The sequence below is a fragment of the Setaria viridis genome, chromosome 3 (genome assembly GCF_005286985.2).
Source record: "Setaria viridis chromosome 3, Setaria_viridis_v4.0, whole genome shotgun sequence".
In the NCBI taxonomy this organism is placed as follows: Eukaryota; Viridiplantae; Streptophyta; class Magnoliopsida; order Poales; family Poaceae; genus Setaria; species Setaria viridis.
In genome coordinates this window covers 40,863,539-40,977,767 of record NC_048265.2, presented here as the reverse complement: position 1 = coordinate 40,977,767, position 114,229 = coordinate 40,863,539, and the positions used below count along the sequence as shown (strand labels likewise).

The window sequence follows — 114,229 nt, the reverse complement described above, 5'->3', positions numbered from 1 at the left end:
AGGCTGCCAGTTTTTCGCCAAGCAACAACACGTCTCTACCTACGAACTCATCACAATACCTCCAACGTGGCCTTTTGCATGTTAGGGGTTTGACATGATCGGTCCACTCCCAACAGCTCCAGGGGGATTTAATCGAGTTGTCATCGCCATCAATAAGTTCACCAAATGGATTGAGGTAAAACCCATCATTTTCCTAAGGCTGATAAAGTTCTTGACTTCTTGGACAAAATTGTACATCGCTACGGATTCCTAAATAGAATTATAATAGACCTGGGCTCAAATTTCAACAATCATGAGTTTTGGGATTACTGCGAGAATAGTGGAATCGACGTTCACTACGTCTTCGTTGCTCAACCAAGAGCCAATGGCCAGGTTAAGCGCGCCAACAGCATGTTACTCGAAGTTCTCAAGAAAAGGCTGCATGACATTAGCAACACCAAAGGAGGCAAGTGGCTCAAAGAACTACCCAACGTTCTCTGGAAGCTACGTACTCAACCATGCAAGCCTACTGGGCAGTCGCCCTACTTCCTCATCAATGGGTCAGAAGCCATACTTCCTGCTGACATCATGTGGAGGTTCCCTGCGGTCGAGCAATATGATGAAGGGGCAGCAGAGGAAACAAGGCACTTAGACCTCGGTAGCTTGGAAGAATCATGCTGTGCAGCACTCGTATAGTCAGCAAGATACCTTGAAGGACTACGCCGTTACCACGATCGCAACGTCAAAGAACATTCTTTCAACATTGGTGACATGGTCCTCAAGCGTATTCAAGATATAACGGGGCTGCACAAACTCAAGTCACCGTGGGAAGGGCCTTACATTGTGTCCAAAGTCACAGGACCAGGATCGTACAAGCTACAACAACTCTCCAGCGAAGAAGTCGCAAACTCCTGGAACATTGAGCACCTATGTTGTTACTACCCATAGTCAGCAGACTAAGCGGCACTGAACTCAGACCATTGGCCTCAACCTTTCATTTATGATCAATAAATTTCCTTTTGGCAACTACCGACTACTCGTCTTTGCCTACAACTAGCAGCTTGCAAAAGCAAGCTAGCTGCAACTTGAGCTACACAGTTCTATGAGCCTCTGCGCTCTGACTTCGACTTGTTTCAACAAGTCTAGCGGCTCTCAAAGGCGGGTTAGCTGCAACTCAAACTATTCAGCTCCATGAGCCTCAGCGCTCTTTTTCCCGACTTATTCCAACAAGTCTAGCAATTCGCAAAAGCGAGTCAGCTACAACTTGAGCTATTCAGCTCCATGAGCCCTAGCACTCTGCCTTCGACCTATCAACATAAGTCTATATGAGTTCTCTACAACTCATACAGTGGCTTACAGCTGCAATTTGAGCTACTCGGCCAACAAGTCTGCACGAACTACTCAGTTCCACAGGCATCAGTTTGTCACAACAGATAGACAAAGAGTACACAAAACTACTCATCTCATTTCATACATGCAATCTTTGTATTAATGAAATTTTGCAGGATTACAACAGATAACTCCACTTTAAGAAGTTGGAGTGTTCAGAGTACAACATAAGTACTCAACAACGACTACATGCAACTACCTACTAGCAGTCACAATAGAAGTCCCTGGCTTTTATTATACCACAAGGATACACTTGAGCCTGGTGACTACTCACAGATGAGGAGCAATAAATGCCAAGAGGCGGGAAGTGCACACAAGAAAGCTACGCTCTAGGCAGTTATGCCCTTCTCCTCTCAGTGGTGGCACAGACGGAGACTGGGGCTCCACGCACTCCAGTCCCGCTGCCCACCATCAACATCTTTTCCCCTATGCAAATACTTGGAACTCGACTTCAAGTACACATCATGCACTTGAGTCTTGTCCTGAGACATTGCAAAGGGAGTGAGCAGTCAGCACCACACCTCTATCCTCGATCAGACAACTAGATAAAAACCGTGAAGCTCATCATCCTTCACCTGCGAGCTCCAGCATGGTTACTGTCGGTGATTTATACCAACCATCTACCAAGGGGTACCCGAGGTAGTAGAATGTGTAGCGGGGGATCACCGGACCTAGAACTTGAAGGTAAAAGTGAGGACACAAGACACAGATTTATACAGGTTCGAGCCGCCGGAGTAGCGTAATACCCTACGTCCTGTTTGGGGGTGTTTGTATATTGCGCCCTGCGCTTGGGTGTTGAGGTATGACCTGCCGAGCTAGGTACCCCTGCCCTCCTTTATATACTGCAGGGGGTAGAGTACTAGTCGGATTATAAGGAGGAGTACTAGTAGGATTACACGGGATGAGTCCTAATAGGATTACATGGGATGAGTCCTAGTAGGATTACAGGGGAATCCTAGTAGGAGTCTGACTTCTTCCTTTCTTGTGGGTATTGGGGATGTGTCCCCGACAAGCCCCCGAGCGCTTCATAGTCGAATGCAGCAGTCTTTGAGTAGACTTGAGATATTCGCCGAGTAGTCTTGGTGCTCTTCGAGTACTTTGTCAGGCTGAATCTTTCAATGCTTCTCAAAGCTGCCATGAGGCTATGGTGTGCTCAAAGTCTTGATCAACATGATATTGTAGTCTTCATGTATGGAGGGCGGCGAAAGTTGCACTCCATATGGAGTAGCCCCCGAGCCTTAGGTTTGAATCGTAGAAACAGGCTGAGGGTCAAAATCTTGAATCTTTCTCTTTCGACTTGAAAAAATCGATTGTTGGGTGTAGCTTATCAGCCCCTGAGCCTTGGATTGATTGAATAATCAACCCGAGGGTCTTGAATCTTCACTCAGGTCATCATTCGAGTAGTTTTGCGGTGTCCAGCCCCCGAGCTTGTGCGACAGGTAAGTCATTGGAGCCACGTCGAGTGGTTTTGCAGCGTCCAGCCCCCGAGCCTAGGAGCTAGATGAGCCACTGGAGATATTCCGAGTACTGATTGGTGCTTAGCCCCCGAGTTTGGGAACTAGCCTGTGCCATTGGAGGCATGCTTAGCGTCGTTGAAGCTCGATCTGAAAGAAAAGATGCATACATTATGTAGCATTTTTGTAGGATTTTGAAACTGCTAAAATTTATTCAGTCATCAATATGAAAGTTGTGTCATGCTCTTATTTTGGTCATATTCTTCCCGAGTAGTTAGCCTGTTACGATTAGGCTCTCAGTCTCTGGGTAGCCGTTGCCACTGCGTGTGTGAGATCGTTGTCTCGTATACGCGTATGGGCTTAGGCGTGACAGATGCGCTGAGGCTTTCACGAGTTAAGGCGTGTTCTGCTCGAGAAGAGTAGTGACCTTAAGAGAAGACAAAAGTGAGAGTAGTCGCTGCTGCGACAAGAAAGAGACTACACGATTGCGAGTCAAGCTCTTGTTTCAGTCATACTCTTCCCGAGTAGTTAGCCTGTTACGCTTAGACTCTCAGTCTCTAGGTAGCCGTTGCCACTGCGTCTGTGAGACCTTTGTCTCGTATACGCGTATGGGCTTAGGCGTGACAGATGCGCCTGAGGCTTTAGCGAGTTAAGGCATGTTCTGCTCGAGAAGAGTAGTGACCTTAAGAGAAGACAAAAGTGAGAGTAGCCGCGCTGCTGCGACAAGAAAGAGACCACAATTGCACAAGAGTTTGCTGCCCTCCGGCGAGTAGAGCGCGCGTTGTGCGCAAGAGTTTCCAGCGAGTAGAGCGCATGTTGCGCGCAAACGGAAAATAAGCTAGAAAATAATTTAGAAAAGTAACTTAGCTTGATTCGTGGAGGATTGTTGACGAAGCCGTGACGGTCGTTGATGAAGCCCTAATAGTTGTTGACGAAGTCGACTAGTCGGAGGCGATTCTGACTAGTTGTCGATGATGCAAAGTTTGCCCCGACTAATTTTTTAGTTGAGACGAGGAGTTGGAGTAGTTTTCCCTCGACTAGCCTTGTAGTCAAGATGAGTAGTGGAAGTAGTCGTCAGCGAGCGTCACGATGTGGTCGAAGTAGTCGTCGGCGAGCCGCCCGTTGTAGTCGTCGAGCGCCGCGACGTACTCGGAGAAGTCGTCGACAAGCGTCATGACGAAGTAGTCATCAGTGTGTTGTCGAGTGAAGTAGTCGTAGTAGTCGTCCTCGACTAGTTGAGACGAGTAGTCGACGAGTCACCCGTAGTCAACGGAGTCGTCGACGTGCCCGCGACATAGACGAAGAAATCATCGGCGAGCCGCCCGTAGTCGTCGGTGAGCTCGCAATGTAGTCGGACTTTCGAGTTGTAGTCGAACTCAGAGTCGTTGTTAGACTTTGAGTCGGAGTTGAAGCTGGAGTCGCCATCGGACTCCACATTGCGGTCGAACCCGGAGTCGTCGTCGGACTTGGAGTTGTAGCCAGACCCGGAGTCACCGTCGGACTCCTAGTAGTCGGACTCGGAGTCGCCATCGGACTTTGAGTTCAAGTCGTGGTCGGACCCGTAGCCGCTGTCGGAGTTCGAGTTCGAATTGCGGTCGAACCCGAAGTCGTCGTCGAAGTACGAGTTTTGCAGTTGAACCTTGATCCGAGGTTTAATTTGTGAATTTTCTCGACAAGATTTTCTGCTTCTTGTGGAAGAGAGTTCCCGTCGAGGCGCTTCTTCTCCTGGTTGTCGATGATTCAGCATTGGAAGGACCCAGTGCCGTTGGTGATGCAAAGTCAGGAGTCGAAGATGAAGGTTGTGCCCGCTTTGAAAGCGAACGCCGGCTTGAAAATGAGGTCCTTCAAGCTCGCCCAATGATCTCGACGATCTGCCCCATGGTGGGCGCCAATGTCGGTGATTTATACCGGCCGTCTACCAAGGGGTACCCGAGGTAGCAGAATGTGTAGCGGGGGATCACTGGACCTGGAACTTGAAGGTAAAAGCGAGGACACAAGACATAGAGTTATACAGGTTCGGGCCGCTGGAGTAGCGTAATACCCTACGTCCTGTTTGGGGGTGTTTGTATATTGCGCCCTGCACTTGGGTGTTGAGGTATGACCTGCCGAGCTAGGTACCCCTGCCCTCCTTTATATACTCCAGGGGGCAGAGTACTAGTCGGATTATAAGGAGGAGTCCTAGTAGGATTACACGGGATGAGTCCTAATAGGATTACATGGGATGAGTCCTAGTAGGATTACACAGGAATCCTAGTAGGAGTCTGACTTCTTCCTTCCTTGCGGGTATTGGGGATGTATCCCCGATAGTTACTACCAGAGAGCAAGGGGAAAGATGGAGCACACGGCAAATCCCCCTACAAGGATTCTTCTAGCATCGCTGCCATCTTTTCTAGCGTGAAGATCCGTGGAGGGAATGCGGAACCTCACTATGAGGAATCTTCTAGCACCGGAGCGCTCATCGGAAACTTGCTACTATCAAAGAGAAGCAACCTAAGGCCAACCATCGCTATAATCGGTTCCACGTTTCAGCAATGGCAGCTGGGGGCTCTATTTATAGCCAGAAGTCCAAGCAACATAGTGCACCCGTGACTACACAGTAATTGGACTTGTCCTTCACAAGGACAAGATCCACATGAAAGCCTGCCTATGCGAAATCAAAGCTCGCATGTGAATCGCTCAGGCTGCAACCGACAAGTCCTTCACAGTACACTCGTGCGTCCTTGCAAATACACGACAATAACACAACGGTTACTACGTTCACATGCGCGCCCTCTGCAACCATCTGCAAACAATTGGGGTCTACATGGAAGACTAACCATCAACTCAATGATTACTCGCAAGACTATCCATTGGAGATCTGCAAGCAAGTACTCATTGCATATACAATGATCAACACCCCAAGAGAAACAATAGATACTTGTTCAGATACATCGAGTTCATCGGCAAAATTACAAGTCAATACAACAAACTAAGACTACTCCAATCTGATAAAGCCCGCAACACGCTTAGCGACCGGGTCCAAGTCCTCCAAATATTACGTGTACGCATCATCGCTACAGTCTCCGGCGATACCATCTACGACCAGAGCCAAGTTTGCCTTTGGATAAAAGGACTTTACAATCGCCAGCACCTGCCTACAAACAAACTTTGCCATATTGGTGATCTGGGCCGGTGCGTCCCTCAATCTCGCAATTAAGGGGTGGGACTCCACTCCTTCCTCGGGGGGTTCCATCATGTCAACCAGGGCCTGCGCTGCGTCAGATTACCCCTTGAGATCTTTCTCCTTCCTCTTCAAAGAGGCTTCATGACTTCTGACAGCAAGCATTGCCTCGGCCAGCATAACCCCGAAGTCTCGACGCATACTCCTCTGCTTCTCACGGTACTTCTCTGATTCCTCTAAACAGGCCTTGAGTTGCTCATTTTCATCGGCAATACGACTATGAGCATTCCTCCAATCCAGCACTTGACCGCTAAGTTTGGTTTCCTAACCTTTGAGTTCTACAAGGGGCAACAATAAAAGCAATCAGAGAAGCTGATCGACTACAACATTATGATCAACAAGCTAAGCGTATGAGTACTTACGCTTCAGTTTTTGCTGCAAGGACTTGTTGCGCGTCATCGTACAACTTTTCTCCACTTTAAATTCTTGCCTTTCAATTTGAAAGGAGGCAACGACATCATCATACTTCTTCTGGAAGCGGTGGTACGACGACGCTCGTCAATTATGTCTTTCTCCAATTGTGCCACATGGCACGCAGCCTCACTCCGCTCCTGGACAACCTGGATATTCTTGTGAGATTTTTCATATAAATCCTACATAATCAAGCAATTAGTACCCTTCATGAGTACAAATGGTGCCAGGCTACAAAAATAAGTGCTCAAACGCAGTACTAAGGACTCACCTGAGTATAAGCCATCAACTGCTGATTCAGGTTCATGAAGTTTGATATTGGCGGCAGCTCTTCTAGGGGGCTCTCAAAAATTTTGACTTTCTGCGACAACCCTGGAGCCTTGGCTCCACACTAGCCCTCACACTCGGCGTAAGGACTAGCTGCTGAGTAAAAGAGCCTCCAGCTTCAGCTTGCCCGCCGCTCGCTCAAGCACAGCAGTCGGCACAACCTTCTCCCCAAATGCCTTGACACTCTGTGCGACTACTACAGCCCCATCTTCAGTACTCGCCACTGTTATAGGCGCTGCAGTCTCGGTTGCAGGGGGAGGATTGTCATTAACAACCTTGGGGGCTGGTGGCGCCGGATCCTCAAGCGAGCGGATTACATCCCGCAGTATGGCGGCTGTGAGAGTCACCGCACCTGTGCCACCAGTTTGCACCGGGTCTTCACTTGTCAAATCAATAACGGGTGCTGCAGCTGAGTCCATGGCTGACGAATTTTCAACCTGCTCCGCGATCACCCCTTCAAGAACAATGTTCTCAGAAGTCCTGACTCAAACACGACTCAAGATTAAGAAAGTAACTAACTATGGGTACTCAAAAGGAAAGCAAGTTACCTGTCTGGGCTTATGCCACTTGTCAAACTCCTGGATGGAGTCATCGACTTCAGGCACTCCTTGAAATTCTTGAAGAATTTGCCCAACAATTCCTTAACTGCATCATCAGATAACTCCTCAACTGACATCCGCGACGGATCATCAAAGCCTGAGTACTCATAGCCCCAAGTCCGGCGTAGCTGCAATGGTTGTACTCTCCTCTTCAAGAAGCTAGCTGCCACGTTTATCCCAGTCAGCCCTGCCTTCTTCAACGCTGCGATCTTTTGCAACAACTCGGCTACCTGATGACTATCTTCAATCCTAGGCTCCTCAAGCCACTTGCTTGAGTACTTCAGGCGGTACCCAGTGATCACTAGCATTGGAGGCTCATGGTTCTCGATATAAAACCACTTCTCTTTCCAAGCGCCATGGGACGGCGGAGTCTCATACTCCAGATACACATCGGAGTTCCTCAGCTGAAATCCTGCACCTCCAAGTACTGCCATCCTATCCTGACTAGGCTGAGACTTGCAGCGAAAAAGTTTGCGAAACAATTGAAAATGGGGTTGTACCCCAAACATGCTTCACAGAGATGCACAAAGATTGCAATGTGCAATATCCTATTGGGATTCAGATGGACAAGCTGAATGTCGTAAAAGTTGAGGATACCTCTAAAAATTCCGATGTAGGAACAGCAAGTCCTCTCTCCACAAAATGAGCCCAAATCACTGTCTCTTTCGGATGGGCCTCGAAGTTCCAAGCATTGGCATAGGCGGACCTCCAATTTACGATGGTCTCCTCCTACAGCAATTTTGCATTCACCAACTCTTGGATTGCTTCTTTCTTCATGGTGGACATCTTCCAAGCGGATGCCTGATTTGGCGGAGCGGTCTGATCAGTAGGCCAACATTTGGGCAGAGGAAGCTATGGCTCCTTCCCCTTCTTGGAATCCTTCTTCGATCCTTCCGCGGCCTTTCCCTTGGACTTGTCGGTCTTCTTCCCCATCTTCTTCGTGCGCATAACCTCAGGATGTGTAAGGGGGGAAGAGAAGGCTACTTTGACACTTAAGGTCGCTTATTTTGACTGATGGCGATGGCGACGGCGCAAGTGGTGGTGTTAGGGTTTTCAGGATGGAGAATAACAGATGCGAATGGCTGGAAGCGTAACCCATGGAGGCTACCGGCCTTATCTTTTATAACAGCGCAACGGATCTAAACGGCTCCATGATTCTGGGAACACAACCGGTAATTTCGCAACGATCTGATACTCTCAAGATTTATCACGAGATTGAAGTCCAACAGTCACGTTGATCATGGTTGACCCATTCATCGCCTAGACGTAGTCGATCAAGTGCTCGGGGGCTGCGTACACCTCGCTTGTTGGATAAATTTTTTTTTCTTTAGGGATTAAGGAAAGACGAAGCAAATTTAGTTTGACCCTCAGCCTGATTCTTCGATTCAACCTAAGGCTCAGGGGCTATTCCATATAGAGTGCGATTTTCATCGCACTTCCATATAAAGACTTGAAGACAAACTACTCAAAAGCAACATCAGAATGGGGTAGGAGTACCTTCCAGCCGCATGTCAGTACTCGAGTATTCGAAGGCTAGCCGCGACAAGAGTACTCAACAAGAACCAAAGACTAGTCGAGCAACGCCTGCAGAGTACTCGAGACTACTTCATTTAACTACAAAGTACTCGGTGGCTTGTCGGCCATACATCCCCAGGCCCACGAGGAGCTCTCTACGGACTCACACAAAGGATGTACTCGGTCATATATCAGGACATGAAGACTACTACACAGGGAACATAGACTACATGGACTTCTGAAGAACTAATCGGAAGGCAGTAGGACTACTTTGCCGAGTTACAGTAGAACTCTCTAGTCGCATCTGACTAGTACTCTTGTACAAAGGACTACACTGTAACTGTCGGGACTACTCCCCAGACCCACGAGTAGGCCTTGGACGGCCCACTATGGGACGTACTCGGATGTGATCAGAACAAGGATGGGCGTATCCTACTCGGACTAGTCTTGTATGTTTATGGAAAACTACTCGGGTTGGCTCCGAGTAGAACTCTGTAATAGTACTCGATTAGGACTCAGACTTGTAACCCTGCCCTCCCGGGTATATAAGGCCGGGCAGGGACCCCCCTCAAAAACAGATCCCCAAGATCAATACAAACCAACACATAGGACGTAGGGTATTACGCGATCTAGCGGCCCGAACCTGTCTAAATTGTGTTCCTTGCGTCACCATTGATTCCTTGATTCTCGACAACCCTTACCGCATAAAAGACCACCTAGGGTACCCCTAGGCGGATTGCCGGTCTAAAACACCGACAGCTAACGCGCCAGGTAGGGGCTCTCGTCGAGTTTCTCAGCGAGAACTCAATGGCGAAAGTCATCATCAGGCCCGTCTTCTTCATCGAAGCCGGTGTCACCTTCGTTTTTGGATCCTGGCTCTGCGTTGCCGAAGGCTCGGGATTGTTCCGACGCCAGATCGTCGACTCTCAGGAGAAGAAACCAAAAGAAGTAACCTTGCTCCCCTGATATATAAGGGCAGGCAAGGACCCCCTTGAAACAATTTCAATCGAATACAAGCATACAACACACAGGACGTAGGGTATTACACGATCTAGCGGTCCAAACCTGTCTAAGTCGTGTTCCTGCGTCACCATCGACTCCTTGATTTCGGCGACACCCACCAACCAAAACACTATCTCGGGTACTCCCTTGATAGGTTGTCAGGTTAAAACACCGATAGAGCCGACCCATTTCACTTAGTCCCAAAACCAAACACATGCTAAAAGATCCGGAAACGAGATGTCCGCATAGTCTCTCACTCGTTGGTATTTCCGTCTTACTTTTTCACAATGATATTCATGAGATGATACAACAAACTGATGCGTACATCGCTATGAGCATGCTGAACCGAGTTAAGTCTACAACAAACTAAAGTATATGCCCATCTAAACTTCTGGTACAATAACGAAATGTTGCATGAATGTGTGTCTTCTGGTACAATAACGAAATGTTGCAAGAATGTGTGTTAATATTGGCTGTATGCAGTCGCAAGACCATATATTTTTTAATTTTTCTAAAGAAAAATGTGCGTCAGGATGGTAGTGCAACCCAAACCACACATCATGTATTGGTGATGCCAAGTTCGATAAGCATTGGTGTGATGTGTTTGTCTACTATATTACTCACGAAGTCACAGACCATCTTACCAGCCAACGGGACAAGAGCTCTTTAATTATAGTCCTTTTGCAAATATATTGAGAGGCAACAATAAAAAAATCTACTCGAGGTATGAAAATTCTTCGTTGTTTATCTCAGTGACAAAACATCACCGAATGTGACCGGTTCTTGATCTACTTACTGCATGATACCAGGCATTATATTATCATCAGCACGTGTCTCACTTAGCCCATATGTGATATGTGGCTTTGGTTTCTTTCGCTACTACCAAAAAATGTTTTTAGGTGCAGTTTAATTTGTATTTTTAGGAGTGGTTCGGGCACCCTCTCCTACTTTTTCACAGCTAAAAATTCACGATTTGAAGGAGCAGGTAAGGTGACGAGCTGCCTATGGAAAACCATTTCTAGGCGGGTCATTGCCCTACCCACCTTTAAAAAATCATTTCTAGGCGTGGGTCATGCCCTCACCACCCCTAGTAACCTAGTAACCGACTAAAAAATAAAATAAAAAAAGGGGAAAAATGAAAAAAAATTGCTGAGGCAAAGCTAGCCCAATGCACTGCCTCCGCCCCCGTGCCGCTGGCCATGGTGCCCCACCACAGAGGCAACGCTGGCCATCATGCCCCCGTCGACCGCCACTTCCTACGAGGAGCCGCACCCACTGGCCACCGTGCCCCTACAGGCTGACGCACCCCACAGAGCCATTGCCCCTGCTGGGCCATGCCGCTACAGCTGCCTGGCTAGCCGCTACTCGTGCCGTCCATCCGTGTCAAAGAGACGGAGAGGGGAGGATAAGGGAGAGAGGGAGGGAGAGGAAAGGACAAGGGAGAAATGAGAGGACGAAAGAAGTGGTGGGGATGAGATAAGGAGAGGAGTAAAGTGCATGCTCGGTCACTTAGGCCCCTACACTCTCAAATTGCACATCTTACTTCTTAAACTTAGGTTTGGGTGTCATTTGGATCCATATACTTGCAAAATATACCCCTAAATTTAGCTTCAGGTGTCATTTAGATTCATATTCACTTAAATATAATGTCATCCCAATTAAATTGATAAACTTTACTTTTTATATAGATATAACTAAATATAATCAAATAAGGTGAATTTCAATTGAAGTTGTTGTATGGAATATTGATGAGTACGAATCCAGGAAGCGATGATATTTCACTTTGAAGGCCATATCTAACTTGCTAGGTGTGTATGGTATGACGGCCATTCTCTATTCTTGAAAGATTTTTGAACTTAAATAACGTGTAGCTGCACTTACCAAACTAAAATTTGGGGCTTATGAACACCATGAATTACCAAATAAAATATGGAGAGAAGCTGAGGGCAACAAAATACACTGTTTGATCAGAAAAGGAGCCCATGAAAGTATATAAAGGCGTGCTTAAAAATACACTATTTGATCTTATAATATATTTTTTTGGGATGGCACCGCATTTTGAGAGTATAGGAACCTAAATGACACTCGAAGCTAAGTTTAGGAAGTTAGATCTGCATTTTGAGAGTATAGAGATAGAAATGCCACCTAAACCTAAGTTTATGGAGGTAGATATGCAATTTAAGAGTATAGGGTATTAAGTGACACAGTTGAACAAGTTTAAGAATCGGCCATCATGTACTTTACTCTAAGGAGAGGAGAGAGATTGGTGTGGATGGGCCCACATCAAAAATTGAATTATTTGACGCTGCTTGTCATTTTGTAGGGACGGGTGACCACATATGATCCGTCCCTAAAAATGAATTTTGAGGGGCAGGCCATGGGGCGAGATAACCCCTATTTCCATATTTTCAAGCGCATGCCACCGTATTGCCGCCCCAAAAAATAGTCACTATTTCAATGGGCGGCTCGCCCCCTAACCCAGTCATAGAAATCCATTTTCAGGCGCAGGTCCGAAGCTACAATGATCAGTATTTTTTTAAAGCGGATGAACTTTTGATCCGCCTGTAAGAAAAAAGTGAGGCGTACCATAAAAATCATTTTTGCACTAGTGTTTGGAGTATAAGAACAAAACACGGAGTGAACAATAGACAAGATTTCCTCGTGGCATAGTGCATCCACTGAAAAGTGGCATGTGTTAATGGCGAAAGTGAACTCTTCTTCCAGAACTTTAGTATCATCTACGTTTAGTGAGCGAGCTAGTAATTGCTCTCATCACACCGACTGTCCCCATCTTTGCTTCTTTTCACAAAAACATACTGACAAATAATAGATGAATCAGATAATGCAAAATAGAAGGTGGTGAGAAATTCTCTCTTTTTATGGCACCATGAAACCTGCACTCTCCCTGCCCTAAGGAAAGCTTCCATTTCCATTCCGCCAATGAAGCTCTCATCAACACTGTCCGTGACTGTGGCACTGTTGGCCACCTTCGTCATCCTCGTGCTCAGCTCCATCGTCTGGCTGCCAAGCCGTCAGAAGCAGCTGAACCTCCCACCTGGCCCGTGGGGATGGCCGGTGTTCGGCAGCCTAGGCTTCCTAGCAGGCGCTCTCCTGCCGCACTGTGCGCTGGCTGCGCTCGCGGCGCGCCACGGTCCGCTCATGCACCTCCGGCTTGGCTCCTTCCATGCTGTGGTCGTCTCCTCTGCTGAGGCAGCGCGGCTCGTCCTCAAGACCCACGACCTCACCTTCGCCGACCGCCCGCTCACATCCTTCGGCAAGATCATCGTCTACGGCTACAAGGGCATCCTCGAGACTCCGAACGGTCCGTACTGGCGCATGGCGTGGAAGTTGTGCGCCACCGAGCTCCTCTCCGTGCGCCGTGTGGAATCATTCGAGCACGTGCGCACGGAGGAGATGCGCGCCTTGGTGCACGGCCTGTCCGAGTGCGCCGGCGCCATCATGCCATTGAGGGAGCGGCTATTGAGCCATAGGATGCGGAACACCCTCCGCATGGTGGCGGGGGACAAGTGGTCGCAATGCTACTGAAGCAAGGAGGGAGAGGTGTTCCTTAGCACCAAAGGCGACAATAGTAGAGAACTGACCTTCCATGCGCCTCCTTTTGTCTCGGTTTAAAGTTGGCTCGGGATAAAAGGGGGCGCGCCACGGTAGGCTGGAATGGAGTGGAGCTTTACTCCCAGTTGGTATTTGCAACCGGGACTAAATGCCCCCCTGTAATCCCGGTTGTAACGACCAGAGTCCAAGCGTCGGTGGCGTGCCTCTTTTATCCCGGTTGGACAAAAAGTTTAGTCCTGGTTGGTAATTCCAACCAGGACAAAAGGGTGGCTCTTTTGTCCCGGTTGGAATTACTAACCGGGAGTAATTTGAACCGGGATAAAAGGTGTTCCTTTTTGTCCCGGTTGGAGTTTTTAATCGAGATAAAAACTCATCCCCCATTAAATCCCAAGACAGAAGCCTTTATTCCTTCTCCAGCTTGAGCCAGTCCACTCCACAAAGACAGAGAGCTTCACCTACTCTCCGGTGGCGCCGAAGCAAGGGAGGTGCTGTCCGAATTTTTCTGCCTCATTTCCGTGGGAATTTCACTCATCCAAAGTGTTGTGAAGGTTAGCTACTTCATCCTATTGTTATGCTTTAGAGAGGGAGAAAAATGAGTTTGTTTGTTAGAAAGAGGGAGAATGAAGAGGATTTGTATTTATACATATTTTTGAGCTAGAATGTGATGGATAGTTTGCTGGTTATATACGATTCATGTTAGTTAAAACAACTTGATGTGTAGAATGGAGATGGATAGTTTATTTGCTAGAATGTGAAGTAGAAAATGGAGAGGATTTTGAGCTAGAATGTGAGGGATCTTGGAGTGTAAATGTGAGGTAGAATTGAGAGGATTTCAATATTAATTATGAGGATAAAATTAGTATGTCATATGTGTCATATATAGTATGTATCCCTACAGTGGTTTAAGAATGATGCTACCCTTTTCTAGACGGTTTATCTTGTCAAATTCAATATGGTTTTTCAAATCCGTACTTGTTGAACTTGCATACCGTGTTCATCTCGGTAAGCATGTTCTCCACTGAGCAGCAACGGATGTCAAGGAGGAGCTCCGATTCTACGAGAAAGAGCGGCAACGGACATCGTGGAAGACCGTGTCCCCTTTCTCGTAGAATCAAAGCTCTTCCATGCGAAGTACGGTGCCGCCTAGTGGAGAACATGCTCGCCGAGATGATCACGGTCTTCAAGTTCAACAAGTTCTGCAGTGCTAAGGTATGTACAGGTGGTGTACGGGAGTGCCTTACCAATCCTGGCAGGGCAGACAAGCCATGGGATGGAGATTCCACCTGGCTACGCCAGCATCAGCCTAGAGTAGATCGCTGATAGCCAATATGAAGACCTAGAGCTCGACCTCCTAGGAAGCATCGGGGAAAACACACTAGGAGATGCGCTTCACGGGATCATTCTATGGCGCAAACGCTACATTATCATCCCCGGCACGGAAGCACCTCCTCAGAGCTTAAGACCGGTCCCCGCAGATCCCCAATAGCGACCATCTCCTCAAAGCTCAAAACCGTCATCTCCAGCACAACCTGCTCTAGGACCGTCGCTTCCTGCTCGATCAAGGTCTCCATCTCGACCACATCCTGGTGGTGATAGCGACGACGACAATAACAACACCACTCCCCGATCACAGTCACCAGGACTAAGAGCAGCCTCAAGGAAGGAACCTGCAGCACCACTTAAGAAGTCGTGACCACCGCCTCCCAAGCCAAGACAGAGAAAGAAGAAAAGAAAGGAGCCTGAAGTGACTCATGAGGAACACTGGGAGGCAATGACTCATGCGAAACAGTGGGCTGAAATCCAAGTAGAGGCTAGTGAGTGGTTCAAGAAATAGGCCGAAGAAAAAAAAACGCAAGGAAGATGGAGCCATTGCCAGTAAATCGAAAAAAATTAAATTTTTTTTATCAGGATGGAAGAAGGAGCCAAGAACAGGATACCACTACTATTGAACTACGAACGGGCGTTAGTCAAGGTTGATGAGAAGGAAAAAAGGAAAGGAAAGTCATCTTCCAGTGGTGCTATCCCTGACCTCGAGCATCTACCAGAAAAAGACGCTGAAAAGATAGCAGCAATGCCCTTGGATCAACAAGCATAAGTATTACAATTCATGGAAGAAATAGGTATAGGACTTGATGAATGTCTAGGGCAAGTTGAGCTGCCAGCTACACTGCCAGTTGAACTGAGATGGACCTTTAGCTAGGCAAGTCTGTGGTAAGGCCTGAGTTGGTATGGAAGCTATCAACAAAGATAATTCCATCAATGGTACATGAAGGTGTCTGCCGACTTGAGGGAGATGCTCGGCTTTAAGATAAAACCGATAGATTTTTACGGTGAAGGCGAGAAAGTTCTGTGGATAGAATTCAAGGATATATACGAAGTGTACCATCATGGCGCCATGGACGTCTCTCTGATTAGCGCCTGGGTTCTGTAAGTGTTCGTTTATCTACATGTAAATTTTGGCTCATATCATTATTTTTTTTTGCGTGCGTCACCGTACTAACTTCGTCTTCCATTTTATGTAGGATGCTAATTCAAACATTCCGATGAGAAGCGTACCTCCATATTGGCTTCATGGATCTATCCGTAGTTAACCAAAAATAGATATAGGTCGCGTCGGAAAAAAACTTGATGGAAGTATACAATTTCCTAGACAAACAAAAATTCAAGGATTTCATACTACTCCCATACAACTTCAAGTAAGTGTGTGTATACTGTCTACTTTCATTTTCTTTTTCCTTAGCTGATTAATGTTAGTTAGCTCTAATCTATATGAACATTTACATACGCAACTTCCACTGGATCCTCATTATAATTGAGCCTGAAAGAAGCCACGTCACTGTCTTCGATTCATTGAGGAAAGATCCAGTGGAGTACCGAGACATGCAAGACATGCTAGGCTTGTAATAATTCTGGACCTTTATCTCTATGCAAAAGTTTACTTCCTAAATTTTCACTTAACACTATATCATTCATTATTTTAATCTGCAGCGCATGGAGACACACAAAGGTCCATTCAAAGAAAACCTTACATGGAACATAGACTTCCCAATACGTATGAAGTCTCCACATTTTGTACATTCTATAACACGAATATTTTATAACTTATTTTTTCCCACTGAAGTGCTTAAGACAGGAACCCATGAATAATCTATGTGGCTACTAAATCTATGAGCACATGCACAGTTTTATGGGACCCAAGGGACCAAAGATGACGCCGCACAACTTTAAAATACGTAAAATAAAACTCTTAATAGTTAATTATTTTCTAGCTCCTTATATTTAATTGTTCGTGTAACATTCACATATTTTCAAATTATAGATGTTAAATATTCAACATGGACTCTTGATGAAGGAAAGAGTAGCGGCAATATGTGAAGGTCTCATTGGATTCCTGATGGACGAGGTGGTAAATCCACAAGGAGAATTTTATTACGATGGACGAAATTTAGATGCTCCGAGCAACACCTCGACGGGAAGATTGTAGATATATAGTTTGATTTGTATATATAATACGCTAAGATTTGTATAGTATGCTAAGAATTGTATATATATATATATATTAAGAATTGTATATATATATATAGTAATTGTATAATTACTACTTTCATTCGTTTAAATACTAGTTTGATTTCATTATAAAAAAAGTCTCAACTACTGAAGGTTAACAAAAGGATCGGGGTACGTACTGCATGAAATTACAGGCGCCTGCATGGCGTGCGCCTGAAATTTCATGCAGGACTTTAGTCCCGGTTGGAAAACCCAACCGGGACTAAAGGGGAACCCTTTACTCCCGAGATTTTACCAACCGGGAGTAAAGGCCTGTCCGCACCTGGCGTGGCAGGCCCTTTAGTCCCGGTTGGTAAAATCAACCGGGACTAAAGGGTGGCTTTACTCCCGGTTGAAGGACCCGGGACTAAAGACTCCCCCTTTGTCTCGATTGGTTTATCCCGGATAGATTTTCGGGAGATTTGCTCTCTACCAACCGGCACTAAAGGTGATTTCTCTACTAGTACGAGGCATTCGCAGTGACCGGCACAGTGAGCAACCTCGGCGAGTGGGTGCCATGGTTGGGCTGGCTCGACGTGCAGGGCTTCGTCCGGAGGATGAAGAGGGTTCATGAGCTGTTCAAGCAGTTCTTCAAGCAGATCCTCAATGAGCACGAGAAAGACTACCGGAAGTCCCATGATGCCAGAGCTAGCGCCGAGTTCGTGGCGAGGGATCTGGTGGACGTGCTGCTGCGGCTAGTTGAGGAAGGTGACGACATGCTGGAGGAACAAGAGGCCCGGCTCACGCGTGACGGCGTGAAGGCCTTCATCCATGACATCATGATCGGAGGCATGAAAAACACAGCGGTGACGATCGAGTGAGCCATGGCGGAGCTCCTCCGCCACCCGGACGCCATGGTGACCGCCATCGAGGAGCTCAACCGCGTGTGGGCCGTAGGCGCTGGGTCACGGAGCGTGACCTGCCGGACCTCCCTTACTCCGACGCCCTGGTGAAGGAGACAATTCGGCTACACCCAGCGTCCCCTATCATGTTCCCGCATCGTGCCCGCGAGGATACAGTGGTCGGCGGCTACGACATCCCCGCCGGCATGCGCGTGCTTGTGAACGCGTGGGCCATGGCGCGCAACCCGGCCTCGTGGCCGGACGCGCTCGATGCGTTTCGGCCAGAGAGGTTCCTCGCCGGGGGTAGCGCCGAGGGTGTGGACGTGCGCGGGGCGCACTTCCAGCTGCTGCCATTCGGGTCTGGACATCGAATGTGTCCAGCGTACAACCTCGCGTTGAAGGAGGTGGCGGCGCCGTTGGCGAACCTGGTGCATGGGTTCACGTGGCGGCTGCCGGACGGCGTGGCACCCGGGGACATGAGCAGGAGGAATTCTTCGGGCTGTCCATGTCCCTCAAGGTGCCGCTCGTCACCGTCCCCAAGTGCAGGCTACCGGCATACCTCTATGCTACCGTCGACTGATTCCGGGTTTATACGTGGATTTCCTAGTCTTGGGCTCTTGACCTATATAATGCTTAGGGCCTGTTTGGGAAGCGGGTGTTAAAATTTAACAGGGTGTTAAACTTTAACACCCTCAAATGAGGTGTTAAACTTTAGCATCTTGAAATGTTTGGATAATTTGTTAAACTTTAACACGTTACATGAGAAATGACAATATTGCCCTTCCTTCCTCTTGCACACTACCCTTTCCCGTGGTATTCCTCATCTCCTCGCTCATCTCGACCGTGGGGCTCCTTGTCGAGCCGCCCGCGGAGGTGCTGCAGCTCGGCAACTTCGGCGACGGCGGCCGCCTCAGCATCGATGCCTCCGGCCCCTTGCGGAGCAGGGCCCCTTCCACCTCCTCATCCACAAGCTCTACAGCGACGACTGGTGTGCCCATCTCGAGGCCTTCGCCGCGCGCCACCCGACCGTGCCCGTCGTCGACCCGCCCCACGCCATCGACCGCCTCCACAACCGCATCTCCATGCTCCAGGTCGTCTCCGACCTCGACCACGCCGCCGACAAGGACCGCACCTTCAGCATCCCCAGCCAGGTCATCGTCTACGACGCTGCCACGCTTGCTGACTCCGGCCTCCTCGCCGCGCTCCGCTTCCCGCTCATCCCCAAGCCCCTCGTCGCCGACGGCACCGCCAAGTCCCACAAGATGTCCCTCGTCTACCACCGCGAGGGCCTCGGCAAGCTTCGCCCGCCGCTCATGCTCCAGGAGTTCGTCAACCACAATGGCGCCATCTTCAAGGTCTACGGCGGCGGTGGCCACGTCACCTGCGTCAAGCGCCGCAGCCTGCCCGATGTGTCCCCCGAGGATGACGCATTCGCCGAGGGATCCGTCTCCTTCTCCCAGGTCTCCAACCTCCCCAGGCGGAGATCTTGCGCGGGCCTTGACGGCGGAGGAGAGGACCGGGGACGGAGGTGCCGCACTTAGGGGCCGACGGTGGTGGAGGAGAAGCCGCTCGCCGGCTCTCCCGCGTGGCCGCTCGGAGCCACCCTCCGCGCCTGTGCCTACTCTCGCCGAAGCCGCCACCCGCACTCGCCGCCGAGGAGGGGGGATCCGTGGCGGCGCGGCGGAGGAAGGGGGAGGGCGGCGCGGCGGAGGAGGGGGGAGGGCAGCGCGGCGGATCCGGCTAGGAGGAGGGGCGGCGCAGTGGATCCGGCCAGGTAGAGAGGATGAGGCAGAGGAGGAGGCCAGCGTTGGTGGTGGGGAGGAGAGAGAGAGAGAGGAGAGGAGAGAGAGGGGTAACCTGGGAAAAAGTGGACTAGGGACCACTTTTAACACCTTTAGCAAGTTTTAACACCCCCTCCATGTGTTTATGAAAAATGGGGTGTTAAACTTTAACACCTCACTTTTAACACAAGTGTTTGAATAGGAAAGTGTTAAAAAGGGTGTTAAACTTTAACACCCCTTCCCAAACAGGGTCTTAATCATGGCTTAGGGCCAAATAATGCATAGAAATTGCTCAGTTTTTTCTGGGCTCCTTGTGCTTCCTGGGCTGGGCCGCCTGTGCTGCTGCACCCCCCCTGGATATATTTATCTACAAAATTCTACTACCAAAATATGTTCATGATTGAGCTATCAGTCAAGTATAAATAAATGAGTGGTATAAATAAAATAGATTGTACAGGTAGCAGGAAATCCTTTGAAATGAGTCCCTACATGCTGTTGCCTTTGAATCTCCTGGTGTATCTTTCTTTCACTGTATTGAATGGTTGTGCAAAACATGGCACACGTTAAGGTGGTGCTAGCTAGGTGGAATACCGTATGCCTGTAAAATTTCTCTGCTTTGATGCCATCTTCGTACCAGCCATTGAACAAGAAAGAGATCTTTTCGAAATGGCGTAACAAAATATTTACTCGACAAGTACCACGTAATATATTGTGCAAATAATCCATCCTATGTCATGACAGAAGGCGACTCTCAGTACCTTTTCAAGGACAGTAAAGAATCTAATCGAGAGAACATCAGTGCACATGTGCCTATTTAACCTACTCGTGAAATTGTAAACTGTAACCGGCCCTACGATATTTTGCGGGAGGAGCCGGAGCTCCACCGAAAAGAACCTCACTGTCACTACCAGGTATGACAGATCCACATGTATATCAGCTGAAAAAGGCTTGGCAAGAACATCCTCATGTGTGACCATTTTAAGTTTTTAACCTCCTAATTGAACTGTAGAAGGAACACCAAGTAAGCACAGGGGAATGGTCACCGGTGATCTTTATCTACCTCAATGCGTTACAACCCAGAATAAAGCATCAGTAGTGTCTTATTCAGTCAATACGTGGCACTAGTTTCTTGGAGTATAAGAACAAAAATACAATGGACAAGACATCCCTACCAGGTATATCTGCTGCACATTCACCGATTCATTAAGCTGTTTACTGGTCATCTCACTCACGCTGTCCCACTCTCACCATCTTTTTTTTGATGCAACAGGAGGGGAAAGAATCCCCTACTGATTATATATATATATATTAGCAAAAAAACAGAATACAAATACACTACTGAAAAAAACTTCAAATGCTATTTGAAAAAAAACACTACTGAAAAAAAAAACACTACTGTTCCCGCGCTGCGCCCGCGAGGACGCGGTGGTCGCCGGCTACGACGTCCCCGCCGGCGCGCGCGTGCTGGGGAACGTGTGGGCCGTGGCGCGCGACCCGGCGTCGTGGCCCGACGAGCCCGACGCGTTCCGGCCGGAGCGGTTCCTCGCCGGGGGCAGCGCCGAGGGCGTCGACGTGCGCGGGGCGCACTTCGAGCTGTTGCCGTTCCGGGCCGGACGGCGGATATGCCCGGCGTACAACCTCGGGCTGAAGGCGATCGCAGCAGTGTTGTCGTATCTCTCGGTTACTTTAATTTCCAAGTACGTATATCTCAAACATTTCTCGACAAGAAAACATCTTCTCATGTGCCTGTTTAACCTCCTAAAAAGGTTGTAAGAGGGACATAAACTGAACAATACTATGTCTCACCAGTGAACTTTAATTGATCTGCCTCACCGCCTGACAATATATATCAGCGCATGTCTCATTCAGTCCATATATGTGTGGCTCTGGTTTCGTACAGTGCTAGAGAACAAGCGCAGAATGGACCACGGACATGGACTCCGTGCTGTATTGCACCTACTGAAAGATCGGAAGTTTGCTGACGAAACTGACCTGTTCTCCCAGAAACTGTATCAGCGGCACATGCATTGTTCAATGACCAAGCTTGTTCACATCACTCTCTGTCAGTATCTTTGTTACTGCTCATCAAAACTGTGGATTATTGTTGCATTACACCAGTCTGTTAATATAGTTATTACATGGTTTCGTAGATACCCACCAGCATGGCTAAGCTAATCTGTGCCTCAATTAATATAGATGAATCAAACGTTGCGAAAAAAAAAGGGAAGATGGAGCTCATAGCAAGAAGCAACAACAATATCATTGGCCATGGACAACCTGATGAGCCATGTTTTTGGGCCAAAATAAGCAGTGCCCAAGGTTTGACCTTGGGTCTAAAAATGTTTTTGGGCCAAATAATGCATAGAAATTGCTCAGTTTTATGGGCTTCCCTTGTGCTTCCTGGGCTGGGCCTGTGCTGCTACACCACTACCATGTACTGTGGATATATGTACAATTCTTCTTCTTCTTCTTCTACTACTATATATATGGTTAAAATAGTTTTTCCTATATATGTGTCATGACAGGACGCATCTCGCAATACCTTTTCAAGGACAGTAAAAAAATCTCAACAAGCTAGCTAGAGAACATCAATGCACATGTGCCTATTTAACCTAATTAAATTTGTAAAAGGGACGTAAACTGAGCACATTGGTGAATGTTACCGGTAGCCTTTGGATCTAATACCTCACTGTATTATAACCCAGTGCTTATCAGCACATTCCTTATTCAGTTCATATGCGGCTTTGGTTTTCATGGAGTTATGAGATCAATAAACACATACAATGGACAATTTAGACTCACTACCAGGTATGACAGATCCACATGTATATCAGGTGAACATTTACTAATTCCTTAAGCTTTTATATATAGTTGGCCACATTCACTTGCAGTCTGACTGTCACCATCCCTATCCCTGTTGCATCCAAATATAGCATTATTTTAGTTTCAACTCCCAAATAAAAAAGTTGCTTGATTTCTGCATTGCATGATTGCCCCTTTCTGTCCATCAGGAGACGATTCAGGAAGAGCCTATCAGGACGTGTCTTATTCAGCCCATATTGGTTTTAGCTTCTTGGAGTATAAGAACAAAGACACAATGGACAGGACTGTAATCCTGTAAACGGTCACATTACTCACTGTCTAACTCCAACATCTTTGTTCTGTTGCATCCAAATGCTACTTGGAAAAAAAAACTAGATTGTTGCATTGCAGTTTGCATCAATCTTCTACAAGGTTTGATACCAGTCTAGCATCACCAGTCTGTGCCATAATTTCTTTAGGAAAAAAAATAGTCGCATCTGATGATGCTAGTAAAAGAGAGAAAATTCTCTCCATTCGTGGAGATCGGTGCTCGTCGGAGTGAGTGTTCACAACCAACTATTACCAACAGTTTATCACCGAACGGGCGGTGATATTATATAACAGCGGTTCTAAAAAGTATTCTGTGGGTACCTCCCTTCGGAAATCCCGCTGATTACCCTCTGAATCAGTAGGCTAATATGGTTACCATCACAGTTCAGTATTTTAAGTAATAAAAGGCGTACAATTTAATGAATGAAAGGTTTTTATCTTAGCACAACGAAGGGAAGCGCAGGTGCCCATCCACTAACAAGATAGTCTACAACACCAGGAGACCTGTATGATAAAATCAAAGCTGAGTACACTTATGGTTGATACTCAGCAAATCTCAACCTTAACTAGTATATTATATGCATTATGAAAAGAGGCGTACAATTTAATGAATGAAAGGTTTTTATCTTAGCGCAACGAAGGGAAGCGCAGGTGCCCATCCACTAACAAGATAGTCTACAACACCAAGAGACTTGTATGATAAAACCAAAGCTGAGTACACTTATGGTTGATACTCAGCAAATCTAAACCTTAACTAGTATATTATATGCATTATGAAAAGTGGCCAAGTAGTATGGTTGAGGGGCAAAACCTATGCCTAAAGCATCTCACATATGCAAGATGGATTTAAAAGGTGAGTTTTGTAAAGACTCTCTAAGAAGGTTACTATTATATTATAAGATGAAAGTTGTGGTCCTGGAGGGGAAAACTACCTCCCCTACTAGTCCCCAGGTTTTAATTCTAGAATCCGGTCCATGACCTTCATCCGGCAGTTTCAACACACTAATTCCCACCCAAAGATTAATCATGGGGGCTTTAACAAAGTGAACTCATAATCGATAGCCTCAGCTATTGAGGCTATCGATAGATCAAAACTCCGCGCAGAGGTGTATACATCCATACGTTCGATCAGCCCATACCTTGTTCCTAGGCGGTACTGACCTACGAGACCTATGCCCGCCCGCGTCTATCTCTAAACAGCATTCCCTAGGTTCATCCACGGATATACTGGGGTCTAAATAGGGGCCCACTAACCTCTAAACATGCACAAATATATAACCTCTAAACAGTCAACCCATGCCGACTAGACCTGGGACTATGCGAAGATCATGCTCCAATATACCCGTTGCCCACCTTGACCCCTTGGGATGGATGACTAGGTTCAGCTAGCGGGGTTTGAATCAAGACCTCACATGAACAGGCACTCCCGAAGGCTGTACCTTTTTGGCATGTATGGCGGTACGTGTCACAAGAAAGACTCTCCCAATGAACCGGTCCTTACATGATCAGGTAAGCGTTAGTGCATCATGTCCTCCAAGAGGCTGCCCTCTTACCTGCAGGCCTAAAATACACCCTAAGGGTTCAGTTACTATTATTTTATAATTAACTCACGTTTTCCCTAAAAGGAAAATCCTTCCTAAGTCTTTTATAGAAATATAAATTTTATGGTGGGGGTGTTAGATCCTCCCTGTAGAGGATCCAACCATGTTTTATGATAGAACCCGCTAGGGTTTGTTCCTGATCTTCGATGAGAGAAGGGATAACTTCAATTTAGGTATGGATTCAACGTTGGCTGTTCGACTACAATACCACAAGCGGTTGCGCCTTAGCAACAGGTACACCATCTCCGATTGGGATGTTCTTGCCATGCTAAGAACACCTCTGAACCTGCTAGCAACCGAGAACAAGCAAGAATAAGATGGCAAGCAAATACTCACATAATAGAAGCCAAAAGGTTGAATCTAAATCACAAGTTTGGGGTCTTGAATCAAGCAAATCGGGTAGTCTAGCCAACACACGCGTTTTACAAACTGGTTGCAAGAAGCTAACTCAGATTTAAACAAAACCCAAGTCTTAAATGGTGGCTGCTACTTCTATTTATAGGACGGCTGCAACCAGGATCTAGATGAGCTCTCCTAACCTTAGGACACCCTCCTCGTGGGCCTGATTGAATACAAGGCCCAAATACCAAAAGCTGAGGTTGTGTTCAGCCTTGAGGTCCAACATTCTTTCATCGATTCCTCCCAGCTCCAATCGAATCTGGTTATGAGGTTGGATCCATCCGAAACTAGACTTCAAAGTCTTTCCAACGAGTACTCATAGGCCTCAAGCAACATCGGAGTTAAGAGTTATGGCCAAATCAATTTGGTGTTGCGTGGTTGTCCACTCGCCTCCAAATGGAGTGATCCAAGGCATTTGCGCTAGATGGCCTGAACATCTCCAAACAGGATGCTTGCGAACGTTCTTGGTTGTTGTGGCTGCTTCGAGTCTTCTCTTGTTCGTGTCACACGTTCCTAAGAAGAAGACAATCATCACCATGATTTAGTTGCATCCAATTCTGAGACGAGTTTGTGTGAACAGTGAGGAACAATTTTACCTGATAATTAAGTTGTCGTACCCAAGCTCTTGTCATCGGACCTTGTTGTGCAACAGGTGTAGTTGTATCAATGGAAGAGATGTCCTCATCATCCTCCCCTTCTTGCATTGGAGTTGTCCTCGACTCTAGCTCATCCTCTTCTCCTAAATATGGCTTCAAATCTGCAATGTTAAATGTGGGGCTAACCCCAAAATCTGCGGGTAGCTCAAGTTTGTATGCATTATCATTAATCCTTTCTAACACTTTAAAAGGACCATGGCTCTAGGCAGCAACTTAGACTTTCACAAATTAGGGAACCTAGCTTTCCTCAAATGGAGCCAAACTAGGTCACCCAGTTCAAAAATGACATGTTTCTTCCCTTTGCTACCAGCAAGCTTGCACTTGGCATTCATACACTCTATTTTCTCTTTAGTGGTTTCATGCAATTTTAAGATCAGTTCAGCACGTTGCTTAGCATCAAAGTTCACTTGCTCCGAGGTCGGTAGAGGTAACAAATCAATTGAAGCACGAGGCTCAAACCCATACACAATCTCAAAAGGGCTTTTCTTAGTGGTAGAATGTTGTGAACGATTATAAGCAAACTCAACATGAGGCAAGCACTCTTCCCACATTTTTATGTTATGTTTTAAAACAGCTCTAAGCATGGTAGATAAAAATTCTATTCACAACTTCAATTTGCCCATCAGTTTGTGGATGACATGTAGTGGAAAATAAAAGCTTAGTACCCAATTTAGCCCACAAAGTTCTCCGAACATGGCTAAGAAGTTTTGCATCACGATCAGAAATAATGGTATTTGGCACACCATGCAAGCGAACAATCTCATGAAAGAACAAATCAGCCACATGTGTAGCATCATCACTCTTATGGCATGGTATGAAATGAGCCATCTTAGAAAACCTGTCCACTACAACAAAGACGCTATCTCTCCCCTTCTTTGCTCTAGGTAGTCCTAAAACAAAGTTCATAGAAATATCTTCCCAAGGTGCACTTGGAACAGGAAGAGGCATGTGTGTCCTTACATGACCAGGGTAAGTGTTAGGGCAGTATATCCTCCAAGATGTTGTCCTCTTACTTGCAGGCCCAAAATACACCTTAGGGGTTTAGTTACTATCATTTTATAATTAACTCACGCTTTCCCACAAGGAAAATCCTTCCTAAGCCTTTTATAGAAATATTAATTTTATGATGGGGTGTTAGATCCTCCCCGTAGAGGATCCAACCATGTTTTATCCCCAAATACGGGGCGTGACTCAACTTTGCCTAGCATATCTACTAAAAGGGTGGGCTTGATGAGGAATGGGTTGCCTAGGGGGTTCGGCTCATGGCATTTTAATAGTAAAAAGGGTTACTGTAGCAAGCACGTATTTCTAAAGAAATGGCTCTTAAAAAGAAAATAATGTAGTCCGTTAGGTTGGCAATATTATTAACTCTCGCATTCAGTAGGATAAAATATGAACTAGGAGTCAGAACTTGCCTTCATCAAAAGGCCTTAACGTCTCCTAGGGCGACCAAGGTTCTTAGCTTCGAGCCCTTCTGGATCCTTGGCTTTGGGGTAGAGTTTGGTCATCTACTGGCTGGTATTTAGAGGTGAATTCTCGGATAATGGATGAATAACTCATTAGTTATCTAGAATTTGTTTCTAAATAATTAATGGGTCGGGTGGCTGGATTTTCAGGAAATTCTAGGGTTTTGGTCGGGCAGCACAATGGCTGGGTTTGGACGACAATTTGAGATTTGGATGGGCAGTACTACGGCTAGGTTGGGATGAGAATTGAGACTTAGGTCGGGCATCATTATGGCTAGGTTTGGTTGATACCTAGAGTTTCAGTCGGGCAGTATATCGGCTGGGTTTGGATGGGACTTGAGGTTTTGGGGGAGTGGCATAACGGCTATGCCTGGACAATATTCAGGGTTTGGTTTGGGCAGCATAACGGTTGTGTGGTGGAATGGACCAGAGGTTTGGACAGATCCTTAAGGGGTTGGGGTGACTATGGAATTGTGGAATGGTCCTAAAGAGTAGAACTTGAGAGCTTGTGTGACAGTTGGTATGTCCCGAACTAGGGGATAGTACACATGGCGACAGACACAGTCCGACAAGATCAAGTGGGATAGAAACCAGAGAGCTTGTACGATGGACACGACTTTGTCCCGATGCTAGGGGATAGCACAAATGGCAACAAATGGGCCGGTACAAGATTAGGTAGATGCGTAGCAGCGATAAGGGTTAGCAGTGATGATAGGGCAGTGAGGAACAGCTGGCTGGGTGCTGTTAACAATGCAGGTAATAGTGGCTAGAGGTCGCATGATGCACTCGGCTTTGACCCGAGGCCTTCGGCCTTACGACGGGTGGAGGCGGTACGACATATTTCCAAATAAGGTTGGGCTCTGAGATCTTAGTAAAAGGGACTCATCTTAGGTGAACTATGGAGAAGAAATGCATGGATAGGCTTTTGGGATTTTTGGTGATTTTTGGGGAATTTCCGGAAGTGGCTAAGGGCTTGAAGTGAGTTTTGGGTACACAGATGGGGTACGTGTAGCAGTTTAGAAGCTGATGGTGCAAGCGGAGGGGCTGGCCGCAGCACTATGCTGTGGGCTTAGCGCATGGGCTGTGGACCAGGGGTTAAGTGTGTTCGTGGTCCACTGGACCACGTCCACGGAAGCGGGGTAGGGGAGGACGACGTGAAGCGGCAGACCACACGTCGGGTTTAAGTGAGGGAAGGGAAGATGATGGCGGGGAACGGGCCTAACGGCAGCACACCGGTTTGCACCGGCGGTCGGGCGGCCATGGACACCACCGTGCGAGGCGCCGGAAGCTCGCCGGGATGGCGCTTCCGTCGCCGCCGGTGATGAGAGTACCACCAGGAGAATGTGAAGAGCACGGGGAGCCTTCTGGTGGCGTCGTGGGGGTAGAGAAGGGAGAGGGGGAGCGTAGCCACGAGGAGGAGAAATGAGGGGCGGCTGGCTCGGTGTGGGTGAGGGAAGAGGGGTGTGGAGTGCCTTTTATAGGTGGAGGGAGTAGCCGAGGAGGGTGCCACATCGTCGAGCTTGCTTGGCGGCCAAGGAGAAGGTGGGGTGACGCACGGCAGCCGACGGTATAAGGGTGCCATTAATGGTGGGATGGCCGGCGGTGGCAAGGGGTGGCGGTGTCAGAGAAGATAAGGAAGAGGGGGAATGGCCGGCTTAGGGGCTACGACAACGAGTGGGGAGGGGGGAGCACCAGTGCAACTGCACAGTGAGGTGGCACGGCGGAGGAGGAGATAAGGCGGCCGGCGGCGGACATGGCCAGCAGGGATAGGGATGGTGCTAGCGCCGGTGGCATGGAAGAGATAGAAAGGAAAGGGGGAGTGTACTCGGGTGCCTTGGCAGCGAAGCAGTGCGGCGCTGGTGGCAGAGCAGGGTGGCCGAGGGTGCATGCACGGTGGCAGGCAAAGTGTCAGCGGGATAAGGTGGCGGTGCAGCACAGGGGAGGCGGGGCAGTCGGGGAGGGAGGGAATGGATCTGAGCGACGCGGCAGGAGGATAGGCTTGGACGGGAGGAGATAGAAAGAGGAGAGGAGAGGGTATAGGGCGCACCGGCTGTTGGTGTTTAAACCCAGCAACCTACCTAAGGGAGTACCCAAGATAGAGTTTTGGTTGGTGGGTGTCACCAAAATCAGGAACTCAATGGTGTATGTAGGCACGCGATTTAGATAGGTTTGAGCCGCTAGATTGCGTAATACCCTACGTCCTGTGTGTTGTTCTCTTGTATTCAATTGAACTTGTTTTGAGGGGGTTCCTGCCCGTCCTTATATATCGGAGGAGCAGGGTTACAGGTCGGTTGTTTAACAAGAGTACTAGTCAGATTTGACCAGAGAGTCCTACTCTAACTACTATGAGTAGTCTTCGAGTTCTCGACTAGTTCCTGTCCTCCACGCAGACTACGCCCCCCTGCACCGTAGTCCCAATGTCTGACACGTCTCGGTGTACAGCCCTGTGTATGGATCTGTCCAAACCTTTTGGTGGGCCCATAGATGTATGTACGACAAGCCCCCGAGTACATTTTAGTCAAATGTAGCAGTCCCAAGTACCTTTACAGGGTTCATCTGACTAGTTTTTGGTGCTCTTCTGAGTACTCTGTCGAAGTTGAACCTTCAAGTAACTCGAGTACTGCCATGCGTCTAGAATGTGCTCAAGCCTCATCCAACACTATCTTGAATATCTGTCCTTTGAACTTATATATGGGAGTGCGATGTCATATGGAGTAGTCCCCGAGCCTTAGGTTGAATCGAAGAATCAGGCTGAGAGTCAAGCTGCATTTGCATTGCCTTCACCTTAAATTCTAGAGAAAAATTTTTTTAGCCAATGGGCATGTGGCACACAGCCCCCAAGCCGTTACCCAACTAGTTTCAGGAGGTATAAGGGTCAACCACCAGTCATCGTGACCATCGCTAACAGTAACCTTATATTTTGCGGTAACTTCGGAAACTGATAGCCATATGCGAAATTAATGGCCAAATGCGAAAACATTGGGGCCATTACCTCCATTTACTCTGGTTCTATTATAAATAGACAAGGGAAGTTACCCCCCGTTTACTCCGCCATTGCCATTGTGCGCTTGAAAAAAACCCTACTGCCCAACGCCGCCGCAATCTAATCTGAGATCACCGACGCCGCCTCCCTCTTGTGAGCCCCCGAGTGTATGCGCGTGAAGCAGCTCGTGACATCCAAGATTGGGAGAAAATCTTCTGCTTCTAGGGGTGCTGAAGGTTCCAAAAGGAAATCTAGAAAGGAGAAGGAGCCACAGCTGCCTTCGTCCAAGTACGGGAAGACAGACCAAACCGCGCCGCCGAATCTTGCCTGTGCCTGGAAGAAATTGACCATGAAGAAAGATGAAATCTAGGCGTTAGAGAAGGAGAAGCTACTACAGGATCAAGCAACCATAGGCTGGAGGTGTGCCTTTGGTAATGCGTGGTCGTTTGAAGAGTACCCCGAGGAGATGGTAACCTTTGCCCACTTCGTCGAGCGGAGTTTTGCCATCCCCACCTCTGATTTTTATGCGGGGTCTTCTGGATTATTACAAGCTTCATTTACTCCACCTCAATCCCAATAGCATCCTCCACATCACTATCTTTGTGCATTTGTGTGAGGCTTTCTTGGGGATTCAGCCCCACTTTCAGCTATTCCGCAAAATATTCCGGGTGAAGCCGCAGCCAAAACTGGAGTGTATTGCAGTAGTCAGGGTGCCAGAATTCAGATGTGGGAGAACAGTAGTAGCTTGTACTTGGAGTACGAGTTGTTGGAATCACACTCTGGGTGGAAAGAGAAATGGTTCTACATTGGGGACCATGATCTGAAGCTGCCAAAGGTGACCGGTCACCGCCTAGAGTGGAATAACAGGTGGATAGATGAGCCGACACACGGGAACAGTCTTCAAGTACCCGAGCTCTTGGGAAAGATCCCCCAACTGAAGAATCAGGGGCTGACAGGAGTTGGAGTAGCCTTCAGCTTCATGAAGAGGCGAGTTCAACCCCTACAGCTCCGCCCCACCTGGGGCTATGAGTACTCAAGCCTCGACGACCCATCGAGGATGACGCTTGAGGAAATCTCCATCGATGGGGTGATAGCGAGGTTGAAGCATATGTTTAAAAATGCCAATGAGATCCTCCGAGTAGTCCCAAAATTCTGCGTTGCCAATCGTCCAAGAGCCGTGAGTACCCGTGGACTTAGCCCCCGAGTACTTATTTGAAGCCATTGTTGTTTTCTAACTTGTCTATCTTTATGCAGGTGGATATACTTTTATTCTTTTTGGCTCCTCCTCCTCCTAGCTCCGACAATATTGAGAGCGCCCCACGGGTGTTTGGGAGAAACCTTGCTATACTGGGGGCCACCGAGGAGGAGGAAGAAGAAGAAACCGAGTCGCTCAGCAGCTTAGACTCTGATGCTACTAAAGCTTTTGTTGTGAAGGTTCGTGCCTCGGACAAAGCTGGGGCGTTCTCTAGCTCATCGAAGCGCCCTGTGGATGATGAACTTGAGACTGCTTTGGCCCCACCACCGGAGAAGAAACGGACGGTTGCTAGGACACACGCTCCGAGTATTTGCGTATCATCGAGCCCGCGCCCCCGCTGGTAATAACTTTCGAGGAAGGGCAAGACCCTGAGGTGCGGGTACGATTATGCATGTATGTTGATGCCACGACTACTAATTAGGACTGGTTGTACCTGCAGGTAGTCACGCAAATGGTTGAGACGATGGAGGCGACTACTGGCACCGTCCGCCTGAAGCTCTAGCAATCGGGAAGGTCACCGCGGTTGAAGGTGATCTAGAGCCTCCCACTGCTGAAGTGGATCCTGTGGGTACTGCGATGTCCATCCAAGATGAAGAGGGAACCACCCTGGCTAGCGGTAGTCAAACATCATCGCAGCAAGCCTCGCTAGGGGAGCCTTCCACCATTATCAAGCCTCTACGCTTGGTGGGGAAACCATCGCTGAAACTGCAATGATCCGTGAGGTAAGTTAATTCAATATGATTGAGTACCAATTCTAGCTTGAGTAGTTAGTTGTCTTCCATCACTGATACTTTGTGTTGTGTAGGATGTCTTCTAGCTTGGGCCTTGGGTTGTCGGGTTCAAAGTAAACAACCGATAGCGTTAGCCGCTCGGTTGAGGACGCACCCCCCGTGCCCACTATACCACCTGCGGAGAGAGATCTAGCTTCAGCGGTAGAGACAGGTGCCGCATCACTCGTTGCTGCACTAATGCACGACGTACTCGATTCAATGTTTGATGTTGCAGTGTTAGCCCCCGAGCCTGCTGTACCCGGGGCCCTTCCTATGGCGATTCCCATGGAGATTCCGTCCCCACTTATGCCCATGGAAGCTATCCCCCTCAATGTTGTTGCTCATGAAGCCCCTGAGCTTGAAGCTACCCGAGCCCTTGAGGTTGTGGCTGCCACTGTCGGGACGTCTTCCGAAGCCGGCACGTCGTCTGACCTGGAGATGATCCTGGTGCCCAGCGAGAGGGTTGAATCGACCATTGAAGCTTGGGTAATTCCTGAGGAAGACCAATTGGTTGAAGATCCTCAGCTGGATACACAGATGGTAGCCACCATGATCGAGATGAATCGACGCGTTCCAGCCTACACCGAGGTAAGTTGAACTTAGCCATTTACTTCACTTCTTGGATGCCCTCAATTTGTACTCTGTTCAGCACCCGAGTACTGATTTCTGGATAACAGGACTTGATCAACCGCTCCCGCCGAAAGACCCAGTTGTTGCGGGGCTATGGCAAGGCCGTGCGGTGTGCTAAGGTGTTGGAGAAGGAGCTGGCTGAGAAGCGACAACAAACTTCCCAACTTGTCATGAAGCTCAACAGCACAATGGTGACCTTCAAGGTGCAGATTCAGGACCTAGAAAAGGAAAAGGATCGCCTTGCTACCCGGAACAAGTCACTGAATTAGAAGCTTGAAGGTGAGTACTCCTCTTTTTGTTGTGTGCATTTGTTGGTAGCCTGTAGTCTTTTTGACTAACATTGGGTCTCTATTTGTGCAGAGTATAAGAATCAGGAACCCCAGTTGAAGGCTTCTATAACTGATTGGAAGAACGTCTACTACTAGTCCACTGATCAGTATGAGAGGCTCGGGCAGCAGGTATCCAAGCTGGAGCATGACTTGGAGAAGGAGACGAAGATGCACCAAGATGGTGAAGCCGAACTAATCAATGTCATCACAACCATCAAGGCACAACAAGTCGAGCTTGGGGCCTATAAGCTGGAGCTGCAAGAGCTATCTGTGGTGGCTCGGCCCTTGGCTGACATGGTGGAGCCTCCAGTCAATGGCGCGGATCCTTGCTCACTGGTAGAGAGACTTCGAGATGCACCAAAAAAGATAGCCGGCTACATCCAGGGGATGGCGAAGTCCGTCTCGAGGCAACTGCTGGCTTTCGTGAAGTCTTTCTATCCCGACGCTGACTTATCCCCTATCACGGAAGGGATAGAGGGGATTGCTCGAACGAAGTCTTCCAGCAGCATTTGCAGGAGGTGGATCCCATCACCAAGGAAGTCACTAAGCACCTAGACCTGCAATGAATTTCCTATATAACAGGAAAAACATCAGCTTTGTAATAGGGTGATGTACAAATGACATCAAGTCTTAATGCAAATTCATTGCTAGTGACTTGTTGATCTTTGATATTTAGTGCTTACCACACTTGGTCCTGATTTTTCTCATACAACCGAGGTGAGTGTTTGCGCACCAGGCTACTATTGTGAGCCTCTTCGGAAGTAAGTTGTTGAGTACTCGGGTACCTGAGCTTTCCGATAGTAGACATCGAGTAGTCTCTTCAGGATTCCACTCACTAGGGCTTGTCTCCTTGACTTATCTGAGTGGGGTCGACACTCTGCCCTGAGAACCTGGAACTGCGAAACTCGTTAATACGAGCTGCCTTAAGACAAATTTGTTGGAAATGAGTAGTCACTCGGGTAGTTTATGGACTCCCAGACAACTTGATGGCTCTTGCACAGCTAGTTCGCTTAGCGAACCGATGGGTGAGTTGAATAACTTATGTAGACTTGTAATTACAAGTCATACTGAGGCGTTGTGGCCCAAAGATCTCAATGGCTTGTTAAGATGTTGTTGACCTACTTTTGTGAGCCGCAAATAAGTAGTCTAATTTCAACGAAAATAACTGCATTATTACGCTGAAAACTGACAAGAGGCCAGTAGCCTATTTACAATGATGCGTAGTCTTCTGACTACGGATAGAATCAACAGAGATGCTCGATGTTCCACGAGTTGTCAACATCTTCGCCAGAGAGGTGTCGTAGCCTGTACGATCCTGGGTCTGTGACCTTGGATACGATGTACGTCCCTTCCCATGGAGAATTAAGCTTGTGCAACCCCTTGGTGTCTTAGATACACTTGCGGACCATGTCACCTATGTTGAAAAAACATTATTTGACGTTACGATCATGATAGCGGCAAAGACCCTCGAGGTACCTTGCAGAGTGGATGAGTGCTGCACAGCGAGCTTCCTCTAGGCTGTCAAGGTCCAGACGCCTTGTCTCCTTTGCCGCTCCTTCATCGTATTGCTCGATTGTTGGAGATTTCCACATTAGCAGGAAGGATGGTTTCTGATCCATAGACTAGGAAATAGGGCGATTGCCTCGTAGGTTTGCATGGCTGAGTACGTAGCCCCCAGAGAATGTTGGGTAGTTCCTTGAGCCACTTACCTCCTTTGGTGTTGCCAATGTCATGCAATCTTTCCTTCAAAGCTTCCAGTAGCATCCCGTTGGCGCACTCAACCTGGCCATTGGCCCGTGGATGAGCGACGGAGACGTACCGAACATCAATTCCGCTATTTTTGCAGTACTCCCAGAACTCGTGATTGTTAAAATTGGAACCCAAGTCCATGATTATCCGATTGGGGGATCCATAGCGGTGGACATTCTCGTCGAGGAAGTCAAGTACTTTGTCTGCCTTGGGGCAAGTTACTGGCTTGACCTTAATCCACTTGGTGAATTTGTTGATGGCTACTAATACTCGGTTGAATCCTCTAGGCGCTGTAGGAAATAGACCAATCATGTCGAGCCCCCAGCATGCGAAGGGCCATGTTGGCGGTATGGTCATAAGCTTGTAGGTAGGGAAATGTTGTTGCTTGGCGAAGAATTGAAAACCCTGGCACCGGTGAACTAGTTCTTTAGCGTCTGCTAGGGCGGTGGGCCAATAAAACGCTGCTCTGAAAGCCTTGCCCACAATTTTACGTGAGGACGCGTGGTTGCCGCAGATGCCCTTGTGTATCTCCTCCAATATGTCCTTGCCATCTTGTCGTGTGACACACTTTATGAGTACTCCTGAAGATGCGCCTCTTCTATAGAGCTTGTCCCTGACTAGAATGTAATTCTTACTTCATCGTAGAATCTGCTCTGCCTATGTCTTTTCCGACGGTAGTTTTTGCTCCTGTATGTAGTCGATGAACGGGGTTCTCCAATCCACGTCAATCATCATCACCTCTCGATCTGGTGCCTCAGGACCACGATTGGTCGTTATAGAGGGTGCCAGCTCTGTTATGGATGGCTTGTGTAGTTTGTGGATAAAGACTCCTGCTGGGACTTGGGCACGAGTTAAACCAAATATGGACAGGACGTCCGCGGCGACATTGTTGTCGCGGACTACATGGTGAAACTCCAGGCCCGAAATTTTGTTTTTGAGCTTGCATACTTCCATACACTATGCGTCCATGTTCTCCTTGTTGCGATCCTACTCGTCATTGACTTGATTGATCACTACAAGTGAGTCGCCATAGACCAACAATCTTTTGATTCCCAACAATACCACTAGGCGCAGCCCGTGCAGTAGCGCCACGTATTCAGCTTCGTTGTTGGATGCCTCCCAGAAGATCTGCAAGACGTATTTGAGTTGCTTATCTTTAGGAGATATCAAGAGTACCCCTGTGCCAGTGCCCTTGAGCCTGAGAGACCCATCAAAATACATGACCCAATGCTCTGGGTGCTCAGCCGGCGTTGGTAGTTGATTTTCCATCCACTTTGCCATAAAATCGACTAGAGCCTGGAACTTGATCGCGTTCTTGACTTAAAATCCAGGGACAATGCTCCTAGTTCCACTGCCCACTTTGAAATCCTTCCTGTGACGTTCAGATTGTGGAGAATCTCACCCAGGGGGAAGTCAGTAATGATGGAGATCTTGTGTTCGTGGAAGTAATGTCGCAGCTTCCGCGAGGTGAGTAGTATAGCGTACAACAATTTCTGGACCGGTGGGTACTTGGTCATGGAATCTAAGATTACTTCACTGACGAAATAGACGAGCCTCCGTACTTTGTATACATGGCTGGATTCTGATCTTTCGACTACTATTGTCGTACTTACGATGTTAGTAGTTGCAGCAATGTACAGCAACAAGTCTTCATTGGAGCTAGGCGCTATGAGGACCCGTGGCTTTGACAGGAAGTCCTTCAACTGTTGCAGAGCTTGGTTTGCCTCCTCGGTCCACTGGAATTTGTCTTGTCGCTTGAGAAATTTGAAGAAGGGAAGGCCTCATTCTCTAAGTCTTGATATGAATTTGTTAAGGGCCACCATACACCCAGTCAGCTTTTGAACGTCTTTGATGTCAGATGTAGCTTGCATATCGATGATGGCGGATATTTTCTCAGGATTTACCTCAATGCCTCTATGGCTAATGATGAGCCAGAGTAGTTTCCCAGATGGGACGCTGAAGATGCACTTTGTTGGATTGAGCTTCCACTGAAATTTGCGCAGACTAGCGAAGGTCTCCCCCAAATCAGCGATAAGGTTGTCTGGATTTCTAGTTTTGACTACCACGTCATCCATGTACGCCTCAGCCTTGCGGTGTAGCTGTTTCTGAAAGCACATCTGGATTGCACGTTGATAGGTGGCATCTGCGTTCTTCAACCCAAAGGATATTGTTGTATAGAAGAAAGCTCCATAAGGGGTAATAAACGTGGTCTTGGCCAGGTCTTCTTCCTTGAGAGCTTTCTGGTGGTACCCCGAGTAACAATCTAGGAAACAAAGTAATGTGCACCCAGCAGTGGAGTCGATGACTTGATCGATCCTCGGGAGCCCAAAAGGGTCCTTTGGACAACACTTGTTGAGATCTGTGTAATCAACGCACATCCTCCACTCGTTATTGTTCTTCTTTTGAACCAAGACATGGTTAGCGAGCCACTCAGGATGGTAGACTTCTTTTATGAAACCCGCCGCGAGTAGTTTTACCAACTCTTTCTTGATGGCTTCCCTTCTGTCCTAGGCAAACCGTCGTAGTCGTTGTCTTTTTGAAGTAGCTTTCGAATCCACATTTAGTGAATGCTCGATCAGCTCCTTGGGCACCCCTGGCATGTCTACTGGTTTCCACGCAAAGATGTCTTGGTTGGCCCGAAGGAACCTGATGAGCGCAATTTCCTATTTAGGATCTAACCCTGAACCGATCAGGGCTGTCTTGGAGGTGTAGCCGGTCTCAAGGTCAATGGCTTTGATGTCCACATCACTTGTCGACTTGACCTTGGTAGCCCCCAACTTGTTCTCTTGAATTTTGAGTTTGACCGGGGAGAGCTTTTTTGAAGCAGCGAAGACTTGTTGCATTGAATTGGGCACTTGAGAAGTTGCAGCTAACTCGACAGCTTTTGTGTCGCACTCGTATGATTTCTTCAAGTATCCGCAGATGGAGAGAAGTCTCTTGGGTCCCGGCATCTTGAGTACTAAGTACACATAATGCGGGATGGCCATGAACTTGGCCAATGCTGGTCTTCCGATGATGGTGTGATAAGAAGTTTCAAAATCCACCACCTCGAACCGGATATACTCTGTCCGGTAGTGCTCCTTGGACCCGAAGGTAACTAGCAGGACTACTTGTCCAAGAGGTATAGCCGCGTTGCCTGGGACGATGCCATAGAAAGGAGAGTTCATCGTGGTGAGCATCTCCATGATGTTGAGGCCCATCTTCTTCCAAGGCAACAGGATGTTGAGGCCGCTACCACCGTCGATGAATACCTTGGTGAGTCTAGAGCCAGCAACAACTAGGTCCAAGATGAGAGGGAATCGTCCTGGTTTCGAAAAATTAGTCCACTGATCTTTCCTAGAGAAGGTAATTGGTACCTCAGACCACTTGAGGGGCATGGGTATAGCAGGCTCAATGGATATAATCTCTTGTAGCACTAGCTTCTGGGACCGCTTTGAGGATGGTACCTGGGATCCTGTCGAAAATGACATTGACAGTCTTAGATGGGGTCTGGAACTTGCCGTTACCATCCTCGTCTTTGTCTTCCTTGGCTTTTCCTTTGTCATTGGTACCCAATGGCTCTAGAAAATCCTTCATTACTCTTTGTAGGCTGCAATCTATTGCAGCATGTTTGTGGTGAGGGTTCCACAGGCACTGTTTTTTCAAGAGCTCGCTGAAAGCGGGCTTGTCTTGACTTTTGCTAGCTCCTTTCCTAGACGATTGAGACATCACCGCGACAGTATTGTCTAGCTTGTACTTGCGGTTGTGACCTCCCGAGTAGTTATTTTGGTGGTTGCCATTTCGGTTCTTGTCGTTGTCCTGGCCGTTACTCTGATTGTTGTTGTACTGGCCTCGGTTGCGATTTGACTCGAACCTTTCAAGCTCCTTGTCTTCTTCATCTGCCCATGCTTGCGCCATAGTCTTGAGTGATTTGACATCATGGGGGTGCCGCCTGCCAAAGTCTTGGAACATACGTCGATCGTAAAGGCCGTTCTGGAAACAGTCGATCACATCTTGCTCTGAGATATCTATAATGGTGGCCTTTTTATCGAAAAAACGACGCAAGTAGCTTCGTAGGGTCTCATCTCGCCGTTGCTTGACTTGTGCCAAGTCAAGTCTGTTGCTTGGACGCTGCATTACTCCCACGTAGTTGTTGGTAAATGCCTTCTTGAGATCTTGCCACGAGTCAATCGAGTTTGACTTCAATAATTCGAGCCAAGTGAGCGGCGCTAAGTCCATGCATATGGGGAAATAGATGACTTTTGTGTCATCGTTCCCTCCTGCATCTTGAACTGATAATGAGTAGTATCGGAGCCATTGAACTGGGTCCTGCTTGCCATCATATTTGGAGGTGCCTAGAGGTTTGAATTTCTCAGGCAAAATAGTCTTCCTAACCCGGCTTGTGAAAGCAGGAAAGCTATCGTTGTCGTCACCCCTGTAGTCAACTTCGAGTTCGCGCTCACGACGCCGCCCTTCGATGATGTCACGAGTGTCGGTTGTTGTTTATCACCACTCGAAGATCCACCACGGGACACGCAGGCTCAGGATCGGCTCTATGGTGGCAGCAGCCTCCCACAGAAGGTGTCCAACTACCCTCGGGCGTATCCCTGTTTTGTCTGGTGCCTTCGAGCTATCGAGCTGAAGGAGCTGCAGGGCCTCTGTAGCTACTGTTGCGTTGACTTCGCTAGACGGAGTACGTGATACTGAAGCAATCAGATTCTGCCTATCGAGTTGGTCATAGGCATGTTCCGCCAGAGCTGCCAACTGTCTAGTATATTTATCCTGCGGCATGGCGCGAGTGATGAGATCAATGGAAGCAATGGTGGCGAGAGGCGCACGGTGATGCTGCGTTTGGACTGCTTCGAAGAAGTTGTCCAGATTCATGATCGGGAGCTCCTCTGCAAGCCGACAGTGACAGTCTGCTCTTGCTACATTCCTTGCTCATCGCCGGGTTCTATAAGCTTCGGTCTCTTCCCCGACGATGTTGGCGGTGAGTTTATCCTGCGAGACGTCATCTGGGTGACGCTCGTGTTGAGGATTCCTCTCTAGTGAATTGCCGTCCTCCATATCTTGCCCTGCAATGAGAGCGAAGAGTTCTCTATCTGGAGAGTGGCTTCCAGAACTTGAGGTGATGACTTCTGTAGAGTCGTCGCCTTCACGGATAGGGGATAAGGACGTCGCTTCCTGTTATGGGAGAACGTCGAGGTGGGCGATGAAGCGTGACTCGTTATCCAGGACAAGGGTGGGTGGCCTCATGCCAGGCCAGTAGACGAATCTGCCTTGGGGGTCGAAGTGATCACCAGGCCCTGCTGCGAACCTGATAATGGTGTCTCCTCGTTGGAATCCGAGTAGTGATCGTAGTCGGGATCCTCGATCGCACCTGGGTTGGATTGCTATCTGGACAGGCTTGCTTGATAAGTGGCAACCACCTTACGGAGTCCGAATAGGAATTGACTTGGAGTTTGTATCGATTCGCACGATGGCTAGAACGCCAGCTCGTGAGAACCAATACGAGTAGATGTAGAGCTCGAGTAGTACTCGAACTTGCTTCTCGATCCTCGGAATAGGTCTAAAATTTCGTTGAATCTCTCAATGAATTCCTCCAAAGCTTGGTGATGAAGGTTGATGTCGTAAAACTTCACCTCCGGAGCCTCCACGATGTGGCAGTGGAAACCTCCAGCGTCATTTGCGACGTAGACCCAGGAGCCGAAGACAAATGCCGCGCCTGCTTCGAACGCGACTGCGGGTTTGATGACGACTTGTGCCATTGATCCCGCAAGGGAAATCTCGACGACTTCCCCTACCTAGCACGCTAGCTATCGATGTTTAAACCTAGCAACCTACCTAGGGAAGTACCCAAGATAGAGTTTTGGTTGGTAGGTGTCGCCGAAATTAGGAAGTCAATGGTGTACGTAGGCATGCGATTTAGATATGTTCGGGCCGCTAGATCGCGTAATACCCTACATCCTGTGTGTTGTTTGCTTGTATTCAATTGGACTTATTTTGAGGGGGTCCCTGCCCGTCCTTATATATCGGAGGAGTAGGGTTACAGGTCGGTTGTTTTACGAGAGTACTAGTTGGATTCGACCATAGAGTTCTACTCTAACTACTACGAGTAGTCTCTGAGTTCTCCACGCAGACTACGCCGCTTTGCACCATAGTCCAAATGTCTGACACGTCTCGGTATACAGCCCTGTGTATGGGTCTATCCAAACCTTCTGGTGAGCCCATAGATGTACGTACGACACTGGTGTTGGGCGGCGGCGCTGGGGGACTTGTCTGCCGGTGGCAGCACTGCATGCGAAAGGAGGAAGAGGAGAGGCGTGCGAGCTGGGCTGGGCCATGTGTGCACGTGGGAGGGAGGCGGCCCGCTGGGCAAGGGAGTTGGGCTGGTAGGTGGGCAGCGTGTTGTGCGCGGGCGTGTGGACCGGGCCGGGAAGGAAAGATGGGCCGAGACGAGGTTGGCGGCTTGTTTGCGAATTGAGGGGTTTCCTATTTATTTGAAAGGGCTTTTGGATTTGAATTTGGAGTTTGAAATAAGGTTTGGTTTGGAGTAGGATGGGAGAGATTTCATAGAGGTTTTGAAAGATATTAATATTCAAATTAGGTTTGAATATTAATTTAAGGATTTTTCGAAGAGGGGGAATTGGGAAGAAATTATTCCTAGGATTTGTTGAAGGTTGAGAATTTAGGATAGGGTTTCCTAGAAACAATCAAATGCGACACTCATGTTGATTTAATGCAGAGTTTAATTTGTAAAAAGAGTTTTGAATATTTTCAGAGAAGAGATGTTATAATTAAAGAATTTTTTTTATAAAAGTTCATATTTTTAAATGCTCTAAAAAGCGGGATGTTACACATTTGGTGCTATGGATGGTTAGAACCGGCAGTGAAAAATTATACCACCGTCGATTCCAACCATGAACCGGCGGTGATGATTTCCACCGGTTCATTATAAAACCCGTTGGTGAAGAGATTTGTCCGAACTTGAATGTAATCGAATCAAGTTGATCGGTGGGTTCTACGTCCGTCTATCCACCTTATATGATGGCCCCCCTCACCCGCCGGCCCTCACTCTGTCTTTCCCTCTACGCTGGCCCCCACTCTATCTCTCCTCTCCCGCCAGCCTCTTACCTCTCTCCCTCTCTGCCACCCTCCCTCTCTCCGCTGGTCTCTCTCCCTCTCCTCGCCCCTCACTCCCAATCTACTTCCCTATCCACAGCTGCCCCTCTCCTCCCCCTCCACTCGTCCCTCACTAATAGAGAGCCGTGACGATACTAGCGAGCAGCAGCGGCAGGGCGAGGTGTGGAGACAACGGGCGGCAGGAGTTGAGTTCAGATCCAGTGCGCCGATGCTCCCCTTCTCTCTCTCTGGGCTACTACAGTGGGCGGCAGCCACCGCTAATCCTAATTCAATGGGGACCAAAACAGACTGTGATAGAACATTTTGCAATAGTGGAAATGGGGTACCGAGACAGGAAACCAAACAATATGTTTTTATTAATGTAAGGTACACACATTTTAACTCCCTCGTCAAAGTTCACTTTTCATCTCTCAACTACGGATTCATGAGATTCCAACCTCTAACTTTGAGATGAATGAAATGCCGTGCGTGTTGTTGCCTTTGGATAATCGAGACACTATGCGTATTTCTTGCATGATTGTATGCACTGCCATACTGATGATGGTGATGCAATGAGAACATGATATGCAATAATGGACATTTTCAGCAGTGTGTTATTCTGGCCACATGTAGATTTGTTTTCTTGCCGGCTCAATTATTGCTCAATTATTGCATCAGCAATAATTGAGCCACATTCACATGACATTGTCACTCTCATTGCTTCCATCAGTCCGTGCTCTAGTCACCATCACTAGCCTGTGTGCGTCGTTGGGAGGAATATCTGTGCCACAAATAATGCTACCTGAATCTCATGATATAAAAAAGAAGAAAAGTGAAAAGGGATTTTTTTTCTCTTTTTATACCACGATGAAAGTGAAACCTAAAATCTCCAAGTTCCCAGTCTAAAGCTTCCATGCCCACTTCCACAATGGAGCTCACGCTACCACTGTCCATGGCTTTGGCACTGATTATCACCTTCGTGGTCCTCGTGCTCAGCTCCGTCGTGTGGCGCCGCCGCAGCCATCGGAAGGCGCTGAACCTCCCTCCGGGCCCAAGGGGATGGCCGGTGTTCGGTAGCCTCGGCTTGCTAGCAGACACGCTCCCGCCACACCGCGTATTGGCGAAGCTCGCGGCGCGCCACGGCCCGCTCATGCACCTCCGGTTCGGATCCTTCCACGTCGTGGTCGCCTCCTCCGAGGAGACGGCGCGGCTGGTCCTCAAGACCCACGACCTCGCCTTCGCCGACCGCCCGCCCACGGCCTTCGGCGAGATCCTCGGCTACGGCTACCAGGGCATCGTTCAGACGCCCTACGGCCCCTACTGGCGCATGGCGCGCAAGCTCTGCGCCACCGAGCTCTTCTCCGCGCGGCGCATCGACGCGTTCGAGCACGCCCGCGCGCAGGAGATGCGCGCCCTGACGCGCGGCGTGTTCGAGCGCGCCGGCGCCGTCTTGCAGGTGAAGGAGCACCTGCTGAACTTCACGATGCGCAACATTGTTCGCATGGCGCTTGGGGAGAAATGGTCGCCGCCGGGCTCCGATGGTCGTCGTAGCTCCGAGGGCGACGAAGCATTCCGGCGATCGCTCAAGGAATCGTTCACGGCCACTGGTTTGCTGGGCAATGTAGGAGAGTGGGTGCCGTGGCTCGGCTGGCTCGACGTGCAGGGTTGTGTTCGGAGGATGAAGCGAGTGCATGTGCTCTTCGACCAGTTCAACGAGCAGATCCTCAACGAGCACCAGAAGGACCGGCAGCGCCGTGCAGGAGCAGGGATGGACGACGACATGGACCTCGTGAACGTGCTGCTGCAACTGGCCGAGGACGGGCAGGAGGAGCCAACGGAGACAAGGCTCACGCGTGATGGCGTCAAGGCCTTCCTCCTGGACATCATCGGCGGCGGCACGGAGACAGCAGCGGCGACGATGGAGTGGGCCATATTGGAGCTCCTGCGCCACCCGGACGCCACGGCGGCCGCCACCGAGGAGCTCGACCGCGTGGTGGGACGCGCCCGCTGGGTCACCGAAAGGGACCTGCCGGACCTCCCCTACGTCGAGGCCGTCGTGAAGGAGACGATGCGGCTGCACCCTGTGGGCCCTCTCCTCGTCCCGCACCACGCCCGGGAGGACACGGTGGTCGGCGGCTACGACGTCCCCGCCGGCACGCGCCTGCTGGTGAACATGTGGGCCGTGGGGCGCGACCCGGCGTCGTGGCCCGACGAGCCCGACGCGTTCCGGCCGGAGCGGTTCCTCGCCGGGGGCAGCGGCGAGGGTGTCGACGTGCGCGGGACGCACTTCCGGCTGCTGCCGTTCGGGTCCGGGCGGCGCATGTGCCCGGCGTACAACCTCGCGATGAAGGAGATGGTGGCGGCGATGGCGAACCTGGTGCATGGGTTCTCGTGGAGGCTGCCGGACGGGGCGGCACCCAAGGACTTGAGCATGGAGGAATTCTTTGGGCTGAACGTAAGCCGGAAGGAGCCGCTCCTTGCCGTCGCCGAGCCGAGGCTGCCGGCGCATCTCTACGCCGCGGTCGACTAGTCATCTTGGGCTGATGTATTCATCAGGCGTTCCAATACATGAATTGGTTTGCCACGTTAAACACAAAGTGATTTGTATCGATAACTGCGTACAGCCAAGTTTTATAGTATTCGCGGCTCATAAGCTATTCACAAATAAAAGATGAACGAGTACGAAGAGGATACGGTGAAATCAAAAGTAAAGACGAGTCTATCTAGGTCTATTCTAGGTCAAAAAAATTTACACTTTAAAGCAATATCTATAAAATAATATATTATTGTTGATGTTAAAAATTGATTGACCATTGAAGCCAAAACCATCTATAAACATACCCTAATATAAATATGTCAATTTAATCTGGATTTTAGTTTCGAATTGGCACAACTAGAGAATTGGCTCCGGTCTTCACTCCCGTGAAATAAACCGAAAGTGCACACGAGGGAGTGATACCCATCTAAAACTGAGAGTGAAAGTATTTTACACTCCCAATTTTTGTTCACAATCCGGTTGTGACATCGGGACCATCACTATCGATCAGAGCGATGAACTGAGAATAATCTTTTGTCCCTGCTGCATGTCTCCACCGAGAATAAAATTAAACCTTGCTAGTTAGTTATAGCTAGTAAGATACTGATCGAGTAAAATTTCTTTCTCATGTGGCCTTCCCTTATTCTTCAGAACCACTATAGTTTCCCTTCACTCGTTTTTCATTTTTTTTTCCACATGGTTTGAAAACATGTGCTTCTTTGAAGCCCTAGAATGAGCCTGACTGCAGAGCTAAACCATTGTCTTCAGCAGAGCTACTGCTTCCTTAGAAGTTTGCTGAAGCTTTCACATCAAAATGAAGACGTCTCAAACCTAACACTGGTGCATGAGGGGGATACATCACAAACCGAGCATGTGGGGGGTATATCACTGGTGCATTTTGGATCTACCTCACTCCATCACAAACCTAACATTATGAGTACATATCTGTATTCTCTCCATATATGTGGTCTCACAAAATTTAAGACGCCTCCGTCTGTAGTGTGATTCGAAAAAAAAAAGATTTAAGGCGTGGTACCTCTCAGTAATGTTCCAAATAGCGCAGAAAAAATCTCGGCAAGAAAACATCATCTTCTCAGGAGGCTAGTTAACCTCCTAACAAGATTGTAAAAAAGAACATAAACTGAGCAGAAGGAGGTCATCGCTGATGAACTTTGATATGCTTTACAAAAATCACAAACAGACAACCAGCACGAGTCTTATTTGGTCCATATGTGGCTTTGATTGCTCGGAGTATAAGAACAAACGCACAATGATTAATTCCCTGGCATGTTTGCACCCACTGAAAATTTGCGTTTGACGAAACTGACCCCTTCTTCTAGAGTTTATATCAGCCGCACGTTCACGGTCAAAGCTTGTGATTGTTCGCATCACTCACTGTCTGGCTTTGATTGCTCGGAGTATAAGAACAAACGCACAATGATTAATTCCCTGGCATGTTTGCACCCACTGACCCACTGAAAATTTGCGTTTGACGAAACTGACCCCTTCTTCTAGAGTTTATATCAGCCGCACGTTCACGGACAAAGCTTGTGATTGTTCGCATCACTCACTGTCTGGCTGTCCCTATGTTTGTTTCTGCTCATCAAAACATTAAATTATTTTGCATTACATGATCTCAAAGATATCCACCAGCAAGGGCTAATCTGTACCACAATAATAGGTGAATAAAACAGTGCAAAAAAAATTTGGAAAAATTCTCTATATTTATGGGAAGAAAATTCGGTGCGGCCCAGATGCAAAGCGCAGCGCATCCGGTGCACACCCAGCCCGTGGGGCCGACACGTCCAGGAATAAATCCGACGGACCGACGGAAGGCAAAGCGCGCCAGCGGCTCGGCTCGGCTCCGGGAACCGCGTAATCGGTCCGCTCGGGATAACAGCGTCCAGCGGCTCGCTCGCTCGCTTGCGAGGTTTTTGGGAACGCGAGCGGACAGACTCTCCTGGCGACGCAGTTGCCGCCGCCGCCGCCTCCTCCATCTGGCCCGCCGCCGCTGTGATCTCGACGCACCACCGGCGACCTTCCGCGGCGCGCGACCTGCCCGCCGCCACCGGTGATCGCCTGTTTAAATGCTGTATAGCCATCGCCCGTCGCCGCAGTCGGCACAAAGCGAGGATGAAGCTCTACGAACCACCGCTGTAGAGTCATCGACTTGTGAGCACCAGAAGGGTGGTAGAACACAACAAAGGTTGCTGATCCGGTGAGCTCGCAGCAACGAACTCAACATCCACGGCTCGGAGTTTACTTCTTGCTTTCTTGGTCTTGGGCACTAACAGCTGCCTCTGACTGGCTCTTTGCAACTGCAGAAGACTATGGCTGCAGAGGCCCTCTTGCTTGAAGCCCATCCACCGCAGCATCACATGTACGGCAACTTCCATCAGTACAAAATCTCGGCATCTGCTAATCCAATACGACAATATCTACCTTCCATTCCAGTAAAACGTTCTACTTTGAGCAGGTGACAAGCATGCTGGCGAAACTATTGCGAATGTTGTCACCTGATCTGCCCTTTATTGTTCTTGGACTGCAGACCCCAAGGCGAGAGGAACATCCTGATCCTCAAGCAAGACGCATTCTGCTTTGTTTGCTAACAGCTGAGTAATAGCCACTATACTAACATGCCCTGAAATGATGCTGAAGGAAGAACTTGAACACCGCTATCTACGCGAATTCGCTGGTTGGAGTAGGAATAGCTTCGAGCTTTTATCATTCTTCCAAAGGAGAAATCCGGAAGTTTCTGCGGTGGGCCGACTACGCCTGGGATCACCGGTGGCGGCGGACAAGTCGCGCGCCGCGGAAGGTCGCCGGTGGTGCATCGAGATCACGGCGGCGGCGGGCCAGATGGAGGCGGCGGCGGTGGCAACTGCGTCGCCAGGAGAGTCCGTCCGCTCGCGTTCCCAAACCCTTGCGAGTGAGCCGCTGGATGCTGTTATCCCGAGCGGACCGATTACGCGGTTCTCGGAGCCGAGCCGAGCCGCTGGCGCGTTTGCCTTCCGTCGGTCCGTCGGATTTATTCACTGGCCACGTGTCGGCCCCGCGGGCTGGGTGTGCACCGGATGCGCTTTGCATCCGGACCGCACCGAATTTTCTTCCTATTTATGCCACCATGCAGAACAATAGAACATGCACTCCACATTTCCCAGGGAAGGCTTCCATTTCAGCAATGGAGCCGACAACAACAATAATGCCCATGGCCATGGTGTCGGTGCTCATCACCTTCATCCTCCTCGTGCTCAGTTTCATTTTCCAGCGGCACCGCCGTCAGAAGCCACTGAACCTCCCGCCAGGCCCGCGGGGGTGGCCGGTGCTCGGTAGCCTGGGCTTACTGGCTGGCTCCCTCCCGCCGCACCGCGCACTGGCCGCCCTTGCTGCACGCCATGGCCCGCTCATGCACCTCCGGCTGGGCTCCTTCCACCTCGTGGTCGCCTCCTCCGCGGAGACGGCGCGTCTCATCCTCAAGACCCACGACCTCGCCTTGGCCGACCGCCCGCCCTCGACCTGGGGCGCGATCGTGTCCTACGGCTACAAGGGCATCGTGCAGACTCCCTACGGCGCCTACTGGCGCATGGCGCGCAAGCTCTGCGCCACCGAGCTCTTCTCCCCGCGGCGCATCGACTCGTTCGAGCGCGTGCGCATGGAGGAGATGCGCGCCCTGACGCGCCGCGTGTTCGAGTCCGCCGGCGCCGCCGTGCAGGTGAAGGAGCACCTGATAAACTTCACGATGCGGAACATCCTCCGCATGGTGCTGGGGGAGAAATGGTCAGGCTCCCATGGCGGCAGCACCGAAGGCGAGGAGCTCTGGCGATTGCTCGAGGAGGGGTTCGCGCTGAGCGGCGCGGTGACCAATGTAGGCGAGTGGGTGCCGTGGCTCGGCTGGCTCGACGTGCAGGGTTTAGTCCGGCGGATGAAGCGGGTGCACGTGCAGTTGGACCGGTTCAACGAGCAGGTGCTACGTGAGCACGAGGAGCACCGGCGGCGCGCCGGAGACGGCGAGTTCGCGGCGAGGGACCTGGTGGACGTGCTGCTGCAACAACTAGCCGAGGACGGGCAGGAGGAGCCCGCAGAGACGAGGCTCACACGCGATGGGGTCAAGGCCATCGTCCAAGACATCTTCGCCGGCGGCACGGAGACCTCGGCGTTGACGATGGAGTGGGCCATGGTGGAGCTCCTCCGCCGCCCGGACGCCATAGCGGCGGCCGCCGAGGAGATCGACCGCGTGGTGGGACGCGGCCGCTGGGTCGCTGAGAGCGACCTGCCGAACCTCCCCTACGTCGACGCCATCCTAAAGGAGACAATGAGGCTGCACCCCGTGGGTCCCCTCATGATCCCGCACGGCGGCCGTGAGGACGCGGTGGTCGGCGGCTACGACATCCCCGCCGGCACACGGGTAGTGATCAACGCGTGGGCCGTGGGGCGTGACCCGGCGTCATGGCCCGACGAGCCCGACGAGTTCCGGCCGGAGCGGTTCCTCGCCGGGGGCGGCGCCGAGGGCGTGGACGTGCGCGGGGCGCACTTCCAGCTCGTGCCGTTCGGGTCTGGGCGGCGGATGTGCCCGGCGTACAACCTGGCGATGAAGGAGATGGCGGCGACGGTGGCGAACCTGGTGCACGGGTTCTCGTGGCGGCTGCCCGACGGTATGGCACCCGAGGACGTGAGCATAGAGGAATCCTTCGGGCTGTCCATGAGCCCGAAGGAGCCGCTCATCGCCGTCGCCGAGCCAAGGCTGCCGGCGCACCTCTACACTGCAGTGGAGTAGCGACAAAGGACGGCTTTGCGATGAAGAAAATTTACAACGTACTGATTGCTTCCGCTGTTTTTTTTTTTTTGAACGAACTGGCACGAGACGGTGCCTATTTCATTGATATAGTAGAAAAAAAACGGATGAAATCCCGACAGTTCGGGATAGAAAAGCAAAAAGGAGGGAAAAGGAAGAAAAAACTATAGTCCGAAACGGGATTACTCGCGAGATAGTAATGACGCTAGGTCTTTGGCCCCCGCCAAGAGCCAAGCGGAGGCCTCATCTTTGATCTTCATCATTAGGGTTGACGGTGATGTTTCCTGCCGATTGAAAATACGTGCGTTCCGTTCCTTCCAAATTTCCCACATGATTAAAAGGACGAGGCTGCGTAGAGCTTTACGTGGCGAGTCCGGTGTTGTGGTGATAGCCGTCCACCACTCCATAGCGTTGGCTGAAGGTCTCCATTCACTTGGTCGTAGTGCAGGCTGCGCTAGCCATGTTGCCGTTTGGTTCCAGATTCTCCGTGTGTATTGGCACTCGGCTAAAAGGTGGTGTCCCGTCTCCATAGTGGAACGACATAGGGCGCAGGATGTGTTGTGCGGCCAGCCTCGCTTGGCTAAGCGATCAGCTGACCAGATTCGGTTCTGCGTAATTAACCACGCGAAGAATTTGCATTTTGGTGGTGCCCAAGATTTCCATATGGAGGAAACGTGCGGAGTGTCGGTGCAACCCAAGAACTGTGCTTTATATGCCGAGGCCGTAGTATATAGTCCTGAGTTTGTCAGCTTCCAGGTGATAATGTCGTCCTCCCCTGCTCTGAGTTCCGTAGCACTGACCATTTGCCACAACTGTGCAATCGACGCTAGGTGAGAAACGGTGATGTTATGGTCAATCACGAGGTCGCGTAACCAGTTATTTCGACTGAGAGCATCATGGACGTTCCTATTCTTTCGGCGCGAAATGGCGTAAAGGAGCGGGGCGATGTCCTTAGGACGTTGACCCTGCAACCATCCGGAGGACCAGAAGCTAGTTTTCTTGCCGTCTCCCAGAGTGATGGAGGTGCATGCCGCGAACAGCTTCCTGTCAGCTTCATCGCAAGGGGTTCCCGTGTTGTTCCAGGGTTTTTCGGGGGATACCCATTCGTGCCAGAGCCACCTGAGACGGAGGGCTCGTGCGAATTTCTCTAGGTCCGGGATACCCAGGCCCCCTTGTTGTTTTGGGAGGCAGGTTTTCGTCCAGTTGACTTTGCATTTGCCTCCAGTAAGTTGTTGGTCCCCTGCCCATAGGAATTTTTTCCGGATTTTGTCTATATCCTGGAGCACCTCTTTACTCGGTTTGATAGTTGTGAGTAAATATACCGGTTGTGCTGAGAGGACCGACTTTGTGAGTGTTATTCTACCTGCTTGGGTTAGCTGACGACCCGTCCATGCTGATAGCTTGCCGGCCAGTTTATCAACGAGGGGTTGGAAGTCAATTTTCCTCAGGCGCCTTGTCGTGAGTGGGATGCCCAGATATCGTATTGGGAAGGTTGTTCTTGTCGCCGGCATATCGCGAAGTAAGTGGTCCAAGTCGACGGTATTACAACTGATGGGCGCAATCTGTGTTTTGTGCAGATTCGTACGTAGGCCTGTGGCTTCGCCGAAATGCTGCAGGATGTTCATCAAGTTTGTTATGTCTTTTCGTGTTGGCTTAATGAAAATCGCCGCATCGTCAGCATACAGGGATGTTGTGAACCTTGCTGCGCGTCCTCCTAGCTTAGTGAGGAGACCCCTCTGGGTGGCTTGAGAGATAATATGTTGTAGTGGGTCGATAGCTAGAACAAAGAGGAGGGGAGAAAGAGGGTCGCCCTGTCGGAGACCTCGTCCGTGATGAATTGGTGGTAAAGGCGCCCCGTTCAGTAGTACTTTTGATGTCGAGGTGGCAAGAAGGGCCGTGATCCATTGGTTCCAGCGAATAGGGAAGCCTTTATGTTGAAGTAGTTCAAGTAGGTAGTCCCATCGCACTGAATCGAAGGCTTTTGAGATGTCGAGTTTCATGAATAGGGCCGGTGCTGCTTTTTGGTGTAAACGTCGGGCAGTGTTTCGGACGTAGAGGAAGTTGTCGTGGATACTACGGCCCTTGATGAAGGCGCTCTGGCAGGGTGAGATGATGGCGTTCATATGGGGTCGTAGACGGAGCGCCAGGACTTTAGTGATAATTTTTGCGACAGCGTGAATAAGGCTAATCGGTCGAAAGTCTTGAATGGCCTCCGCACCTTCCTTTTTGGGTATAAGGACGATGTTAGCCTTATTAAGCAGGTTAAGGTCGTTGCATCGGATGTTGTAGAAAGCGTCGACCGCTGCCATCATGTCACCTTTAATGATGTTCCAGCATGTCTTGAAAAATAGACCAGTGAAGCCGTCGGGGCCAGGTGCCCTATCATGCGGAAGCTGTTTGATGGCGTGAAAGATCTCTAGTTCGTCAAATGGCCGGTCGAGGTCGGAAAGGTCTTCCTGGCAGTTGGGCAAAATTTCCCACCGTAGATCTCGTGAACGTTGCTGCGGTGCTGCCATGAAACTGCAGAAGTGGTCGTGGATGACTTTCTGTTTGTCTTGATGCGTGAGTGCCCAGCCAGAATCGGATCGCAGTCTTTGGATGTAATTTTTCCGTCGTCGCCCGTTGGCCTTTAGGTGGAAGTAGCGCGTGTTGGCATCGCCTTCGCGGAGGTTTTTAACGCGCGATGCTTGGCGCCTTCTAGCACGTTCAATCACGGCCCATCCTAGGACACGTTTTTTAAGTTTAGCTCGTAGATCAAATTCCGCCTCCGAGAGCGGTCGGACGTCTTGCGCCGAATCGAGGTGGAGAATCACCACTTGGGCCATCTGTAGCTTCAGTCTCGCGTCCGAGATTATGGAGTTGCTCCATTTTCGGAGCGCCCGTGCCGTTAGATGTAATTTGTGCCCTAGGCGGTGGAAAGGCTCAGTATGATGTGTTGGTGAGCACCAAGCTCGCTTCACGGTGTCCTGAAAGTGGGGCAGCTTTGTCCAGAAGTTCTCAAATTTAAACGGCCGCGGCTTGCGTGGGCCGGATAAACGTGCTAGTAACAGGGGGCAGTGGTCGGAATGGGAGGAGGACAAGGCGTGTAGGGTCAGATCATCGAAAGCGAGATCCCAAGCTTCATTACAGAAGAAGCGGTCTAGACGCGACATCGTAGGCTGGCGTCGTTCATTGCTCCACGTGTATTTGCGGTTCTGTAGGTGAATTTCCTTGAGACCGCAAGAAGCGAGGGTGTTACGGAAACGGCGCATTTGGCTGAGGTTCAAGCGTCTATTATTTTTGTCTTGTGTCTTGTATATGAGGTTGAAATCGCCAAGAATGAGCCATTTGGTCTCGTTGTCGGGCTTCATACTGCGCATATGCTGCATGAATGCCGGTTTTAGGTTCGTTCTGGAAGGGCCGTAGACTGTCGTAAGGCGGAAGTCGGTGTCGTAGTTTTTCGGTGAAACTGTTGCCGAAAGCGAGTAGCTCCCGATTTGGATATCCGTCAGATCGACGAAGTTGGAATCCCAAAGGATTAGTATTCCTCCCTTAGTGCCTTGCGCCGGCTTGAAAGCGAAGCTTGAAAGTCGATAACCCCCTAAGAAGGCAGCCAGAGAAGTGTCGATCTGGCTTAATTTGGTTTCCTGAAGGCACGCAATCTGACAAGGCGTGTCTTTTAGTGTTTCATGAACAAGCATACATCTCGCAGGGGCATTGAGGCCGCGGACATTCCAACTAAGGGTGTCGAAGTTGGATGTGGGCATTTGGAAGATCTATCGCACAGAGAATGGTAGCACACTGTTCGTAGTGCTGGTGTGTGAAGGTGGTCCTGATCAGGGCATATGCGAGCACGTCGACGCACTTAAGATGACGATTCTTGGTGGAATAGGCGCTAGCAACAGATGTGCTGGAGAGTCGCTGATCATGCAGATCGTTCATATGCATTGCCCGAAGGTCGAAGCCAGCAGGGCGAATTCGCGCGCGAGATGACCAGGAGGTCGAGTCGTGAAGTTTAGTGCAGCTCCTAGCCCGAAGGTCACAGCCAGCAGGGCTCGGATAGCTAAAAGGGAAGGTGCACGGTAGGTAGTACTGATACATGGAGATAACAAGTCTCCAACAACAAGTCGAATCGTGATGACTCATTCCTGACGGGTGGCGAGCTCGTTCTGGATGTCCTGGACCGCCTGTCCTGCATGCTGGATCAAAGCTTCGGTTACCTGCTCCGCTCCCTCATCATCCAGGTCAAATAGTGCCGTCATCGCAGCGATGACATGATCTGGAAGCGGCCACTGGTGAGAGTTGACGTAGTCCTGTAGGATGTCTTCTATGGGGCGTAGCTCGTCGTCAGAGACCCCTAGCTTGCGCCAGAGGTTGTGCTGTGCACGCTGCAGCGCAGGAACCGACGGCTTGAGGGCGAGTCGTGCACTTCTTCGGACCGCGGTCATATCAAAGCGTTGACGTTGGCGACGTGGCGGGGGCTGGCGTAGAATCGGCGAAGCCGGGGCCGCGAAGAGATCATCGACGGCCCCACTTGCAGCCACAGTGTGGGTTTCCTCCACAGTGGCTTGAGTAGCCGGCTGGGCCTCCATGGCTTCAACAGTGGCAACCTGCATTTCAATAGATTGGGAAACGGAAAGGTGAGACTTGTGGGCTGTGCTGCGGCCCAAGTTGTTTGCAGCTGGCCCAGGCGAGGTTGTCTGTGTGCCGGCCCCCGGGTTCCCCACTGGCGCCTCCGGCCCAGTGGTGAAGACTGGCGCTGCACGCTCAAAAGCTGGCCCAGGTGGCCCGGAGGGAGCCCCGCTAGCGGGCCAGACAGGAGCAGGCCCCATGGAAACGGCCCATGGAGCCGCCCTCTCCTGAGGCCCCCCGTGAACGCCCGGCGTGGTCGCCGCCACAGGAGGTTCCAGGGCCCAGCTGGTTCGTGAGGCCTGGCAGTTGGCCCATAGAGCAGCCTGCCTCCGGTCCAGCAGCGCCGTTGGTGCAGATCCGGCGGCCGGAGAAGACTTGGACGCGGCGGCGCGAAGATCATCAGAAGCCGGAGGGCGAGCGGGAAGCTGTAGCTGGTTCAGGGCGAGCTCGACCTCCCGCACCGAGGGGCGCCCTTGGAGAGCCGACCCTATCCTGTCAAAGACCCGGTGCAGAGGCACCAAGCGCACCGGGTCGTCGGACCAGGCTTGATTCCCCGCTGGGCGCGGCGGAGCATCAAGTCCGTCCAGCAGGGAGCAGGACCTGGCGAAAAACTCGTCGACGCCGCAAGCACCAAGATCCTTGCGGGGCGAAGGTTGCACAGAGGAATCCGAGCTAAACAAATGGGTTGAGCGTACCTGTGAATCAGCCATGGCCTGGAATGTGTGCTGAAGCGCCATGGCCTGAGCATTGAAGAGGGCTTCGACCTGTGCACGCGCCATCGTTCTTAGCTCATCGAGGCGTGGTGGCGCAGGGGCAATCCCGACAGTTCGGGATAGAAAAGCAAAAAGGAGGGAAAAGGAAGAAAAAACTATAGTCCGAAACGGGATTACTCGCGAGATAGTAATGACGCTAGGTCTTTGGCCCCCGCCAAGAGCCAAGCGGAGGCCTCATCTTTGATCTTCATCATTAGGGTTGACGGTGATGTTTCCTGCCGATTGAAAATACGTGCGTTCCGTTCCTTCCAAATTTCCCACATGATTAAAAGGACGAGGCTGCGTAGAGCTTTACGTGGCGAGTCCGGTGTTGTGGTGATAGCCGTCCACCACTCCATAGCGTTGGCTGAAGGTCTCCATTCACTTGGTCGTAGTGCAGGCTGCGCTAGCCATGTTGCCGTTTGGTTCCAGATTCTCCGTGTGTATCGGCACTCGGCTAAAAGGTGGTGTCCCGTCTCCATAGTGGAACGACATAGGGCGCAGGATGTGTTGTGCGGCCAGCCTCGCTTGGCTAAGCGATCAGCTAGTTTATATTCTTATCTCTCTTCTTTTTTACAAGCCTTCAAAAGTGAAAACATGCATGTGCTTCTTTCAGGTATCGGTCCAGGAATGAGCCTCTGTCTGGTTGCTTCAGGCCAAATCATCGTCTTCAACTGGGCTGTTGCTTCCTCTCACAAGTTTGCTAAAGCTTTCACATCAAAATGATTGAGATCCTATCCGTGCTAGCTTTTGCCTTCCAGACTAATCTCTGATGTATCTTGCGTGCAATACTTGCTTGATTGTGACATGGATCTTTGTATTTTTTTTTCATGAACTACGTACTAGTCTGGGCTTCATAACCTTGCAGCAGACTGATGCGATCCTGCAATGCGATAGTCTAGTTTTTTTTTTCCCAAATTGCATTATTTGGATGCAACAGAAAACAGAGATGGTGAGAGTCAGACAGTGAGTGGTGTGACCGGTTGCAAGCTTAATGAATCAGTGAATGTTCTACAGATATATTCCTGGTAGTGATGTCTTGTCCATTATGGTTTTGTTCTTATACTCCAAGAAACACAAAACCACACATATGGAGTGAATAAGACTCGTCCTGATGATCTCTGTTTTGTAATGCTGTGAGCTTAAAAGGGTCTATTCGTGATGCCTCCTGTATTTGAGGGAACATTGTTCCTTCTGCCAGCCGAGGCACGGACAGACAACGAAAGTGACAACGAGGAAGAGAAGGACCACGGCCATGGGCATTTGTTAGCATGAAGCTTCATCAGTGGAGAATTTTGAAGTAGACGCACACAAGATATTTTACTAACGAAACTGACCTGTTGATCCAGAATCTATATCTATATCAGCCGCACATTCACTGACCAAGCAAGTAGCTGTTCATCTCATTCACTGTCTGACCGTCACTATATTTGTTTCTGTTCATATAAACATCATGACTAGTCTGTGCCACAAGTAATGAATCAAAAACATAGGAAAATTCTATCATTTTTCGCCACTGTGCAGCACAGTTCATGTGATGTGCCCATGAACACTTCTTTTTTCCATTTTACCAATGGAGCTCACAGCAACAATATCCATGGCCGTGGCACCGGTGGTCAGCTTCGTTGTTGTCTGGCTGCTGCGCCGCCGCCAGAAGCCGCTGAACCTCCCTCCGGGCCCGCGGGGCTGGCCGGTGTTCGGCAGCATCAACCTGCTAGCGGGCCCGCTCCCGCCGCACCGCGCGCTGGCCGCGCTGGCGGCCGGGCACGGCCTGCTCATGCACCTCCGCCTCGGCTCCTTCCACGCGGTGGTCGCCTCCTCCGCGGAGACGGCGCGGCTGGTCCTCAAGACCCACGACCTCGCCTTCGCCGACCGCCCGCCCTCGGCCATGGGCGCGACCATGTCCTACGGCTACAAGGGCATCGTGCAGACTCCCTACGGCGCCTACTGGCGCATGGCGCGCAAGCTCTGCGCCACCGAACTCTTCTCGGTGCGCCGCGTGGAATCGTTCCAGCGCGCGCGCGGAGGAGATGCGCGCGTTGGGGCGCGGCTTGTTCGAGTCCGGCAGCGCCGGCGCCGGCGCCGGTGTCGAGGTGAAGGAGCGCCTCCTCAACCTGACCATGCGGAACATCCTCCGCATGGCGGTGGGGCAGAAGTGGTCGGGCTGCCACGGCAGCGAGGAGGGGTTGGCGTTCCGGCGCGCCCTGGACGAGGCGTTCGCGGTGACCGGCGCGGTGGACAACGTCGGCGAGTGGGTGCCGTGTCTCGGCTGGCTCGACGTGCAGGGCTACGCCGGCGGATTAAGCGGGTGCACGAGCTGTTCGACCGGTTCGTCGAGCAGATCCTCGACGAACACGAGGGAGACCGGCGGCGTCGTTCCGCGAGTGTTGGCGGCGGCGAGTTCCCGGCCAGAGACCTGGTGGACGTGCTGCTGCAGCTATCCGAGGAAGGCGGCGGCGAGGCGGAGGAGTCAGAGCCGGAGGCCCGGCTCACGCGAGACGGCGTCAAGGCCTTCGTCCAGGACATCATCGTCGCCGGCACGGAGACCGCGGCGGTGACGATGGAGTGGGCCATGGCGGAGCTACTCCGCCGCCCGGACGCCATGGCGCACGCCGCCGCCGAGCTCGACCGCGTGGTGGGGCGTGACCGCTGGGCCACGAGCGCGGCCTGCCGGCTCTCCCTTACCTGGACGCCGTGCTGAAGGAGACGATGCGGCTGCACCCCGTGGCCCCGTTCCTGCTCCCGCATCGCGCCCGCGAGGACGCTGTGGTCGGCGGCTACGACGTCCCCGCCGACGCGCGCGTGCTGGTGAACGCGTGGGCCGTGGCGCGGGACCCGGCGTCTTGGCCAGGCGAGTCCAACGCGTTCCGGCCGGAGAGGTTCCTCGCCGGGGGCCGCGCCGCCGAGGGCGTGGACGTGCGCGGGGCGCACTTCGAGCTGCTGCCGTTCGGGCCGGGCGGCGGATGTGCCCGGCGTACAACCTCGCGATGAAGGAGATGGCGGCGACGCTGGCGAACCTGGTGCACGGGTTCACTTGGCGGCTGCCGGACGGGGTGGCGCCCGAGGACGTGAGCATGGAAGAATGCTTCGGGCTGACCGCGAGCCGGAAGGTGCCGCTCGTCGCCGTCGCCGAGGCTGCCGGCGCACCTGTACGCCGCCGCCGACTAATCGTCCAGTTGAAATTTGAAGATATCTCCTTGTAGTGATAAGAACATCAAGATTTAGTTTCTTCGGAAAAAAAAAAACAGGAAGTGTGATAATAGGCGAATATGAGTAGAAAGGTATTGCGAATAATTTTTGCATCGTTTTGTTCTGACTTCTGAGGAATATTTTGCAAATATGAGTAGAAAATATTTTGAAAAGCGTGAAGCTAGTTATCTGCAAACCGACTTTGAAGGCGGTAAAACAAGTGTACGTATCTGCAAGAGAGGAGGTAGGAAGTGAGGAACCGAGGAGGAGGATGAGCGCGTTTCTCTCGGCCTCACTAACAAGGCTCAGTTTAGTTTGTTTGGTTAGGGGAGGAGAGAGAAACGAGAGAGAGAGGAAATAAACATTAGCCCATGGAGGGGAGGAGCTCCATTCCCTTCGCCTCTTCCTCCTCCGCATGCGTATCCCACGGAAAGAGCAATCTTTCACTTCTCCCCTGGTATGATCTCTTGATTTCCGTCCTTATATTGTGTAATTGAATCGAATAATGAAATCTTGTTCTGGCTATTCGGTTCATGGATTTCGATTTTAGCCTCGTGGTTAGGGAATTAGGATTATTTCGATCGCATTTGGTCTTGGTCCTGACCTGTGTTACCCTTGCCCAAATTGGGATTTGGTGGACGGCGGGTTTGGGTACAAACTTGCATATCGATTTCGACGGTAGGGGGATGAAATCGCATAAGCCGAAGGAAAACGAACAAGAATTAGATTCACATTTCCGCACGTTTTCCCCTAGGAACAAAAGAGAAAATTTACTTGCATTTTCTTTTATAAATGCAATGGTTTCTTTGGTCACAGATTTGTCACCTGCCTAAAGTGAACTGTTGGGTATCAAATTTAAAACCGAAAAGTTTACATCTTTTGCCCTGAACAAAATCACACACTCACGTACGGGGAACTTGAGATAAACTTTGTTATTTGGGTTATATAGAATTCAGAGCATACATTCCCTTGCTTTGTTAAAGAAAAAAATAGCATTTCATTGATGCATCTCACTTTGGAGGAAAATGGATATCAGTAGATTTAGACATAGATTTATGTGTTCTAATAGGTCTGGGTATATCAATATCTTGAGACCTAATTACTGTCTTCTACACGGATGATAGCTTTTGCTGGAACAATGGCGGAGAGCAAGCGGTTCGACACAAAGAGCCCAGGCTGCCTGGAAGGCCTGTTCAACTTCCTCGCCCTCAATCAGCGGTTGCAAATGCCGAAGATGATTGCCTATCGAAAGCACAGTGAAGGAAGTAACAATACACTCAGTAAGGTTTTACATATTTCTAGCTTGCAAATTTGAAGTTTGCTGAAGCTTTGCTGTTCATATTTTATAGCCGATTCCAAGAAGGCTTGACTGAGATATACATGGCTCTTTATTTGGCTATGTAAAGCTATATGTGTTGAACATATTTTTATATCTGTTGTAGGAGTGAAAGTTGAAAAGCCCAAAAACCGCAGTGAAAAAGATGAGGCTATCCCGGTAGGTGCACAAACTGCATTTGTTTTTATGGTAAAGGCAGGGAAGTCTCAAATATATGTACTGGTAGTAAACTGATGAATCATACCATATCGTTAATATAATTCACAACTGAGAAAATGTAATGATTACTCAAAATCATCAAGGTCACAATCTCTTAGAGCCTTGCAGCATGTCTTGATGGTTCAGTTTGCTAGTCTTAAATCACAGGATCTTCTTCTTCTTTAATATAATGATGCCTAGCTCTCCTGCATGTTCGAGAAAAAAAATCACAGGATCATTTTTTGCATATATGTTTCATGTTAATAATGTAGTTTTGTCAAGTGTTATAAAGCAATGCACCTCTGACACTTCATTTGTGGTGTTCATTTGTAGAAGGAAGCAAACAGCAATTCTCCAACTGGAAAGGCCCGCACGTTCATATGGAGGACACTCATGTTCAAGAAGAAAACACCCGAGAAAGATCAAAAGAAGAGCAGCTCACCAGCCAGCACCCCATCCTCGTCGCGTCTGCGGCGCTCCAGATCAATCCATCACTCGAAATGCTTTGATTATGAGGTTCCTGATAATTTAGCTGCGCATTATCACACAACTAACAACTCGAGCTCCAATGAGATGGGTTCTTGTCACAGCGAACTGTCACCATTGTCACATGAGAGCCCACAGCATCCCAGTACCCAAGAGAACTGCAGGTCATGTGGCAGCATTGGTGGCAAAGATAGCATTGATCTGGAGGCACCCTGTGAGACTGCATCTGGGGATCTTACTGCTGAGAGTGAACCCCCCTCTATGCAGAAAAACCGTGATGCTCCAACGCATCACTCGAAGGAGTTCTTGGATTTTCTTGAACTGTTTAATGCACACCGGGAACTATTTCTGAAGATTCTCCATGATCCTTCACTGTTAACAACTGCTGAACAGCAAGGACAAGAAGCTTCATCAAGTGGTGCTGTACCGCTGAACAGATTGGAATCATTTCCAAGACCGGGAGGATCATCAGGGAAACGTAACCCTATATTTGATCGGAGTGATAGTGAGAAAAGCAGGAGGTCAGAACTCCAAAGTTCACCCTCGAGGCCTAACGCTGACCTAGAAGCTGCAAAAGTCATCACTACAAGAATTCCTTCTGGAGTTGATGGCTCAGCAGTTTCTCTTGCAGAATCAAGAAGCCTGAAGAAAGCTGGCACCACTTCAAATCATTTTAAAGCTATCAGTAGAAAGATCAAAGATGTTGTAAAGGAGAACCGCAAAGAGCTTGCGCGGATTACAAAGGATGGAGTTTTCCACAGACTACCATATGGCCAAAAAATGTCTGAATTAACCAGGAGCCCCTCCACAGAGAAGTTTGTCCAGGAGGAGAAACAAATACGAAGATCATATTCTATTGCAGAATCAGTAGACAAGTATTCAACACTTTATGAGTCAATATCGAGGGACTCCAAAGTTTCTCCAGAGAGATTAAGCATAACAATGGGAGGTAATGAAAGCTTAAAAGACAAGAAGCTGCCATTGGGCTTCAAAAGAATAACTTCTCTTCCAGAGATGCGATTATGTTTAGCTCACCAAGGGGGCCTAAGTGAGGTTTCAGATTCTGGGATTGGGCCCAAGACTTGTAATGTGGAACCTGATCGCTCTTCTTCACATAGAACTGATGCGTTCAGCATCTGTGAAGAAGGAAATTTTCCTGATGATGTCACAGAAAGATCAGGAAATATTCACGGTCAAGTAAATTATGGAGGTAAGGCAAATGAAGAGGAGTTTAGCGGTCTAGTCGAGTTTTTATTGGACTTACAATATTGTTGTAATCTTTTGCAGAAGTTGACTTTGTAGGCTCCTTGGAAGAGAATTTCCGCAGCATCCTAAGAAGTCCAAGTTTATCTTCTCTTGATCGGTCTTTCACCCACCGCCGCATCAATAGTTTGCCTTCTTTCAATCGGTCTTTCTTCCAAGATCGCACTGGCAGTTTTACAGAGCATTCTGTAGCAGGTGAATTGTTAAAGTTTTAAATGCAGTTTTACTACTCAATGGAAATATTAGTGTGTAAAATATTTTCATGTTTTCTTCCCTCAATTTTAGACACAACTAATCTACTACAAACTTATACAGGAGGATCGAACTAGTAATGGTGTTACTCTAACAATAAAGGACTTCTAATTGTGTTTTTCTCCTTTCATAAATCATAACTGTATTATATTTTTTTAAGTATATTAGGCAACTCTAGATTACTTTAGGATTGATTGTAATCCCGGAATAACCTTCTCTCTCTGGAAGAGACTACTTGCCTTCCAAGCCATATACTCCTATATAATCAGTTCATTGATTGTAATCCCGGAATAACCATCTCTCTCTGGAAGAGACTACTTGCCTTCCAAGCCATATACTTCTATATAATCAGTTCATGGGGCTCAAACAATACAACACACACACGTTATACACAATCTTACATGGTATTACGAGTCTAGATTCTAACCTAAGCCTCCGGCTTCCGCTGCCCCGCACCACTCCCAGGGAGATCAATCTTTGCTGGAGGCAGCGCCCTCGTAGGATGCGCGGCTGATCCCTCGATCCGTCGCGTTGTCGTGGTCAAGCAGCAGCTGTGGCCGATTCATCTCGTCGAGCTACCTCCCGTCGCCTCCAATATCCGCCGCGCGCCGCCATCCTTGCCGCCCCTTACCGCGCGTCCTCTAGCCCTGTGCTACCCTTTCTCCTGCGCCACCGCTATCGCTGCCGTGAGTGCGAGCGCTCGGCTGCAGAGGAGGCCCGTGAGGGTGCCAGGCTGCCACGCTGGAAGGAGGTGCTGCTCCCCTGCGCCTCTCCACCATCCGCCCAGGTCCCCATCGCACGGGTCCCTCTGTGCGCGGTGGGGGGCGTTTGGGCCGCATCACTGCCCTGCCATAGGGCTGGTGCTGTGTTGCTGCCTGGCCCCCCACCCTGAAGGCCTAAACTGCTACATGCCTGCATCGTTCTGCTGTCCAGTGCCTGTCTGATTTCTTTTTCCTTTGGTTGACCGACCGACGGAAAGAGATAAGAGAAGGGTGGACGGAGCAGGCTATGGTAACCTAGGTATTCTACACGGATGTTCGTCCTGATGCTGCTATGTTTTCTTTTTTCCTGATCAAAGATCGGGTTTGTGTCGCCCCGCCGTCCCGTCGCCGCTCCATCGTTGACACTCCCGAGGATAAGGTTGTCATTGCACCCTCCCAAGCTGTAGCGGCGACGCTCATGATCAAGCCATCACCACCGGTATCGTCACCTTTTTAGGCAGTGGCACCTCCCATGCTGCTGATCCTCGTCACGCTGGCTCACAATCCGAGTCCGCGCCTATTGCCGCACGCTCGCGGACACCGCTGTCGATGTTGCTGAAGAAAGATGCATTTGCGCTCTTTAGCTGCACCATCTACCATCGCAGTCGGCTCATTGTCCCGCTGAACCTGCTGGTAAGAAGCTGCTGATTTTGTGTATCCGGGCGCCTTCGCTGATGCTTCAGACCCACGCCCTCCTTCACGGCTTCGACCACGTCCACCTCGACCTCGGCTACTTTTGTACTAAGGGGCTATCATCTACTTGACAAGCCTCATCGGCTCCCATTCCAGTCACAGCATCTACGGCGCATCGACGGTTGCGACTACGGGGGTAGGGGGGTTGGATGTCAGCTCTTCAGCTTATTCTCCAATCTCATCGTCTGCGCGCTCCTGCTGTGACTGCGGAGGGATGTTAGAGTATATTAGGCAACCCTAGATATGGTTAGTTTAGGATTGATTGTAATCCCGGGATAACCTTCCTTATTTCTAGGAGAGGCTACTTGCCCTCCAAGCCATATACTCCTATATAATCAGCCCATGGGGCTCAAGCAATACAACCCACACAAAAGATTCTGCATCTGCAAAGCCTCTGCAATGGATATCTCACTATTTCAGAACACCAGATAATTTTACTGGCTTACTCTCAAGTAACCACCAAAAAAATTCCTTATTACTACAAAGTTCAATGCCTCCGAGTATTAATTTAGCACTAGGTGAATTTGTAATGTGTGATTTGCAAAGTAGTAATGAAATATTGTTCAGTTGCTTGCAATGTTTGACTATTAGAAGCAGACGAGTTGCGCTCTTAAACCTTAACTGTGTACTGCCATAGTGTCATGGTTGACCTTTAATGTTATATTTCCTCCATTACAAAATAACTAAAGTTACATATAGATCAGAAAGTGATGCAAATGACTATTTGACGATGCATTATTTCTTTTCTACATATGTCATAACTCTTTTAGACCATCCCCACTCCTCCAGGCAAGTTATGAGAATGACTGAATGAGGGTGTCAAGAGCTAGAAGTTAGAACTTTGCTACATCAAAATTATGAAGCATCAATTGTTTTGTTATAAGAATACTTTGGCAGCATCTCTTCTTTTTCCATCCGAGGTTCAGCATTTTTACTATGCTGAAACTCCAAACCCCATTGCTTGGTGACATATATATCTATTCTACCCTTGTGACACTAATCTTTTCTGAAAAACTTTTCAGATTCAGAGCCACCATTTGAAAATTTTCAGCTTGAGGATGAGGGCTGGTTAGTCAAGCCAGCAGAGTCCCCAGGAGCATATGCTGCCAACTTCAAGGATGATGAGTGGTTGGTCACACCACTAAAGCATTCCGGTGTCCTCAATGGTATCGATCACGAGGACGAAGAATGGCTAGTTAAGGCATCACAACTGTCAGGTGCCAAGGCTGCTGATCTTGAGGACGAAGAATGGTTAGTTAAGCCAGGGCAGCCCATAACTAATGATGCTTTGGATTCGGATTTCCAGTTCATACATGAATTTGCCGAACAAGGTGCCAGAGAACCCTTGCACATTTATGTCAGTGACAAGAACGAGGCTGACTTCCAGTATGTCAAGGACATCCTTAAGAAATCAGGGTTCAGCTGCGGCGACGTTGACTGGTATGCATCCAATCAGCCAGTCAGCCCTGTGGTCTTTGAGGAAGCAGAATGCTCATGTCAGGAGCTCAGCATGGCAAGCGATGAGCCACAAAGTATTGTCAGGCGCATGCTCCTGTTTGATCTTATTAACGAGGTCCTACTGGACATCTATGACTCTTCCCTGGTCATCGGCCCATGGCACTCACGCTTCGACCTGCGAACCAGGCCGATTCCCATGGGGTCTCATGTCCTTGAGGAGGTGTGGGCAAAGGTGAGCTGCTACCTGGGCCTGCATTGGAGGGAAGGCCAGACGGTGGAGGACATTGTGGCACATGATCTTATGAGGAAGGACAACTGGATGAACCTGGTATACGATGCGGAGTGCACCGCGTTGGACATTGAGGATCTGATGGTTGAGGACCTGCTGGATGATGTTGTCATTCAGATAGTGTTAGAATCAATTGATGAATGACTATCAGGAGCTACATTTTCTCAGCGGCTTGAGCTTTGGAGAAATCTGTTCGAACTTTAGAGACTGAGCAGTAACATGCTACCAGAAGAAAGGTACTTGATAGATGGATCACTAGTTTAGAATTATGCAACAGTAACCGTGTAGATAATTTTACCAGAATGGTCATTCTGGCAATTATCAAATGTAGTAAATGTTGGTGATGCATAGTTATTGTTAGAAACAAACTTAAAGGATAGATAGGAAATAGGTAGCGCCATATATCTGTGAATTGTAATTAAAATCATTATGAGTTCCTGATAGTTCAAACCGGTACATATATAACCCGTGACTCTGCTACCTCTGGTATTTGTCCTCTGTTCATGAATCCGTGGAAGGCACGGAAAGTGGAAAAACACTGCTCTGATCTTCTGTCAGTGAATAATATGTTCACTTTTGATGGATCTCGCCAAATATTGTACATGAATCTATATTTGCAACCTTCTTGGCTAACTAGACAAAGGTGCTTTTGTGTATGGGTCTAGCGTGCTGTTAACTCCAGAGGTCCTGTAAAGTTCAGGACCAATGTCTGAAAAGCTGAAGAGGAGGGTTCAGGATGTTACAGGATCCTATTATTGTCGCTGGATCATTATGGTTTGAAATGAATGCTTTCGTACACAAAGGTGCTTCCTTTCAGACAGAAGTTTCTGCAATTCGGCATGACTGTAGAGGTTCCGTGAAATTCAGATAAAATGGCTGAAAAAGTTTAGGATGATACAGGATCCCGTTATTTCCACTATGCAGCGTATCATGATGGAACCTAGTTTAGTTACATGTCAGACTAATAAATCATATATCTAAATATACCATTTTTGGCATGCAGCCCGTCTAGCTCAGTCGGTAGAGCGCAAGGCTCTTAACCTTGTGGTCGTGGGTTCGAGCCCCACGGTGGGCGTTTTCTGCATTTTTGTTTCTTCTTTCTTCAATTTTTCAATAGATACTGCCCCAAAAAAAGATGGCTCAATCTAATTTTGTTCCATGTTAATTTCCATCTTCGCTGTTTCCCCCCCCCCCCCCCCCCCCCCCCCCAAACCAGTATCTGTTTTTGAGCAGTACGAATCATGCGCATAGATTCTAGTACCAAAAGACAATGGACCCCTAAATTTGTGAATTTTTAAGACCCGTTTTATAAAGCTTCCGTCCATAACTTTACAAACCGTGGGAGCAACGCTCAACTAAAGTTTCCATCATGACTGTACACGCTATCGAAGTCTGCATGTATTTGAATCACATCTCAAATTTCTCCTTTTCGTAAGCAAACATCTTAAGTTTCTTACAGCTCCGGAGAGAGCAAGAAACCTCTTGTTTGATGTTCCTTGCTAGATGGAAACGAGGATCTTGTCACGAACATGGAATTCGTGACTCGCTTTTGCTATAAATTTTTTCGCAAAATTTGAAACAGTGCGCCTAACTTTGACATAATCCATCCAAAATCTTATGAATTGCTTTTTTTTTCATATGAAGAACTGAAAGCAACCATCTTTTGCGTCGATGAAAATGAGACCCTTATCACAAGAATTCTAAACGGGGCTCTTGCTTTTGATGTCTCCCCATTGTGACGTGTTGAAGAGTACACCCAAGTTTGGACAAAATCTGTATGAACCTGGACCAATTACAAACACCACCTGTTTAAAAAAATTATCCACGGCTGTACAAGACGCCGTGGAATCAACGTTCAATTTGAAAGCAACCATGTTTAGTTTACGTTTGCTTTGTTTTTGGATTAGATCATAAAAATGGCCATCTTTCTGAATGATTGAAGCCAATGTACAGTTGCTTCTCCACTGCTATAAATAGGTAGCAAAGTTGCAGAGCAGACGCACCTCACTCCTCGACCTCATCTTCAGTCTACACAGAAGCACTTGAGGCAACAAGAACTTTGAGCTACAAGCTTGAAGATGTCTTGCTGTGGTGGAAGCTGCTCCTGCGGTTCCTGCGGCTGCGGGTAAAATGATGACTAGGCTGATCTTTGGTTCTTCAAATGTTTACATCTAAAATAAAAGAAATTTTCTGAATGTTTCAGTTCATCTAGCTAAAGCATAACAACAAACATGTTAATTGTGTTGCTTTTTACTGCCCACAGTGTGATGTACCTTGGCTTCGATGAGAACACTAGCAACACCCCAGGAACCATGGTCCTTGGTGTTTCAGCTGAGAAGGGGTACCAATTTCCACCATGAATATTTAACAAAAACCAGTACTTTCCAAACCACAAATGAGACAACAAAACTTGCATGTTTTTTTAGCAGGGCTGGAGAAGTGCCAGAGAAGGCTACGGAGTCCGGCGAGGCTGGCTATGGCTATGGCTGCAGCTGCGGCTCCGGCTGCAGCTGCAGCCCCTGCAGCTGCTGAAGAGGCCGGGATGTACACACACATGCCTGACTGCACATGATCTACTCTACTACTAGTAAATAAGAAGCCATTTGATGGAATGGCTCAAGATCATGTCAGGCTTGGGTGCTTGCTGGTCTCCTATTACTGTACTGCTGTGTCTTGTGAAACCAAATGACTACCATGTGGCCTTGTGAGTTGTGACTGGGAAAGGAAAATTTCAGGTTTCCAAGCTACTCTGTATCTGCATGTACTGTGCTGTTTCAGTGAAAATTGTGGTGTGAAATTAATACAGTCTGGTTAGTTTGTGCATATTCCTTGTTCTTGCTTATTCTTCTGGGAAAGTAATACTAAAAAAACTATATAATAAGGCCACCAGAACTTTTTTTTATGGATATGAAAATCGCGGTGCAGCAACCAGCTTAAAGTATTCTCTTGGCTTCTTCTCATGGATAGGTTGGATACAAGGAATCTTCTCAGGAGGAAAAACAGAAAGATAAATGACAACAACTACAATTGCGTCCTCTGTAGACTTAACACAGAAGAAACAGCGTTTCATCTCTTCTTTGACTGTGAGTTTAGCCTCTCCTGCTGGCAAGCTATTGGACTACAGTGGAACTCATCTCTTCCCTTCTTTAGCATGATGATAGAAACCCAGCAAACAATAAACAGCTTCTTTTCATGGAGGTGTTCATCATTGCTGCCTGGAACATTTGGAAACAAAGAAACAACCTTATCTTTGAAAATAAGCAGCCAAGCCTCTCTTCCTGGAAGCATCAACTTGTAGAAGATGCTACTCTACAGGCTCACAGATTCAAGAGCGATAAAAAGAGCTCCTTTTCTAGCTTGGATAGACTCCTTAGGCTAACTAACTCACTTGCTCTGTCGTTTTCTCTCTGCTTCTTGCAGATCTGTTCTAACCTCTTTTCTTTCTTTCTGTACAGTTTTTTTTATGTAACATCCTAAATTTCAAATTTTGCAATTTAATAAAATTTGCTAGAAATTAAGGATTTTAAGGTTGCATTTAAATTTCTTAGGCAATTAAATCTGTTTCAAAATAAATTAATGAATCATAGGAGTTCATTGTTGCATTCATGCTGGTGCATTGTTTTTTGTTGCTTGAATTCAAATTTGTGTTTGAATTTAGTTTGTTTTCAAATCCTTTTCTTTTTTCCACCTTCTCTTTTCTCCTTTCGGTCCGGTTCTTCTTTCGGCCAGTTTCCCTTTTCTTTTTTCGGCCCAACTCGGCCCGTCGCTCCACCTCCCTCTGACCGCCATAGCGCAGCGCCGCCTTAGCCCCCTTCGCGCTAGCACCTCCGCCCCAATCCAGCTACCGCACGCCGGCCCGCTCCCACTCTGACTGCTGGGTCCCACTCGTCATCACCTACCTCCGCCATCCGCGCAACCAACTCAAACTCGTCTCTGAGCCAGCCGCAACCGCCGCCTCCGAATCCTCCGCTGCCCCACACGCCAAGGCACCCCTCCTCCCGGGCTATATAAGCCGCGCCGTAGCACTCGTGACCCCATCTAAAACCCTAGCCACCTCACCCGAGTTCTCTAGCGTCGCCGCCACCGTCGCTCGAGCTCGAGCGCCGCCATCTATCTCCTTCGTCGTCGCTGCTCCGTGGCCAAGAGCTCCGCCTGAGGATTCGCAAGAGGGTGAAGAGGCCGCCCGTGGGTTTGTCGTGCTCTCTCGTGGTTCCTTCCGCGCGTTCACGCTCACTGGAGCCGCGCCCTCGCCGTGGAGCCGCCCTTCGAGCCTCGCGCCGCCGCCGCCGTGTAAACCACCATGGTGACACCCTAGATGTGTCCGTCGTGAGCTCCTCATTCTCCTGGACCAGTTCCCGTCGAGAACCGAGCCCGGACGCCCGTTTTTGAGCGAAGTCAATCCACCGCCGCTGCCGCACGCCGCCGGGTTTGTGTCGCAGACGTCCTCAGCGCTCGATCTAAATCCAACGGATTGGATTAGATCTGACCGGAGTCAACCGGTCCACGTACCGGTCAACTCCTGCACTGTGCCATGCTTTTTTCTAAAGAGACCCCTAGTTTTCCAGTTTTTGCACCGCAGTCCATCGCAGTTCAAAGACCATTAGATCTAGGTCCTGTTTCTTTCGCTTTAGCCCTTAAGTTTTTGCAAAATAGTGCCCGCCATCCTAGCCTTTCTCTTTTGCGCATTAAACCTGTGATTTATACACGTATTTATGTTTTAGCCCTCAGTTTCTTCAAGTTTAGGCTCTGGAAGTTTTAAATCTTTGCCAGCAAGCCCCTGCATCTTGTTTAGTGCATATCTTTAGCATCCTAGACCCATTTTAAGTGCTTTTTACGTCTATGAGTTCATCTTAACGCATAGATTAGCTTTTTGACCTTGTTCTTCTCTGTTTTTATTGTTTGATGTATTGTTTTCTTACTTTGCTTGCTTGTATGGGCTCGTGTGATGCGCTTAGAAGGACCGCAGCTCGAGGGATTTGAAGCTCAAGACTTTGAAGACTACGAGCAGCCGGAGCAAGTCTCTGAAGGCAAGTCGTGTCCTTGACCACAGCTTCATCCTAAGAACTTTTACTTTCATGTTCAATAGCATTTATGCCATGCACTTTAAGTCATAAACATGATGGGACCTATTTAAGGATTGACTAGTTTTATTCCCTATACCTTGACCAACCTGGGTGTATATAATGTTGGGTAGTTCATGCTTAGTTGCTCAACTTGGATATGGTGGTAATAATGAACTCAATTAATCTTGATTTATTTATGACATACTTTTTATTAATACAAGATCACCATGCTTAATTGGAACATGGAGCGACCACCTAGGAAAATAGTACAACTACAAGAACTATATGGCTCTGGTCTTGACTAAATAATTACGGATTCTGGTTTGTGGTAGCTTTACCTGAAAGGGGCAAGAGGGGGAGATAGTAGTTGGTGTATAACACAGTCCTCTTGGGAAGGGAGCTTTGTTAAGATCCTATGCCCACTAGGGAGGTTTATGCATTGCTGATCATGAAACCTTAGCGAGCTATCCTTACTAGGGAATCTTTGTAAAGGCCTCATAATGTCCTTATGCAATCACACCTCGGAAGTATGGTATTGTACCTGGCCCGTACAACATGCTTGGGTCTAAAGTTCTTTTGAACTTTTACGCGACTTGTGGGTAAAGCTGTGCAACATCTGCAGAGTGTAAAACTGATCGATCAGCCATGCTCACGGTTAAGAGTGGCCTGGACCCTCACATGATTAAATTATCGAAAGATAAATTAAATTGTTGTTATTTATTTCTATTATCTCTATTTATGTTCATGTTTAATGTGGGTGGTATAAACTTATATTTAGTAAATGCTAATAAAATTTGACCAACCAAATAATATGTTGAAATGCTGTTAAACCTTAGCCTATCCTTGATTAGCCTTATACTACACATTCCCCATACTTGCTGAGTACCAACCATAAGTGTACTCACCCTTACTAAAACCGCTGCTCAAAACAAGTCAACGTTGTGGAGGTTCTACAAGATTGAGAGGAGTACTAGGCATACGTTTTCTCTGGTCAACTGCCTGTGGAGTCACCGTGCTTGTTGAAGATCCGCAGCGATAATAATAAAATTTTGTGCTATTGGGTTTAAAAGACTATCGGTCAGGATATACTCTCTTTACGTTATGACATTGACTATGATATTCACTGAAGTTGTCGCATGTGTGTAATTTGATCCTAACGCACATGTAATTTATGCATGTGGTTTTACCTTTAAAACCGGGTGTAACATTTTAACACTATTTTAATATATTTAACACAGTAGGGGCCTCCTCTACTGTATTTACCTTAAAAAAAAGATAACAAAAAACGCATGCATTGAGTAAGCAGAAATGCTAAAATGGCGTGAAGAAGAGGTATAGTCTCACAAATCTTTGTCCAAATGGACTAATGGTCTAAAAAAAAGTGAAAATGAACCTTAGATTTCCTGGAGAATTAACAAAAAAAGAAACTTTGATGCCAATAACGATTTTCCTCCGGGAGAGACTATGCAGGGCACTTGCTGCTCCGTTTCTTTCAACAATGAATACCGTTGGGAACCGTTTCATGCAAGTTGCGCATTTCTTTGAGGTTGTGGCTGACATAGAGTTTAGGGTACTAAATAATCATTGGTTTGGTCAATAGATTAAAAATAATAATTCAACTGTGCTAGAAACTAGAGTTAATACCTTTTTCATTGCTTGCATGAGAAACCCTATCCAATTTTGTACAGTACTGACGTCCGCGTTAGGATGGAACTGGTGTAAGATTGACTTTTATTAATCGGAACTCTATACAATTCACTGTTTTTTGTGCAAGAATTTGAATACAACTGGTACAAGCAATGTATGCAATCTTAAGCTGTGCGATGATGTATCCAGTTTAAGCAATGAGTTGGCATCACGATCTGAAAGAAAGATTCAAACAGATAAGGTTTTCATCAAATTCAGTGCATATTGTGCAAGAAATTTGAATCCAACTCTTTCAAGGAACTTAATCAATTCAAAGATGTGCAATAGGGAACCACTTCACACAATGAACTGGCATCACAGCCTGAAAGAAAGGTTTGAACAGATAAGGATTTGATAAAATTCAATGCATGTTGTACAAAAAGAATCTGAATTCAATTCTTGCAAGAAACGTATTCAACTTAAATATGTGCAATGATGCATGTATTTAAGCAAGGTATCACATCACAGTCTGCAAGCAAGAATTTAAAAAGCTAAGGATTTCACCAAACTTTATGCAAACTGTGCAGGAAGTCATATTCGATTCGTTCAAGAAACATCACAATCAGAAAAGCAAGATTTGAACCGGCCAGCAGGGAACTTATCCGCTGCGTACCATTTATACAACTTTATTCAGATTCAAATGAAAAAATTGCAACTTTTGTAAGTATATAAGCATCTCTGCTATAAAAAATATGTTAAGTTACTGTTAATAAAGTCAAATTGACCGGGCAAACAATTGGATTTCTTTTAATTCATGCAAGCTTTTCCAGTAGCAACATAACCTTTATCTTGCTCTTGAGAAAGAAAAAACACATGTAAAAACTGGCAACGTTGGAGTACTGGTATTTTCCTGCACTATTTCAGCCAAGTGGCCAACCAATAGCGTCACGGCATGTAAATGCCTCAGACGCCATGCAGTTGTTTGATTGCCTCTCAACCACTATAAATTGGGGGCACATATGCCCTCTCCTCGGCAATTGCTCTGTGCTCAACATCTCAAGCTTCCTCTCGCTCTTTGCATAAAAGTTCTTGAGGTTACAAGAGGCCAGATTCCTGAAGATGTCTTGCGGTGGAAGTTGCAACTGCGGTTCGAGCTGCAGCTGCGGCGGCGGCTGCGGGTATGTTTGATACCACTGTCATGAATATGTGAAGCTAAACTGAGATTAGTGGTTCAGAGGTGCCACCTATTTGGAGTGATTTCAACATGTTTTACTGAACTACTAATTTTCTTCCATTGTTTCGGAGCTGTAACTTATTGTGGAGAAATATTATGAGCAAAGATGATGCTTTCTGGTTTCTGAAAATTTACGTGCTGCTTTTGCCGGATGCAGAAAGATGTACCCTGACCTGGCTGAGAAGAGCACCACCACCGCCCCAGCAGCCATGGTCCTCGGCGTTGCACCTGAGAAGGGGTATGAATTTTCACCAAGTTACCTAAGATTGATATCGAACTCGAAACAGACTTCAAGTTCCATGCCTAAATCTGCTATGTTTCTGTTGCAGGCCCTCCGAGGTGGGGTTCGAGAAGGACGCCGAGTCCGGTGAGGCAGGCCATGGCTGCAGCTGCGGCTCCAGCTGCAAGTGCAACCCCTGCAACTGCTGAAGATGAGGGCATGCACACACACATGCCTTCCTATAATATGGTCTGCTACAAGTAAATAAGAAGCCATCTGATGCAATGGCTTGGCTGCTTGATGGTCTCCCTCTCCTGTTACTGTGCACTACTGTGACTTGTGAATCACAGTATCATGTGGCCTTGTGATTGGGAATGGAAAATATGAGGTTTCCAAGCTACTAGTATTATCCTTGTATCTGCATGTGTTGTACTGTTTCAGTGAAGTAAATATAAATCCAGTTTGCTTGTGCATGTTCCCTTTTTTTTTTTCTAGGATGTGTTTGGTGGAAATTAATCTAAAATGGAACCCCTAAAAATCACCACAGCCAAAATGCCAAATACCTAAACTGCCAACTGAATCTTTGGATGAGCATTTGTAGTCTCACAAATCTGGATACTTTTTTTTTGGTAAACACAAATCTGGACACTGATGGTCTCACAAACAAATGGTGCCGATACTGAGAGTGAATATGAAATGAACCTCGGATTACCTCGAAGCATCAAAACGGGACGGAAAAGAAAATCGATGACAGGGAACGATTTCTTCTATTTGGTCTGCATTCATTGTGGTTCCACCGGCGTCCATCGTCGGTGGTAAGACGCCAGCCGATCGGTGAGTGGTGTGGCCATGGTTCCGGCGGCCGTGCGCTGGCGAGGGCTCCCAACGTAACATCCCCGGCCTTCGGACTCCGGCGATGTCAGGTGTTACCTAGGGAAAGAATTTGGTATAGGTGAATAGGTGATGGTCCGGGGTAAAGAATGGGTAGGTGGTAGGATATGATCTGATTCAATTGGTCTCGTCTTGGAGTTAAATTTCAGTTCAATATTTACATGAAGTTCATCAAAATTTAATCTTTGCAACCGTGGCTACTACTTGGATCATGGAACTGGTATAGCACCATTAGTTGTGATTTTAAGTTAAGCAGCACTGATTTGATCACAAAGAAACCAATCAAACTCAATCCATTTCATGCTACATGTTTGAACTTAATTGGGGGGTGTCAATTCTTACAAGCTATGTATATCTTTAAATTCGTGGCTGGTGAAAACCCTTTAGTGCTTTGGTCAAACTAGTGGACGATTTTGCATTCAGTTTGTACAAGAAGTCAAGAATCTGGAATCATGCAACAGTGATGTCCAAATCATATTCTGTTCAAATCAGAACTTCTTCAATCCAATTTTATGCCGCAGTGACGTCCAGGATAGGTATGAAATCGGTGCAAGTTTGACTTGTACTGAAACTTATCAAATAAAGTGTTTTCTGAACGAAATATGAACACATTTCTAACAAGTAACGTATGCAAATTTGAAGCTGTGCAATGATGCATCCATTTAAGCAATGTGTTGGCATCAATATCTGAAAGCAATATTTGAACAGATAAGGATATGACCAAATTCGATGCAAGTTGGGCTACAGATTCGAATTCAGCTTCAGATAAGGATCTGATCAAATTCGATGCAAGTTATGCTACAGATATGAATTCAGCTCTTACAAGCAACATATTAAATTTGAAGACTCGCAATGATACATTTAATTTAAGGAATGAGTTGGCAGCTTGGCATTAAGGTCTGAAAAGCAAGATTCCAACAGATAAGGATTTAATCAAATTTAATGCATGCTGTCCAAAAAATATCTGAAATTAACTCTTACAAGAAACGTATTTGGTTTGAAGGTGTGCAATGATGCATCAATTTAAGCAAAGAGTTGGTGTCAAGTTATGACAGCAGGATTCGAACAGGTAAGGACTTGATCAAATTCAACATAAAATTTGAATCCAACTCTGACAAGCAACGTATTAGATTTGAAGACGTACAATAATGCATCAATTTAAGCAATGAGTTGGCATCAAGGTCTGCAAAGCAAAGATTCGAACAGATAAGGGTTTGATCAAATTCAATGTATGTTGTCCAAAAAAATATCTGAATTCAACTCCTACAAGAAACATATTTGATTTGAAGATGTGCAATAATACATCTTCTAAGCAAACAGTTGCATCACCGCGTGAAAGCGATATTTCGAACAGCTGAGGATTTGACCAAAATTTATGCAAACTGTGCATGCATGAAATTCATATTCAGTGCATTGAAGAAACATAATTTAAGTAAAGAATTGGTATCACTCTCCGGGAAGCAAAGTTTGAACCAGCATAGGATTTAATCCGATTCCATTAGCAGAGGATTCAAATCATAGGATAGCGCAACTCGCAAGTAACTTCCATAAAAATATTTGTGTTCCAGAAGTCAACCTGACGAGGCAAATGAAGCGGATTTTCATGCCGTTCCAGTTTCATGCAGCAGCAGCATAGCTGGAAAAAAACACATAAAAAATCTGATATGGTTGGAGTCCTGGAATTTTCCATGACTGTTTCGGCTGACCTGTAAATGCTTCACAGATCATGCCGTCGCTGGATTGCTCCTCAGGCTCTATAAATAGGAGGGGCATTTGTGCTCTGCTTGGCAACTGCTCTGTGCTCATCAACTCAAAGTTTCCCCTCGCTCTTTGTCTACGAGTTCTTGAGGTTTCAGGAGACCTAGAAGTTCAAAAGATGTCTTGCGGTGGAAGCTGCAACTGTGGCTCGAGCTGCGGCTGTGGCAGTGGATGCGGGTACGTTGCACAACCACTGATGATGAATATGTGTAGAATCAAAAGTGACGTATAAGCTGTTCAGATAATAGACCCAAATTCGAGTGACTTTCAGCATGTTTTCATGATACAGACGTGCCCTTTTTTCCCAACTCTATTACTGATTTCTTCTAGAAGGATGCTTTGAGCAAATGTTTCTGAAGTTCATGTGATGTTCTGTTTTGCCGGACGCAGAAAGATGTACCCTGACTTGGCCGAGAAGAGCGCCGCCCCGGCGGCCATGGTCCTCGGCGTTGCGCCTGAGAAGGGGTATGCTGCACATATTCTCTTGATCTCTTCTCACCATGTTATCTAAGATTTCAGTCACAATCGAGCACAGATATGATCTCAAGCTCCATGTCGGTTTCCATGCCTGAAATTTGCTCCCCATCTTTGGCATGCAGGCGCCTCGAGGAGGGATTCGAGAAAGCAATGGAGTCCGGCGAGGGCGGCCATGGCTGCAGCTGCGGCTCCGGCTGCAAGTGCAACCCCTGCAACTGTTGATGGAGAAGATGATCCGTGTGCATGCCCGTGAGTCTGTATCACTGTATGTGTGTGAGTGATAGAGACTCAGTAAATAAGGAGCTGTCCAGACACCCACCAGTGTGATGTATCATATCATGTTTGTGTGAAACACCAGCTTTGTGATGCTGTGGACTGTGTGTGGTTGGAGAACCATGTGGCTACACCAAGCTTCTGTTCACCCAATCAGTGTGGTTTGTGCCGTAATGGTGTGCTGTTCAGTGGAATATAATCTGGTTTCCTTGTGCATTTTCACCTTCTTCCCTTTGTTTTTCAAAAAAAAAAACATTTTCCTTTATGATATAATTTGATGAGAGCGACTGGGCAAGTACTAGCTCGATTTTGCAGAAATTACCAAAAAGGAATCATTTTTAAATAATATAAATACTACACGTAAACTTTATGAATTTTCGAGAAGAGAAAAGCATATGAATGTTGCTGTAAACAATGCGACGATTGCTCACAAATTTCTATCAAATATCATCCGGGCTAGGCCTGAAATAATATAAAGTTGGGCGACTTATCTACCAGGCTTCACAGTAAGGCCCATACGGCCCGGCCCAACCCAACAGCCCATCGATATATTTTGTGTAAAAGAAAAAAAATGGATCTCACCTTCTTCTCTCCCCTTCCTCTCCGAGACTCCAAAACCTCTCCCTCTTCCTCGGGCGGCGGCGGCGGCGGCGCGGCGGCCATGGACAAGAGCTTGCTCGGCGACCTGGACGGCCTCCCGGAGGAGGACAAGATGCGCATGGCCGCCATGGTAGACCAGCTCCAGATCCGTGACAGGTTCGAGGACCATGCCCATGCGCCTCTCCCCATTGACACCGGTTGTCGACGCTAGTCCATGCTTAAATCTGCATCTCCGTGTCCCCGTGTCCCTTATCTGCGCAAATTTTCGGCTAAATTTCTTCACTTTCTCGGCGCCCAGTCGTGATTCGGTGGGCGCGCGCGTCTATTGCTCCGAGGAGCTAGGCGCTTCGCATTTTAAGATTTGGAGGCGTAAGTTTGGGAAATCCGTAACAAATTGATCTAAAAATTGCAACTGATTGCGTTGCTTTATGCGGTGCATTGGAATTTGGGATAGAAGGGTTTTGATTGTGGTATAGGGATAGAAAATCGTGATTGGGAAATGGGGAAGGTTATTAGCTATCCTTGGTTATATTCAGAAGCTGCCAAACTATCAGATGATTGGAACGCAGAGTTTCTAGGTTTCAAAACTTTAGCCGCTTGCTAACCTTAGCCAATCGGGTGGTAACCGAGGTATCTGTGGGTCAGAATTGATAGTTTCATGGCTTCTCTGCATTCCTTCTGTTATTTGTGATTTCTGATCTTGGATATTTTAAGTGTTTAGCTATTATTTGTATGTTCAGTTCTGTCACATTAGATTTGCTAGTCAGCAGTTCTAGGCTATAGCCAAAACCATCATGATTGTGACATCCTGTCTTTTTAATTCTTAGAGAGCTATTGGTGTATGAAGCTATTGGGTAGGAGTACGTCATCCTTCTGGATAATTCACAACTGTTTCATTCGACTTGCTCATTGATTAATTCTAGTTTACAGCATTTCAGATACCTAGAAAGGGATAACTTTTGTTGAGCACACCAGTTGTTGATGCTAGTCCATACTTAAATCTGCATCTTCCAGGCCTTATCTGCGATACTTTTCATTTTAATTTCGTCTCTTTGGCGGCGCTTAGGCATGATTTTGTGGGGCGTGTGCCAGTTGATCCGACGAGCTAGGGTCTTCACATTTTAAGGTTTGCAAGTGTAATTTTGGGAAAGCTGTAACAAATTGATCTCTGTGTTATCTTGCTGTTAGTTTCAGCGAAGATATTGCAAGTGATTGGCTTGCTTATGCCATGACATTGGAATTTGGCGTAGAAGGGTTTTGATTGTGGGTATCAACTGGATTTATGTGAGTTTGCATCTTTTATGTCCCTAAACATGCCGATTAGTACAAGTTTAGCAAGTTAAGCTCTGATTTCCTAGGCGTTTGGCTGCTGTAAACTGTATGAGAGCTGCTCGGTGATAAGTAGTTTAGTTTGTCCTAGTGGTATATACGGATATAAAATTGTGGTTGAGAAATGGGAAGGTTATTAGCTATCATTCGTTATATTCAGAAGCTGCCAAACTATCTGGTGAATTGGAACCCAGAGTTTGTAGGTAAGAAAATGTTAATTGCTTGCTAACCTTAGTCAGAATTGATAGTTCCATGGCTTCTCTCCTTTATAGAGCATGGATTGTGTTATAGAGCAATTGGATAAGAGTATGTCATCCTTCTGGATAATTCACAACTGTTCCATTCGACTTGTCGTTGATTAATTCTAGTGTTCAGCTTTTGAGATACCTAGAAAGGAATAACATTTTGTTCAAGGATGCTGGAGGCAGAAATGCAAGTGCTGATGCTATCTTGGTTCCTTGAGGCTAGTGCTTGACATGATAATGTGAAGTTATTCAAAAGTGTGGAGAAACAAGGATGTGATGATGTAACAGAATAATATTTCCCAGTAGAATTAATGAATGATCTTTGAATGTAACAATGTATCCGCAAAAAAATTGGCATACTTGACTTAATTTAAGTGGTGTTTCCTCATACTTTTTCCCTTTTGTCCACCCCAAAACTCCTGGGTAGCTCATTGAATCCTTCACACCTTTTGCATCTGTGGAACTGCATATCTAGAAACCTCACATCTCTGAGCTATCATTTTGCAGTCTGAGAATGTACAATTCCCTGGTGGAGAGGTGCTTTACAGACTGCGTGGACACGTTCCGCCGCAAGACCCTGGACAAGCAAGAGGAGTCGTGCGTCCACCGCTGCGCCGAGAAGTTCCTGAAGCACTCCATGAGGGTCGGCATGAGGTTTGCCGAGCTTAACCAGGGCGTGGCCACCCCCGATTAATCGTGTGGGTTTCATCGCCCCTACCAAGTTTCTAACCTTGAGGATTTTGTCAGCATTGATTTGTGTAATCCTAAAAAGATTTCAGCACTCCTTGAGATACACAACTCGGTGTCAGCTAGGTTGCTTCTTGAACCAGCTGCTGGGTAAGGAATTGAATAAACTTACAGATCTTGAGCCACATAGGTGCATATTATCTCGTTGCTATATTCAGGTATTGTTTGTAGGGCTAGACAGCATGGTGCAAGATCTGTAAAGGTGCCTTTCTTCTTGCCCTCTCATAAGACATCTGCCTTCTTTGACAGCAAAGAGTGCTGGACCATGCACATGAGCTCATCATGCCATGAACTGATGCACTTGGAATTGGAATTTGGGAGGCCAAAAGGGGGTCTGGATCAACCATCAGATCACAATGGTTTGGACGTGATCGCCTTTGGCATCATCTCATGGCTTGGAGCTTTGGCCATGGGCGATGTGGGCAGGTTGGCCCCCGGCCACCTTGTGCCCACTACCTGCTGTGTCGCCGTCCAAGTTGGCATGTTGTTTTCTCGTGTGGAGCCAGAGCGAAGCTGCAGGACAGATCTCGTTTGGTGTTGCGTGGCATGGGCATGTCGGTGCTGTAGCACTGTAGCTGTAGCCTGCCCTACTGATTCACTGAAGCTGCTGCTGCTCGTTCTAGCGTGTAGCGTGTGTGTGATTCAGAGCAAACGAGAGGGAGGCGTCAGTGGTCAGTACTTGCATTGTTTGGGCATTGAGGCGTCATGATGGCATGATGTGTATAGTGTCCTTTTGAGCTTGCTCCTTGAGCTTTCACACTGTTTTTTTTATGGCTCTTTGATCACTGGTACAGTGTTGTTGGCATAAGAATCACAGGTTGTCATTGAACTAGAATCACATTCCCATGGCTGTAAAGTGCAGCTCACCTTGAAGCGATGATGGATGTCAGTTCAGTTCAGTGCGGATGCTGAATGCTGAAGCCCCCGAGTGAACTCTCCTGTGGGTTTTGATACTAAAAGAAAGAACAATCTAATTCATGAACTGAATTTCGACAAACTTTATGCAATAGAGATACATTGCTGACCGCAGCATGAAAACTGGCATACTCATTATCTATATAACTGAAACACAAGACCAAGGATCAACCTCGCACTCCATCCTGAAGAGAAAAATGCTAACTCCAACTTGGTTTCTATCAACATCTTAGCAGTGAAATTTTCGTGGCATCTTCTAGTCAATGCCGTGAACAATTTCACATCGGGGAATCAAGGAATTGCACATCGATCTCAATCCAAGAAAGAAATGGCCACATTCAGAAATCAGTGCACACACCGAGAAGAAGAAAACTAGAGAAGCAACAGAAGGATTCTATTCACAGTTCGTAAATCGTAACAACGCCACAGCTGCAAATCAAAGCGCGTCAATGCACGACGCCCACCGCGGCGGCGGCGACGTCGATGCTCCTCTGGCCCGGGAGCGCGAGCATGGCGGTGTGGTCCAGGAAGTCCTTGAGCCTGGCGACGGCCTCCACGACGGCCCTGAGCTCGTCGGCCCGCGCGAACCCGCGGGTGCCGGCGGTCCGGACGGCGTAGACGTAGAAGGTGACGCAGCCCTTGCGGAACTTGAACCGCGCCATCTCGGGCGCGCCGGGCGCCGCGCGGATGAGGCGGCGGCCGACGTCGCCGAGCGGGACGACGCCCGGCCACGCGGCGTCCGCGGCGGCCTTCATGGCGGCGGACTCGAAGACGAAGACGGCGGCCTTGGAGTTCTTGGTGCCCAGCCCCAGCGTCAGGGTGTGCCACGCGTGGTGCGCCAGGATGGCGAAGTTGGTCGGGATGTACGCCGTCGTCGTCGGCGCGAACGACAGCGCGTCCCCCGTGGCCGCGGCCGCGGCGCCGGGGGCGGGGGAGTGCGCGGCGCGGAGGAGGTGCGGGAGCTCGAGCGGGGACGCGCGGCGCACGGTGAGCGCGCGCGTGACGAGCTGCGCGCCGAAGCGGAGGCCCTTGACGTCCGCGCACGGCGCGAAGAGCGCGTCCAGGGTCCCCGGGCCCGCCGCGGCGGCGGCGCTGGCCTTGGACTTCTTGGACGCCGCCGCGTCGTGGCTGCTGCTGCTCTTGGACTTGGACTTGGACTTGCTCTTGGACGACTTGGGCTCCGCCATTGTCGACAATGGCTGGCAAGGTCTCACCTCCTGCGTGGCTGCTCGCTGTGCTACGCGCTGTGTTGTTGCAGAGAGACAGGGAGGCTTTGGAGGCGTCAAAGAAGAGAGAGGAGAGGGAACAGGGGAGCTGGAAGGAGGTGGGGTTGGTCAGAGCAGTTAAGAGAGCACAAGATTTCCCTCCATATTATTTGTTTCCCATTTCTTTTTAGCTTTTTTTCTACTTCAATGCTGTCGATTTTGATATCTTGTTATTTTGTGTTGTCCCTGTCGCCTGCTTTTCAGGGAATCACAATTGAGTGTTTCAGGAAACAAAAAAAAAAGGTCGCTGGAGATTCCAGCTGCAGGACAGACACCACCTTTCATTTTTCTTCCTCCTTTCCTTTGATCTCTGAACTCTGAAGAAGAATCCAAACTTGCTCCTGTTGCTACATACCCTACAATGGTGGGTTCTGAAATTTTCCATGCCACTATACTAGTATTTGCCCACAGCTTCCCAAGTCCCAACCAATCTGATCTCTGTACCCTCACATGATTCAGCTTGATTACATACAATCCATGGTAATCTGATGGGATTATTGATAACTGCATTCTGATTTCTGCAGGCTGTGACTGAAATTCTGAAACTGAACTCGACATATATACCTGCACTGCAGCCAGATCTTGGGCGTGCAGATTGGAGCAATAAACTGCAGAAGAATTGCAAACATTTTCCCATGAAAGAATCAAGATGCAGGAGGGGATCAATCGAGCTGGTGGTAACAGCATTGCATATCTGAATATGCAATCAGCGCGGCAGGAGGGAAATCGTAAACTTCTCCCATGACAGTAACAGCGTGTGTGCGTGTCTGAATATAATACGGCACGCGCCGTGGCTGCGTCGCACTAATCAGTGTGGGTTCATGTGCGGCAGGACCTGTGCCATGTGCCGCAGCCTTGCCTTGTTCATGTGAGCTAGCGCATCCCCATGCCATAACGCACTGCTGGATCACTGCGTTTCTGCTGGATTATGCATGGAGATCACAGCCGTGTCGCATCATGGTGCTGATAATTTGATGCGGATGGTGACGGCTCGTGAACAGTAGTTTTTGTTGGTAGATCAGAGTAGGCGCGTTCTTGATAGGAGAATGAATATGCATGCTATAGTCTGTAAAAGCAGAAGCTACAGCTTCCTTTAACGGTGGCAGGCTAGCAGCAGTTAAACAAGCTCAACAGCATGGTGGCGGTCGTCGTAGGGAAGGTAGAGCCGCGACCTAGCATTGAATTTAGAAGAACCTCTGGAGTGGGTTAGGCGGGGGAAATCGATATTGTAAGTACACTTATATTTCTAAAAACTGATAATTATTTCATGGGGGCACATGATTTTTAACATGTAGATGGTAATATCATGAATCTAACAAAGTTTGTTTCATATCATTTGGAGCTATATTTAATTTCCTATGAATTTTGCACGATCATGAATTTTTATGCACTTAACAAGTGCCAGCTTATTTACTACTCCCTCCGTCCCAAATTACTATTTGTTTTGACTTTTCTAAGTATATAGTTTTTAATATTCACATAGATATATAATATGTCTAGATACATAGCCAAAGTTATGTCTCTAGAAAAGCTAAAACGAATAGGAATTTGAGACGGAGGGAGTAGTATTTAATCTGGAATGGAGCTTTCATGTGTTTGAAAATAAGATCATATTTTTGGAATTACGTGGATCGGGGATTGTAATTTTATAAATATCATAGAACATGTGTTAAAAATAAAAATGTATTATAGCTCGATAACAACATATGCAGAATGGTGGGCGGCTGGACGCAGAGGACAAACATCTACCGGGTATTCTTCCTCCACCTTATCTTTCTACATTTCTACTATTTTTTCTATCATGCAAACATGGAGGAGGGTGGGGGCTCAAGCCCCCCACCCACCCTGCATGTATTTAAATCAGCGTATAAGTTTTGCTTACAAATCTACTAATGCACTATAGCTCCTCCCTAGTCTATCATCAATGCTCAATATCCCTTCCACAAATTGATAAATTGATTGACTATGAGTCCTATCATATAGACATCAGTAGCTAACAACTCTATCAAGAACAAATCCGAATTAGTAAAATAAAGGAAAGAAGAGAAACAACTATGTATTACGCATTCTTCAGTTCAATATGTCTTATTATCTTTACATGATTATTAACAGATGCTAAGTTTAGGCAACGAATTAGTTTGTGGGGACGCTCGTGAACAACAGAATATCCAATATGTGTTGGGCTGTGTTCATCCATTCACAGGCCCGATGTTCGAAAGCCCACTCTGAAATCTACCACTGGATTTCTTCGACTAGACCGAGTGACTGGCCGACAAGTCTCAAAAACCTGTACAAAAAAGTCTAAAAAAGAGAAATGATTACACGAGAAAAGAATCTATCATTTTACCGCGGATTACTAATCACTACTCCATCCATTTAATTTTTCTAAATTTATAAATATTATTATGCATCTAGACATAAACTATATCTAACTGCATAGCAAAAATTATGCACCTAGAAATACCAAAATGACCTACAAGCCTACAATTTGGGACGGAGGGAGTACTAGGTTAATTCTAGCGGCATAAATAGTGATATAGGCAGGAGCCAAGCTCCTGTGCAAATCTAGAGCACAAGCTCCTGTGCAAATCTAGAGCACCTGAGCGGCAAAATTCTTTGTCCGGCTCCTTTTGCATGGTAGGTGCTGGACTGCTGATAGACGCCGGCGACATAACTTGCAAGACCATGCGGACTGTGCTTTCTGCGCGCAGGAGGTTGAAACCATTGATCACCTAATTCTGGGTTGTTGATTCAGTAGGGAGGTCTGGCTGCGGACTGCGGTTATTGCAGCCCTGGGGTTTACAGGCGATTGTTCCTGCCGCTAATTGTTGGTTCAAGCGCAGCACCTGATTCATGAATCAGTTGCGCAGTCAGCATCATCGTCTTTGTTCGCCCTGTTTCAGCAGGAGCAGTACCAGAACCAGACCATGCATATAAGTAAGCAACACTCGTTGATACTTGAACTTTGAAAATGCAGTTCTAGGTCCCTCATCTTGTGTCGGTGTGTTGCTCGAGTTTGTAATAAACTCTTGAATGCAAATCCCTTCCCTCTAAACTTGTTAGCTGACATTATTTGGATCGGAGGTCCAAAGCACCCCAGATAATCTCCGGTTACTGGCATTGCGTGCTGATTTGATGCTTGCGCAGGTCCTTCAGATGGCATTTGATCAGAAGATCTACACCTGTCTTCAATCGCTTAACAAGTCTAGGAGCATCAAACTGCATGTCTAGGAGCATCAAACTGCTAGGGGTAACAAAGGACACCAAGTTTAAAAACCCTAGGCCACATCTTCAGAGATCATTATCGATTTCTTTAACTTTGCTAGCTTTTTATTAGCCCCAAAATAATCGCACCACCTAAAGTCCCGGCGATGCCATGCTTTTGTTCAGCTTCTTTGTGTCCAGTTCGCGCAACTTTGCAACAATATATAATCGTGTGCGTAGGCACAAGGTAGGCGCGCCCAACCTTAATTTGCCGACGACAAGCAGACCAAACCGGTGCACGATGCCGGCCAGCCAGCCCCTCGCGTCCTCCTCCTCGCCACCACCGTCGCCCTCCTCCTCGCCACGTTCGCCGGCGGCAGGATGGTGTTGCCGGCGGTGCTGCTCGTGTTGACAAGTGGCGCTACCGGCTCGTTGAGGACGAGGTGGCCCCGGAGTTCGGCGGCGTGCTGGCGACGAACTCGAACGGCGGCCGCATCTCCACCGGCGCCCTCAACAGGAACAGGCCCGGCTGCCAGAGCGGCAGCCAGTGCGCCGGGAAGCCGGCGGGAGGGTCCTACACCCGGCCGTGCACGTACCGGAACCAGTGCCGGGGCGGGTGATCACCGCTGGCCGGCCGGCCGGCCGGCGGGGGCCTGCATGCCACGAGCGGCGGCGGCCGTCGTCGTCGCCACCCGATCGAGGTGATGCCGTTGCCAGTGCCCAGTGTGTGTGCGTTCGTTGCAGCCGCACAAAATAAATTCAACGTGTTTGCGAATTGCGATCGTCTGGTGCGTGAACCACGCCTGCGTCGTCCGTCACGGGACTGCATCGGTTTTGCCCATGGCGCACATGCTTGTACTGTATCGTTCTCAGCTGCTAGCATAGTTATTAGTACCGATCGATCATTGAACCGTACGTAATGGTTCATCGGTTCAACTGTTAAGAACCAGTTGAACCACCGGTTCAATACTTTTGAACCGTTAAATTGAAACGGCCATACAATCCTATGAACCGGTGTATTATATATAGTCGATCATAGAAAAATAAGCTTATAAACAATACAATTATATAACTACAACAGCCGCATTCCTGGTTCAACATGTGAAATGTTAATATTGGATAGCAGTCCATACGTCATAGGTTCTCAAAATTCAAATCAGTAGAAAGGAAGACAACAACTAATATGTGGAAATTGAATTTGTGTTGCAGCAATCTCATAGTAATTCATTAAATTAGGACTAGCAATTGAATTGAGTACTAACAGAGTGACTATACGAAGCTCGGATGGCACCATGCAAATTGAATTGCCTAGCATACGTACCTGCAAAAAAAAAAAAAAACTCCCTATCTAACAGTACCAGAGATCTCCAAATATTATTAGCTTTCTTCAGACTTCAATTCAGATATGCTTCACAGGTCAGACTTTCAGAGAAGCACGACAAAGAAATCATCAGGATCAGCACAACGAATTCTAGCTTTCTCATCTTGACGAGATCCTACTCTGACTGGATCTCCACTCCAAATCTCCAATCCACACCCGTGGCCCAGCACGGCAGCATCAACAGCCAACAGATGGGCATGCCCCCGTGCTCGTAAGCGCGGTCAGGCGGAGTGGGCGCATGCTGCCGCCCTGCCAGCGAGGCGAGCGGAAGAGCGGAGAGGACACCAGCCGCTGGGGAAGAACGAGCAGGGACGATCAGACGGAGAGGGCGCACCCACGAAGGCTGCCGGCGAGGTGGGCGGAAGAACCGAGAGGACTCATGCTGCCGATGGTGAAGAACAGGCAGGGGGTGTGGAGGAGAGGCTGCCGCCGGCGAAGAACGGGCAGAGGACGAGGTCGAGCGGCCGTCGCCGTGCTGTTCGCGATGCGCCGCCGCCCGCGGAAGGCAGAGAGATAAGGTTAGGCTGGGCTCCACGACTAAAAATAGGAACGCACAGCTCAGAAGCCAAAAGCCGCCCGGTTCGTCTAAAACCGTCCGGTTCGCCGTTCCATATAAAACCGGTCGGTCAACCGGTTTTTACCGGTTCGATAGCAGGGACGGTCTTTTAAGTGAACCGAACCGCTGGAGACTCGAACCGCCGTTCCGATCCGACTCTAATAACTATGGCTGCTAGGCGCTAGCCTGCTAGTACTATTCTACTAGGTCCTATAGCAGTAAGCATTTTTTACGTGTGGGTTACTAAAAGAGAGTAAGAGAAATGAAAATAGTCAAAATATTCTGATCTTATAAGTATTACTTAAAAAGTTATTCACATCAGTTTCAGCTTGATTAAAAGGTCGTTCCCTTAGCCCTTCTCCCTGCACGAAAAGGGACGCGTGTTGCGCAGCCCGCGCCTAGCAGTGGAGGGAGGAAGGAGCGCGGGAGGAGCGCTCCGCTGCAGCCTCAGCTCTGCGCTGCTAACCGGTGGACCGTGCCTAGGCATTGGAAGTCGTGGCCCGCTGTCAGTAGCTTGGGGCTCGGTCAGCAGCCGGTGCCGGCGGAAATGCTGGAGGCACGGGGTCGCGGTGGTGCTCAGTCAGAAGCTGGCGCCGGTCGAAATGCTGGGCGTGGAGGCTGTGGTAGTGGAGTGGCTAGGTGCGGTGGGAGGCGGCGCTAACCGGCCATGCGGCGCCCGGTGCCGCTGAGCGGTGGGAGCACGTCTTCGTTGGCCCCGCTTGATAGTGGGTAGGCTCGGCTTGCAGATAGTGCCAGTGAGGAGGGGAAGGGGCGAGCCGCAAGATGCCCCGGGTGGGTATCCTTGGATTTGGTCGAGGGCCATGTCGGAATAGTGCACGGGGTGGGGCGGGGCAGCTGCGCCTGTTCACCGACCGTGCGACGCCTGGTGCCACTAAGTGGTGGGTCTGCGGTTGCGGTGGTCCCGCTTGGCAGTGGACAGCCAACACCTGTAAATGGTGCCGGCGAGGAGGACAGGGGGCGAGGCGCTCCATGGCTCGGCTGGGTAGACCGTGCAGATGCGTCGCCTCCTTCGCCCAGGCTCCTCATCGGAGCAGTCCCCAGGTGGCGCCGCGCGACGTTCATACGCGCATGCGCCCCCTCCCCGACCCTCCTATAGATGGTCAGATGGGCCGCCCAGTGCTAGCCCGATTTGGCCCGGCACGAATAGGCCCGATGGCTTTTTCATGCCGGACCGGGCCGGCACTGCGTGCCGAACCGCTGGCCCAGGCACGGCACCATGGCCTTTTTATCGTGCCGAGCTGGCTCGCTAGCACGGCTGGCACTACCGTGTTAGTGCCGGGCCAGGCACCATAGGCTAGACACTACTCAACCAAAACTCCAAGTTAAGGAGATGCAAAAATTTTTATCAAAATCACAGAATTCACAATCACAGACAGGAGAAACATTTTGAAAAGTTTGAGCTGGTGTAATGGCTGCCTCATTAAAAACCTATCTAGGTAAAACTCACACTTCGTGAGAAACCCTAGATAGGAAAAAAGAGTGCAACCCAGCTCAATCAACATTAAAGTAGTTCAAAGTTATTACAGGCCAAGTTTGAGTTACACATCTGAATCACTTGGAACATCTAGATACAAATTAGCAAAACTATCTTCAAGTTCCTGATCCTCCACCAGGTTCTGAATTCTTGCTTCTGCAGCCTCCCAGTCCTTGATGCAAGAGAGCATCTCCACTATCTAAGAGCTCAGTCGACGCAACCTCTCCTCGATGATCCTGCTAGATGATTTTTTGGATTTGTTACTTTTCTTCTTCTTTTTCCTTTTCATGTTTCCTTCGTCCCCTCTTTTACCTAGTTTTTTTTTCCAAAGCGAGAGGTCTCTCCCTTTAGAATTTTTTTAACAAAATATGCACACATGCACATTTCCAAATTGTAAGACGCCCGCTAGCACACTTGATTTCTCATTTGCGTTCTTCTTCATCTCCCTAAAGAAAATGCCACAGATTGATTAGGTTGGGTCTAGTCTTTTCCGCACCTTGATTGATCTATCAAATGAGTCACACTCCCTCTAAGGCCTACAACTCAACCCACCTCAGCGCCACTCTGCAACTTGAAATATATCATCGCAACAGCATGATAAAACTACTATGCAAAACCAACAAGAGGTTAAGTAGACAGTTTTTCAAAGGTGGGAGGATAAAATACCTAATTTTGTTTGTAGATAGGGAGTTATATCTACTTGCAACAGGTGCGGGTTATATACTTTTTTCTGACATGATGGTTCAAATCGAATCGAAAACGGTTTCACATTCTAAGAAAAAACACGTTTCAGCTTTATGGTTTAAAATTAACTAAGCATCCACTATTCCTCCTAATTACATGTCAAATACGTGGTTGGTTGGTTGGTTTCTATACCTCATCTCGGATACCTATCTTTTTTTAAGCATATATATATATATATATATATATATATATATATATATATATATATATATATATAATATAATATATAGCCACACACGCACGCATGCAACTTGACCACTGTAAGCACCTTCGAGATACTAGACATGCAAACATTAAGATTAACAAAGTCATCACATGTATCTTATTGTTGCACTAAAAAGATTATATGTTGATTCATGAAATAAATAAAAAGAAATACGAGCATCCATTCTAAGTCCGAGAACTCAAACCCGGTAGAAATATTTCACCACAATAAACTTTGTATCTCAGCCATCTATCTATTTTAATAATACTGGAAAGTGTATAAACTCAAATCTTGCAGGAAATGGATGGGGGAACTCAAGCGAGATGATTACAATAACTCAACAGCTAGGTCCAAAATGGTTGCAAACTTGCAATAATGGTTACTATATTCCAACGGCTATAGCCTATAGGTGTAGCAATAATTCAAGCTAGATCCAAAATGGTGGTTCTTGGTTCTCAATCGCAGACCACGTACGTTGAAAATGTACCGTGTGCTATATAGAAACCCAAGTGCCGGCCCGAGCAGCCAAGCAAACCAAGCCGGTGGTTCACAATGCCGGGCAGCAAGCTGCCCCTCGCCGTCCTCCTCCTCGCGGCCATCGCCCTTCTCCTCTCCCCCTTCTCCTGCCCGGCGGCCGCCGCCATGAGCGACGACTACGGCGGCGGCGTCAGGGTGGTCACCATCCACGGCCGTGGGACAAGGGTGGCCACCGCCGCTACTGGTGCTGCTCCTATCAGCAAGTGGCAGCGGCGCCGCCTGGAGGAGGCGGTGGCGCCGGAGTTCGGCAGCCTGCTGGCGGCGGACCAACGCTACATCAACTACGACACGCTAAACAAGAACAGGCAGGCGTGCGGCGGCGGCTGCGCTGCCCAGGGCGCGTCCTACACCCGGCCGTGCTTTTACTACGATAAGTGCCGCGGGTGACCCGCGTGTGCGTGCCACGAGCTCCGCCGTTGCCATTGGTGAGGGGACGACGGCTGGTGTCACAGTGAGTGCGTGTATGTGACTGTGCGTGTTGCAGTTGCAGGAACAGAGGAGTGCGTGTTGTTTCCGTGGCGAACGGCGAACTACGCGTGCATAGTTCTCCATCCATCACACGCTGATCAAAGCTGCTTCTGTTGTGCATTCTCTATATAAGTTGTTATCTTTCATTTTTTTTCTCTTTTTTTCCTTTGGAATAGAGTTGGTATCGTAATTGTTTGGAATAAGAGAGATGCTACGTCTTGGGTGACTGAAATTTTACATTTATTCAGGCGATAGGGTCAAACTATTCTGCTGTGTAAGAAAAGTTGTTCTAGCATCAAGATTAAAATGTGTGAACACTGAACACCTTTGCAGAGAAGTGGCCTTGGTGGTTCATCAAGTGTAGCACTTGGCTACATTCATGTGAATCAGCGTCATGGGGACATCGACGGGCCGCGGCCTCCTCGTGAAATGTCTACACGTCAAACAGAAAAACAAAATGGATACGGGAGGGGATATATCCTCATATACATGCATTAAGGGGAGAGGGGATAAGTTTTTGGTAGTTACCAAAAGTTTTTTTTATTTAAGATAGAATTGATAGTCTGTCGGAGAACATAATAAATTCTCTAAAATGATATTGTTTCTGTTAGAGATGGGTTTGGCAATTCGATGGAAATGCTCTGCAGGCTCTTCTTTAAGCAGGCTGACGACCAGAGAGCGATTGGTCTCTCCCTCAGCTTTGGGGGCCCAGCGGCAGTGTAGCGTGATGAGTCCATAACTGTTAGGAATTCCTAACTATTATTTACTTTACAGGCCCGCTGATCCAAGAAGCTTCTTTGCAGCCCTGCCCTTGCTTCGAGCCCATATAGCATCTGTTTACAGTCCCACTGGACGAAAGCCCGCTCGAATTAATTCACTGGATTCTGATTTCTATCGACTGGCACTGATGGTTACTGACTAGTTTAAAATAAAAAACGACCAACGTGGAAAACAAGCCTGACATTATTGTACACATGTTCCAATATAAATTAGCTATTTTGAAGAGTCTAAAAGTAAATTGGTGATTGTTAGAGTGTGCAGCGGATTTCGACCCGGCTCGCTATACCCACGAGCCGGTATCTACTAGACCCAACTCCACCAGAGCCCACAGCAAACAAGACCTCAGACCTAACTCAATCCTAAAGACTAGCCTGATGAACATTGGGTCCAACTCTTCCATCACATACAACCCCATGTGATCTCCCGAAGAAGTTATCCCCAGACTTCGAGTCCAACTCTCCAGTCACACACAACCCGTGTGATCCTTCGGAGATGTTCACGGGCTCCCCATTACCATGTGACTCAGAGATGTTCCAAGTTTCCTGTCCTTTAGCTCTGATACCACTTGTTAGAGTGCGCAGCGAATTCTAGCCCGGCCCGCTATACCCAAGCCGGCACCCCACCAGACCCAAGTCCACCAAAGCTCACAACAACAAGATCTCGGGTCTAACTCAACACAAAAGACTAACCTGATGAGTAAGGGTTGTCTCCACCTATATATATTGTGCTCCCTATCATCAATTTCTGATGTGGGACTAAACCTAACAGTGATGGTTAAGTTTCTGTTAAAGTGCACATTGAACCAAGACCAATCCCAAGTCTTATACTATAATAACATGATACGGAATTAAATTTATAGCCCCATCTCTATTTGCCTCTGCGAAATAGAATGAAAAGCCAAGCACTAGCAATAGCACCTAGAGTATCGGCCACGTACATCTTGGATGAGCGGTAGTGTCTTAGGTGGTGTTTGGGAAGGAGGGGCTAAAGTTTAACCTCTGTCACATCGGATGTTCGGATACTAATTAGGGATATTAAATATAGTCTAATTACAAACTAATTGCACAACCCCTAGGCTAAATCGCGAGACGAATCTATTAAGCCTAATTAGTTCATGATTTGACAATGTGGTGCTACAGTAACCATTCACTAATGATGGATTAATTAGGCTTAATAGATTCGTCTCGCGATTTAGCCTAGGGGTTCTGCTATTAGTTTTATAATTAGCTCATATTTAGTCCTCCTAATTAGCATCCGAATGTGTGACGTGACATGACTAAAGTTTAGCCCCTGTCTCCCAAACACCCCTAAAAAAGGCGGTGACGCACTTGCAATCCTTGTCACTCACTGCCCTGCCAGGCTTACTACTGATGACAGCATAATTAGGATCACTAACTACGTGCGTAATCCTAGGACATCACTAGTGCAACTGCAGGCACTAGGCACTTAAGGCGTGCTTTGGTGTGCGCTCGTGCTGCTCAATGCAATGAACTTATTTTAAAGTTTAATCCACTGTCATTAGCTTTTGGGTTGGCCCCATTAACGCACAAACTAAGGTCTTTCTTATATCCTTCTTAAAATTCATGTCGTCGAATGTTTAAATACTAGGAGTATTAAATATAGATTAATTATAAAACCAATTGCATAGATGGAGACTAATTTGCGATACGAATCTATTAAGTCTAATTAGTCCATGATTTGACAATGTGATGCTACAGTAAATATGTACAAATGATGAATTAATTAGACTTAATAGATTCGTCTCGTAAATTAACCTCCATCTCTCCATATGTGTAATTAGTTTTATAACTAGCTAATGTTTAGTTATTCTAATCGGTTCCCGAATATTCGACGTGCCATGAATTTTAGGTCGACTAAACGTCAAACACTTAATTAAGGGGCCAGATGATGCTGCCGTGCTTCCCTTCGGCTTGTGTCTATAAGATGCGCCCGGCCTCAGCGAAACGGACCATTAAACCTGTGCACAATGCCGGCGAGCCCGCCCCTCGCGGTCCTCCTCCTCCTTGCCACCGCCCTCCTGCTCGCCGCGTCGGCCGGTCCGGCCGCCGCTGACAAGCACGGCGGCGGCAGGATGGCCATCGTCATCCGCGCCCCCGGGACAAGGGTCGCCGCCGCGGGCTCCCTTGATCGTAGCAGCAAGTGGCACGGCCGGCGACTGGAGGACGAGGTGGCGCCGGAGTTCGGCGGCGGCGGCCTGCTGGCGGCGCTGGGGGCGGGCCAGGGCCAGATCTCCTACGAGGCGCTGGAAAAGGACAGGGCGGCGTGCGGCGACCGATGCGCCGGCAAGGGAGCGCCCTACACCCGGCCGTGCACGTACAGGGAGCAATGCCGCGGGTGACCGGCCGGCGCGCGTGTATGCCACGACCCACGAGCGGCGGCCGGCCGGGGAGATGACGACCGATGGCGTCGAGCTGAGAGTGCGTTCGTGTAAGAGTGTGTGCTGCAGTTGCATGAATAAAACGGGTGTGAAACTCAAACTCTGATGATTGTCTGAGTGCCCAGCTACTGGCCACTGGCCTGTCAGCTTAATTATCAACTTATCACTGAACGACTGCGTAATTAAAGTTTAGTTAACTTAGTTTCTTTTTTGTTAAGAATAAAGCATCCGCACTGTAGTGAAGCTATGCTGCTAGTGCTAGGCAGCATACCAACGTTTTCCCCCTTTTGGTCGCACGAGTGGCCTTGGTAGTTCAAGTGCAGCCCGCAGATTCTTCAACGGTACTGTGGTGCAATGAGCACCATCCACTCCACTCGGCCTGCGCCACCGCCACTGATGACCACCGAAGATGGCCTTTGTCGTCAGGTAGGCGTGGCTGATGAAGTAAGCTACTAGCTGCATGTCTCGAGACTCGGGCGTGCACCGCCAGATACCTGGCGCCCGCCCGCTCGCAACCTCGCTAGGCACCCGCGCCCCGGCTGCCCGGCGAACGGCTGCGCGGCCAGGACATGATCCAGGCGCCGCCCCTGGTCCGGTCTCCAGCCTCCAAGTCTAGCGTCAGCGACTCGCTGCCGATTGGGACTAGAACATTCGGCCCGCGTTACGCGCCCTATCGGGTAATCAATCAAATACAAGTTATTATAAGACAATGAAAACTAACAAACAACCGATACATGAAACTGAGAACGAAATCACAGCATGTGCTAACAAATTCATTAAAGATGTCTGTCTGGCATTTGGATCATAAATAATACAGCACATCCGAGCACACATCATCGATAGTTCCAGGATCAACATATCCTATCAATCTGAGGTGTACATCCGGCATTTGGAACATGAATATTACAGCACATCCGGGCACCAATCTACCCTATGAATGAGATATCTGTCCGGCATATGGAACATGAACATTACAGCACATCCAAACACCAGGGCACCAATCTACCCTATGAATGAGATGTCTGTCCGGCATATGGAACATAAACATTACAGCACATCCAAACACCAAAGGTGTCTGTTCGACATCTGGAAGATTAATATTACAACACATCTGAGCACCAGTCTGTCCTACCCAACGCATCAAGGTGTCTGTCCGATATTATGAACAGCGATAACACAGCACATCCAAGCAGCAAGATCGACATGCCACAATCAGTATCCACAGCTACCAAACAGCTTAGTTGGTAGCTTCGAATACTAATCGAGATCGGCACTGGAAACAACATCTAATGGCTATGCTACACAGTTTGCAGCCACAAGTCTATGCAGATGCTGAAACTCATGCATCAGACTTTTTACTGGACACGAAACACAAACAAAAGCTGGCTGACGAAGCACAAACAAAAGATGGCTGCAACTGGTAGACGCAAAATGGGCATGAGCTCCACTGCTCATGCATCCTTGCTCGGGCTGCAAAAGGATAATAATTTTTTTGTAGCATGTCACTTGAAGATGTAACAGTAATAATCAAATGATGTGCTATCCTGAACATGAGCTACAACTGGATGCTGTGCAAGGAAGGTAAAATGCCGCATGGAGTTACCTCTCCTGATCAGCGGTGGCTGCGCCGCTGTCACTTTCAGCACTGTCATCTGCAGGCTCTCCACCAGTGAATAGCTTCTTAGCAATTTTTTTGTTAGGGGATGGGCGAGGCCTGTAATTTCAGACATAAGTCCCGTGCTTAGTAACCAAGTTAAAGAAACAGTAAAATAGGTTGCCGGCGGGAGTAACCTTTCCGATCCTTTGTGGTGCTTTCTGTGTCTTTGTAGAAGAACCAACAGGTGGATCTGCAGGTGAAGCTAAAGTTTTGTCCTGCGGAAAGAAACACCACAAGCAGGAATTAATTGTACAGAAGCCAACTCTTTAGCAGGAATAATTAGTTCCTACATACTCTGACGTGTAACTCAGTGATGTCTTGAGTACCTAGTTCAATAATGATGCGAACATAAATGCGACACTACAGATTGGAATCTATCCACACACCATAGCTGCACCTAACATGCAATGCCTAGGTATAACTGGAACAACAAGGAGTAATACCTGATCATGAGCACTGGCCCTTACACTCTGTGGGGTCTCTGGTGGCTCCAAAACAGGCCAAGCTGTTTTTGTTGGTGTGGTGCTTGAGGCGAGGCTTGCTTCCGAAGTAGCAGGCATGGAGGATAGAGGCAGTACATGACTTCCTTGAGGAGTGTTCTGCATGCTGGTGCCTGCACCTCTTGAGAGCATGAGAGATGATGTCTGTGATCCCTCTGGTGTTGCTGGAATAACAGCACTCCATCATTGATTTCTCCCACCACTGCATTAACTTGAAAGGTAATATTGCCTGAGTCTGTTGTGCTATCTTATCTGTAAAGCTGACACTCCATATGAAAGTCTTCTCAAGAAGCCTGGTAATCTCATCCGGGATAAAATTACTTGGGTTATCAGCAACAAGGGTATCAGCTGCCTTTTTTGTGAGTCGCTGAGCTTGCCGTCCAAACAGAATGAAATCCGTGTCACCCGTCTCATCTCCGGCAAGTATGGATAACTTGAACCTACATGAATTTATGGTTTAGAAAATACAACAAAAACCATATGCTGAGGAAGAAATCAACAGCAACAGTTAGCGAGTGACCTCTGAGCGGGCATTCCAATGGTGCCACAGCTAGGATTAGTGCACTTGTATGAATCACCATGACGCTTAGCTGTCTTCATACATTTTTTTCATGCATTGTACCACCATAAATTGTCAATCTTTTTTACTGTCACTGTAACCAAAAACTCATTTTTCTGCAGAGAAGCAAACATAGGTAAGGATCAGCCTATCAGTGGTGCATCACATGCATGATATGCTGCAATAAGAACAGTACCTTGCATAGTCTTTGCACTGTCCAGGAAAGGGAGAAGAGGTCATTTTTCTTAGAAAGAGTACAAAGATCAGAAAGGTACAGCGCATGCAGTCAGCTAATTCTTAGATGGACCTGTTACCTGGCCATAAGTTTCTTTGCCTCAGGGACGTCAGGGTTCATGTACCACTTGCATGATGAACCACCAGATAGCGACATACATCCGAAGCTTTTGACAAGAGTACCAACAAAGATCACCACCTGTGGAGAAGTCTGCCCATCCCTGTGTACGTCCTCGGCTGGGAACGAAGTGGCCCGCTCTGACCAGAGCATAACATCCAACAGAGTACCACTGTAACACAAGTGAAAGCAAATTTTAGTGTGCAGTCTAGCAAACAGTTATAGGCATAAAGAACATTATGGATGGCAACTATACACAGCTAACCTTGGGAGGCGTATAGTTATGGCCCTCTTCAAGCTCTCACCCGGCCTTACTTTTGCTCGCATTGTCCCAGCATTTGAAACAGAAGTGATCACCCCAATCACATCTATTTTAAGGAATAACAGCGCATAAGCTATTGTCTGACAGTTCTAAGCACACTTGTAAGGTAGTAAGAATGTTTATGACCTGTGAAGAGAACCTTACTGTCCAGACGTGCTTGTAACTGCTCCATGGTAGCAATGGAATAGGCATAGACCGGGAAAGCAGGGGGCACGTTAACAACCCTCCTCTATCTTTGTCCATTGTGAAAATATAAGCATGTTATCATTTTCAACTGGTTTGTAGTTGTCACTGGAGTTCTTGACTCGGAAATAGAAGAAGTTGTAGACATTTCCTTCCTTTATGCACTGCCTGAACCGGTCAATGTAGTGTGGGTTCCCAAGTGCATTTCTTAGCCCTTTGTGTATGTCATCTGTAAAGTAAAGCCAGTACTTATCAAACAAAGCACGGACATCACTTACAGAACAGAAAAGCACGACGGTGACAAATAGATGTCTAAGCTGATGTGATGATGCAGACACTATGGCCTCATCAAACAGAAGGTTCCATTCATCATCACTCTCAAGCAAACCTCTTGCCTCACATGCATCTCGAAACGTTTTGTACACCCTATTGTTGAAAGTTCTCACATCAGCATAGTTCGTTGCACCTTTAACGATCATCAATAGCATGCGCAGGTAATAAAGCTCGCCAGCAATTGGATGCACATAGTACATCCGTCCAATCTTAGCGCAAGGCACCCTTTTCTGCCAGCAGCGGTCAGAAGCGGCCCAAGTCCATTTTTTTGGAAAATGGCAGTATGTCAAGTGCCTAGCATCCTCGTGTTTCGCATTCGCATGGAACCATGCAGTCAGCATAGTGCTTTTTGCTGCTGGGCTAGCAAGCAACGCCTCTACGGCTCATATCGCACATGATTCATCCCTGGAAGATGAGCACACAATCGCTCTACTGGAGGCATTCTATAGTGAATATCAAATTCAAATGCACGCCATAGAGCCTCGCAGGAAGATAGAAACCTAGCATCAATGTATTCTTGGATTTCATTCCGTGGAGCCATCTGAGGTCCAGCAGATGCATTAGATGTCTTTGCAGTAACCTCAAAGTAAATCTTTGCTCTATCCCTTCCCTTTGTAACGTATTTAAACAGGTGTTTGATCATGTTGGATTTATTACACCAGTCAACATTGATGTACTTTTTTAAGAATCTTCATGTTATATGGAACAACGTTTCTGTTATCTAGCCTGACATTCTTGACAAAATGCCTACCATCGTTCCTACGTCTGTAGATAGTAAAACCGAAGTCGTCTACGATTGTTTCATCCTGGAATGATTTAGGAAAATTCTTGGAACACTTGTTTTCTTTCATGCACGGGCATTTTTTGTTGGCATCACCACATGGGCCGTGCATCATAAACTCATCGACCAAAGCATAACCTAGCGGGTCAACGTTTATGTCTGGGATTTCAGCACAGATAAAACCATCAATAGTGGACGCACTAAACTCTGAACGTGCATCGGCCAACCACACAAGGCAGTGTATATGGGGCAAGCCACGTTTTTGGAACTCTACAGTGTACAAAACTGCACAAGCAATAGCACAGATGAGACATACTAACAACAAAGAAAGAACAGCAACATGCACTGTTATCCTATACTATGTCTCACCAAACAGCTTACCCTCCCTGATATCATCCATGAATTCGTCGACCTTCATATGGAAAAATCATACAATCAAATCAGATCGATCAGAAGGCTGTTGGCCTGGCTCATATCGCAGAGCATCCGCAATTTCTTTCCACTTAGTGTTGCATGTAAAGGTTACAAAAAGATCAGGAGCGCCAAAGACTCCGCATATGGCCATTGCATCCTGGTAGTTCATCACATGATACCTTCTCCCGCCAGTAAAACTGGCAGGCACAACAACTCTACCGCCAACAGAATCCGCATCGGTAAAACCCTTATCAATCGCATCGGCTATTCCCTGAACAGACTCGTATCTCAGCTCTTTTTGGTGGTCAGCTATGAACTTTAGCCTAGATCCTTCAACTGTCGAGTAAAAATCAACATCTATCTGATCGCTTAGCCTGCCATAGCAAGTGAATGGATTCACTTCATTCAATCTGTAGTCCATGTGAAATCTATCAAACTCGAGCATAGTGACATATTTGCGAAAAATACCAGGCGCCACGCGCGCTATTCCGACGGCGGGAGGAGGGTCCGGCTCGGATCAATCGACAGCAGGGCACTCCATCCACGGACGACACACGGCTCACCTACCAGCACCCCATCTCCTCCCGCAGCGGCAAGGCTTCTCTCGCGTCCTCCCGTGCCGCCACGCGTCCCGTGAGTTGCGGAGGGACAAGCAGATTGGGGTGGTCTTTAACTCTTTAGATCCGTCAGATACTGTTATCTCCCTTCTATTCTTCAATTTTTCTTTTTGGAATAGGACGTTCGAGATGGAGTTCAGGCGTGCACCTAAATTGGGACGCCCACCATGTTTCAACTTTCAACCCATTTTAATCCTTTATGATTTGTACTCTGTACGAAGTGCGTGCCTACACATTCCCGTTAACTTTAAGGAATTTTGTCCCCAGATGATTGCGCACTGCATACTTCTTCAGCTTTGCCCAGCTACAAAATACCTAAGCTAGTAGCCAGGAAGCCGATAGGTGACTGACCATCCTGACCAGAGAGAAACCGATTCGGTAGTTGCGCGATGGCAGCTACCAGCTTACCCCTGGCCGCCGTCCTCTTCCTCCTCCTCGCCGCATCCGCCGGGCCGGCCACTGCCAGCGGCCAGCACAGCGGTGCCAGGATGGTCATCATCCGCCGCGGCGCCGGGCTAAGGGCCGGCGGCGGCAGCGTCGCGGCCGGTGCTCGTGCTAACGACAAGCGGCGCTACGACCAGCTCCTGGAGGACGAGGTGGCACCGGAGCCGGAGTTGCGCGGCCTGATGAGGCTGGGGGCGGGCGACGGCGGCGGCAGCATCGGTTACGGTGCCCTCGAGAAGGACAGGCCGGGATGCCAGAGCGGCAACCAGTGCGCCGCCCAGGGAGGAGGGTCCTACACCCGGGGTTGCACGTACAAGGACCACTGCCCCCACTGACGACCGCCCGGCCGGCGTCGCCGCCGTCGGCCCATCCGGCCTGGAGGTGATGTGTTACGAATAAACGAAGTGTTCAGTCTCCTGCACGTACATGGATGGGGCCTCCATCGTACCCTCGGCGATCCGGTGTGTTATGCGTTTGGTTGTACTCTCTCCGTTCCAAATTACAGTCTCTCCGTTCCAAATTACATATCGTTTTAGCTTTTAGGTGCATTTAGATATAATTACATATCGTTTTAGCTTTTAGGTGCATTTAGATATAGCGTATGTCTAAGTGCATAATAATATTTATGAATCTAGAAAAGTCAAAATAACCTACAATTTGAAATGGATGGAATATGTATTATTTAATTTTTGTATGAAATGCTTCAAGTAGATAATGACTCTCTTTATTTGATTGGATGAATTATACCGTCATCTAGAATGAAGCCATCCCGCTTAACATTATTTTTTTACTAAGAAGGATAAACCCACCGTGTCATTTATGTAACCACCAACCAAACACACACTTCAGCTAATAGCTACTCTATCGGAGCACACTGCGGTGAGTTGGGAGCAACGTGTATACGCTGTATGCCTGTTTGGATGAAGATCAAGGCGACGTTCGAGGGTGTTAATTTAGACGTTGCTCAGCTAGTCAGCTTGATGCCCTTACGTGGCAAGTTAAGAAAAGAGATTTTTTGAGGCTTAATTTTGGCCGGAGAACTGATATTTTTTTTGTGTCACTGACCACGGCATGCCCAAGTCAAACAGTCCACAACTCAACACGGCGGCTCTCATTTATGACATAATAGATTTACCTGAGGTGATTTTATTAAGTTCAAGATTTGCGTGTTCAATTTCTCGTATATGCTGTAATAAATTGAGTGTAGCTCAACTGGTAATAAGGTTGCTTGTGGTGCAATCTGCACACTAATGTTCAAGTCATCGACTCGGCACTTGTATTCGGATTTTTCTAGATTTATTTTAGGATTTAACCGGCGCTATTCTTTCAATGGTAGGTGACGTGTCCGTCGACAGCAAAGCGCCAGTGGCGACTTCGTCAATCTCGAGACTTTGCAGGGTCAGTCTTTCGGAGGTGCTCATAGGGTAGGGTTGCGTGCATGTGTTTGTAGGCGCGAGTGTGCGTGCGTGTATGTGAGTGTCTGCGTTTGTACCGTGTGATTAAAAAAAATCTCGTATACACTCATAGGGTAGGGTACAGTTGCAGAGTATGCATACATATCTATAAGTACCTAATTTTTGAAAATAAGAACACAATTCCATAACATAATTTCGCGTTTGTTTAGTTTTTTTACAGAAAACATGGTTCAAATTAAGCGTCATAGCGTCTTTTTTTTCTGCGACTAGGATCTTTTTTGTGCGCGCGCGCATTTTTTTTAAAAAAAAATTCGAAGCCCATTTTTAGCTTGGAGTGGGCTCCGGCCCATAGCCTGCCGTCAAAGAGGCCTAGCCCATAGCCAAGCTTCAAGTATAGCGCTCTCTCGTCAAAAAGGCCCGGCCCATAGCCTACCCCCTCTCTTTCTCCTCTCCCTCCACGTCGCGCTCCGAGCTTTCCTCTTCCTCCACTCGCATCGCGCGACATCGCTTGCGCCCACCACCTCTCGGCTCTCGCTCTCGTTCTCCGCCGCCGCGGCGGCGGCTCCCCGGCTCTCACCGGACGCACCTGGTAACCGCTCAACCCCCTTCGCCGTCCCTCTCCTCTCTCCGCACGCTTACCGTCGTCCGTAACCGAGCGCGCTCGTGCGGCGTTTCTCCACCGCGAACCCTAGGTGCGCCGCGCAGCGGTAGGCTCGCTCTTTCAGCTTAGATCCGCGCAGGGCTCAGCGGTTTTTTCCACCAGCTCCTCCGCGAGGAGCCGTCTACTAGGTGCGCGATGGCGTACCGTGATGGTTCGCTGCTGGGTGTCTTACTTAGATCTCGATTCCCGCCGGGACGGGTCGAGCCCGCGCGGCGACGTTCTCGGGTTACTCTGCGGAGCTTTAGCCTTGTAGATGCGTTAATGCCTTGAGGAGCGTGCGGGCTGTGGCCGCTTGTGTTGTCTTGGGCAGTGCGTGAGGATTGTTGGATTGTGTTTTGTATCTGTAGGGCTCTATTCTTTTAATTATTCTGAACTGGAACTATATACCTTAATAATGGCTAGTAGTTTGCATGTGCGGTGCAACGGACTTCCAATAAATATCAAGTTCTAGGTTGTAATGGTTGATTTACACAGTACAAGATGGAAAGGCATCTATGCGTTGTTAGCCACACGCATGTTAGACACAAATCATTGCACAGATGCCCTAATCCACAACCTTGGTTTTTATAGAAGTAAAAAGAAAACACCGCACCTCCATTAGTTAATTTTGGTTCCGTTTCCACCGAAAGAAGCAATAAGCATGCATGTCAATTTCTACGGAAATAACGGTCAGCTGCTTGGCTCATTTTGTGACCTAGGATTCGGCTGATCTTTTCTATTCCACGTCACCTATGAATTAGCAGAGCTGTACGAATCTATTATTCACATCTGATGAATTGTGCATCAAACTTGTTTGAGTGGCTATTGCTCAAAGGTTGAGTGGTAGTGAACAGTTTATATGTTGGTGGTCTGAATGCCAGTGTTACCTGGACACACATGTTTTTTGCTGAGGTAGACACCCATCACCAGTGTTGGATTCCACTTTTCTCGTGTTCTAAATACTTGCCAAATCCGACCCTGGCACCTGAGTCAGAAACCGACTAACTGGTGAACCCTGCAGGGTCACACATGCTTTTGTAGCACGCGACACTTTAAATGAAACGTAGATAAGTCTATGATTCTCCTCAATTGGTCGTCATGTCAACTTATCAAGTTGTTAATAATTCGTTATACTTTTGTTCAACTGCAGACAACTATGAGGAGGTACAGCCCCCCGTATCGCAGTCCCCCTAGGAGGGGATATGGTGGCAGAGGAAGAAGCCCCCCTCCTAGGAGGGGATATGGAGGAGGGCGGAAGGAGGGTTCTGGGAGTCTTTTGGTCCGCAATATTCCATTAAGTGTCAGGTACAGAAACTTTGCATGTGATTTAGCATGTACTGATTTCCTATTCCCCTTAAAATAATAACTGATTTCCATTGTTTAACTGATTTCAAGATAAAAGGAGATACCAATACAATTCTTTTCACGAGTAGTTGATTTCAGTTTGTTTCTAAAACTTTTACAGAGCGGAGGATCTTCGAGTTCCTTTTGAAAGGTTTGGTCCTGTCCGGGATGTCTACATTCCAAAGGATTATTATAGTGGGTAAGTGCTATAAATATCTAATCTTGAAGTGGTCTTGTTTCTGCAATGATTGGAACTGAAAATAGCTGGACGCCTTTCCTACTTTTTGGGCTGCATGAACATAGAAACTATTTTCTAGGGGCATGACTTAGACCAATAAATAACCTATATTTAATAAAGTGAACACTTGAGCATCCTCAAGGCCCAGTGCATTGTCAACTTTCCAATATTTTGGTGCGATGTGAAATGCTCCTGTTATTTTTCTTTTTTCTGCTGATGTATGCCATCGGTCATTATATATCAAATATAATGCATAAATTTATCCTGTGTATCCATTCATCCTTGCCCTGTGTGAATTACCTTTTTTCCCCCAAATGATTCCCAGGGTTGTGTTGGTTTGAACCTTGAAGTAAATACAAGCTCCTCTTTTATCAAAGAATGCCTTTTAGCCTTACTAACAATTGATTTGCTTGGCAAGATAGAGTCTTGTCCGATGAAGTTCTTCTATGAAGACAAGATTTGATACATTGAGAAAATTAATTTCCTGAAGTGAAGATAAGAGATATGTACTGGCTGGGTACATATGAGAAGATAAAAGCAAGTCAAGTTGATTTCAAGTACTTTTGTGACTTTTCAAACATTGGGGAACTTGAAGAGAATGATTTTATGAAGATGCTCTTTATGAGGATCACCATATGTAGTTGTATACAAGAATTTTGGACACTAGAGCCTGGACGTCTAACTGCTTTTTGCAACACGTGCTTCCCTTTTGATGGAATTGTTAGTAAGTTATTGACCGTGCTTCACTGAAAACCATAGAGGGCACACTAAATTTTTGATGGTAACACGGCCGGAAGACACCATTGTGAACACTTTGCACCCCCTCATATTTGTTTGTCATTTTCATGAATTTCCCTTATCCTACTGTCTAATAAAATCAATGTATGCAGGGAGCCTCGAGGATTTGCATTTGTGGAGTTTGTTGACCCTTATGATGCCTCTGAGGCCCAGTATCACATGAATCGCCAGGTTTTCTTCGGTCGGGAGATAACTGTTGTTCTTGCTGCTGAGTCACGAAAAAGGCCAGAAGAAATGCGTAGCAGGGCTAGAGTCAGGTGTGGTTTTCTTTTATTGCAGTTAATTTTCTTCCTCATTTCCTATTTATGTTCTCATTTTAATGACTGATTTCTGTCAGGGGCTACTCTGGTCATGAAGGTCGCCGCTCTTCTTATTATGGTAATTTCTTGCATTGCTGTGCTAGTTTTGTATCATTCATGATCCTGTGACTTTCAAGCTGTACATAATCCTGGATCCTCTCATTCTATTCAATTATGTGAGGAAGATTGCACCATATCTGTTGTGTCATTGATCAGTGGCAGCTGTAGAAGGGGGTTGTGTTGCCCCAAAGTTAAAAATTTATTCCTTGTATCTTGAGGCATTGGTTATCATCTCAAGTTGGAAGTTTTGTAATTAGGTAGAATTTTAAGGACTTACTGTGAAGCCTCTTTATGCCTTTTAAGTTTTTTATTCTGGTAGGATTAGCCCTCTTTTACGTAAAAAAAAGGATTTACTCTCTTTCAAAAGAGGGGCATGATTGGTTGGGACAATATTGGTTTTATTTACCCATCTTACACCTTTTTTTGTGCATCTCATTAATATAGCATCATATCGTTTATATATTTTGCTCGTTACTCTTCTGGTACAATCATGACCACTACCAAGTGCCTATCAAACATCACTGTAAACCAGAGGACCAATATGTTTGCATCCTACCCATAAATTTCTAGATCCATTGCTGCTTATGATGATGTATGAGCTCAGTTTTTTTTTCCACCATGCATGCATAAGCTTAAATACCTTTTAAATCTGAGAATAGCATCTCAGGATTGTCTTCAGTTTGCGATGAACTTTTGTGAAAATTCAAGTCTGCAAATTCCTTTTGAAGTACCAAATTACTGATAGTCTCTCATCTTTCATATAGGGCGGTCTCGTTCCCGTTCCCGCTCTCCTCGCTACCGGGGTCGCCCTCGGTCAAGGTATGCTCAGCTGACATAAAGGCTTCTCTAAAAGCCCGACTTTGATCCATGAAACCTTAACTCCTTATTTTTGTGTTTACTTATCTTTCTTTCTTTTTACTTATCATTCTTGTTTTTGTTTACTTATCTTTCTTTTAAAATCAGATCGTACTCCCCTGCTCCAAGACGCCGAGATGACTACTCTGCTTCTCCAAGGAGAAAGGAGGCACATCGCGTGTCTCCTCCCAGGCGCCCGCCAAAGGAGCTTGATGAAGATAAGAAGCGGAGATCCTATTCCCCTGCCAGTAGAGATGATGCTGAAAATGGTTATGAGAAGTTAGTTCTTCATCACTACCGCATAAACCAGCCTTCGTCTGTCCATAGAAATCGAGATTACCAGCCATCCTGCTCTAGTCCTGTAGTGAAAGCTCTTAAAAATCCCTAACAATAGCGTCTGTGTTCACAGGAGGTCGCCCCCACCTGACAGCGATGGATCCCCTCCGCATCGGAGGTCTCCCAAGGAGTACTCAGGCTCACCTCCTGGATCCCGCTCCAGGTCCGCCGAGTCACCTGCCCGCAGTGACTGATTGCGCATCATCTGGTTTGCATCTATTGGATGGATGCAGTCAGTCCGTGCCTACATTGTACTGGCTCTGTTTGCTGGACCAAACTTATTGAACTTAGTTAGCCCTTCGGGGCAGTGTTGTATTGCTAGAAAGTGTGTGTCCAGCTTACTGATAGTGTGTGCTGCTAGTGTCATCTGACGCGAAGAACCCCTGTCCCGTGTACGCTCGGTGTTGGAAGCTTGTTTCAGTCTGTTGAAACCCTGAACTTGTAGCATGATGCTTCGCTTGCGTGCTGGGCCACGGCCCGTTTCCAGAGACCTTGAGCATCTACGTTGCATTCGGCTGTGTTTTGTCCTGGCGACCCATGCGCGGAGCCTGTGTCTGTGTGTGAGTGATTTGGACTCGGATCTTGCATCGAGGCAAGGTGATAGAGGAAGGCCTGCACCGAGGCGTGGCGTTCCGAGTTTTGGTTGGGTAATTGATTGGACTTGTGAATGCAAAAGTGTTGCCACCCTTTTCGCCCTTCGGTGCCGTTGCTGCCCGGTGATGCTTGGATGAGGCTCCTCCCCAGTAGCTGGGGCTGCTCTTGAGTTACGGCCCCGTCCCGCATGACACCAGATGGATTTGCCTCCACTATTTCGTGCCTTGGCCTGCCGTGAAATGAATGATCCCGGTGACAAGTGCTGTTGCAAAGCGACCCGTGGCACAGGATTTGCAGTATCGCACTCACTGCCCGTAAGCGATGATTTGGTCGCGGGTGGCAGACGTATCCGGCTTTTGTTGTCATCTTTGGGCTGTGACCGAGACACCGAGTGGGTGAAATGACCAGAGGGAACGGGCCCTTCACCTCCTGTGCTCAAATGCAGGCATAGAGACCAGACCATGCTACCTTCACCTCACATCCTAGCAATCCTTGAAACATGCCGAGCTTGCACTGTGGGACAGACAGGGATCCTGATCCTCTCCGGGGCAGGGCAGAGGGTATCAAAGCAAAGCAAGGCCTGGGGCCCCGGCCGGCGGGGGCGGCGACGGCTTTTGCCGGGCCTCCCTCTAACAAGAGCACACGCGGCTGCGGGTAGCGTGGAGGTGGTGGCGGAGGCCCGGAACAAGGACGGCGCCCGGCGCGTGGAGCATTGAAAGCCGGAAGGGCGGTTTTCCTGCCCCGGATGGGACGCGTCCCAGAGAGGAGGAGGGGGCCGAGGCGCCGAGCCAGCCAGTTGGGCCTGCAGGCCGCGACCACCTCTGCAGCTGCAGAGCGTCCCCTGCGACGCCACACAAGAGCAGTGAGAGCAGAGCACTCCTCGTCTCCTCTGACCTGATTTGATGATACGTGACAGAGAGACGACAGGCATGGGCGACGAGAGTGGAGGGAAAGAAGAGTCAGCGTCCGTGGGCCGCGATCGTGCCGTGCACCGCCCCCGCCCCGCGCAACGTACGTCACGCGCGCATGGGGCACACGAGCATGGACACGCACAGCGGCACAGGAGGAGAGAGGGGTGTGCAGTGCTGCAGGCCAGGGGGTGGTAGCTGGGGCATATGCGTCGCAGCGGCAACGTACAGGGAGAGTGTGCCATGGCATGGCACGGCCTGCGCCACACCGCATGATTGGGCCCGGTGGCAGTACGTGCCACCGCCACGAACGAGTCCCACCACCGCTGCCTTGCTGGGGGACCAGCAGGACCAACAAAACACACCACCAAGCTAGCACTTCCTTTTTCCTCTCGGGAGCTCGCTCGGTCGTTCCATCGATCGCCTTTGTAATTGACCCGACCAGTGGTGCTCCGTGCTCCCAATCCCAAGCCCAAAGTCCCACCCATGCCCATGCGCCCATGGGTGGTCCCTGCGCCCGCCCGGACCCCCGCCCGCCCGGACACTGCCTTCCGTAGTTCCGTCCATCACTCCCATCTCATGCTGTCCTTCGCTCCTGCTTCATCGGTCATCGCTCAACTTTTTCTAACAATAAGAAAATGACCGCTTGTCAACCAACCTGGCTTGCATTTTATATCGAAAATGTTTCTACCACAAGGTTAGGTTTTCTTTTTTTTTTCTTTCTAACACCTCCAAAATCAGTAGGCACCTCAGGCTCTCGCTCTCCTGCTGAGATTCTTTTTTTTTTCTTCTTCGAACTAAATGCTTCAGAAAATCTCACAAAGCCTCGTCACTCTCCTTATAATAAATTTGTGTCACCAAATGTATACGACAAGCTCCGTGAAACGAGCATAGAGAAACAAATCATTGTTCGCTTCTTTGCAGTGAGCTTGAGCTCAACCGCAAGATGTTTTCTTTTTTTATAAAAATGGTTAAGGTGGGTTACGCGACTCCCGTTATTTCGTTGATGCAAATTAATGTAGGAAACAAAATCCTACAAAAACTCCTCCACCAACCGTCTTTTTCCGGAGATGGCCAAGGAATGAACCCTTTGGTAAAGAAAAAGGAAAAGGAATTAAAAGCCTCATTCCAGGTCATAAAACAGGCTAACAGCATGTCAGCATCCTTTCTCCAAAAAAAAAAAACATTGACGATGGCCCGAAGCCGTGCGGCGAGAAAAAAAGCAGTAGGTACTACTAGAAAGGGGGTTACTGTCTCGATGATTGGCCTCATCAACCGTATACGCTGCGGGCGTCGCGCGCGTACATGTAGCGACGACGTAGACGTCACGCGCGTACATACACGTAGGCCCGCCCCAGCCGAGCCGGTTCAATACTCGTTTGTTCCACGCGTGTACATGTAGGCCCGTGGCCCCGGAGCGGCCCGGACGAGGACAGAAAAGCGATGGCTACCGATGGATGGGGACCGACCAGGACCATGCGTCTCTCCCCACTACTACTTGAAATCGCATGCCCGGGGCCGGGGTTTCTCGACGTACGTACGTACGTGTTGAGAGCGAACGGTAGGAGCAGTACACTGCATGCAGCAGCCCTCGCTGGTCCTCCTCTCATCCGGCAACGCCACGACGCAACGCAACCATGCGCATGTGTGTGTAACTTGGCCCGATCGGATGCATGCAATGCATATCGTAACGTCGCCGCGCCCGTGCCCGTCCGTGGTTGCGTCGCTGTCGACCGTCCAATCGAGGAGGACATTCGAGCAGGGGCTCCGAACCTCCCCCATCCCATGGCCGCATGAGCATCTGGACACGAATGATTGCACGGGGGTCAATGCCCTGCCGTGCATGATTGCTTTGGTGCCGGCTAAGATTGCCGAACTTGTATTAATTAACAGACAAGATATAACCATTTTATTTCGATGTGCGAGTAATTAAGATCGTATCTACATCGTCCGCTATGTACAAAATATATCTTAGCTGCTTCCTTTATGCACGATTGGTAGGGTGCATGGAGGTTGGCCAGGCAGGCTGGAGTGGTGCAAGTTGGCCTCATTGGTAGAGTGAACGAGGTCACAGGCCAGGCTGATGAGGTGCAAAAGAGGTGGCATGTTCGCTTCAGCTTATAAGCTGGCTGAAAAGCTGAAACGACTGATTTATTGTGAGAGAAAAATACTGTTTGGTGGCTGATAAGCCGACTGAATAAGCTGAAGCGAACAGGCCGCTTGCCATCTTCCATCGGATGGAACGCACAAATCGATCGCGTGGATTGATGGTTCCACGCGGTGCAGGCTCGAATCGCTGGTTGCGGTGACCACCAGCCGCTTATTTTTTACCTCATTCAACGCGCGGAGGCCGTAGCGGCAACCGACGTGCGGGGACTGCGGCAGCGCCGGAGCTTCGAGGCGCGGGACGAGCGGAGGCCTGCGGCAGCCTTCGGAGGCGCGCGGCAGCCCAGGGCGGAGCGTGGAGGTGCGTGAGGGTCCGCGGCGGACCGCGGAGGACCCCATCGCCGCGGCTAGCGTCTGCGGCCCCCTCCTCCTTTGCTAGCACCCGCGGCTCTCCTGTCTACTATCAAAAGCATCCGTGGAAGCTAGAAAGTAAATTGACATCCGTGAAGATGCCGAAATTCATTTTGATGCTTGGGACAATGGAATTTGAGCTCGCCTTTTGTCTAAGCCTGCAATGGAATGCTGACCATGAATTCTCAAGTCACTCGCGCACGTAGATCGAATCAAATTGCTTTAGAGTAGCACCAGAGGCTATTGCCATGGAGGCAGAAGCCTTTGGGATACCTGCTTAAAGTGAGTGAGAGGATTTCCAGGACAGGGCTGCAGGCAAGCATGGGGGCGAGGTGGACGCGGCAGCGCCGCGGAGGGTGGGGGCGATGGACGAGGACGACGACCGCGTCCCCCATGCAGCGCTGCGCCGTGCGTGACCTTGAGCGCCTCGTGACCGCCGTGGCCGGTGAGACGTCCACCGCGCAGCTCCGCCTTGAGGCCCGCATGAAGCTCGAGGAGATGGAGCGGCGGGGCAGGCGACGCAATGGTAAGTCCACCATTGATAGGATGCAAGGCATGTCCACCCATTTGCACAGTCTGACAAACACAATCTTAATCCAGTACCGTGAGCTGCAGATTTGCCAATTAACATTTGCTGCATTTAGAGCTGATCGGTTTGCTTGCCAAAATTTAGGAAAAAAGTTGTCAAGATTTTAGGAAGATAAAAAAGAGAAGTTGTCAAATTTTGGTATCAAACCAAATGATACGCAAAATATTAGCTTCCCAATATTTTGGCGCGCTAAAATTTTGGCTGCGAACCTGTTCCCGTGTACAGGCAGTAAAGCTTTCTCTTTCTCTTTCCGCAGAGCGTGTTGAAGTTGAACAGTGGGTCGATAACCCCACAAAACATTGGAGAGTGGTACGTACATGGGCGGGGGCCGTAGCGGCGGTGCACGCGCGCGCGCGTACGTTACGTACGTGCGACGACTGCCGCTAGCTGCCTGTGCTGTACTACTAGCAGCCGGAAGGAGACAAGCGCTCCGGCACGCACGCCGGCCGGCCGGCCGGTGCGGCCCCCTGCGCGGCCTGGGGAGGAGGGGCCCCACCGCAACCCGCGCCCGGCGCGCGGGGCGGCGGGGGGCGCGGCAGGACTGTCCGACAGCGACGTTACCTGTCGTCCGTCCGTCCGATCCCCTGCCTGGCCTGCCGCTGCATGCCGATGGGCTAGGTCTCGAGTCCTGACAGCAGCACCAGGGTGCATGCATTGTGTGAGAGAGGCTTTGAGGAGCTAGCCCTACGCGTCTCCCGCTACTGCTCGCAGCAAGCACGGAGCCGGTCAGGGTCAGGTTCGTATCGGCTGCGTCCTTGCGTGGCCGGGGAGGAGAGAGGAACTAGTAGCCAGCTAGTAGCAATAGCGGGCGGAGCGACGAGCGAGAGAGCTCAGTGACTGTGAGCAGTGAGGTGAGGGAGGAAAGAATTGAAGAAGGGAAGGGTCCCCGTGGCGTCGGTCGCATGCGGCAGCAGGAGGAGCAGGGGCGCGACTGGGCAGGCCAGAGCACCCCATGCATGGGCATGGCTGCCACATCGTGCCGCGAAACACGGACGACTACTCCCTCACCATCGTCCGTCCGCTCCTCCGCCCCGTGCTGCCCCGTAGGTGCAGCCTTAGGCCAGTCTGGTTTCATTGCACAGTTCCTTTATATCGTAAGTCATTTCAACTTTCGAGAAACATCTCTAACTAAATTTATACAATAAAATATTAATAAGTAATATTAAATTTTTTATTAAATATATCTTCATAATACATCTATTCGGTACCGTAAAACTTTGTAATCCTCATAATTTTGGTCAAACATAATATGGTTTGGTTCTCTAAGAAAGTTGAAATGACCTATAATTTAGAACGGAGAGAGTAGATAACAATCCCTGTATGTCATGGGAACGAAACTCTTCTAACATAGGATAAAACTCTTCCTTCTCTCCTTGTAAATATCTGGACGTGGCACGAAAACTCGGCTGACAATGCAGCCGCAGTCGGGGCAGGGCCGGTCGTCGTCGTCGCGGTGCGCCTGCTCGCACCATCGCTATCCGCGCGGGCCCCACCCGCACCGCCGCAGCTACCACCGGCCACCGGTCCTGCTCCTCCGATCGCTAGCCCCTGTCTATCCCGGCGTGCGTGCCCTCACAACCCTCGTCCAACGCGGAGAGTCGGCGTGCACGCCGCGGTTCGTGGAGCAGCAGCGTCGTCGTCCCTCCGGGAGGCCGCATGGCCGTCCTACGGTTCCACTACAGTACTACCTCTCCCGCGCGCCTGGGCCCTGGCTGGTGGTACATCATGGGGCGGCGCCTGCCAACCCGACCGAGGGAAGCTAGCTAACCATGCCTAGCTTCTCTGCTCTGCTCGTAGGTAGCACTAGCATAAATAGCTAGAGCACCTAGACCTACCTCTCCAGGCTCAGCACTCAGCCCCTCAGCCTCTTCTCCCCCTCAGCGTACGATAGTACACGTGCCTTGAGATTTCTCCTGCTCGCGTGTCCATGGACCATGGGATGTATGTACTAAGGTACTGTACTACTACTGCTGTGTCCACGTTGGCAGCACATCCAAAGTCCAAACGGTGCTCCGATCATATGCATGATCAGTACAAATGCACCTCCATCGGCCCCTTGCATGCACACACACCCAACACGCGCAGAGCGATGAGAGCTTGACGGCATCTCGCCCGGCGCATGTAGCTGAGACGGCCTGACCGATCGAACCAGCCCGGGCCAGCCATTGGCAGTGCGCTGTTGCCGCTGGTGGTCGCTGCTGCATGCTCCTCAGCTCGCGGCCCGGCAGATGCCCTGCCCGCAGCGTCGCAGCACCTGCGCAATCTGCTTGCTGCCGTCGTCAGGAAGGACACCCGCGAGGCCGCCGGCCGGCCCCGGAGTAGTAACCCGGCGCGTTTCCTTGCATCTGCAAAGCAAACAAGGAAACCGATAGCACAAATGGCGGCTCTGAATCCAAATAAACTAGAAACTCGCCAGCAGAAATCTAGCCGTCAGCTACCTGCAGCCAAAACATTAGGTACATAAATTCGCACAACAGTAGAAAGCAAAAAAAATAAAAATAAAAAGCGGTGATCGACTGATCGACGATCAGAGGAGAGCACAGAGAGCAGAGGAAGCACACGCAGGCGCTATCACGTCGCATCACCTGACCTGACGACGACGGGGGGTGACTGCCGTACGGCCCAGACGACGTAGCGTCCCCTCCATCGATCGCGCGTGCACCGGCGTGCCCACAGCCCACGGACGTACGCTTCCCAAGCGACACATAGAAAGGACGGAAGGAGTACGCCGGCACGCGACGCGCGCCGCTCGCCATCTACTGTAGCCGGGTCGCTGCGGCACAGTGGTCACCACCACGTACCAAGAGTATCCTACGTGGTTCGCGGCCACCTCAAGCGGCGCGCCGCGCGCCCCAGCCGCAGCCGGCCGGCTGGTGCCCGCCGGGCGGGAGACGGGATCCTGGCGGCTAGCTCCCACCTGTGCCAGTGCCTGCCACTGTGGGCGGGGGGGGGGGGGGGGGGGGGGGGGGGGGGGGGGGGGGGGGGGGGGGGGGGCGCTAGTAGCTCTGTGTGTTCCCTGGGCATGGGCGCTTGCTTTGCGTGCGCCGCTGGCCTTTGCCGTTCCCAGGTCTCCCTCGCCGCTGGGGGCTCTGGCCGCGCCCTGCGCCCAGGCCCTAAATGCTGCCATGCAGGGCAGTGGCTTGTTGGAGGTCTGATCGAGATGGCAGCGCGGGGGTGGGGGTCGTCGTCGTCGTCGTCTGGGTGGATCGGACATCGGAGATCTTCCTCGACGGGGCCGGGGGCGGCGTGGATGCTGCGCCGGGCAGAGAGGAAAGCCGGGGCGCGGAGTTGCCTTCATGGTCACTGCCGTAGATATAGTAGCCTCTGCGGACTGCAGGTAGCCCTGCCCGGGAGCAAATGCTGGGCGGCCAGGTAGCTCGATGGCTTTGATGCAAACGGCTTGCCTACTGGATACCCGGCCTAGTGCCATTTTGCACGCAACTAGCCTTTTCTGTGCTAACATCACAAGAACCTATTCGTGGCCTCGTGGGAAATGGCCGTCGGTATCCACAAGCAAGAGGTTTGTAGCTCCATCGGCCAAAAGCGACGTTGTGCCAAGCAATAATCCACCGGGCGGTCGCCCCTACAGTAACAAGTAACGAGCGGCAGGTGGTGTGAATTTTTTTTTTCTTTTTACTGCACGTTCGTTCAAGACCTTACAAGAGCCTTGGTGGACCCGAGATGGATGGTTCATGGACGGATCGCTGGCCATGGCCCTGGCCCTTCAGGTCTCTGCAGGAGCAGGAAGCGTACAAGCCGGTTGACCCTCTCGATTCTCGGGGCACACGTACGTACTCCACGCTACCTGGCTACCTGCTACGTCGCGGGTCGATCGACAGCACCGTACAAAACGGCCTCCGCACCACGAGTCGCCGCCGTGCCAACTCACGCACACGCACGGGCACGCGGCCGGGGGCGCCGGCGCCCCCACCGTACCTCCCTGTCGGCCGGTGACCACAGACACCCCGGCCCCCGGGGCCCCTCCGGCGTCGTCCGGCACCACCTGTAAACATGAGTTCATCGTCATTGGACATTGGTTCCTCATTGTCCCCCTAAACGAAGTTAATCGCCAGTGCAAGTACGTCCTTAAGCTAATCAAGACGTACTTTGTGCATCGATGATCACCGGCTACGTGATTGCTCGATCACCGGCCGGAGAGGACTACATGGACAGCTTGGTTGTAGGCCACCGTAGTATGGCGGGTGTGACGCTCTTTTCTAGCGCCACGCCACAAAGGACTACATGGACAGTGGCGTGGCGTGGCTCGAAACCAAGCGCGCCCACGGTCGAGGACTCGATCGACGTGCCCCAAGCCGGGCCTGGCCTGGCTTCAATAATGCAGCAGCAGGAGGGTCCTCTGCTGCTATGCGTTCGCATGCTGCTCGCAGTTGCAATCACATCATGGTTTTGTCACCATGTGCATGCGACGGACACAACAACAATCACCGGCACCGGCCGGCAGGGACCATAACGAGCCGGGCCGCACGGCCGGTGGCCTCACTTTTATGTATGTGCCTGCAACGCAACGCACACATGATTATGATTTTTTTTGGGTGTGTTCATGCGTACGTGTATGCACAGTAACGTGACTGATGGTGCGTGTGGTGGTACTTGGTCATCATGTCACCGGGAAGTACGTACTAACCTCGTTTTATTTCTTTGGTTCCCTCGGTGCAACAATGCGGTACAGTAGCATGTGTGGACTATAACGTTCGTTCACGGCCGTTCATGCCGATTT

At 48.8% G+C, this 114,229-nt stretch overlaps 10 protein-coding genes, 1 long non-coding RNA gene, 1 other non-coding gene and 3 pseudogenes across 13 annotated transcripts; 13 read left to right on the top strand and 2 right to left on the bottom strand.

Moving 5' to 3' along the window:
• Nucleotides 1-12,836: 12,836 nt before the first annotated feature.
• LOC117849287 (trimethyltridecatetraene synthase-like) lies at nucleotides 12,837-18,437 on the top strand (annotated as a pseudogene).
• A 179-nt stretch (nucleotides 18,438-18,616) lies between these two features.
• Nucleotides 18,617-19,398, top strand: LOC117849286 (inositol-tetrakisphosphate 1-kinase 1-like). Its single transcript, XM_034730846.1, has 2 exons — nucleotides 18,617-18,730; nucleotides 18,772-19,398. Exons 1-2 carry the CDS (start codon nucleotides 18,617-18,619, stop codon nucleotides 19,396-19,398), a joined length of 741 nt encoding a protein of 246 aa, XP_034586737.1.
• Nucleotides 19,399-42,474: 23,076 nt separating this feature from the next.
• On the top strand, nucleotides 42,475-44,348 carry LOC117847327 (trimethyltridecatetraene synthase). Its single transcript, XM_034728517.2, has one exon. The coding sequence runs from the start codon at nucleotides 42,623-42,625 to the stop codon at nucleotides 44,237-44,239; it is 1,617 nt and encodes a 538-aa protein (XP_034584408.1). The 5' UTR covers nucleotides 42,475-42,622; the 3' UTR covers nucleotides 44,240-44,348.
• A 1,735-nt stretch (nucleotides 44,349-46,083) lies between these two features.
• Nucleotides 46,084-49,675, top strand: LOC117850682 (dimethylnonatriene synthase-like). The gene is made up of 3 exons (XM_072292852.1): nucleotides 46,084-46,463; nucleotides 46,570-46,625; nucleotides 46,722-49,675. The coding sequence occupies exon 3, from the start codon at nucleotides 47,187-47,189 to the stop codon at nucleotides 49,017-49,019; it is 1,833 nt and encodes a 610-aa protein (XP_072148953.1). The 5' UTR covers nucleotides 46,084-46,463; nucleotides 46,570-46,625; nucleotides 46,722-47,186; the 3' UTR covers nucleotides 49,020-49,675.
• Nucleotides 49,676-54,445: 4,770 nt separating this feature from the next.
• On the top strand, nucleotides 54,446-57,762 carry LOC117847029 (trimethyltridecatetraene synthase-like; annotated as a pseudogene).
• Nucleotides 57,763-58,683: 921 nt separating this feature from the next.
• LOC117847027 (uncharacterized) lies at nucleotides 58,684-64,830 on the top strand. Its single transcript, XM_034728164.2, has 5 exons — nucleotides 58,684-58,869; nucleotides 59,032-59,084; nucleotides 59,457-60,819; nucleotides 60,897-61,067; nucleotides 63,601-64,830. The coding sequence occupies exons 1-5, from the start codon at nucleotides 58,707-58,709 to the stop codon at nucleotides 64,467-64,469; spliced, it is 2,619 nt and encodes an 872-aa protein (XP_034584055.1). The 5' UTR covers nucleotides 58,684-58,706; the 3' UTR covers nucleotides 64,470-64,830.
• Nucleotides 64,831-65,327: 497 nt separating this feature from the next.
• Nucleotides 65,328-65,400, top strand: TRNAK-CUU (transfer RNA lysine (anticodon CUU)). Its single transcript has one exon. It is a non-coding gene; the product is annotated as a tRNA-Lys (tRNA).
• A 905-nt stretch (nucleotides 65,401-66,305) lies between these two features.
• Nucleotides 66,306-67,148, top strand: LOC117847140 (uncharacterized). Of its 2 annotated transcripts, none has more exons than XR_004638545.2 (3): nucleotides 66,306-66,450; nucleotides 66,589-66,666; nucleotides 66,755-67,148. It is a non-coding gene; the product is annotated as an uncharacterized lncRNA (long non-coding RNA). The 2 variants fall into 2 exon arrangements; XR_004638546.2 differs by having other exon boundaries at nucleotides 66,752-67,148.
• Nucleotides 67,149-72,030: 4,882 nt separating this feature from the next.
• On the top strand, nucleotides 72,031-72,941 carry LOC117847139 (metallothionein-like protein 4A). Its single transcript, XM_034728301.1, has 3 exons — nucleotides 72,031-72,192; nucleotides 72,406-72,486; nucleotides 72,578-72,941. The coding sequence occupies exons 1-3, from the start codon at nucleotides 72,134-72,136 to the stop codon at nucleotides 72,675-72,677; spliced, it is 240 nt and encodes a 79-aa protein (XP_034584192.1). The 5' UTR covers nucleotides 72,031-72,133; the 3' UTR covers nucleotides 72,678-72,941.
• A 2,129-nt stretch (nucleotides 72,942-75,070) lies between these two features.
• LOC117847138 (metallothionein-like protein 4A) lies at nucleotides 75,071-76,083 on the top strand. Its single transcript, XM_034728300.2, has 3 exons — nucleotides 75,071-75,294; nucleotides 75,508-75,582; nucleotides 75,717-76,083. The coding sequence occupies exons 1-3, from the start codon at nucleotides 75,086-75,088 to the stop codon at nucleotides 75,814-75,816; spliced, it is 384 nt and encodes a 127-aa protein (XP_034584191.2). The 5' UTR covers nucleotides 75,071-75,085; the 3' UTR covers nucleotides 75,817-76,083.
• Nucleotides 76,084-76,444: 361 nt separating this feature from the next.
• On the top strand, nucleotides 76,445-78,913 carry LOC117850555 (mitochondrial import inner membrane translocase subunit Tim9). Its single transcript, XM_034732413.2, has 2 exons — nucleotides 76,445-76,623; nucleotides 78,549-78,913. Exons 1-2 carry the CDS (start codon nucleotides 76,529-76,531, stop codon nucleotides 78,733-78,735), a joined length of 282 nt encoding a protein of 93 aa, XP_034588304.1. The 5' UTR covers nucleotides 76,445-76,528; the 3' UTR covers nucleotides 78,736-78,913.
• Nucleotides 78,914-79,786: 873 nt separating this feature from the next.
• LOC117850554 (uncharacterized) lies at nucleotides 79,787-81,173 on the bottom strand. The gene has a single exon (XM_034732412.2). The coding sequence runs from the start codon at nucleotides 80,888-80,890 to the stop codon at nucleotides 80,150-80,152; it is 741 nt and encodes a 246-aa protein (XP_034588303.1). The 5' UTR covers nucleotides 80,891-81,173; the 3' UTR covers nucleotides 79,787-80,149.
• A 13,285-nt stretch (nucleotides 81,174-94,458) lies between these two features.
• On the bottom strand, nucleotides 94,459-96,464 carry LOC117849285 (uncharacterized; annotated as a pseudogene).
• A 2,350-nt stretch (nucleotides 96,465-98,814) lies between these two features.
• LOC117850722 (uncharacterized) lies at nucleotides 98,815-100,743 on the top strand. Its single transcript, XM_072292851.1, has 2 exons — nucleotides 98,815-99,359; nucleotides 100,235-100,743. The coding sequence occupies exon 1, from the start codon at nucleotides 98,844-98,846 to the stop codon at nucleotides 99,231-99,233; it is 390 nt and encodes a 129-aa protein (XP_072148952.1). The 5' UTR covers nucleotides 98,815-98,843; the 3' UTR covers nucleotides 99,234-99,359; nucleotides 100,235-100,743.
• Nucleotides 100,744-100,748: 5 nt separating this feature from the next.
• On the top strand, nucleotides 100,749-105,371 carry LOC117850123 (uncharacterized). Its single transcript, XM_034731919.2, has 8 exons — nucleotides 100,749-100,902; nucleotides 102,104-102,258; nucleotides 102,419-102,496; nucleotides 103,426-103,590; nucleotides 103,671-103,711; nucleotides 104,457-104,511; nucleotides 104,656-104,826; nucleotides 104,957-105,371. Exons 2-8 carry the CDS (start codon nucleotides 102,110-102,112, stop codon nucleotides 105,075-105,077), a joined length of 780 nt encoding a protein of 259 aa, XP_034587810.1. The 5' UTR covers nucleotides 100,749-100,902; nucleotides 102,104-102,109; the 3' UTR covers nucleotides 105,078-105,371.
• Nucleotides 105,372-114,229: the final 8,858 nt, after the last annotated feature.

Coding starts and splice junctions, on each gene's coding strand:
- LOC117850555 (XM_034732413.2), top strand. CDS start 76,529: ATGGACAAGAGCTTGCTCGGCGACCTGGACGGCCTCCCGGAGGAGGAC. Junction 76,624..78,548: donor CAGCTCCAGATCCGTGACAG/GTTCGAGGACCA, acceptor ATCATTTTGCAG/TCTGAGAATGTACAATTCCC.
- LOC117850554 (XM_034732412.2), bottom strand. CDS start 80,890: ATGGCGGAGCCCAAGTCGTCCAAGAGCAAGTCCAAGTCCAAGTCCAAG.
- LOC117847327 (XM_034728517.2), top strand. CDS start 42,623: ATGCCCACTTCCACAATGGAGCTCACGCTACCACTGTCCATGGCTTTG.
- LOC117847027 (XM_034728164.2), top strand. CDS start 58,707: ATGATAGCTTTTGCTGGAACAATGGCGGAGAGCAAGCGGTTCGACACA. Junction 58,870..59,031: donor AGGAAGTAACAATACACTCA/GTAAGGTTTTAC, acceptor TATCTGTTGTAG/GAGTGAAAGTTGAAAAGCCC. Junction 61,068..63,600: donor TACAGAGCATTCTGTAGCAG/GTGAATTGTTAA, acceptor AAAACTTTTCAG/ATTCAGAGCCACCATTTGAA.
- LOC117850722 (XM_072292851.1), top strand. CDS start 98,844: ATGGCAGCTACCAGCTTACCCCTGGCCGCCGTCCTCTTCCTCCTCCTC.
- LOC117847139 (XM_034728301.1), top strand. CDS start 72,134: ATGTCTTGCGGTGGAAGTTGCAACTGCGGTTCGAGCTGCAGCTGCGGC. Junction 72,193..72,405: donor AGCTGCGGCGGCGGCTGCGG/GTATGTTTGATA, acceptor TGCCGGATGCAG/AAAGATGTACCCTGACCTGG. Junction 72,487..72,577: donor GGCGTTGCACCTGAGAAGGG/GTATGAATTTTC, acceptor TTTCTGTTGCAG/GCCCTCCGAGGTGGGGTTCG.
- LOC117850123 (XM_034731919.2), top strand. CDS start 102,110: ATGAGGAGGTACAGCCCCCCGTATCGCAGTCCCCCTAGGAGGGGATAT. Junction 102,259..102,418: donor AATATTCCATTAAGTGTCAG/GTACAGAAACTT, acceptor AAACTTTTACAG/AGCGGAGGATCTTCGAGTTC. Junction 103,712..104,456: donor TCGCCGCTCTTCTTATTATG/GTAATTTCTTGC, acceptor TCTTTCATATAG/GGCGGTCTCGTTCCCGTTCC.
- LOC117849286 (XM_034730846.1), top strand. CDS start 18,617: ATGAGAAATGACAATATTGCCCTTCCTTCCTCTTGCACACTACCCTTT. Junction 18,731..18,771: donor TTGTCGAGCCGCCCGCGGAG/GTGCTGCAGCTC, acceptor CGGCCGCCTCAG/CATCGATGCCTCCGGCCCCT.
- LOC117850682 (XM_072292852.1), top strand. CDS start 47,187: ATGCTGTTATCCCGAGCGGACCGATTACGCGGTTCTCGGAGCCGAGCC.
- LOC117847138 (XM_034728300.2), top strand. CDS start 75,086: ATGCCGTCGCTGGATTGCTCCTCAGGCTCTATAAATAGGAGGGGCATT. Junction 75,295..75,507: donor GGCTGTGGCAGTGGATGCGG/GTACGTTGCACA, acceptor TGCCGGACGCAG/AAAGATGTACCCTGACTTGG. Junction 75,583..75,716: donor GGCGTTGCGCCTGAGAAGGG/GTATGCTGCACA, acceptor TTTGGCATGCAG/GCGCCTCGAGGAGGGATTCG.